At 42.0% G+C, this 137,644-nt stretch overlaps 14 protein-coding genes across 28 annotated transcripts in view; 4 read left to right on the top strand and 10 right to left on the bottom strand.

Annotated features, from left to right (window-relative positions):
- chrnb5b (cholinergic receptor, nicotinic, beta 5b) overlaps positions 1-7,706 on the bottom strand; it is a 15,448-nt gene extending 7,742 nt beyond the window's left edge. The window contains exon 1 of the mRNA XM_030113551.1: positions 7,637-7,706. Coding sequence (XP_029969411.1) covers positions 7,637-7,688 — 52 coding nt within the window. The 5' untranslated portion in view covers positions 7,689-7,706. The remainder of the gene's footprint in view (positions 1-7,636) is intronic.
- Positions 7,707-24,650: 16,944 nt separating this feature from the next.
- LOC115402344 (E3 ubiquitin-protein ligase RNF38-like) lies at positions 24,651-37,286 on the bottom strand. The gene is made up of 12 exons (XM_030110856.1): positions 35,899-37,286; positions 32,109-32,161; positions 31,755-31,936; positions 31,039-31,477; positions 28,474-28,614; positions 28,120-28,308; positions 27,392-27,553; positions 27,198-27,298; positions 26,589-26,670; positions 26,373-26,494; positions 25,955-26,054; positions 24,651-25,653 (listed from the first exon to the last, which is right to left on the bottom strand). The coding sequence occupies exons 1-12, from the start codon at positions 36,203-36,205 to the stop codon at positions 25,591-25,593; spliced, it is 1,941 nt and encodes a 646-aa protein (XP_029966716.1). The 5' UTR covers positions 36,206-37,286; the 3' UTR covers positions 24,651-25,590.
- A 1,020-nt stretch (positions 37,287-38,306) lies between these two features.
- On the bottom strand, positions 38,307-42,324 carry LOC115401672 (zinc finger CCHC domain-containing protein 7-like). The gene is made up of 8 exons (XM_030109957.1): positions 41,576-42,324; positions 40,936-40,997; positions 40,722-40,832; positions 40,423-40,593; positions 40,171-40,206; positions 39,964-40,068; positions 39,609-39,726; positions 38,307-39,072 (listed from the first exon to the last, which is right to left on the bottom strand). The coding sequence occupies exons 1-8, from the start codon at positions 41,991-41,993 to the stop codon at positions 38,585-38,587; spliced, it is 1,509 nt and encodes a 502-aa protein (XP_029965817.1). The 5' UTR covers positions 41,994-42,324; the 3' UTR covers positions 38,307-38,584.
- Positions 42,325-43,726: 1,402 nt separating this feature from the next.
- LOC115405022 (paired box protein Pax-5-like) lies at positions 43,727-46,340 on the top strand. Its single transcript, XM_030114429.1, has 5 exons — positions 43,727-43,760; positions 44,125-44,290; positions 45,134-45,331; positions 45,421-45,461; positions 46,195-46,340. The coding sequence occupies exons 1-5, from the start codon at positions 43,727-43,729 to the stop codon at positions 46,338-46,340; spliced, it is 585 nt and encodes a 194-aa protein (XP_029970289.1).
- A 3,835-nt stretch (positions 46,341-50,175) lies between these two features.
- LOC115405015 (signal-transducing adaptor protein 1-like) lies at positions 50,176-55,171 on the top strand. The gene is made up of 10 exons (XM_030114416.1): positions 50,176-50,277; positions 50,891-50,962; positions 51,167-51,283; positions 51,416-51,472; positions 52,800-53,005; positions 53,234-53,365; positions 53,626-53,695; positions 54,305-54,401; positions 54,497-54,691; positions 55,032-55,171. The coding sequence occupies exons 1-10, from the start codon at positions 50,176-50,178 to the stop codon at positions 55,169-55,171; spliced, it is 1,188 nt and encodes a 395-aa protein (XP_029970276.1).
- Positions 55,172-56,425: 1,254 nt separating this feature from the next.
- Positions 56,426-65,323, bottom strand: ankrd13d (ankyrin repeat domain 13 family, member D). Of its 2 annotated transcripts, none has more exons than XM_030104449.1 (16): positions 64,543-65,323; positions 64,315-64,447; positions 64,104-64,228; positions 63,842-63,887; positions 62,986-63,129; positions 62,712-62,901; positions 62,429-62,495; positions 61,872-61,953; positions 61,554-61,615; positions 61,288-61,418; positions 61,018-61,175; positions 60,576-60,689; positions 60,182-60,354; positions 60,013-60,092; positions 59,445-59,678; positions 56,426-56,855 (listed from the first exon to the last, which is right to left on the bottom strand). In XM_030104449.1, the coding sequence occupies exons 1-16, from the start codon at positions 64,624-64,626 to the stop codon at positions 56,792-56,794; spliced, it is 1,887 nt and encodes a 628-aa protein (XP_029960309.1). In that variant the 5' UTR covers positions 64,627-65,323; the 3' UTR covers positions 56,426-56,791. The 2 variants fall into 2 exon arrangements, with proteins under 2 accessions (XP_029960309.1, XP_029960299.1); XM_030104439.1 differs by having other exon boundaries at positions 64,315-64,450; positions 64,543-65,322.
- Positions 65,324-65,394: 71 nt separating this feature from the next.
- kdm2ab (lysine (K)-specific demethylase 2Ab) lies at positions 65,395-77,369 on the bottom strand. 2 transcript variants are annotated; one of them, XM_030104426.1, is made up of 23 exons: positions 77,170-77,369; positions 76,700-76,740; positions 75,175-75,313; positions 74,865-74,943; positions 74,670-74,716; positions 74,071-74,249; positions 73,782-73,888; positions 73,561-73,654; positions 72,620-72,773; positions 72,425-72,540; positions 72,175-72,301; positions 71,816-72,087; positions 71,016-71,093; positions 70,614-70,874; positions 70,368-70,496; positions 70,193-70,279; positions 69,814-70,035; positions 69,531-69,560; positions 68,336-69,363; positions 67,595-67,758; positions 67,353-67,499; positions 67,011-67,226; positions 65,395-66,924 (listed from the first exon to the last, which is right to left on the bottom strand). In XM_030104426.1, the coding sequence occupies exons 2-23, from the start codon at positions 76,733-76,735 to the stop codon at positions 66,743-66,745; spliced, it is 3,894 nt and encodes a 1,297-aa protein (XP_029960286.1). In that variant the 5' UTR covers positions 76,736-76,740; positions 77,170-77,369; the 3' UTR covers positions 65,395-66,742. The 2 variants fall into 2 exon arrangements, with proteins under 2 accessions (XP_029960286.1, XP_029960277.1); XM_030104417.1 differs by having other exon boundaries at positions 77,183-77,369.
- A 2,114-nt stretch (positions 77,370-79,483) lies between these two features.
- On the bottom strand, positions 79,484-95,484 carry stx3b (syntaxin 3b). 9 transcript variants are annotated; one of them, XM_030110461.1, is made up of 12 exons: positions 95,108-95,484; positions 87,181-87,255; positions 86,968-87,067; positions 86,307-86,381; positions 86,116-86,186; positions 85,837-85,945; positions 85,679-85,752; positions 85,157-85,291; positions 84,305-84,415; positions 83,955-84,065; positions 80,086-80,177; positions 79,484-79,883 (listed from the first exon to the last, which is right to left on the bottom strand). In XM_030110461.1, the coding sequence occupies exons 1-11, from the start codon at positions 95,135-95,137 to the stop codon at positions 80,100-80,102; spliced, it is 969 nt and encodes a 322-aa protein (XP_029966321.1). In that variant the 5' UTR covers positions 95,138-95,484; the 3' UTR covers positions 79,484-79,883; positions 80,086-80,099. The 9 variants fall into 9 exon arrangements, 6 of the variants coding, with proteins under 6 accessions (XP_029966321.1, XP_029966344.1, XP_029966337.1 ...); XR_003933065.1 differs by lacking the exons at positions 79,484-79,883; positions 80,086-80,177 and adding exons at positions 82,795-82,914; positions 83,247-83,440 and having other exon boundaries at positions 83,927-84,065; XR_003933066.1 differs by lacking the exons at positions 79,484-79,883; positions 80,086-80,177 and adding exons at positions 82,795-82,914; positions 83,247-83,437.
- Positions 95,485-97,536: 2,052 nt separating this feature from the next.
- Positions 97,537-100,674, bottom strand: ran (RAN, member RAS oncogene family). The gene is made up of 7 exons (XM_030114981.1): positions 100,573-100,674; positions 99,678-99,735; positions 99,442-99,526; positions 98,571-98,696; positions 98,285-98,472; positions 98,009-98,179; positions 97,537-97,907 (listed from the first exon to the last, which is right to left on the bottom strand). Exons 2-7 carry the CDS (start codon positions 99,720-99,722, stop codon positions 97,863-97,865), a joined length of 660 nt encoding a protein of 219 aa, XP_029970841.1. The 5' UTR covers positions 99,723-99,735; positions 100,573-100,674; the 3' UTR covers positions 97,537-97,862.
- A 2,224-nt stretch (positions 100,675-102,898) lies between these two features.
- On the bottom strand, positions 102,899-106,731 carry ndufs8b (NADH:ubiquinone oxidoreductase core subunit S8b). The gene is made up of 6 exons (XM_030107808.1): positions 106,668-106,731; positions 106,520-106,585; positions 106,317-106,406; positions 104,904-105,076; positions 104,644-104,772; positions 102,899-103,646 (listed from the first exon to the last, which is right to left on the bottom strand). Exons 1-6 carry the CDS (start codon positions 106,714-106,716, stop codon positions 103,515-103,517), a joined length of 639 nt encoding a protein of 212 aa, XP_029963668.1. The 5' UTR covers positions 106,717-106,731; the 3' UTR covers positions 102,899-103,514.
- Positions 106,732-108,671: 1,940 nt separating this feature from the next.
- tbc1d10c (TBC1 domain family, member 10C) lies at positions 108,672-116,968 on the top strand. Of its 2 annotated transcripts, none has more exons than XM_030108911.1 (10): positions 108,672-108,754; positions 109,041-109,178; positions 110,113-110,212; positions 110,492-110,599; positions 110,931-111,037; positions 111,197-111,311; positions 111,551-111,616; positions 111,781-111,970; positions 112,818-112,975; positions 113,544-116,968. In XM_030108911.1, exons 2-10 carry the CDS (start codon positions 109,042-109,044, stop codon positions 116,655-116,657), a joined length of 4,095 nt encoding a protein of 1,364 aa, XP_029964771.1. In that variant the 5' UTR covers positions 108,672-108,754; position 109,041; the 3' UTR covers positions 116,658-116,968. The 2 variants fall into 2 exon arrangements, with proteins under 2 accessions (XP_029964771.1, XP_029964780.1); XM_030108920.1 differs by having other exon boundaries at positions 108,699-108,754; positions 109,038-109,178.
- On the bottom strand, positions 116,948-122,414 carry rad9a (RAD9 checkpoint clamp component A). Its single transcript, XM_030108957.1, has 12 exons — positions 122,244-122,414; positions 121,970-122,040; positions 121,777-121,850; positions 121,418-121,466; positions 119,967-120,081; positions 119,707-119,806; positions 119,424-119,530; positions 119,048-119,154; positions 118,834-118,898; positions 118,391-118,489; positions 117,772-118,036; positions 116,948-117,384 (listed from the first exon to the last, which is right to left on the bottom strand). Exons 1-12 carry the CDS (start codon positions 122,275-122,277, stop codon positions 117,268-117,270), a joined length of 1,203 nt encoding a protein of 400 aa, XP_029964817.1. The 5' UTR covers positions 122,278-122,414; the 3' UTR covers positions 116,948-117,267.
- Positions 121,523-130,306, top strand: LOC115400869 (A-kinase anchor protein 200). 4 transcript variants are annotated; one of them, XR_003932830.1, is made up of 9 exons: positions 121,523-121,539; positions 121,916-122,047; positions 124,145-125,531; positions 125,614-125,765; positions 127,567-127,981; positions 128,102-128,231; positions 128,415-128,593; positions 128,828-129,622; positions 129,721-130,306. XR_003932830.1 is itself a non-coding variant. In XM_030108928.1 (8 exons), exons 3-8 carry the CDS (start codon positions 124,710-124,712, stop codon positions 129,071-129,073), a joined length of 1,944 nt encoding a protein of 647 aa, XP_029964788.1. In that variant the 5' UTR covers positions 121,523-121,539; positions 121,916-122,047; positions 124,145-124,709; the 3' UTR covers positions 129,074-129,707. The 4 variants fall into 4 exon arrangements, 3 of the variants coding, with proteins under 3 accessions (XP_029964788.1, XP_029964796.1, XP_029964804.1); XM_030108928.1 differs by lacking the exon at positions 129,721-130,306 and having other exon boundaries at positions 128,828-129,707; XM_030108936.1 differs by lacking the exons at positions 121,523-121,539; positions 129,721-130,306 and having other exon boundaries at positions 121,900-122,047; positions 128,828-129,707.
- A 530-nt stretch (positions 130,307-130,836) lies between these two features.
- Positions 130,837-134,800, bottom strand: p2rx3a (purinergic receptor P2X, ligand-gated ion channel, 3a). Its single transcript, XM_030109163.1, has 12 exons — positions 134,478-134,800; positions 134,113-134,248; positions 133,850-133,921; positions 133,307-133,376; positions 133,071-133,167; positions 132,901-132,978; positions 132,671-132,812; positions 132,084-132,220; positions 131,901-131,994; positions 131,698-131,763; positions 131,526-131,603; positions 130,837-131,438 (listed from the first exon to the last, which is right to left on the bottom strand). The coding sequence occupies exons 1-12, from the start codon at positions 134,609-134,611 to the stop codon at positions 131,310-131,312; spliced, it is 1,233 nt and encodes a 410-aa protein (XP_029965023.1). The 5' UTR covers positions 134,612-134,800; the 3' UTR covers positions 130,837-131,309.
- Positions 134,801-137,644: the final 2,844 nt, after the last annotated feature.

Raw genomic sequence — 137,644 nt, 5'->3', positions numbered from 1 at the left:
ATACTGTATCCTCACTGTACCGAACGTCACGTTGTGTGAACTCAGCTAGATCAAAGTTAGAGAACAAAAATTTACACTTGCTAACTTATTTGAAATTCTCATTCGAAGCTAAATGGAATCATTTAAAAAAGAACACATACGTGTGCATAAGCACCCACTCGTGAAAACATTCTCACATACCCAGGGTCTCGTTGGTGAAGCGATGTTTAAATGTCGTGCGGTGAATTCTCACCGATTAGGTGCTGCGGTGATGCAGCACGTTGCCTGTCCTCGGATGTAATTTGTGTGTAGTGACAGCAATGGAAGTAATGTGCTTGTATGTGTTTGTGCATGGCAGAACGAGAGGTAAACTAAATTAGATTTAATCCTGCATTTAGTTACAGTTTAACACACAGACGTACCTATTTGCTCTCCAGGCCCGTAATCTCCCATACAGCATCTGCATATTGCATGTTTACAGAGCATATAATATTCAGTTCATATGACAATGATAGCTCATGTTTAACAGACATGAAAACCCAGAGAGAGGGAGATGGAAGAGATACCTCCGGGCTGATTTCAACCATGTAATCACCAGATAACAATGTCTGACTGGGTCAGGGAGCTTCAGAAACACTGAGCGCTTCAAAGCAGTGACACTGCCAGACCGTGATGCATTAAAAAAAAAAAAAAAACTTCAAGTCATTATTCCAAAAGCTAAATCTCTATGATCAAAGCTTTTAATTAAAACTAACTGTGAAAGAGTCTGCTTGACAGCTTGCAGTGGAAAAAACTTTTAAGTCCATAAAAAAACCATTTTCTACAAATTCACTTACATGAACTAAAGTCTGCTGAGGAAATTAACATTTAAGAATGCAAATGCTACTACAATACAGCTCATGCTTGGTATTGTACTTTTCACTGAAATCTCGATTGCTATTATTTACACTGTGTCGTGCCTTGTTCGTTAATGTGCTTTTTGGTATTTACAGAGCTTTGTAAAGCCTTTCGTGTCTCAAAAAAAAAAAAAAAAAAAAAAAGCTTGACATGACTGCTGGCCATGACTCAGACAGTTTAAGCTAGAGGGTGACGAGACAGAAAAGAAAGTGGTGGATTACATAAGAGGTCAATGCTGTGTAAATCTTTGCCCAAAGCACCATAAACATCCATCTTCCAGAGGCGTGTTATTTAAAGCACCATCTTTAACATTAATTGTAATCTCAGTTATCTATGAAACGCAAACAAAACACCAAAACACACAAGGTCCTGTTCTAATATTTTTTGAAGGTCTGGACTGTCAGTTCATTTGTATGTAGGCTATTTGAGATGACATCTATTTTATTATGACACATTCAACGTCGTGTGATTTGAGGATTATCAGAACAAGAAAATCAAGGAAGAACAAGAGCAACAGCAAAAACAGGCATGAGAAAAAGAACAAGAGCAAGTGTAAAACAACAACAACAAGATAGAAAACACGACCGAGAAAAGAGACAAGAGCGTAAATGATAAGATAGTTGAGAAATATGAGGGACAATACTGCTAAAAGCTAGAATGGAATACTGCCAGATAGTTTTCATTGCTTTCTGCTATAATTCTGGGCTCCATTGGGCTCCTTTACTACAGAGCCAATTAGATTTATATTTGTCCACAGATGTACTGGGGCTTTGTTAGGATGCATGCTGTCCAGTAATTATCTTGTCACTGCATATTTCTTAATATTGTTTTTTGCATTTTATTTTAAATGCTTCTATTGAATTTTTATAGCTTTTTAAAGCGTGTATTTTTCAAACTACATGCATGAGCCCTGAGGTAAGCAGAGGAAAACGTCTTTAGCTGCAAATGTAGGATTTGACAGAGGAGGCCTGCCGCACACTTCAGAATCCACCAGAAGACCCGGTGTATGAATGGAGACCCTGCATAGAGTATCTTAGTGAACCATCCATACTGTAGCTGCTCTGCAAACACTTCCGAGACGGAAACTGCAACACACTTGTGTCCAGTCGTCTCAAAGCTGTACAGTTTGCAGCCTTGAGCAAACATGAAAATGGTCTGTTTTGGCACTTCGCTTGCACCGGTCCGCAGCCATGCACGCAGCTGTCTCACCAATAACCTTTCAAGATAACGGCGTGCTCAGAGACGTCAGGATCCAACTGACATTACGAGACGGCGAGCTTGGAAGGCAGGAGCAGTGAGGAGAGGTGTGTGTGCCCTGCTCTTGGTCACTCTGCATTAACCTCCGGCGAGGCCTCACGTGAGGGGGAGACAGGAGAAGTGTCCAAAGTCTGAGCAACCCTGACATGACTCTAAACCCTGAGGGCAAACATGCTCTGAGACAGGAAGCTCTGTCTGTCAGGATTAAATGAAGACAAGTGAAGGACACACACAAGCAGAGGAGGACACACACACACAAACAGACCACAATAAACAATGCCAACATTGGAGTGTGCAACTACACAATTACCAGATTAGTATAATCATCCGATCAAGTGAAATTGGATCATGCCATATTATGCTAATGATTCATGGGGAATGACTGTGATTCATGAATTTGTTTAATTGGATTACAGCCCGGCAACAATTCATTGTTTTCATGTATTCAAAGTGTGGACTGCTGTATGACGGTGTGATGGCTTCTTGTTGTAATTAAAAGCAACTGGTTTTAAGATTTCACCATAGAGAGACCACACTTTTTAGAAATCCTGTTTGTTTAGCTCATTGTAGCTTTTCCAGCTTATATTTTTTTCGTTCTGCTTAATAGGATTAAAGCCCTCCCAAAAGCAAAACACATGAAACTCCCCAGTGCTGGCTCATAGATGAAGGGAAATAAAGCAGCGTTTGAAGAATCTGATTTGTAGGTTACTGAGCTTCAGATGGCATTGTTGCAGAATTGAACTAAACTTTTGAATGGTCGGGAAAAGAATGAACACCCTTGTCCCGGTATATTCACTCTATTCACCATGAGGACTTTCATTCACGTTTTGAAACTGTTGTATGACAAGTTGGATAATGAAGTAAGTCCCTGACTCGACACGACCTCAAACTTTAAGAGACCAGGGAGAAAAGGACTCGATGATTTTTAATCCTGACAATTTCACAGGACTGAAATCAGGATATCTGAGCCTATGCTCTATTCATTGTAACTTTCTGTATTTATCTGTTTCAACAATGTCTGAATATAACACAATGAGTCTTGTTTCAATAGAGTAGTTTAGAGTTCAAGGAATAAGTGTGTCCAAGTCAACTTTTGCTTTTTTAATGGCCGCAAAATCCAACCTACGGCTTCACGACACTGACTTAGTGAAGTGCTCACACCTTGCCAGGTATTCAGATCAAGTATTAGATGTTTAGTTGCTATTCACATCCTCAAGATAGCAGTTAAACAGCAATATATCAGATAATAACTCATTTTATCACCGCGATATTGGGAACACAGATGTATAATTCCTTTTTGAGCAGTATAAACCAGTTGTTTTCCTCTGGCTGTTGTGCTCCTAAGCAGCACAGTGAGTTGACATGCAGATGGTAGAGTCTTTAAAAGCTTCTTCCATCAGTCTTCTACACTTCTTTCATTTTGTCATAGTTTTATCTAAACAAGAAAGGGTATTAAATTCATGTCAAAACACAATTTATCAAACATCTCCAGAAACTAACAATTTTTAAAGAACAAAGTTAAAGAAATTCTACCATAACGGTATGTCATCGTTTTATCTGAAGGAGTTTCACCTCTTATCTAAAAGTGTTGGTGAAATGATAATGTCTTCCTAAAACTTCAGGCAAATCCAGTTGTTTTCATGACATAAAATATATGCAATGACTGAGAATACCTGCAGACCAAATGTCTTTAGTTAAATTTGTTTCATAAAACAACCCTGAGATGGACTGTTAGGAGGTAAGTATAATGATGAATATAATGATGTAAAGATGGCTGGTTGATAAATAAATAGGTGATTGAGGTTGTTGCTGTTGTTCATTCTACAATTTATAAAATCTTATCTAACAATAGGAATGAGATATCACCGGAAACATCCACACTGCAGCATACACACATACACATGTTTTTATGTCTAAAATCATTAAAGACAGATTACTGTGTAGAATGAAAGAGCTGTAGTTCACATTTTTACATAATTGCACATTCTTATAGTGGTTTGAGTCTACAGCATGATTACTTTTGTGGTGGTTTCACCTTTTGCTTTTTTTTCCGGCTGCTGTGTGATTTCTGGCTTAGAGAAATAAGAGAAGTTGTGTGGCCTTAAAAATGTAAAGGGGACAGTATAAAAATAAACTCAGCACAAAAAATTAATAAACTGCAAAAGACAATTGGACTGCATGTGACTGCTGAACAGCGGAAGGTGCAGAGGAAGTGCAGAATGGACCTGAACAGCCTGACGCAGCGCTCTGGACTGGACAGTAAATGCTAAAACAGTACATGAGGCGAAAATGAGATGTGTATGAGGTTGATGTAAGCAGAGGTGGAACATTAGGGAGTCTACCAGCAGGTCTCATCACACATGTATGCACACACACACACACACACACACACACACACACACACGCGCACACACACACACACACACACACACACACACACACACACACACACACACACACACACTCCTGTCCGCCTCACTGCACTCTCCACACCTCAATAATTCATTGCCGCTAAAATAAAAATGCCATCATCCCACATGCAGAGAGACTCAAACACAATCAGAGATTATTCTCTGTCTCTTTTTCCCAGACAAAATCAACATACTTGACCACCGCAACATGCAAAGAGAGGAAAATCAAGCAGAAATCTTTCAAATCAGCTGCTTGTCTGAGTGACGCACAGGGCTGAATAGCCCACGTCATCCGCAGCACACAGAGAGAAAAACATCCAAATACTGCATCCGGTAGGTTTCTTTTTAGGATGGTGAATTATTCAGAGGTTGCTATCTGAGGTGGCCTTTCTGAGCCCAAACAATTTAGACCTCAGCTGCCTTTGGCTTCACTGAGTACGCTGTCTAATATCAGCCATCTCACAAAAAAACACCCATGTGCCGTTCATATGCGTCCAAAGCCACACAGTCAACTCCGAGCAAGATATTTTACATTGCTCAGAGTGAATCTTTTGCCTGAGAGAGTTCTGTGCTTTAAGCATCTCAGTGGACTTCTGTTGGTTGTTTTGCCTCAAACTTTGCTTCGTAACGCAGTCCTTCTGTCTCTGAGGATAAACCCAATGATACAACATTTGTGTTCCTGTCGCAGCCTCTCCCTCATGTCTCTCTGTTCTGCATTTCCAGTTTATTTTGAGCAGTGTAATGGACATTCCAAATAATGACCAATAAATTATTTTTTTTAATTGGTTTTCTGTTGCTTTTTGCTTGTCACCTGATCCGAATTCCCATGCTATCAAACGGCATTGATATTTCTCTCCATCCAAACAAGTGTGTCAACACAGTGACTAATGGTTTACTATAAAGCGTTGACTCACCAGCGCTGAGCCCTGTTTACCGGACACACTTGCATTTGTGGGAAAGCAGTTTGTAAACTCGTGAGGAACATCAGTTTTGCAAACACACCAGGAAACAGTTGATCACTGCGTATTTTCTGCGCATCCGCTTGTAAGGTTTTCGATCCAGGGGCAAGAGAGAATCAGAGTTGTGTGGGGATTTCATGCAACATGCTAAACACAGATAGTGTGCGACCCTGTCTTGCACTCCAAGGCATTTTATGTGCATTTAATGTAAACAACATCTCATTGGGAACTGTAGCACACGCTAGCACGTTCACTGCAGCATGCGGTAGCCACTGAGCGAGACAGAGTGCAGGGCAGCGTGATGGAGCCCTCAATATGTCAGATAATTTACAGCCCAAAAGTGGATCTGTGGAAAATACAGGTAGAGTCAAACAGAACAAGTGTCATGTAGGAACAGACAGGAAATGGTACAGAGAGTGAAAAAGATTTTTTTAAAGCAGGCAGCAAACAATATGAGACACAGAGCAAATACATTGCTGCAGAGTGCCTGACTGTGTCTGATGTTTTTACTGGATGTGTTTATCGTAGCAGTCAGGGGATAGATTGTAAGAAGCAAGGTCACTACGCTCATTCAACTGGAAACAGAGTAAAGTTTAAAATACACAAACCACAGAGCAGGATGTGTTTGGAAAAGGCATGTCCATAATGTTTTAATGAGACATGATCACCTGGCTGATGCTGCTTTACAGTCATTAGCCATCATGTAATAAATTACAATAATATCAATAATTCATTTTACTTGTCTGGTTAACAACCAGGTTGTTGTTGTTTTTTTTGTTTGTTTGTTTTTGTTTTTAAATAAAACTGCTTAACTGTCTGATTGCCATTACTTGCACACTACATATACTTTTTTAACAAGAAAGAATTTTAATTCTCCTGAACTCCATCCATCCATCATTCTTCTGTACAGGTGATCTGAATTAGGATTGCTGGAGTCAAGAGTCAATCCACCTCCAATCCCCACCCCCAATCCTCAGCATAGGCTGCAGGGAGGGTATACAGGTTGCCAGTTCATTAGAGATGGAAAGTCATCCACAACAAAGACACATTTCCACACCTGTGGTCAGTTTTGACCAATAACCTCAGCTGTATCTCTTTGGATTGTGGACAATGGGAGGAAACCAAAGTAGCAGAATCCCACACATATATAATGAGAACATGCAAACTCTTCACAGACAAGCCTCAAGATAAGACTCAATGTAAGCATTTTGTCACTATGAGGTGGAGAGTGCAAACAATTGCGCTTCTTTGTTGCATTACACTAAGCTATTGGTGACAAACAGAGTTTATGAATTGTTTTGTAGCAAACATGAGCCATAGCTACAAGTTGAATGCCATCACTAAAATCCAAATGGGACTAATGATATGTGTCCTCCAGAGTTTAGTTCTTATCTATTCATTAACTCATTCATTCATTTATATAGATTAGTTTTGGGTATTTGTCTTTCAACTCGTCTGGAGCAGCAGGCGCAGTGGGTCCTCTCATGTTGCATGCTGAACACTTCCAGGACCTTGGACAGCGCCAGGAAAAGCTCTCCTGTACATTGCATCAGTTGATTTTTAAAAGGTGCCTTTAAATGCAGATTATTTAGCAGTTCGTTCAGTAAATTAAGCCCACTTAGATCCACACTTTTTTTTCCATAGGGTGCCAAGTTCTCAAAGTGTCCACATTTTAAACATCCCAGACCTGCCGTGAGCAGCGATGAACGCTTCAAATGTGTTTAAAACAGAATCGATCGTAACAAAGACAGAAATCGTTTTATTTATTTATTTATTTTAATTTATGCCACACACGCGCTCCAACCGTAAGTTAGATGATTGAGGCGCGCTGACAAATCACGTGTCAGACGCACGGAAACGCCACTTCTTATCGCCAGTGGCCTGCTTTCCTGAAACACTGATGACTTCAAGGTAAAAGTTATGCTTAGATATGTGTTTGTACCTCAAATACCCACAGAAAGGACCCGGCTTTGTACTATGATAACGATGTTGAGGCATGTGTCAGCCAGATCCATAACAAAGTGTGGCATGCACGACATTACAAGGGACAACCCGCATGAATAAAGTCTGGCACTGAGAGGGGAAGACCCCCTGCTACGTCCCGTTTCAGGGGGATTTAAAAGGATTACTTACTTGCCACGGTGAGAACCAGGAGAGCTGATGCTGCTTTCACCGGGGCTGCCATCGCTTCCCCCCCTCCAGCGCGACACACACACACACAAACACAAACTTGCAGATGAAGTGTTTCACGGATTTCCCTCCTTCTTCCTGCGCTAGTTTGTCAGAAAAAAAGTATTGAAACAAGGAGAACAAAGACCGGCTGGATTATAGCGGTTTCATTGCTTCTGATCCCACCGATGGCGACCCTCAGATGAAGCTGGGAGGCATGAGGAGGACAGCTGGTCGCTGCGTGAGTGAGCCCGGAGATGAGGGATGAAGGAGGCTGGCTGCTTTCTGCCAGAGCGCACCGCTCCGACTCCACCGCCGCTCCTGGAGCTGTGATTGCGCGCAGCCGGAACAATAAGAAGCCCGCTTAATTTTTCTTCAACGATGCACACAACGTTTTCCTAGAAGTTAAAAAAAATTAATTAATTAAAAAAAAAATGGGTCAAGAAACTAGCGAGGAAACGCCAATCCCGTTATCACCAAAGCGGCCATTCTTCAGATAAAACATTTAAGCGCCCTGGTCCTCGAGTCGCCCTGCCCGCCCTGTGCGCTCTGCTGTCGGGCGTCAGTTTCACTCTGTGCAGCCATGATCGACACAGTTTGACATGTGTGACAACAAACAGGAAGCGATAACACTCATAAACCCCCAGAGGAATACAATGAATTCTCTGAAGCTGGAAACCAACCTTATCTCCTCCAATGAGAGTCTGTGCTCTGAAATGTTGCTTCAAGTTGATTAAAACACACGTGCGTGAGCCTCAGTTTGCAGCATGATGGGCGCACTGGAGCCTAAACTACAAAAAAAGACATTTTACATCTCGAAAGCTCCTGTGATCTTTAAAATTGTGAGAAATTCAAAGTCAAGAGCTAATAAGGGAACTGAAACACTTTCTTGGCAGCAGAACAGAGGCTTTGGCATCTGGATTGAGGGATGCAGTTACAGGAATGGGAAGTGGAGGTCCATGTGGCACGTGGTTGTTTGAAAACATGAAAAGTTGGGGGTCCTGACAGTCGTTTAGAAATGATGGTGATGATGGAGTAATGTGATAATGTCCACCATCAACACCACTGACAGTTCAATGGTGGTCAGCTGAAAGACATTACTATGAACATAAGAAAAATTCATCCTTGATCCATCCAAACAAGCTTGCAAAAACACATTTGATTTTTAACATGAGGTGCAATAACCACAAAAATCATAAGTTATAAGCTCATCAAATCAAAGGGATGCAATACGCAGATAAAGGCATCAAGTATCAACAAACTCCATCTTTGCAGTTCATCAAAAGCCTGTGAGCAGCAACCCAAACACTTCGCCTCTCATCTGGTCCTTATTTACCATAGATCAGCCCTGCATGCAACTCTGCACACTCATGATGAGGAGATGCAGACTCAGCTGGTGTGTGTGTGTGTGTGTGTGTGTGTGTGTGTGTGTGTGTGTGTGTGTGCGCGTGTGTGTGTGTGTGTGTGTGTGTGTGTGTGTGTGTGTGTGTGTGTGTGAGTGTGTGTGTGAGAGAGAGAGAGAGAGAGAGAGAGAGAGAGAGAGAGATCACACGCATGCATGTGAGTGTGCATGTGTGTTATGAGATGGAAGAGCTGCAGATTTCCTCGGCCTTCACACATCAGTGCAGCATAACTACCCCAGAGGTCCCTTTGGTGGTGTGTCAAGACAAGAGGGCAGGAGAAAGACATGGCTTTAAATGTGTTGCACAACATAATTCCAGCTAAGTATTTCACTGTAGGAGGACAAACAAATAAGATTTTTCTTTTCTTTTTTTATATATACACACTAAAAAATGTTGGGTTAATTTATTAACCCAATCGCTGGGTTATGAAATCGGTAACCCAATTTGGGCTATTATAATGCGTTTGGAGTTATTTATTGCAACTCATTTGTTGGGTTAGAGTCCATCAGACCCAACATAGATTTTTAAACTCAGCACATGGGTTGTTTTGACCACTGTTGGGTTGTCAACGGTTCCAAAGAAATTCTAAATAAATACTTTAAAATGTTGTTTACAAGTGTGTCATTGCATACTGTATTGTTTGCATGGCTAAGTATAGATTGAATTTTAAAAGGGTTTGAAAATTAACTGTTTACAAGATATGCATATTGTATATGGATCAACATGGTCGCACGGTGACGCAGTGGTTAGCGCTCTTGCCTCACAGCAAGATGGTCCTGAGTTCAAGTACTGGCCAGGGCTCGGGGCCTTTCTGTCTGGAGTTTGCATGTTCTACTTGTGTGTGCGTGGGTTCCCTCTGGGTACTCCAGCTTCCTCCCACAGAACACCAAAAACATGCATGTCAGGTTAATTGGTCACTCTAAATTGCCCCTAGGTGTGATTGTGCATGGTTGTTTGTCTATATGTGTCAACCCTGTGACAGACTGGCGACCTGTCCAGGGTGGACCCCGCCCTCACCCACAGCAGCTGAGATCGGCTCCAGCCACCTGTGACCCTGAAAAGGAAAAGTGGCATAGAAAATGGATGGAGGAATCGACATTTTTTTGGAAGATTAAACCAATGTGTGTAGTTGAATTAACACAGAATTGTAGTTCATTTGACCCAGAATTTGGGCACATTCAACCAGTATATATGGTAAAATTGACCCAGGGCTGAAATTAATTTGATGCAACATTTGGGTTAAAATGAGCACAATATTCAACCCCATAATATGGTAGAATCGACCAGGACTAAAACTGATTTGACCCAATGATTGGATTAAATCTGTGAACCCATCTGTTGGGTTAAAAAGACCAACCCATTTTGTTGGGTAAAAATAACTACTGTTGGGCTGGTCCAGTATTGATTAACTGTTGGGTTAAAAAATAAACCAATTTGCGTTGTTTTTCACCATTCATTTTTTAGGGTGTATGCTACAACATTAAGTCGGGAACAACGCTTTTTAAAAAATCATTTGAAAATATACAAAAATATTCAGATTTTTGTCATCTTTCCATTTTTAACAAGCAAATAATATTGCTTGCTATTCACCAGAAGTCTGACAATTTAATTGCCATAAATTACCAATGTTATCCAAAAGTGTTCAGTAAGAGGCTAATAATATTTTTGAATGCTTTGTTCCAATTACAACAAAAATCCATTTATCTATTTATTTGAAGTTTCCTCTTTCTCTGATTTTTTGCATATCTGACTTGGCACAGCTTTTATACCTGACACCTGAACCTCATTTTCCAGTCACAAAGTGTTGCTCTCAGTCTCGAGAACACCACTGCGACTGTATTGCCAAATTTACAACTAAACTCCTCCTATCTACCAAGTATTTAATGTTCACATGTACTGATCAAACGTGAGTGTTGTCATTCCTCTCAATTTGTTCTCGGTGTGAACATAAACAAGACTGTTGCCAAAATTCTAGACTGTTCCTTTAAACCTCACGCCACCAGTGTTTCTCAGAATGCATGCAAAGAAGAGAAGAAGCAAGAGTGCAAGAGTTTTACTTTCATCTCAACTTTTATTTAACTTTTTTTCCATTTCAAAGAGGTGTTTCATGGTTCACATGTTTGTGAACACACAGGCCATCAAATTAACCCCTCCTCACAGCTCCAAATTCAGCAAAATTGCATTACCATCCCATCACACCCCATTACAGCCATTCTTTATAGCACGCGAACATCCGCCTCCCAAAGTCCCCACCCGTCCCTCCTAATGAACATTATCTCCCAACCTAAAAGCGATGGAGAGGAGCAGAGGGAGGCCAGATTTAATCAGAGCTACTTAGAGCTCACTGTGGGGTCTGCTTGTGCTCTGAAGAGCAGCCAGCAAACATACACACAAACACACACACACACACACGTTCCCACATTCTGCATTTACTAGATAAAATCTGCTCCCATGTTTTGTGCCTATGTAACTGATATTCAGATGGATTATTAACACGACGTGCATGCACACACTAATATTGTTTCAGGAAAACACCGGCAGAGACTCCACTTCTCAGATTTAAAGTCCCATCCGAGTCACTTGTAGAAAGTTCATAGAAGTGGGAGGTCATGTTTTAATCCTTGAGGAACAAACTGTTTTTCACACTGGTAAAGTCCAGTTTGCAAAATACGGCATCAGATGAAAGAATTTATTTATCTATTCAAAAATCATTTGTGGAAGTGGACACAGATTATTTTTTGTTAACGTCTGAGTACAAGCTAAAACTGCGGAACTTTGATCACACCGACAAAGCACTTTTTTTAGTATTAGTTCAAAGAAGTGGTTAGGATCATTTATTCATCATATTTTTTTCCCCGATAGTGTTTGCATAATTCTCTCTTTGTGTGTTTGTTTTAGCGTACTGTGCTCTTCTCCCACATAAAAAAAAAAAAACATATGTTTGATGACTCTAAAATGAAGTGTATGTGATGGTCTGCTTCTGTTAGACATATATTAGACTGGTGACCTCTTCAGGTGTACCCCATTAGCTGGAAATGGTTGGAATACAAATCCCACACTGGACAAAAAGTGGCTATATTGGGCATAACTCCCGACTGATGGTACTTTGCATTTGTTTAGTTGTACATTTAGGGCAAACTAAAAATATATATGTTCACATTAGGCCACAACACGGGTTTTGTATTATTTAATTTAACAATAAATATTGTCAGATTCCTCAGTCATTCTTGAATTTGTGGAAGCTCGTTTTCTCAGCATGTTTAAATCCTACATTAAAGAAATGCATCAGCAGGTGAGATTAAAACTGATCCCATGGAGATTTTCATTTTTGTATTTTTTACTTCTATTTAATACTTTATTCATCTGAATCCGCTCCACAGGATTGGGATGGCCCTAACCCAATAGATGATCTCTTCCCTCTAGCTGATTCAAACATTCCTAGCGGTCTGGGTGCACCGCTGACCATAGCAGAGGTAACAGAAGCCATTAGGTCACTATAAACTTGTAAATCTCCTGGTCCTAATGGATTTCACTACAGAATTGCACAAAACCTTTGCTGGCTTGTTAACTTCAATTTTAGTCACGGTGTTCAAGAACACCTTTCAGAAAGGCAAACTCCCACCCACCATGATTGAAGCCTCAATCTCACATCTGTTAAAGAAAGAAAAAGATCCACTGATATGTGATAATTATAGACCCATATCTCTGGATTTTAAAATAATCGCAAAGGTCCTTGCCACCCATCTACAGAAAGTGATACCTGATCTTATACACCCAGACCAGTCAGGCTTCATTCCTGGTAGACATTCTTTAAAACGAGACGATTGTTTAATGTTATTTATATTCCAACTACAAATTCTCCCGAAATTGTCCTATCTTTAGAGGCTGAAAAGGCTTTCGACTGGGTGGAATGGAAATACATGTTCTACATCCTGAAAAGATTTTTTTTTTTAGCACAAATTCTGTTTTCTGGATCTGATTACTCTATGCATCCCCATTTGCTTTGGTTAACATCAACGGAATTAGATCCAAACCGTTTCCACTCTCGTGGGGTGGCCCTTTGTCTCCCTGTCTATTTGTTCTAGCTGTGGAGCCATTGGCCATCTGGCTCCGTAATAAAGATAGACTAGTGCATCAAACGTGGAGGACTACCACACAAGATGTCACTATATGCAGATGACCTCCTGCTTTATATTTCAGACCACTCAAACTCATTCCCTGTAATCTTGAACATTTTAGATTTAGGATTACAAGCTCAACCTTTAAGAAAGTGAATATTTTCCAGTTAATGATTTAGCTGATGCTCTCCCAGAGGACATATTTCCCTTTAAGAAAGCTTCAGATGGATTCCATTATATAGGAGTTTTTGTAATCACATCCTTTAGAGAACTTGCCGTCAGAAACTTTGACCCAGCAATTGAGCATTGTAAAGACTTGAAAAGGTGGTCTTCCCTACCCTTCTCACTGATGGGCAGCATTATTTAATTAAAATGGCCACACTACCTCAACTTCTATACATTTTTCAACAGATTCCAATATTTTTAAACAAATGTTTTTTACTCACTCTTGACAAGCTGATAAACTCATTCCTGTGATGCAGTAAAACATCTCTTCTTAAGATTCCTCATCTCCCAAAAGCCACATTTTCTTCACTACTGTTGGCCATGTAATATCAATAAATATATTTTCTGGTACTCTAACTCTTTACATAGTGTGCTAATACAATGGACCCAAACAGAGATATCCTCATCTAACCTCTTGCTTCCAAAATCAGTACCCTCAATTTTCTAACCAGCCCTCAAACCTCAGCTTGCACCCCTTTTTATCTCTGGAGACAGATGCCAAGAAATTAATCTCTGTCATTTATGACAAAATTTCTGCAGTTAACAGAGCAGGAGGACACATAAACACATGGACTGACACCAACTGAGCACCTTAGAAAAAACTCTATGCCATTGCCAATTAGAACACACAGAGACAGCTCCTTATGAAACCTGAGCACCAGGTGACTGCAATCACACACTCAGGCACAGGTGAACAACATCAGGGCAGGGAACGGCAATCAACATGAGGACAGATAGCCACACAGCGAAAGACACGATTAGAAACGCCACAAACACGCAAGACAAAACATGACTGTGACACTGCCATCATCATCGAATTATCTATACACCATACACCACTGATGTTGATGTAATGTAAACACAAACAAACAACACACTCCTTCGTGGCATCTCCTCCTCCACACGGCTCTCGGAAGCATGCAACAACTGCATCTGTTTACCAACAGCTGCCCCATCGTGTTGAATATCACTAAACTCGTTCAGTTTCTTCTCACCAGCTCGCCTGTTGTCAAACTGTATGTTTGTTTGCCTCCAGGCAGAATAGGCAGTCACAGTGAATCCCCCTGTGTGGCAGATTCCTCTGCTGCAGTAATGCAGTCATAATTTCGTATCACCGAGGGACATTGGTGTCTTGAGCTGACAGCACGAGATGGGGCTTCCAAAATTGTAACATGGAAGCCTGTCATATGTGGTGTCTGTCCAACACCGAATTAGTCTGATGGGATCTCTTGGACGTATCGTCATACTTGTTAATTTTCCTGTCTTGTGTTTCTAAAAATCATTCTTAGATGCTCTCTCAGAACTACTACGTTAAGGTGCCCAAGCTACTCTTCCACATGCGTTTTTCTGTCGAATAATCTGGAAAGGTGGATTTTTCTGACAATATCGGGTTGTTTTCAAAAACTTCAGAAAGTCTCGCAAGTGAAAAAACAGTGAAACAGCATCTGCTTCAAGGTATCCGCTCTCATCTGCTGCAAGCATGAAGGTATATATAGTATGAAACACCATCAGAGGTTGTGTAGATTTTGGTAAAGAACCCACGTTTGGTTCAAGGATTTCAGTCATGCAAATGCAAACATGCAGGCTGATCAAATTTTAAAGCGGTCCTGTAGGCCTCACGGTGTGCAGGGCAGTATACATGCATCGCTACTCTGCTACTGCAGCTCTCCTCCGCATGAAGCCTCTCGTGCCGTCTTCACTGCAGGCCAGGAAGAGCCGCACATCATCCAGAGGCAACAAAAATGTGACGGGCACGGACACCAAGCACAAGTGCTGTGAAAGAAACATGACAGCGTTACACAATCCAGCAATCTCCCATGACAGTCACTTCCACTGTCCGCAGACCAGAATCGCAGAAGGAGAGGAGGTGGCGAGAGCGGCTGTTCTTAATAAAGTTTGCAATTATTGAAGATAATCATTTAAAAAACACATAAGTGCATGTATGTTAATGATTTACAATAGGAAGGAAAAGGGATGAGTGGTTTGAGCACTTTCCAAGTATTTTGTTGAACCATCAGAAAAGTAACTAAAGTTTACACTGCAGCGAAGATCCAGACAAGTTGTGATGTTGCTACATTTTTTACTTTAGATTAGCTTTTCTCTTTGTTTGCAAATAGCTACTGCAAACAGCAACAATAAATACACACGTAATGTAAAATCCAATCAGTTAAAATTGATCTGCAAACACTGATTCAGGAGCTGCAAATACGAAACGTTCTACAAACTATTCCGGGCATTTCTTTTATGATTTCATTGTTGTGGCTGATATATAGCCTATAAGATGATCTTTTGACCCTGGGCACAATTTCATTGCACACTGTGAGGCAAATGAGATTATAGTTGAGCTGACAAACAGGTAAGGCTTTCAATTTGCATTGTCCTGATATCTCACATTAGCCTGAATGTCTGTGAAACGTAAAGATTTCTGCTCTGTGCTTCAGCTTCTGGACAGACTCTGGCTGTGCTCCCATTCATTCATTATTTAATAAGGTTGATTAAACAAGCTGTGGAAAATGATCCTCTCAACAAATTCTGGATGTAAAGGCCTAAAATATAAAAGGTTTTTTGAGAGGGGTCTTTAAAAGGTGTTGTTTTTTTCTTTTGTTTCTTAAAACTGCTCTCAAAAAGAGACAAATCTGACCTTTCACAGTTTCAAAATATATTTTCTGGACTGGCTTCGCCTTTTAAGAGAACACAATTCCTCACACGTCACATTCAATTAAGGTGTTACATTGAACTTTATATTTCGTACTTCAACACAAGTCTGTCCTCTGGACCAGATCTAACAGGAAGTGAGTGAAGCAATTGTCCAGAAGCATCTGACCTCTTGTCGTCAGGGCCATATGTACAAATCGGTAGCTCTTAAAGACTGACTTTAGTTTGCAAAAAAGCGTAAAGAACAAGATCTGACGTAACTATCTGGGGCAGAACATATAATGTGCTGCCAAACACATGGGTTTCATGGAATAGGTCAAAACTGGAGCATGAAAAGGTTGCTGCTGTAGTCCAAGTTCCCACTGAAAACCAGCAGGGCCGACTTATGGTGCTTTGCTTTGGGGGGTTTTGTGATACCAGGAATGCTGATGATCCATAAAAAGGTCTTCTCTTTGTATTATCTCAGATTTACAGCAGCAAGCTGTTGCTCCCCTTCTGCAGCTGAGTAAATGTGCTCACTGTATAATAAAACACGTCAGTGCTCGAAGGTGATTTAATCCATGTGATTTTAACTGTGAGTGATCTAAAAAGACGAATGTCATGAGTATTTTAATCACCAAAAAGGCAGCACGAGGACAAGTAACACATGACCCAGAAATGTCTTTCTTTGGTGCTTCTGCAATCTTCACCCATGGTTCTTATGGGTCTGTGGTTGACCTCAGCACAACGTCATCAGGTCGCCGTGCGGCCTTTAGTCAAAGCGTCAGTGTGATGAGACGTGGGAAAAAAAAACCACTGACTCTCAGACAGATACACACAGGTGAGCAGAGACACAAACATCTGAAATACAGTCCTTTTATTATCAGATGCTGAGAGCCTATTCTGGGAAACAAAACCTCTTAACCCTTTCATGCATGAAATCAGAGGAGCACACGAGTGTATATGCGCAGGCTGATATTCAGCCACAACAGCTGTGATGTGCACTTTGAAGTACAGAGCTATCATTATTATTTCTCTTTATTTATTCAATTATTCATTACACGAAGCACTGTTCACAAAGTCAGAAAGTGCTTTAAAATGGAGAAATCAAAAACACAGTTGGGATAAATGGAGCACATGGAGAAAAAAAATGGTTGAGAGATGTCTGATAAACTAGAGACACATCAGAAGTTATCAAGGATGAAATACAAATGATAGCATCATTTGTAGTTCATGAAGAAGCAAGTTTTGAATAGCTCATTAATGTGTGTGAAAGAATCTCGTGCAAAACGTCTTTCTTCTGTCACGTCATAGAGGCTGGAGATTCTTCCAGCGGACTGTTGGTGAAGACCTGGAGAGGTCGTGACTCCATGAGATGAAGAATCTCACACTCGCATCCAACTGACCATTTGAAGTCACCAAGTAGTGACAAACACTTGATCTCAAACTGTTGGAGAAAGCCCACACTCATGCAGGGAAAACATGCAAACTTCACGCAGAAATGCCGATAAACCCAGACTCCAATAGAGAATTTTTTTTAAAACTGGAGATAAAATTGTTTCCAACAAAAATGCGCAACTGTAATGTTTCAGGAGTTACAGTTTGTGCTTCAGAAGTGTTTCACAGGGAAATTACTCCAGGACTTTTGGTTTTTGTATCTCATAAATCAGCAGGGCCTTGTATATTGTCTCATCCGTTATGTGTAGACAAGGACTGCAGACAGCGTGTCTTTATCCCGTCTTGTGTTGGGGAGCAGACCGTAGATTTGCTGAAAATCCTTCAGATGAAGTCTCTTTGTTTACACTGTAAATACTCTGCTCATGTTGTGAGTAAACACGGTTTGTAGTCGACACTGATCTGCTCAAAGTCAGTATGCGACATGTCTGCGTTGTGTGATCATTTAGCATGCTGTGTTTTTGTAGCCTTGAGAGATCCAGTGCAGCCATCATAAAAACCTCAGCTGAGATTGAACCAGTGATTTTTGATACATGTCCTCTGCTCTCATCCATCAGCTCATATCTCCAATGTTTTCCTCTTCTGCTCTCTGCCGCTGACAGGACTGTTATCTTCTGTTAGTATTATCTACATGAATAATTGAGCATCGACTTGGACTCCATCTAACTTCTGTAACCTTTTTATCCAGACCGGGCTTTAAGGGGCCTTAAAGTTGCGAACACTGAGCTAAAGGAAGAGCACCTCGAGTAAAACATATACCCACAATTACACTTTCATGTCTGTAGCCAGTTTGAAGTCATAATTAATTCTGTTGGGCATCAATAGCTCCCATTCATCACCGCATTTTGTCCAAGAGTGAAATAAATTAAGTTGTAGAGTGACAACTCAGATTATTACAAATACACAACACATTTTAATTGTTTCTGAATGTTAAAATTATATTAAATATGGAGGGTCTGTCCCTTCTTCAGTGGCCATGACTGTCAGATCAGCTACTATTTGCAGGTGGAGATTTTAAATGCTTTCAGTATTCAACAAGGCAAAGTCACAGCAAGTCACAGTCTCTGCTCTACTTAAAAAAACAACTTCACTGACCTCTGCTGTAGCCTGGAACTGTCCAGAGGTAACTTATGTGACTCATATCAGTGAGCACCTTGACCTGTTTGCCAACCCTGCGTCAGACAGCGGAGAATACTTCTTCTATTTCATTGTCTTCAACTTTCAAATCATCACTTCGGTCCCACGATAAATCGTCTTTCAATAGCCTGTTCTGACATCCTGGCAGGAGCACCCATAAAGCCCCGAACATAAAAATGACCCCCGGACAAATCATTGAGCCAGCTGGCTTCAGATGTTGCTTTTCAGCCTGATAAATAATATCAAATCACGAGCGGAATCTGATGTAGCGCCACAGAACACATGGACGCTTTGAAAAGGGCATGAGTGTAGAGACAGGAAATATGGCTATTGTCTCCTAAATCAAAACATAACTCTGTGTGTGTGTGTGTGTGTGTGTGTGTGTGCATGTGGTTGAAAGCTCAAAATGTTGGAAGTGAATTTTGATAGTATTAAAATATAAATAAAAAAATCAGTTTGAACCAGAATAGTAGAAAGTCCTTCTTCCATGTTGGTTCACTGAAAAGATTCAAAGAAAACAGTGTTTTGATTTAGTAAAACATATTTTTGGTTTGCCGGGCTTTAGTCTGAATTGCTCGAGATGGATTCAGGTCCCAAAAATTGTTTGTTTACTTTTGGGACAACACTGCCAAAAAAAAAAAAAAAAAAAAAAAAAAAATGGAATGTCTCTCACAAGTGAGTCCTCCAAACACAGATAGCGTTAGAGTCGCACCTCTTGGTGGTTTTTTTGTGGGTCAAAATAAAGCAACCGGAGAGCCTTTTCAGGCCCCTCCTCCCAGCCAGCTACTGCCAGACAGAGTAGGAGACATAATTAGTGGTTATTAGTCACAGGTGCTCCTAGATTTACCCTGAGCCAGCTTCACCTCTCCCCCAGTGAGGGCCAATGTTCATCAGTTTCATTTTAAGATTTTACAAATTTTGTGTCAATGTCAAAAGTAATAAAGATTTAAATTTAAACTTAAAACTTTCATGTATTTTATGTCATCTTCTGCTGAAAACTATACTGACAGAATGTAAGTGTGAGTAAATGTGGCATAAGGACATATGGTGAGTTCACGACTAACCAGGAAGTTGAAATGTTCCAACATCTTAGAGGGATATATATATATATATATATATATATATATATATATATATATATATATATATATATATATATATATATATCATTAAAAAATAATTAATCCCACAGAGAAAATAAGACATTTTGAAGAACTATAAGAAGCATATTTAGATTTACTCAACAATTCTGCTGAACACAAAAAAACGTTGTCAATTGGATGACAGTCAGATTGTTTTCTATCTGAAGAAGACAGCAGTATTTCCATTTGTGTCAGAGGGCTATGGATATTGATTTCAGAAATATCATTTGTCTGTTAGATTATATGTGTGATGATAATGTTATATATAAGCTTCATGTAGACTACATGGAGACTTACCAAATTGAAACTTTCCAGATTTCCATCTGTTGAACACGAGAAGCATTTTCAGAACATAAATAAAACCACAGTTATGAAAAGCTACTGCTTGTTATGATTCACAAAATATGCTACTAATTTACGTTAGTTTTGAAGTGAAGCTCGTGCATTGACATCGTTTTTCTTCAACAAGTGAATCAACAGACTTCACGTCTCTCTTTGAGCATCAGAGCTGCTCCCCAGAGACAGAATTATCCAACAAGCAGGGAAGATGACCGACGGGTCTCGTTGTCAATGTACACTGTGTACAGTACAACACACAGTGTGTGTGTGTGTGTGTGTGTGTGTGTGTGTCACAACCCATATATGATGCACTCCGCCTTGAAGCTTGCCTTTTCTCATGGACTGACTATGAACCTGAAAGCTTTTGCCAAGTGCTGCTGCTCCCACTGAGCCCCAAGTACTGCACTACTACCACTCCACCTACCCAAACACACACACACACACACACACACACACACACACACACACACACACACACACACACACACACACACACACACACACACACACACAACACACAGTCTGTCTCTCTGTGTCTGTCTCTTCTCGGATCTCTCTCCCTCTCACACACACTTCACGTTCCTCGGGTGACGTTGATGGGCCTTGACAGCTCCGAACATGACGACATGACTAGCAGCCACCTAGCAGGAGGAGAGGGAAATCCCTATGAAATAAATATTACACACGCACTCCACTCAGGGAGAGAGGCCGGGAACAACCTGCCCCGCCGACGCGTCCACGGTTAACCCTTCATACTGCTGGCTGAGTGCAGAAGAGCGGGAATATAACACAAAGAGGAACGGATGAGGGCGGACGCGGTGCGTGCACGGCCGCAGCTGAGTGTAACTAAAGCGGGCAGAAGCTCGGCGCCCTCACTTTCTTTTTATGCACAAGCAGGATGGAGAATCCATGTACCCTGTCAGCTTGGGGCAGCCTTGTATAACACACACACACACACACACACACACACACACACACACACACACAGGAGATGTTTACTGCAGGAAGGAGACAGTGGAGTAGTTTAAATTTTAAGAATAAAGTGTGTAGTGCCAGATTATGATTTTCTCATTTCTTCAAAACATCTTGAGAACTGTTTGCATGGTAGATTCATATAATGTTGTTTTGTCCCAAATGAGAAGAGCATCAGGGAATAGAAGCGATAACTTTGATCATGTTTGATCAGTTGTAGCTGTAAATCATAGACTGCATGCATCCACACAAACTTAGAATCATACTTTTGAGAAGGTCTGTCATTTTGTGGAAACATAATGGGAAAGTGGGCCAAAGTGTCACACCTTGAAACAGATTATAAAAATGAAAGATGCAATTATTTACCTGGCATTTCATGTACATTTCTTTTACATATTTGTAAAAACACAAATGACTAAAAGCTATACAATTGTTAAAGGTAATGCTTATCCAAAAAAAAAATAAATAAATAAAAAAGAAAACAGAAAACATCAGCCCAGTTGATAATATGAATTCTAGATTTTTTTGTCTTCCATTCATTTTGTTTGACTTTGAGATCAACAGAAACGAAGAAGAAAACTCCTCATCATGGACAGGCTGTTGGGAACGTGCCACCAGTGGGAGCAGAGCCTCCGGACGGAGCAGAGAGCCACACATGAGCGACCGCAGAGCCGACGCTCAGAACTGCTGCTCTGCCAGCGGGGAGCCTCTCAGCAGCTGAGGCTCCACTCTCTGAAGGTTTAGTGACTCGCAGACTTTCTGTTTGTTGCAAGCACACTTTTTAGGATACTTTTTTTATATATATAAATAATGCAAATGAAATGCCAATGCACAACCAAACTATTTTAGAAAATATTATGTTTCCCCTGAGTGAGGCTGAAGCATTTTTAAAAAGTGACACAGAGGAAGTGTGTCAGGAACAAGCAGCAGACAGATGTAAGAAAGATCGGGGTGTCTAATCCTAGTCCTGGGAGATGCTGCATGGTCTCCCTGTGGTCCTGCTTCAACACATAGTTATGCTGGTATTTGTTATACAAATACAATTTACTTCAACTGAATTACATTGGTATTAGTGGCATGCTTTTTCAAGTTTATTAAATATTGCATATTTTAATTGTCTGTTCTTTGAAGTGGCATGTCAGACATTCTGAGAAGCATTTCATGGTGTCTTTGTCATCTTTTTTTCCAAGTTTTGTCCTGTCACTTAATCGTGATTCTCAAATTATGCCGTCCAAATTGCAGCAATGAGCCAGAAAATATTGCAAAAATAATTTCACCTCATCTAAATCTGGTTATCCTAGTTTCAGAGGCTTCTAGTCTTGCACAACTTCCACCGAGAAGCTATAAGTGGGTGAACAGCTGCAGACAGAAAAGCGCCATCACGTCTGCTTCAGTGCCGCCGCTGCAGGTTAAAGGTGTGGGTGGAGATCACAGCTCAACCAAGGAAGACTGGAAGAGAAGGCGCGTGAGTAAAAAGACAGTGTTGAAGGAAACAAAGTCAGCTGGCAGAGATAAGAAACCAGAGGATGATGCACACAGTGGATGGAGAGAGGAGAGAGGCAAAGTCACTGAAGGAAATGATGGGAGTGGCTGAGGAGACAGAAAAGAAAAGCCCAAAAGGAAGCGATCGAGTGGAAGAGAGGGGCAGAGAGATGAGGAACTTAAAAGGAGAGGAGCAGAGAAGGGTAGAGGACAGGAGGAGGGTGACTCATCCTGCCTGGGCCAAAAGGCTTCCTGTTTAATTAAGCAAGAACGCAAAAGTTGTGCTGAAGTTTTGTGCACTTCATGTTCAGAATTCTCTCCATCGAACATCAGTGAGTTACTGTATTTCAGTGGCTCCAAATTGATTGTGCAGCGACACAACAAGCACACTCACACACAAATGGACAGCCCAAGTGATGAAGAGTTGGAGTCCTCGCTGCAGCAAAGAGTCGGTACAGAACACCGGAAACAAGCTGCCAAATTTCTCTACAAGAGCGCTGAAAAAAAAAGGAGTAAAGGTGTGCACACATCAAGTTGGACTTGTTTTCCGCACTCAAGGCTGCGTGTATGTACTTGTTTTCCAGTTTAATGAAAGCAAAGGAAGCTGGAGAGCACTGAAGCCGTCACGGATTTACCGCCTTTCAGCACTGTGTTGCAAGTATAATGGAGAAAACCAACAACTCTGGAGGAATGGACAAAACCGAGTAGAAATTAAACCTCACACTTCTTCAGAAAACCTCTAAATTAAAGTCACCACTTCCTTATTTCAGTTGATATTTGTTCCAAGTCTTTTACTCCTGTAAAGCTGCAAACATGCTTTATATCTTCTTCATATATTCTGGAAAAGATGTTATCTTGAGCAAAGAGGCAGAAGCACTCACTTTTGGACGATTATATAGACATAAGTCAACATAAGCCTGGAGTCGATGTGGATTTGATCTCATTTTTGACATGTTTTTAACATTTCAGGCAAAATAGCAACAAAACGAAAAAAATCTCGCTCCCATCAGTCACATGTAGAGAAGACAAACCCTGTCCCGGGGCTCCTGCAGTCCACTGTCAAAGTCTTCATAAATACACTCTGTGATTTGTGTCCAGAGAAAAACAGTGACATTTGTGTTGTCCGTGCCTCCAGCAGCTCCCTGCAACTTCTACGCATAGATGAAGCCATTTGTTTTGCAGAGCCCGGCGGTGACACCCAGCTTTTGAAGTTCAATTGTTGACACCAAAATCGGTGTATACAGTAGCACACTTTTGTGTTGTGCTGACGAGAGGATGGCGCAGGACAGCAGGGCCGCTACCAGGGAGACAGACGAGAGCCTCACGGTGACGTGGACAGCTTGTCTGTGCACCAACTGTACACACATATTTGTTCAGCTGCACTGTTCCGGCTTAAAGACACATTATACTAGAGGAAATGTTCATTTTTATGAGGCTGCCCGCTACACTTCACAAAGGAACAGACTCTTATGTAATAGTTAAGTTTTTTTTCCACTCACATTTGTTCTCAACAATGCAGACGTTGCTCTCCTCTCATTGAATTACCTCAATATCTATCCACAACTGCTACACAAAATGGTTTATTTTCAGTTCCTATTTATTTCACAGTGAATAGATGGATGTACAGTAATGGTTCAAAGTTTGAGAAAATGCTGAGGAGCGTGTCAGGTGGCTGCTCTACAAGATGCTGCTGCTGTCCCTCTAATCCCAATAGCTGCAGGTGAAACTACAAAAAAAATAAATAAATAAAATGCTAAATATACTTAAAGCAAAGTCGAGAAATGTGCAACCTGTCCTCAACGTGTCACAGCTCTGCTCGCAGATATTTGCAATGAACTACAGTGTAAAACACCGAGGTAAAACTACAAGGTAGCAGGAAAGCAACGTGCAGCCATCTAGAAGAGCAGTAACCACACCCAGTGGTCACTTTAAGTTACTGCATCTTTAATAAAATCAGGAAACACGAAGCACAGTCTGCAGTGTTCACTTTAAAACTAAACCCAACAAAATCAGCACAACCTGAATCTGGTTTGTCTTTACAATCAATAAAAACACAAAACATACAAAATACTAAGTTTAAAAAGTTTATATCAAGCCTTTTATTTGGTATACAGATATTTGTAGATTTATACATATATATATGTAACATGTGCCACTGCAAAGTCACAGACAAACTGTTTTTAAAGAAAAGAAAGAAAAACGTGTGCTCAATTTTAACATAGAGCTGTAAAGCGCTTGTAATGAATGACTAAAACAGGAATGATGAGGTAACTGCCAAGCAGAAAATAATCACTTGTTTTGGTGGTCGTATGATAATAATAATAATAATAATAATAATAATACAAACAGATTAAATAGGCAACTTGAGAACTATAGTGGCAGCATGGACCCTTAGTGTCAAACTAGAGAAAAGGATTAAGTCTATCACACACACACACACACACACAGTATGCATACAGACAGTGCGCATAAACGTACAAACAGGAAGTTATTCACGCACACCCACCCACGCACGAGAGCAAAAACTCTCAAATATCATTACTCTTGTCTGATACACAACATGACACTCAAGCATGCGCCAAGACGTCTAAAAATCTGTCAGACACACACACACTTGCACACACACACACACACACACAGACAGACAGTCGTATAACCACAGCCCTGCATCACAGGGCTGACCAAATAATGCTTGCAAAGTTGTGGTGCGTACACACAAACAAACACCCACACAAATAAATGCAGGACAGTGGGTCATTCACCAGAGTGTGAAGGCCTGTGTGCATGTCCTCGTAAAAAACACAGCGAGAGGGAAAAAAAAAAGCTGAGGAAACTCGCATCAAATAAACAAAAGACACAATTATTATTAAATGATGACAACAAAGGAGGAGTAACAGAGTGTGTCTGTGTGTGTGTGTCTGTGTACGCACGAACGTGTGTCAATAACTTGAGAGCAGGCAGTGCTAAAAGTGTTGGGCAGACAAAAGGTAGTGTCTGGCGCCACCTTGTGGTTATTCTGAGTCTCTCTGGACCTCCGAGGCGTCGGCCCTACAGATCGGACACGTCCTGTTGGCCTGAGGAACCAAAAACATCAAATTGTTATTTAATGCAGCGACTCCGACAGTGAAAAAGAGCAGAACACAGCGAACGAGAGCCTCTGGGTCGCTGCTTCTGGTGGCTTCATCTGGGCAGCTTTGGGGATTCTAACTGCCGTTTGTTGTCTTACACAAGTTAATGGGCGTTCAAAAAGGAAAATAGTCTATTTCTAGATATTTTATGTGGCACAATCTGCTGCCAAACAATAGCATGAAAGGCTGAGCTGACCTCAGCTGGTGTAGAGCGTGGACACGGCGTCCACGAGCTCCGGGTACTCACCCTCAGCCATTTGTCGACACACTTTCCATGAAACTCGTGGCTGCAGGGCAGGACTCGCAGCAGTTGGCGGGACTCAAAGTCGCTCATGCATACCACACACCTGCAACACAAACATGCAATGACATGCAATTCAGCTGAAAGACCTGCTGTTCCACACCTTCTCTAAATGTAGGGCTTCTTTGTGTTTTATATTTGAGGATGTTTCTCCTGAGCATCCAGAGATTTAAGCAGAAAAATCAGCTGCCGTGTGGCTTTGAATTGGTTCTGGCTCTCAAAACTGTCTGTTAAAAAAAAAAAAAAATCTTCAGAAAACCTTTAATAGTAGGACTTATCTTTTCTAAGAACCAAAAGAAAACAAAAATAAATGAGAAGCTGTGTGCCTGATGAGCAGAGGTGGTTGTGAAAGGGCAGCACTCACAGTGTTTGTTCAGACTGATGGTTATTTGGGTTGAATCGATACGAAGGAAGCTGCTCGATGTCTCCCTTGGTCAGTCCTCGGAGTTTGGCTTCTCCCAGGCGCTCGGCGAGGTTCAGGAGGGCCTTCAGGGGGGAAGACACAAAAACAACCGCAGAGGAATTAAGAGTCTGCCTCCGACAAACCTGCGGACAATACAATCAACCAGAGAGAGCAGACCTCATAATTCTCCACTTCTCCATCGTCTACATCCAGCTCCAGACTGATTGCAGGGCCTGTAGGCTGGACGGGCAGCATTGATCTGTGGAGGAACAAATCAAGCATTACTTTATGTATCGGACTGGTTACTAATGCATCCAATGTGAGACTTTGGATTGTGTATTTGTGTAAAAAAAAAAAAAATCTCAATTTCAACAGAACTATTAAAAAAACTGTTAATATTTAAAATTATTTGGACACAAAATCCAACATGCTTTCACATTTGTCTTCATGTTGAAGTGTTTCACTGCCAATTGTCTCTTAATTTTTGAGAGAAACCTTTTGTTTTGGTTCTCCACACAAACTAAAATATTGAAGATTCTGGGAAACCACTCAGATTCACCAGAACTCTTGATATGCCAAGCTCTATCAAATTGTTGAACAGAAACTTGACACTAAATAAACCAGGACAAATCAGGGATTGGTCGGTGAATTCATTAGTAGAGAGTGCATAATACATGTCATCAAGCAACTGCTGGTATGGTATAAGTAAAATCAGGTCATCGACTTTATATTTAGCCACAGAAATCTGAAACTGATAGAACTTCTCCACTGTGTTAGTGTACTTACAGGAAATAAGGCAGGAGGCTGGGGTGATAAGGCGAATGTGGCAGCTGTTGTGAGCGGTACCGTCGCCCCGGGAGACGCCGAGGGATAAAGTTAGGATAGGACTGAACAAGCGAATGACAGAAGAAAAACACGCGTCAGATCACTTCCTTGCTGATTCGCCACTGCAGGGTCAACACTGAAAGCGGTCTGCTCACCACTCCAAAGAACTCCTGTGGCAGCGGGTCATGGGAGAGGAAGTGGAGCTGTGTGGAGTGAGGGGTGAGGGCGGGGTGGGTGGCGGGAGGATAGTGGAGCCCGGCACCCAGAGAGAGGTGCTCCCCGAGCAGCTCCACGTCGTTCTCTATCCTCTGCAACGGCTTTATGGACAGAAGAGCAGCGAGTGAAAAATCAAAGAAATTATTCACATTCCAGCAACTTCGTCACTCAATGGCATCAATTCCATGAAGAATGATGAATGTATAAGCCTTTAAAACCTTGCAAGTGTTTAATATAACAGACTGAAATTGCTCTCTATTAGGTTAATAGGCATGACGAGTTGATATCAATCCAAAAAACTAATTTTCTCCCTATAATGCATACCTGTTTTTGAATATCAGCAAACAATGTTAGAAGCAAAATCTTTAAAACATGAATCAACTAGTTTGCTTGACACTGAAAAACACGTCGGTGTTGAATTTCACTGAGTTAAGATGAAGACTGAGAGCTTTCCAGAAAGTTGCCGACTGACCGAGGAGCTTCTCAAGTGAAAATTGATATTAAAGAAGAAAAAGGGGAAATCATTTATTGTGGAGATGCACAGAGAGATGCGTAAGTGAGAGGCAAGTTATTTTTCCATTTAAAAACTGAATTCCGTATTTTCCTACCATCAGAAAAGCTGGGTTTGACAAAAGGTGAGAATGGAATCAAGTGGACGGCTACTCACCGATCGCGCCTGCTGTGCCGGATACGGTCCAAACTGTCCAGGCTGAGGTAAATGAGGCGGGTGGTGCGAGAGGTGTGTGGGGGGATGAGTGAGATGAGGAGGGGGGAGCAGGAAGGCCGGGTCACTGGATAGTAGTGACGGGAAAGGGTAGGGCATGGGTAAGTGCTGCACAGAACACGTCTGAAGAACCTGTTGGGAAGCAGCAGAGTGACAGCGACGTTCATTCAAGGGGCCTCAAAAACCATTTCAATAACACCGAATGAACAGGCGGTTAACACTGAGATCAGCAACCTTTGGGGAAACAAACTGAAGACAAGCGCTTTTGGAAACCTGCAGATGCGGTGAGACACTCACAGGAGGGGGGACGCTGCAGACGGGGTAGTGCTGACCACTGAAGACCACTGAGCATGCTGGTATCTGCTGTGGAGCGGAGCGTGGAGGCAGGCCTGGAGGTGCTCCCGGAGGAGATACAGGATATGACACCGGAGCTGAACCCTGACCACGAAAGTCCAAGGACACGAGTTAATAACGACGGGAGCACAGAGTTTTGCATTGATGCCGAGCACCTGGACCTGCAGGACAAGATCCAATTTGAATAAGTTGCAAATGAAAAGTTAAAAAAAAAACTGCATGCATTTGATTGTTCAGTCCTTCAAAGGGAACCATTCATACAGTTGGGAACAAACTTCCAATCGTGGGGTGTTCATGAGGGATTTATGTAGTTTTACTTTGTGAAGCATTATAAAAGTGACAATAGTAAACCACTCTGTGTCATTTATATGACATATACTGAACATTTTTAAAAGGTTGCAATTCATAAAAAAAATGTAGAAACCAAATCAATACAGCAATCTTTGTAACAACTACACATGTGCTCTCAATTGACCTACCTTTTTCAGTTCAGAATAAATCAATAAACCACTACACCCAGTCAATTGCCTAATAAAGTGGAAGCATGATGTTTGCAGCATTTTAGAAAATCAGGAAGGTTCTGTGAAAAATGACAGCATTGACGATCGGAGCAAAGTCTGAGAATTTACATCGTTTCTGATATATTTACTTTTTTAAAAAATTGCAGAAATTTTGTGAAAGCTTTGTAGAATTTTGGTGGGATAAAGACTAATTCATCTTAAAAAAGTAAGAAAATGTGGAAATACAGAAGCACTGTGAATACTTTGTGTGTTCACTGTAGTGGTACTGCTAAAAAAAATGCCTTGAAAGTTGTAATTCTCTCTGTTTTGCAGATATGAATCTTGATGTGATAACACCTTTAAGTGGCTTATACATGATTGAGGTTAAAACACTTCAAAACAGTCTTTTTACCTGGAAGGGATTCTTTATTTTAAGTATTTCTACTGCCTGTTATTTTTTTTTTTTAATCTTTTTATGTAATCTGTTGCCTTCAAGTCCAGTTTCATCGACAGGACTTAAATACACACTCCGTATCACTTTCATCAAAAGGAGGCGTGACACATTATCCTAAAAATGGGACATGCTCTTTTAAATGCGTTTGGGCTTTTGAAAAGAGTGATGACACAAACCACACACACACTCAAGGGAAAAGTTTCAATGGTGCCAAAAAATTTCCTCCACTTCATCCAATTAAACATGTTATTTAGCCAAATCTTCCCCCACCAAAAAAAAAAAAAAAAACAAGCACACAAAGTAACCGGCTGGAGTATTTACCTGCATGGATTAGCGCTTTTCCTTAATAGATAACAGAGAATGTAGATGCTGCTTTTAAGATCAAACACACCACAGCTATTCATCGAAATGAAATGACAGTGTGCAGCAACATGTGCAGCTGTAAACAAGCTGAAATCCCCATGAGCCACTGGCTTTAATTTTCAGATTGCCTTGTTTAAAAAAAAAAAAAGAAAAAAGAAAACAGCCTTAAAATGTTATTTATTCTTCAAACGAATTGAAGTGGTCAAAATTTGCACAAGGGGGTGATTATCTGAGAATCCCTGCATTAGTCATTTACAGCAAGTCACGTTTTCTGAAGTCAGACACATTGTGTGACTTCAGAAAGGCTCCTGAGGGGGCTCTCCTCCAGACAGGTTGTTATGGTGTGTGTGTTTGTGAATATGAGCTCAGTAAGTCCAATTTTTGTCTCAAAGGCAGATGGGCTTGCTTGGAACCATTTAGATGAGAGGCAAAACATTTTCCAGAACGTCATCGATTCTTGCTGGGTGTCAGGAGTTCAGTATTTGTACGGTGAAAGAGTAACATTTCGCTCCATTTGTTTGAGATTCTTTGCAGAGGAGTGAAGAAGGACCCATTCATTTAGGTCAGTATTCCAAGGTCAACTCAGGCCATTTTGAGGATCTCAACCATCACCCTCAAATCGACCGCTGTTGGTTTGACATTTTAGTGCAAAAGTTTTCTATTAATGTAGACTTTAAATAAACTTTTCTAATACAGCTGTTCACCTTTTTCAATGCTTCATACATCCAACTCTGACCAGTGTCAGCTGATAGTGTAGAGTAACGTTGTTCTGAATGATCCCATAACTACTTGGGAAGCTGTGCTTTATACAACTCAGTGACTGTCATCTTCTTGAGTTGGGCACTCCCAACATCAGGAGCAAAGACAAATCAACACTGATTCATGAAGGTGTGGCTGAAATTTGGTTCCTTTGTTATCCTTAAGTATGTTGTATTTTTTTATTGTTATGTTAAGGCTTAAGTTTATTACTTTAAGCCTAACAAAGGAACCCGGTTTAAGCCACTCCCCGAAGAAATGGACTCTGCAGTTTAAATACTGGACTCCCAGACTAGTCACAACTCCTCCTCACTAATTCAGGCAACTCCGGTTGCCTTTGAGACAAAAATAAAACCCCAAAACATTCTTACTGAAGTGACTTCAGACTCTTGTTGGCTGTTGGAACTGTGCAGACGACACCCAGCCTGGACCCACCTGCTCATGGAGGTCCAGGACCACGCTGCTCTGTTGCTGGGATGGATGGGGGTGTGGGTGCTGTGGATGGGCCGCCGGGTGCAGGAGCCTGGGAGAAAGGTTTGGCGACTGGTGAAGGGGCCTTGGGGAGGGGTTTGGAGGATGGTAGCCAGGGCGATCATCAGGCCCGGGTCCGGGCCCTGGCCCTCGGGGAGGCTGCTGGCTGTAGGGTGGGTACCCCTGAGGAGGAATCGCTGGGTGGCGGTAGTTTTCATCCTGGTGGCCCGGCGAGGGGCCGTGGTGGGAGTGCAGGTGGTGGTGATGGTGGTGGTGTGCGTTGGAGTGGTGGTGGTGGTGGTGGTTGTTGTTGTTGCTGTTGTAGTGGTGGTGGTTGTTGTGGGCGTGGTGGTGGTGGCGGGTCAGGCGGTCTCTCCGGCCGCGCTGACGTCTCATTGGAGGGCTGAGGTGGAGGAAAGAAGGCAAGGAGAAATCAGTTCGGCCATTCTAATTGATTTGTTGCATGAAAATCAGACACTTCTTTCCAGTCACAGCTTCTAAATGCACTGCTTTATATCATCCATCAGAAACATTGTGGTTTTCTTTCTTTTTTTAAAGTGATAATAAATAATTGTGAAACATAAAATCACAATTACTGGCAATTTCTCATGACTTCAGTACATGAAACCACATTTCAAATGACCTGCATTGTTTAGGACTCATTTGTGAATCGCACATACCTACGACGATTTCGAACGGGTGTGTGGCATCTCTCTGGCATGTAGTGGGGGTGTGGTCTGCGACTCGGAGGCAGCTCCCAGGGCCGAATGGGGGAGGAAGGGGTGGAGGGAGGGGCTGTGCCGAGATCTAACATGGACTGTTGGGACAGACGCTGCCTTTTGGGGCTTGGACTGTCTTCCATCTGCACACAGAGATGAAGGAGGAGAGGGAACCATGGGGATGGTTGGTGAGGAGGAGGAGGAGGAGGAGGAGGAGGAGGAGGAGGAGAATGAATGTAGAACAGAAGGTGATTAAATGCATTTTGTTTTTGAAAGCAGCAGAGGCAACAGGCAGCAGTCATGTATCATACTTACTTTGTCCCGATCCTCATTGCACACATTATCTGGATGAAAATGTAGCACTCCTCCTGCAGGCCAAAGAGGAAAAAAAAACACATAATCAGATAAGATAGGGCTGAGAAAAACATCAACATCACAAGACACATGGACATACGCTTGCTCAGCCAACAAAAGCACAAAAACATCAACACACACGCGCAGGCGGCTGGTTGCCTTTGGTTTTATTTTCCAGTCTAAGACCACACTGAGTGCCAAAAAAAGATATTATCTTTGCAGAAGCTTGGCGTATTCGCTCGGGTAGCTCCACAGACTTAACACCACAGTGATAACAAAAATGCACATCTGACATCTTGTTGCACACACACTGACAGTTTTGTGTCTTCAGTGAGGATTTGTCTTCCAAACAGGCTTCAGAATTTTCTTGCATTCAACAAACAGACAAGAAACGAAGTCATCTCTGAAAGATGTTACACTGGACTCATCCTCTCTGGCTCTCACACACAAATCGCTCCTTCTGATCTGCCATGAAACACCCATGCAGACACACACAAAGAGAAATCCACCAGCAAGTGTGTGCAACACACTACATCATCTTCCTGGTTCTACATGACTGATGCATTTTGGATAAGAGCTAATTTTTCCTGAGGAATCAGCTCACCTTCAGCACATTGTTCATAAATTGACCATCGTGACTATTTGAGGATGAAACACTGGATTTGTTAAAAGAAAAAAAAAAATTAAATTTTCATCCAGTCGGACAATCAGTGCGACTGTTAAAGATCAAGCACGCCAGGCGTTTGTCACTTCCCAAATGTTGGGAATTGCTATTTTTTTCCAGTACTTTCAACTGAAGATGCTGTGAATATGGGATTGTTTGTGAGACGTGTGATATAATCTGGAGCGGGGATGTTCAATCTTTTGGCATAGGGGTCGCAGTCTTGCATGTTTCCCTGCTTCAGCATACCTCAAGGTAATGACTGTGTTATCAACAAGCTCTAAAGAAAGCCCGATAACCACCTCCTCAGTGCAACACGATGTGGCCCTCCTACAAGAGGATGATCTAGAGATTCACTTGGGAATTTTTTGCAAAATATTCTGCCTACTTAAAACTCTGAAAATAAAATCAATGTGCGACTTCAAAATTAAGTGTTGGCAGAGTTCTAGCACATTAGAGTGTCAATGAGCAGGACAGGATCAACATTTAATTCTGCAATAATCAATCATTAAATCCTTTTATCCCATTTATTTTGGATGGGAGAAAATAAATTACAAAAAACTTGAGATCAATGGACCATATGAAAAGATTTCTCCATGATGTTAATGAGATTAGGCTTTTCAAAAAAAAATAAAAAAATAAAATCAGAAAACTAACGGCAGTGAATAAAACGCGAATGCCATAAGCGTAATCTCAGAAAAACACTGGGCTCTCCCATCTGTTTATCTGACAGTCCACATGTGCAGCATGGACGCAACATGTGCACACAGACGTTTCAGCAGCTTAAGGATGTCCTTGAACTTGGCTGACAAGTTTCCTCTGAGCAGTCGCCCGCACCCCCCTCCCAAAAAAAAAAATCCCTTTAATCACAAAAAGAGGAGAAAGAACTCCTCCCCTCATCGCTTTCCGTTTCTTCCTCCATGCCTCTCTCATCCGAACAGCCCCTTCTGCCTCCTCAGAAACAACAGATCTGAGAACACCCCCCTGCTTCTTTCTTGTCTTTGCAACGCCACTCCAGTGCCATGTGAAGTCGGCCGATAGTGACAGCTCAAAGACGCCCTGCTAGTGGCAGCGGAGAACAGAAGGACAGGCAGTTGACTGACTAGCCAACAGTGGGGGCCAGCAGCACAGTGCCTTACATATTTATTTATTCTAGCGCCCATTTTCCTTTAAACCCCGCACAGTCCTCAGCTCAGGCAAGCTGTGTGTTTTGTGGGTAACTAGGTCTGTTAATGCTGATTCATCCCGGGGGCCATTGGAGAGGAGATGGTGAGCCAGACTGGACGGGTGTGTTGGCAAGAACACGCGACCTTTTTTTTTTTACCCCCCGAAGCATCACTACTGGGGAAGACTGACACCATTTCCTTCATGAGAGACAATTGAGTCAAACAGAGCAGTGAACTTGAAGCACAAGCAGTCATCAATCAGCAATTTGTTCTTGTTGTTCAGCAGGAATTCAGAAAGACGAACCCATATTTACAAGAGACAAGCCGTAATTAGTGGAACAATTTTACCAATATAAATCAGCATGAATTTCGTGTCATAATATTAATAATGATGATAGGAGATATCTGGTTGAAACGACGGCAGATGATATGTTGCTGGAAAAATATTGAAGCAACAGCATGTGGCAATACATTTGCCACTGGGGGAGTAACGGGAGAGACAAAAACTGATCTAAACCAGTGAAAGAGAATTAACACCCTGAAATCCAACACTGACACATACTGCACAAAGTGAAGCCAAGAGGTGGGAATACACTGAGATGTACAGAAACAAACAAGGGATCTGTGATGCACTTACACATACAAAATCTAATTTCAAGTACACAAGAGCACATGCACACCATCACACACTATGCCAAGAGCAAAAAGGAGGCAGCTTGCACAAAGGTAAATACATTGTTTACATGCCCCCTGTAATCAGTCAGTTTAGGAAGCATGCATTTCCGTGAGTATCTCCTTCAAGTGGCTTACTCTGGGTGTTTGGCAATAGCGCAGCCATTACCAGATAGGCCCATTGTATCCTGCTTTCATTCATTCGCTGCACTTTTTTCTCCCTTTGAATGAATCCAGTCTGGCATTACAGATTCTTTCTAGAGTGGCTTTCCAGTGGTTAGCAGTGCAGACCGGCTGAGAACCAGAGAGTTGTTGATGTCGGAGACAAACTAAAGCTTCAGTGCAATTTTGTATGTTGAGGTTTAGGGAGGTACCACTGATGTGAATAGGAAAGAACAATTTCATAGATGCTGACTGATGATGGGCAACATGGACTTGAATTGAAGGATCCACAACCCACAAAATATGAGACAGGCCTTCACTTCTATTTAGAATGAAGCGATAACATCAATCTCATTTCTATTCTGCCTTGAAACATGAAAGCAGAATCCTTGTGATTACTTTGGGATTGTATGAAGTGCTGCAAAGACTTTAATGTAAATTAAATAGCATTAAGATGTATGATGAAATGATTATCAAAGAGATTTCATATCAAATAAATCCAAGAGTTATTTCAAGTTTGTTTAATCAAACCATCACACTACTCTACATTTCTCTCACTGGGCAAATATGTAAAAGCAACATTTCAGTCTCAGTTGGGTTACTTGTAATTAATTCCTTATATTTTTTTCCACTGTACTGTTGAGTAAATTCCTTTCTTTGAAATTAACTCATTTTGAGTCAGTTAACAGATGACCAGAAATGTTACTACACTTGTGCTTCACTATATGCAGTAATAATACCATCCAATACATGATCTGCAGGGATTCTGCTTCCATGAGCCTGAGGAAAATCCTACATAGCTTGGAGCCAGGCCAGTCTGTATTCTGAATAAAAGCATTTAGGTCAAATTGCTCATCACCCTGGTTCTTCCAAAGCCAATGCCAGTAACACAAGTCATGCAAAGCTGCAAGTACAACACATGTCAAACAGAAGCCACTTCAAGCAACAGCTGGCAATGAAACACAAAGTTAAACGCCTCAAAGCAAGACAAGCTGCAAGTGGTCTGCCTGCAGCCCTCATGGGGGGGATCCAGTGTGTTTAATGATGCACCTAGCAGGGCTGAAGGCCCAGTTTATTTAAGCCTGCTTACCGGCCCCGGGGTGTCTGTGGGCTCCGTGAGAAGAGTGGCGTTGCGCCCCTGCAGACAGGTAGCTCCCCTGAGTGTGCTGCTGCTGCTGTTGCTGCTGTTGCTGCAGCTGCTGCTGGCTCTCCGGGTAGCTGCGACCTCCGTGGTGCGGCGCCCAGCCGGGGTTGCTCTGCTGCGGGTAGCTCACCCCGCCGCCGTTCATCAGGCTCCCGTTACCGACCGCGTTACCGCCGCTGCCGCCAACGTTGCCGTTCATGGAAAAATGATAGAAGCCGGACCGAGACCGCGACCGAGTCCTCGGGGGGTCCATTGCTGGGGAAGGAGCGGGAGCAGGCGGAGGAGGAGGAGGAAGAGGAGGGCGGTGGTGGATGGATGTGATGAAGGTGAGGCTGGAGAGATGGACGCCCAAAAAACCGCTCTTCACGCCGCTTCTCGTAGTCTGTCTGTCCACCGAGTTACCTCTGCTGGCAGCTGGTATACGCCAGTGTTTTCTGAGGCATTTACAGCTGATGTTGAAATAATGAAATACCTGGAAGCGGCGGGTTCAGGGAGCACTCATGTGTCGCACAGGCACCATCTGCATCGTCAACTCAACGGCAAATGCTTTTATTATTGTCGCCACATACGAACCTAAGGGCATATGCAAAACTACTCATGTAACACGAAAAAGGAACAACCAAAACACTTTTGTTACTCCCGGGGAGTGTTGTCCCCGTTACTATAACAACGACTGATCAAGTCTCTGCTTCTCTATTGTCCTTTCGCAGTGAGCTGTCAGGCTTTCCCACAGTCAAACAAAGTCTCTGAGAGGCACTGGTCACTTGCAGCTGACTCCTGAACGACTGAGCCTATTTCAATAGAAAACTCAAGTTAATATCGGTCGGTCTTTGCCACCGAGAGCACGCAAAGTTAAACACACATCCGTCAACACGAGCAAGATGGCTAGCTACGGAGCGCTAGCAAAATAGAGAACCCGCTGCTCTGGGAAATAAAGTTATTTCCGAATGTTCGTGGATAAATTACAACTAAACAGCAACGAGTAGCTTTCCGTAAAGTACTAAAGTTACACTACTGTGCGTTTGCGAGCTATTCCTGCTCGTTCACGAGCATTATCTGGATTTTCCAGCTAGCCCGCGGCTAACAGGAAGCAAGAGGTCTGGAGGGGAAAACAAGTCCAACACTGCCGACATTACAAGCTAGCTAACGTCGAACCGTGCCCGTGTTCAGCTGCTTGTACACCGGCGACGGCAGCAAGTTACCTCTGCCCGCATGACAAAGCAGACGGCTCGCTCCCCCGTCAATAAGGTGGATGATATCTGTCTAATTTAAATCCCCTCTCGTATTCGCTGCGGAGCGCTTTCTCCGGTCAGCGGGGAGTGGAGCGGAGATCAATCAATGGGAGCTTCGCGTCTCTCTCCAGACATTGCAGTAGAGAGCAGAGCAATGAGCAGCCCATCAAAAAGCAACACAATGGTAAAATACAGAGTCAATGACGTGATATTGTTAGAAATTACACGTGTGAACAATGTATAAAGCCATCGTGGGCGACATTTATTCTGTCAAAGACTATAAGACACAATTTCGGGTAGCGCGGTGTTATCGAACTTGATTACTTGCGTCTGGTGGAGCCTGGGCAGCTGCTCCGCTCATTAATTATTCAGCAGCTTGATCAGAAATACTATGAGAACGATCCCGTATTATCCACTAAATACTATGAGAACGACACTATACTACATAGTATGAGAACGATCCTGCATCATATACTAAATACTATCGAAGACGTCATACCATATGGTTCAAAGGCTTCGTAGAGATCGCCACTTTTATGCAAAATATCATACACAATGTCAGATCAAAGCCGTTTTCTTTTTTTTTCCCCCATGCATCAAACGTCACAGTTTTCCTGTAGCGCACCCATTAGATGTGATTATGTCGGGGATTTTTGTTCCTGCTCATGGAAAAACGGTTTTATTAAAAAAAAAAAAAAAAAAAGGATTAAAGATAAATTTTACGAACATGGAGAAAGAATACTCAAAGGTGATTGTAAAACTGGAAAATATTTTTTTTTCTACTCATGCTGAGGTGTCAAACATAAGGTCCGTGGGCCAAAATCAGCATGGAAGAGTCTCCAGTCTGGGTCGTCAAACCACCAAGCAAATGGTAAACATTTCGGAGAAAAGGTTAAAAAAAAAACATTCCAAAGAATATCAGACACAACACTACACTGAGGACCAGCTGACATATTGGTGATGCTCCCATGAAAGCTACCTCTGTCAATGTTGGCAAACAAGAATTTACTTCAAACCCATGCTGTCAGGCAGTGAGTTTGTGAAAACATGCATAATGCTACAGCTATAGGAGGTTTTAGGACATTACATTGCATTTTGCACCAGAAGGTTTCATTAAAATTGGTTTCATGTTTAAATTTAAGTCATTTTTCCATTTTTTTTTTCAATTTTCATCACATATTGTCTGAAAACTGCCTCTTCTCCTTGAATTTCATTCAACAGAAACACTTTCCAAACAAGTTTAATATGGCAGTTCTTATATTTTAACAAGTCAAAAGAGCCATAGCTCATTAAATGAACATCTTTTGACAACTTTTATTTTTTTACACCTTTTGTGTTGACACTAAATCAAACCATTATGGCACGCACAATCACATATGTTCTTGGAAGAATTGAAATATTCATCTTCTTCTGTGGCGCACTCTTTGCTTTGGGGATGAAAGGTGTTCTCCATCAATGTCTCCATTTCCATGAGGATACATCTCTCCACGTTTTACCCCTCTTTTTTTCTTCCACTTCTCTGACTCTCTGCTTTTCCTGCCACCAACCTCAGCCCTCCTCTTATTCTTTAGAGGGGTTGTGGACTGTGTGTGACCAAGGAGGGGGTCTCCAAAGGGGTTCACGGGACAAACTTCATCATCACAGGTGTAACGGAGCTTCCCCAGCAGTCCTCCCTCCCGTATAGCCTGAGCTTCTCTCCTCAGTCGCTTCACTTCACGCCTCTGTTTGCGCTTCTCAGGCCACGTCTTTCTCCTGACGGCTCGGCTGCAGGCGTCCTGCTTATTCCTGCTCCTCACCTGGACTGATATGCCCTCCTCCGCAAAGTCCCCTGTTTTCTCAGATAAAGGCCCTTGGTCTGAAAATAGCTGGGATCCAACATTTGGAAACTCTGGAGGAAAAGCAGAAAACACTGATATAGAAAACATGACAGACAATCAATCTCATCCTGTTATGTTATGTTGCTGATGAACCCATGTTTTTTCCTACAAATTCAGCAACTTTTAACTTAAATTATAACTAAATTAGCTGCAATTGATAAGAAAAGTAAAAAGTAGAGACAAAAAGGAAAAATTACATCACTACACGAAATCAGTGAATTCTAATATTGCAGAATATGCAGTAACATTTTTATTTTAGCCCTTGCAGATAGACATGTATTGTGTTTACAGTTTGTATTTTAATTGCTAGCAGAATTTCTTTATTGTAAATGTAATAAAATTTGTGCCTTTTAGTTTTCCAAAACAGGATGGTCAGACGTCAGTTGAACAAAACAAATATGTTTTTAATATAAATACCAAAAACAGACATTGACCACGGATCTAAGTGTAGGGTCATCTTGCATTTGGAAACGGGGTGGATTTTCATAATAATTGTGTATGTTGTGTCAGTACTGTATTATGTGAATCGTGTAACATGTTTTTAAACCTTTTGCTCTTTTTTGCATCTGGGTACAATGCTGGAGAATATCTTCCTTGGTGTCATAGTGGCAAATATAGGGCAGTGAAGGAAAAGTGCCACTGATCATCCTCTTCAAAGTGCACTCCTGATCCGAACAGAAAGAAAGAAAAAAAAAAAGCCATGAGGCAGAGTACGAAAAAAGCCTGACAGTGAATACAAGTCAGTGGGAAGTTTCAACTATAAATGAAATAAAAGCAACAACCAGAGGCTAGGGATGAAAATTATTTTGTCTAAAATATTAATAATAGAGAAAAAAAAAAGAGAAAACACTTGCATATAACATTTAAAAATAAAGGGTGGCTTCCTTTTATTAACCACTTACATGGCCATAATGTCCTCTTTTAGCGCAATTGTAACAGTGAGCACAAAATCTTCGAGGTTGGACGTTTTTCACAGTCCGTGGCCTGAGAGGAGCCTCAACTGTAATCTGGAAAAACAACCAGAATTTTCTCTTGTGAAAAAAAAAACAAAACAACAATAACAACATCTCAATGCCATCAAGAGCAGACTGGTCAGAATCTAAACTCACCGTCAAGTGATATTGCCTCCATACATCAGGGCAGGTCTGACAAACACACAAGACCCAGAGGTGTAAAATTTAGCAGGGTTCAAAAAGAAGCCATGAGTAACTCAACAAAAGAAGTATTTTAAGAAATGAAACATTTCATAAATAGAGCCCACACACACCTAAGGCAACAAAGCCTTTATACACACAAATGACAAATGCTTTCTCCCTGACTGAAAGTCTCCAACACAAACCCTGAGAATAAAACAAACTCACATCAGAGAGGTGTCCTGTCATCCCGCAGCGCTTGCAGTGTTGGTTCCACATTGGGGGTATTTCACAGGACTGGAGGCCATGTGAAGGCCGGCCACAGGTAAAGCAGGGTCGGTCAGGACAAGCTCTCTGGATGTGGCCGCGGATCCCACAAAGGACACAAGTGAGGCATTTCTGCAGATACAGAGACAAACAAACAAACAACTAAATTCACACTGAGTGGTATTATTTTAACCATGAACCTCTGTGGGTACAGAGCCTATGGAGAAGAATAAATGAGTTGGATGAGTGTGATCACTTACTTTTTGAAGGTAGCAGCTTTTGGAAAGATGTCCCGTCTTGTTGCACATCCGGCATATCAGAGAGCGATCAGGCATAAAATAGCGGCTGGGAAGAGACTGTCCAGCACCATACTATAGATAAGATGAATGAACAGAGACAATTTCAATATTCAATACAATACAATACAATTAAATGTGGCCAGATATTTGTCAATATGGACAAATAAAAATATACCTTGTCTTTTTCTGATACTGCCCAGTTATCTTTCAGTGATTCCTCATTTTCTTCTGTCATGTCTGCGATGGAAAAAAACAAATCCTCAAATTCACCATACAACAAAATCCTTCATAGAGACCTTTATATTAAATCAAAACTTGAGGTCTTTCCCAGGTATTTAGTTTTTTTATTTTGCTGCTGAAAATATCTGAGCTTTCTAAAATAAAGTTTAAAAAACCTCTCTGCTTCCAACAGAGTTCCAAGCTAGCAAGACAGGACAAAGCAGATGTGCAGCACAGCTCCCTGGTGTGTATGCAAACATCTTCATTAACGTGAAGAAGAGCAAAAAACAAAACAAAACAAAACAGTTTAAGCTGAGCACAATGTCTCTGCTTGAATTTAAAAGAAAAGGCTCTTTCACTAGTTTGCAGAAAATAATTTATCCAAATGTGCCCATGTGCTGTGCCATATATGTATCATACCAACATACATGTTTGTGTCTATCCAAAGTACTAAACCTCTTTTTCTGCATTTATGTCTGCAACACCTTGCGATTTCACCATGACAGAAATCTTAATTGATAATTAAGCATGAGAATTAAGGGAATATGACACGAAAGAGTACCACAGTGTTAACCATGAGACTGAGTAAGTTTAACCTTCATCTCCAGAGGCATCGTCTGAGCTGTTCCAGTAGCTCAGGTTGAGCTGGATGTCTGAGTCCTCCTCTCTTTTCACATCATCCAGGATCATCCAGTCCTCAATGGGTTGATCGCTGTCCTCCTCTAGTTCCTCCCCTGGTTCCTCATCTCGCTCCTCCTGTAGGTCTGCACTGGCGGAAAGACTGCAGTCCTGCTGGGCTCTTTGCTCTTGGGACCTGGAGTAGACCAGGACAAGGGGAGGAGAGCCCTCCTTGCTTTGGCGTGGATCTCGTTTGCAGCTTCCTCCCGGTTTGTGTTGATTCGGCCACATTTCTCCTTCACTTTCTGAACTGTCGGGGTCCTCAATAAAGTAAAACTTGTTTTTGGCACCATCCACACCACCACCATCACCTTCATTCCCTTCAGTTTGGTCCATAGCACAATAGGGAAACAGCACCACCCTGCGGTTTGTACAGGAACTGCGGAAAACGGCGGATGTTATCGTTTAATTTACGAGAGGAATTATATAGAATTGATACAAATCGGAAATTAAATAATTCGTCAAGAGGTCGCTTGCAAACTTTCTCTTGAATGTGTGTTTTTAATTCTTTTAACCACGTGGATGAATCAGGGCTCTATTAGCTAGTCACGGAGGCTCAGTTAGCACTGCAGCTATTCGAAACAACGGTTAAATAACGTGTATGTTTGGTTGTTTACCAGCTCAAAGTCGAAAACTTAGCTGCTTTTTTGTCCAACATGTAACGTAAAATCCCCACTGCTCACACCAAAGTTGTTATTTCCACTCATGTTGACATGTTGGAGAGCTTTACCGGCGTTTACAACGGAATTTGTTGGCCGACCAAAACGTTACACAGTGTGTGCAGCAGACTGGCCAGAAGGACCAGCAGGACTATCCAGGAGATTTACCGAGGCGTAAAACTGCCACAGTAATTAAATATTTTTCTGAACGTTATAACTAGATAATTTAGAGATAGTTTGCTGATTTCACCTCACAGATTGAGATTTCTGGCATCAACACTTAAACAATATGGACTTAAATAATATACAATATAAAAAAAAATAAAGATTATAAAGTCTAAACTTCATTAACAAAAAAAAAACAACTAAGTGGACAATATGCTACAAACGAATTTTAATCAAAACTAGCACGTTTTATAGATTTTATGAATAAAAATAAAATAAATCATATAAATAGAAAATAAACAGCTTTGTTGGCCAGGCTTTGAAAGAAACGCTCTCTCTCTCTCTCTCTCTCTCTCTCTCTCTCTCTCTCTCTCTCTCTCTCTCTCTCTCTCTCTCTCTCTCTCTCTCTCTCTCTCTCTCTCTCTCTCGTATTGATTATTATTAAGGACCACGCACTAAAATATTTGGACATCAAACGTGTCTGTATTTAAAACTGCAATTTGTTGACTGTAATCAGCTTACCTTCAGGTTTGAGCAGCAGGATGAAATGTGGAATTTGCCTGACTAGGGTTAAACTATCTTCTGCTCTTCACATTGCAACATGTTTTATTTTATGCATTTATGTTTTAACTGTGAACACATAACAAATGTAGTCAATCCTTATCCAACTGAGAATCTAAGCACATGTAAAAGATCAACATTAAAACACGATATACCCAACAGTATCTATCAAGCCACGTTTTCATTTCCATAGACTGTATAACATGCCAATGTCTGGATCTTAAAAAAAGAGTTGTAAGAGATGCATGGTTGTCTTTTTTTATGAGCTCGGTTGTGTCTAACGTGACATGAACTACTGTTTGTGTTTGTTGTGACATAACTAGTTCAAATAAGTTCAGATTTATTTACAGCAACAACGAAAAACATTCACAAGGACATATACAGCTCCTTGACTGTCATAAAGGTGCAGGGCTCATAATGTACATAGAAGAAAGACATAATTCAAACACAAGAAAAATGTATAGATAGTGGAGTTGGGTGAAGTTTGCATGTTCTGCCTGTGCATGCACGTTTTCTATCCACAATCCAAATTAGTAGGTACTTTAGAATAAAGTAATATGTGATGATGATGATGAACTGGAAGCACACACACACACACACACACACACACACACACACACACACACACACACACACACGTACGTGAGTGCGCGCGCGCGCAAGGTGCCTGCACCGTGCACCCCTATGTCGCGCTTCAAGGGAGCTATCCACCCCTCAGGTGCTGAAAGTCGTGGCGAAAGAGGCGAGACACCGTCTGCAGGGTCCCCGAATGCTACAGTATTAAGTTTTCTTTTTCGCGACTCCATAAACCAGCATTTAGAAGTTCACATAAATCTTTTTTACTGTCAGTCTGAGATGGACATACATTTTGGACCGGTTCCGCTCACCGTTACGCACAGTAAGTAGCTGAATAACAACAGGCGTCTCGCGGTGCACCGAAAGTTTATATAAGATAAGAAAAGATAAGATACTCCTTTATTGATCCCCAGAGGGGAAATTCAGGTGTTACAGTAGCATATTATTCGTTTATTACAAATCTGAGTGTGCGTCTCTGTGGCTGTGCGTTTTGATCGGCTTCTCAGGGCGCGGAGGGGTGAACCAGCTCGGCGGAGTCTTCATTAACGGACGCCCGTTGCCGCACGCGGTGAGGCAGCGCATGGTGGAGCTCGCGCAACAGGGAGTGCGTCCCTGTGAGATCTCCCGTCGCCTGCGCGTCAGTCACGGCTGTGTCAGCAAAATATTGGCCAGGTGCACAGATTTGGTTATTTAAGTACTGTATTCGCTTTCCTCCTCACCTCAAAGACAGAGGTGTTATTGGATCTTACGGACACAAAACATTCGCATAATTTCATTTCAAAGTTGAACTCCCACTGACAATTTGAGTCGTTTAAAGCGGGCTAACTGATGGGATTTGGTGACTGAAAAGTTTCAGAAATATGAACAAAATATTAATTCCTGAAATTTTTTCAATGTTTGAAAAGTATTCAGAGCCACATTCTCTGATGTGACTGTATTAATATTTTTCCTCAATATAGCCTTTATTTAAAAAACACGTGTCACAGAATTGTATCTGTACAGTCATACTATTTTAACAGTTTATTGTTGAAATCATATATAATTATTGAAACATGAGCTAATCCACATTTTCGGGGATGTGTGGTGTGTAGGGAAAATGGGACACCTGATCAGCTAAATGCAATAACTCGTCTTGTAAAATTCACTTTTTGTGATGTTGAATGATTTCTGGTGGTTTTGTTGCTCATCTCACAGATCAATGCAAAGGACTTTATTTCAGATGTAATGAAAACATTTAATCTTCACTGTAACTTTTTTGTTTTACTTTACAGTAGCCCTGTTTCATATCATTGGAAATATTATATAAACTGTTTTTCACTTTGGATAATATTAATGCCTTGCTCAAACACTTTCTTTCCATTTGTTATTTGACATACAAAAGTGGAAGCGGTGGCTGTTCTCATACAATCATATTTGTATTGACAAAACCAATCCTTGGCAGCATATCTATCAAAACATCTATAGTCTCAGCAGTCTGTTTAGATATGGTTGTTGGTCTCCTACTGGCTCATGCAGGTATAATGAGACAGGAAGCATCAGACCAGGCCTGATCGGAGGTTCAAAACCCAAAGTAGCAACTCCTGGAGTTGTGCAGAGGATTGTACATCTGAAACACAACCACCCCACCATGTTTGCCTGGGAAATCCGAGACAGGCTGGTGCTGGAACAAGTATGTGACCACAGCAGCGTGCCCAGCGTCAGCTCCATCAACAGGTATGAAGGATGACATCTGTAGCTTGTACGTGCGTTTCATGGCACAGATCTTTAAATTGAGTGTTGACTAAGTGTTTTCACTCCTGCAGGATCATCAGGAGCAACGTTCCATCTGAGGCTTGCAAACTTGGTCAGTTGTACTTTGTGGGTTCTTTTTTCCTCCTTTTTATAGCTGCTTTCTGACACACAGACCTCTGATTCTACAGCTTTGCCAATATCATCTCTTACCACAGACACAGATGCTTCCTGCGAGTCCAGATTTTCTATCAGTGGGATTCTGGGGATCCGAAAAAACAGCTGCAACATTAAAAAAGGTAACAATGCGTGGCATTAATTGTGTTTGGAGACATCCATAATCTAGTGTGACTTCATTGTTACTGCCTCTCTCCAAATCTGGTAAACTATGAAAGGATAAATATTTCCCTAAAAACATTTTTTGCTCATAGAAAAACGTGATATACTTAATATGGATGTGTTTGTAGAGCTAACATAGACAATCCAGTTAAGACGACAGCAGACAGATGTGTTGCAGGGTAGTTCTGTGTTAATATTCGTCTGACTGAAATCAGTTCCACAGCAGGAGGGCCACCTCACCTCCCCAGGCGTCGTTCCTCTCAACCAACAGGCTCTGCTCCTCACTACTCCCCCCCCACCTCCACCCCTCATTACATGCCCGCTTACACCTCCACCCCTCCATCATTTCAAGCATTACAACAGGAGACAGAAGAGATAAATATGCATAGTTACACCTTGCGAACACACACATTCGTGCATTCCATCATTCTTCTAATTAGCAGATGTGAAAAGGGAGAAGGAGGTTGGAAAAGAGAGTTAAAATGGACTAAAGCTCTTTTGTTTTCCAGGAGGAGACGTATCCTGCAGAGTGTACCATCATGACCAGCCATCCTCCTGTTATGGCACCTGGGGACGGTCTGACCGCCGTCTGATCTCCATCTCAGAGCTGACCTTTCACCCCACCCTGCCAGCTGATCATAATCCAGGCCTGTAAGGTTAGTTTCCATTACGGTACAACCATATATCTCTGTAATAAGTTCAGTCCTGCCTTTATCATGTCTTCTGTTCTTTTGTTTATAGCATCTGGATCAATACAGCTGAACAGAACAAAAGAGCTTAGGAGAAACATCTTCCTCTGCATTCATTGTTGACTTTAAGACAAAAAGCTAAACCATTAATTTAGATTCACTTAAATAAAACCTCATGTGATACACTTTGATCTTTTCTCTGTGTTATTTGGAGTAAAGAACACACACAAAGATGTGGTTGTCTCTGAGGCCTAATGGAGCTTCAGCAGTCCAACATATTATCCCCTGTCCCTGACACCCCTGTGGCCATTTCCTCCTCAGCCAGCAGCTGAGGGGGGGCATCATTAGGGGCCCCGTGATGGAGAGAACAGGACTGTTTTCCTCCTTTGTGTGCATCTCCCTGGCCTCTCTTCCACATTGAGGAATTAAAGAAGACCACGGGAGCTGCCGAAGGGACCAGCGGGGTCAAAGAAAGCCACCGAGAAAGAGAATGTGATCAGCAATGCACATCAGTCTGCAGAGGAGGCATGTAGAGAAAGAACACACGTGCTGTTTACTTCTTTTACAGTAGACCTAAGTCACTCACTGAAAGTTATCTTTTCACTTCATTATCTTTCTTATCATCCCATCATACATTTTGGCCCAGAGTGCTTAATGGTCTTTACAGCATGTACCAAATATTTTAAGAAAAAGGATGGATGGATGGACAGTAGGTAAGCAGCAAGCCAATCCTGCATCTATATACACTTGACGCAAATTGGGATCAAGAGGGACAGGACAAGAGGGTCAGTGTATCTATAGAGCAGGGGTGGGGAACCCTGGTCCTGGAGGGCCGCAAACCTGCATGTTTTCCATGTCTCCCTGCTTCAACACAGCTGATTGCAATGAGGCTCGTTATCAGGCTTTCTGCTGGACTTGGCCATGAATCTTGATTCGATTCAGGTGTGTTGAAGCAGGGAGACATGGAAAACATGCAGGTTTGCGGCCCTCCAGGACCAGGATTCCCCACCCCTGCTATAGAGGAACGCCATGCCAAAGACTTATTGTCTTTAATGTATAAAATGGAAAAGGTATGTAAATCACAGCTGTAGCCTGGTCATGCCGATGTCTCAGTTTGGTCTTCTCTGTGGTCAGTGGCTTGCTTGGGCATCATTGCATCAGTAGAGGGCAGCAATAGTATCTGTAGTTTGCTCTGTGTAATGATTGTGCCACCATTGTATAAAGAGTGCATAAAGAGTAAAACAAAAAGCCATTAACTCCCTGAGACATGATTCTGATCCACTTTTACAAGTTTCAATGAATGAGCCCATGTCCAGAAATATCCTCGGTAAAGTCAGTTTATGTTCAGGCTTTATCTTTGCGCAGTATTTTACTGACTGGACGTTATGACACAAACTGCAGCGACTGCAAAAATGCTGGCACAAGAGTGAAGTGCGGTAATCAAATGAAAAGTTGTAACAGACCAAAATCAACAAGAGCCTGAACAGAAGCCTGGGGCTGTGTTCTGTGACACAACATGATTCAGATCTGATAATGTTTCAACTCAAGTCGGGGCAAGTCGGTGTTTTTTCATCCAAAATTACAGAGTTGTCATATGGATGTTTACAGCTGGTACATATGAAGGTGAAAGGAGCGTCAAAAGAGAGGGGAGCTCTTTAAAAAGACACAAAGTCTGAATGAGAACATTACTGAACACAATTTCTAAAGCCGAATAGAACATTTGTGGCTTGCGTTGGTCACGATGACCCGCTCTCTGTTCTCCTCGCTCTGCTTCCTGTGCCGCACAGCCTCATGAGAGAATCATTAGGTTTTAATTTACAGCTTAATAACTCAGTTTAAATGCACACGGTTGACCATTAATCTGGTTTTTATTGGCTTGTGTGATTCACATTTTATTACCGGTGGCCTCTGAAGAAATTTAATCTGAAAATAATGTGGATGATTTCTAGCAGTAACAATGACAGGAATAATGCACAGTGTTAAATGCAGCTAAACAAATGTTTAGCGTCCTGAATTAAGACTCATTGGCTAAATTAAAATATGCAATTCAGTCATGTGACCACATATAAAACTTTTCTGGTTCAGAGATATTTGATAAAACGTTGAAAATGATAAACATTAAGATGTTTGCTGGCAGATTTAAAAAGCTGTAGAACTATCAAATCTCTTCAAGGCCATGGAGATAAATGCTATTTGCATTCATCAGTAGCTTTCAATCAGTGACTGTGAAGATCAGAACTGTCTTCCATGCTGTTAGCTTCATGCTAGTATGCTAGCCAGTAGATTGAAAGAAGTTTCTGTGGGGGCTGTTTGGTGCGCAGTAGGATCAGCTAATAATGTCACTCTCACTAAATGCATGTTTTTGGACTGTGGGTGGAAGCCTGCACACGCTGCCACGGGGAAAACACGCAAAGTCCACACAGAAAGACCCTGTCACTATTTCAACCCACAACACTGAGGAAAGAGAGCTAACCGCTGCTCCACCAGTGGAGCATGCAGCCAAACAAACATCTTGATAAAATCTCTCCAAAAGTTTATAAAATGTACAGATATCATGAATGTAAAAGGGAATTTTACTCCAGGACATCTTTCTGGTACCTTACACTCCATTATACGTCCTCAGCACTTTGCCTGTGTATCACAGAGGACAAACAAGGATAAACAGTCTCACACACACAGACATTGACACCTAAGAGGCAATATATCAATACATGTTTATGGACTGCGGGAGAAAGCCAAGCACGTGGAGATAAACTCACACATTCTCAAGGAGAGGAAGTAAACACCACACAGAAAGAGAGTTTATATTTTCAGTAATCATTACAAGATATATTAAAGTAAAAATGTTGCACATGTTGCGTATACTGCCAGTGCTTTATACCACATCTACACACAACTCCTCTTTTTAAGCAACCAAAATGAAACCTCAAACACCTCCAAATCCAAATTCATAGAGATTTACAGAAAACACATTACAGTGCAGTCGCAGCTTTGTTTCTCACTTGAAGACCAGCGGTAAACCTACAGGCCAAAATGATTTGATGTCATCTTATTTGATGTTTGATCATTGAATTACATAAGTCAGTGGCTACTCACTTGTTTGGATTCAGATAATGGGTGAATTCAATCACTGTGTAAAAGACAACTCTCAAAATTGAAATGTAGCCAACTGTTAGGCAACATCAAAGTAATTTTTTCCCAAGATATTACTGTGATACTGAGCTCCTTATCAGCTCACACCATGCGCTCGACGCAAATTATTAATCTCGTTTGCACACAAAGAGCAAAGTTTGAAATGTCTGACAGGTGGAGGATGATAAACTCGTTATGAAATTCTGTTGTGAGGACTTTCTTCTTTTCTTCAAAAAACTTCAACTTGAAGTCAAAGGATTTGAGGTTTTGTTGAATCCAGCATAAGACTTGTGACTAAGTTTATTTAAACTCAGCTGTGGGGGTTTGTTTCTTCCTTCTGAGAAAGCATCGTAAACCTACGTACGTATCTGCCATCAGTTGTGTTTAGGTTCAAAGTTCAAAAGCAGACTTTTATTTGAAAGACCTTTACTTCCTTCTTTATAAATCACTGTGTTTCCTCATTCCTGGAGGCAGAGCTGCACTCAGACTCGTGGAGCGCTCACCTTCCCGGTTCATAGCTCAATAATCATATCGTGCATGTTTAAACCTTGATCATAATCAGTCAGTGCTTTGAAGGCAGCACAAGGCTCAGGACTTTTCTTCATCCTGAGACAAAGCTGAACGAAACCAAACCAGAGGAGACGCAGGGATCTGACCAAGCACGGGACGATGGCTGCTCACCCCAGAGATGTGAACAAGAGGAGGCAAAGTCAGACAGGTCTGCCTCTGTACCACTCTGGATCCCTGCTGAAGAAACACAGTAAAGAAAAGGTAAGAATACACCAATCTAGACTTGTAGTGTCTTCTAATGTATTTAAAACTTTAATACTCTCTAATAAACCCAGACAATATCATTACCTCACTATCATTAAAACATTGCAAAAACTGTGAAAGATTTCTTTAAAAATAACAATAATTGACTGTATATATAAAATGTCTATAAACCGCTCATCGGTATACACGGACTGTAAATGTTGCTGCATGAGGTAAATAAAAATCAGAATAACAATCATCAGGAGGCAGAATGACCAGCATCAGTTTCAACAAAAGGTTTCAACACCTTTGTATTATTTAATGATGCAGCAAGTTAATTATGCTGTGTCTTCTGATTCAAGCAAGTTTATGCAGTATAGCAATTTGTAATTATTGACATTTACATTTTCGGTTTATATGAAACCATCCCTTGTTTTTAGATAAGTCTTCACCAAGAAATAAACATGGAGCTTTAGCTTCCAGTGTTATCATGAGTGATGTTCTGGTGCATTAAAGTTAAACTTCCCCTTATCTGAATATTTGAGAGGTGAACTTTGCGACATTCTAACACTGTGTGAGGTGAAATCTCTGTCAAAAACAAGAATACAAGGTAATGTTTTTTGACTTTCAGAATTTCACAAAGTTCTTCGCTGAGCTCCGTGGAACGACGCTGTTTCTCTACACAGATTACACCCAGGATACAGTAAGCATACTCTTTCAGAGCTTCACTCACAAAATGTGAGTTCATGATTAACCGAGCCGTTTTGGACTGAAGAAAAATGTGTGACACCAAAAACGAGGACAGGAAAACAACAAATAAGGAAACGATAAGATGATATTATTCAATGGTTTAGTGATTCAGCACCCATGTGATGTTTTGGGTATTTGTTGTTGTTGTTGTTGTTAGTACGTACAGAAGCTGGACCTGGAGCTGCTGAAGTCCATGAATTCAGAGTCGTCACATAAAAGCAAGATGCCCACGCTCTTCCATCTCAGCCTGCCGTCAGAGACGGTGCAGTTAAAGGTCAGCCAACTGATATCTGAGTTTTCTCCTCCTTGACTATTTGATTCATTCATTCATTTATTCATTCGACAGCAGGATTTGATTGTTTGCTTTCAAAATATTCCTTTGTGATTTCTTTGTGTGGCTGTGCAGATGGAAAATGCCGACACTGCAGAGCTGTGGAGGGGCTACATCCTGACTGTGACCAAAGTGAGAACATACATGCATTTATGCATTCTTTAATCATCATTTTATCTATTTACTTATTCATTTCCAGAAATGATGCCACTGCGATACTTTGATAATTGATATGTAAACAAAGAAGCAAACACGCTTTTACATTTATTAGCATAATGTAGACATTGCCGCCCATTAGCTAAAATCATAGTAATATAGTACGGTATGGGAAATACTTAGTGGTTCAAATATAATGTTGTCTTGGGGGCAAAGTGGACCCGGCACGCATGAGTGGAGTTTGCATGTTCTCCCAGTGCTTGCTGGGATAGTATAGTTTACTATAGTATAGTATAGATATCTGGTTTGCAGATATCAGGGTGCTCTTGTTGAGGGAACCAGCGACTGACTGCTCTCAGCTGACAATAGCTTTTATTACATTTTAATAGTACTTGACCTCAGCTCAGCCTTTCACACAGTGGATCATAATATCTTAATCAACAGACTGAAGATGCTGGACTCGCTAATGTGGCTCCGAGATGGTTTATTTCATACCGGTCAGACAGAATCTTCTCTGTTAGGCTTGAAGAGGCCTCCTCCTCATGTGCTGCTCCTCTTTGTGGGGTCCCTCAGGGGTCTGTCTTGGGCCCTCTTCTCTTTACCATTTAATGCTTTGGGGGTAATTGTCATTGTCTTAATATTGACTTCCACTTTTTGCAGATGACACGTAGTTTTATTTTCCATTAAAGCCTCGCTCTAGAGACATCTCTGCCATTTTGTCCTGCCTTGGTGAAATTAGAAAGTGGGTTTACAATAACTCCTTGCAGTTAAGTGACTTAGAATCAGATATCATCTTGGTTACCCCCCTATGGATCCCGTGGTTCCAGTTCAAGCAGTATTAACAATCTTGCCTCTAGTCTTGGTGCCCTGTAGTTCAATGTACATAAAGAGGCCTGAAATTTAGGCGTTATGTTCGACTCTGACCTGTCCTTTGATTGTCAGGTGACCAAAGTGTTTCAGTCCTGCTTTGCTCAGCTGAGAGGCCTTATTAGGATCAGGTCATTCCTCTCCCCAGCTGACTTCAGAAAATTCATATATGCCTTCATCTCCTCCAGGCTTGACTACTGCGACGCTCTCTATTCTGGCATTAGCAAATGCAACATTCAAAGACTGCAGTTAGTTCAGAACGCGGCTGCTTATATAAGTTTAAATGACAGTCTTTTCTGACAGTCTTGTCAGAACAGAACCCAGTCATAAATTGTGACACATTTTGTTATAATGCATGCCAGCATATAGAGTTTCCTTACACATATTAGATTATTTGAATTAGACGGCATTAGCGACTTGTGGTGTTTTTCTGCAGAAAGAGATCCCCAGTAAGCTGCAGCTGCTGCCGGGCCAGATGGTGCAGCTGCAAGAGACTCTGGAACGCGAGAAAGCTAGAACTCTCTCACTGCCGCGCCCGCCCCTCCCACCCCGACCGCCCTTCATGCACGCCCAAAATTCAGGTGGATGCAACCCTGCAAATCCCGGAGACGCGCCAGACAGCCGCAACCCTGACACTCCTGCGTATGTTTGATTCAAGTGCTTCCTGATTTTGCAAATACAGTGAATGTCTACTCACCTAATGAGCAAATTATCTGCATTTAACACACAGTAAAACAACTGTATTCAAGAAATAAGCACATTTTATGGTTTGAAACATTTATGCATATTTCTGGTTAAAAAAATTACAAAAGCAGTATTTGTATAGTTTTTTTGGGGTTTTTTTTGTTGTTTTTTTTTTAATTCCTGCAGCTGTTTCTTCAACGTGACTCGACAAGAGGCTGAGCGGATGCTGGAATGCAACCCTCAGCATGGCAACATCATCCTCCGCCCGGCCAGAATGGCCAATAACTACGCCCTGACCCTCAGACAAATGACGCCCAGGTCTGATGATCCAGTCAAACTTTTCAAATGCACAGAAACAATACAGCATCAAAGTGGTTTATTATAAATATATTGCTTTTTGTTTTGTTCATTTACCTACTCGCTTGAGAAAATAAATATACTATGAATAATTAGACAGAAGATTTAATGAAAATGGAAAAATAAATATGGAAATATAACTTTGATTTACATTTGTCTTTAGGGATCATGTGAAAACTTTTAGTGTTGTGATATAATCTGAAATATTTGTTGCTTTTCAGTGGTCCGTCCATAAAGAACTTCAGAGTGTCTTCTACAAGTTCTGGGTTTGTCATTGAGCTGGACAAACCAGTAAGTCCCTCAGATCACAACTTCTAACAAATTATAATGTTTTTCAGCTGTGGACAAGAACAAGCATCAAGTGGAAAATCGTAAATCAAACTAATGAAACCATGAGAGAGCAACAAACACACAGAATGCATGATATTATTAATATTTAGAGTCTGTGATGGTGTTTTCAGCACTGATGCATTTAACCCAGCAAAGTGTCAGATCACACAAAAAAACAGTATTGTTATAATACATGAAACATCCTACAGTGCTGACTGTCCATATTGTTGTGTGAAGTTACCACTGAAGATACACACTAATTTCAAGATGCTCATTGACAGCAACACTGTGATATAACATGTTCATTACGCTGATCCATGATGTGTGAACAGTCCCATCATTTTATTCTCTTCAAAGACTGATAGTATCAGTAACTATTGTTTGTGTAATTAGCATTCATAAACCAACAGGAGTTTTGACAGACAAGAATCCACAGAGGACCTTGATCACCACTGCGAAGACGCCAGTGAAATGAACTGAAAATGATTCAAAGAATTGTTGAAAATGTTCCTTAAACATCATTAAATCTTGTATATTTGTTAGTTTTTTAACATCTACTAATCTCTGTAGGTGACGGTCTCCAGTCTGAATGAAGTGCTTCACTACTTTATTGAGTTGACGGAGAATCGCCTCGTCCCCTACACAGAAAGTCAGCCCTACGACACCAGTATCGGTGAGAACGCTGGACTTTGGAAACACTGTAACAGAGTAGAAGCGAGAGGCCCAAAACAACCTTTTGCATGTGTGTGCGTTTGTGTTTAGGAAAGATGCTGCCTGCACCGAAGTTTGTCAGCTCCAGCGCCTCGGTTAATTCAAAAAACGTACCACAGGCTCAAGTGGCTCCCGTCCAGCGGCCGAAAAGCAGAAAGGAGCTCCCGCCGCTTCCACTTCCCAACAAGCCTGATGATGGAGAATACATGGAGCCCGATGACTTCAACCTTAATACTGTAAGCCAAGGTGAGACTTGGTAATGTCGGACGTTTTGGCCTCAATGAGAAAATCATTTAGAGTCTGTGATCATCTAAAGAACTTTCAGCAATGGGGCCTTGTTACTGGGAATTTTTTTTTAAACATCAGATTGAGGTGTGCTGAAGGAGGATGTGCAGGACTGCGGCCCAAGAGGAGCAGGGCGGAGCAGCCCTGCGTTTCATTTTTATGTGTTCTCTTTAAATCCGTTTAAAAACAAGAATTCATGCCTCAGTGAATTTTAGTAATCAGAAAGTATATTTTAAATTGAGCTGGATGGACACTTCATAAGACACCTCAGAGGAGTAACGTGTGTGTTTGTCTCATTTAGTTTCGTTCGGCATCGAGCTTCAACATGTCTTGAAACAACGGAGAGAAATCATCAATGGTGATTCTGAGGATGAAGACGAAAAGCATTTTGATAAACGCCTGTCAGACAGATTCTCCTCCAGCACAGTAAAGTCGCATTGATCATTCACAGTGGAACGCTTGACTACAGCTCAGAGACGACTGAATGAATAACTATATTAAAATATAAGTGTATTGTAATGAGGCCATATTGATCAGCTTTGGGTTTTTCCCTTCAGGGGTTTGAGATTTTGCAGCTGCTGCTCCTCCTCATGCAACCCTCACAGATATTGGGGTGCAGTAGAATTCAAATCCACAACTTCCATTCGGAAGACTGCTGCTCTGACCTCTGTGCGACCACGGGTCCTGATATTCACTGAGATATGTATAAAAAACAATAACCAGAGAGAATAATTTTCATACACTTGATGAGACACATTTCAAATAAATGACTGAACGTTTCACTCCAGCACTGGATTCAATGAAGGTTATTTTTCCTTCAGCCTCAAAGGGCCTTGTGCATCAAATCTGTTGAAAATGCTTAACTTGAACAGGTTTATCTATTCTAGCTTTAAATAGTCATCCTACCTCTGTACATCATGATATAAAGTGGCGCATTCCTGTAATGCCGAACAAGAAAACAATTACTATTTTGAATTTGTTGGCACAAGTGTGACTCGTTCTAAACACCTTCATCTTCTCTATTCCTGCATATTTTTCTCAGCTGTTTGGTTGTCTTTGCTTCTCAAGCACCGAGTTCTCCATGGCTGTGCACTGCCGGAAATCCCCCCTTACAGGAATGTGTGCAGTTAGAAATAATATCCTCCAATAAAGAAACTCTCCTTTATTGACCTCCTTACAAACTGCCCATCCTTAAATCTCAACACTGGCCAGCGCTCAACCTTCCAGGGTGTGGTTTTAATCTCACTGCAACAGAATCACACAAACACACACAGCACTGTTTCCCTTACATTACACTGCATTAAGCTAGATGTCATCATTCTGTTGTTTTTTAGTAGATAAAGATAAAGATTGTAGTTTTCCCACCTTACTGATCAACTGATTCACACTGACCAGAGCGCTGCCGTCAGAATTATGCAGGCTTTGATTCACGGTGCTGGTGACTGTCACCTGTTTTCAACCAGTACTTCTGGTTTTAGAGAATTAAAAGCTGATTATGCAGTTCACCGCTTCGTGTTTGATGAAAGAATGTTGAAATTGTGAACATGTTCTACATTGCACTTTCAAATCAGGTAAAAAAAAAAAAAATAAAACATCAGCAAAAATCCAAGGTCATCATTGTTCTTTATTTTTCCACACACAGGAGTAAGTCAACAGAAATCTCTCAAACATTATAATCATGTTTTTTTTCGTTTGTTTTAATAAGATATCATTAAGATTGTTTTTTTTTCTTATGCTTAATAATTATTATGGTTCATGTTATAGGTTTAAAGTTTAAGGATCATTCATTACTTATTAAAGACAGCAAGACTGAAAAATATTCAATAAAAAAGAAACACAAAGACTCTCTGTCTCCCTTTTGTCCTCCTGTACGTTCGTACCTCTCTCCGCTGTTTCTCTCCTGGCTCTTTACACTCCGTCGTAGCAGCCTCCGTGCAAGAAAGTCAAATAAAACATCTGTAATAACTTAACATCTCAGGATTTTTAAAAAATAAAACTGAATAAATTAAGATGATTGTTCCCCGATGGAGACCCGCCTCCGCTGCTCGTGTGGGTGGTACATTACTTCTCGGTGAGTGACAGCTGCAGGATCCTCTCCAGCTCCTCCTCTTCCTCCTTCTGCTTCCTGTAGGTGGAAAAACAAACAAAAAGAAAAAAAAAAATTAGGAAAAGCAAGCTCAGCAATTTAACATGAATAAAAATCAGTTTCTGCAAATGCCTGTTGTCTCTGGTCCTCTGGGTGTTGGTGTGAGACCGACTGATCATCATCCAGGGGCCGGAATTCTAAAAATAAAAAGGATCGTGTACCTTTGGGAGTTAAGACACTGAATTGATACTTTTATCAAAACGTGAGGACTGATGAGACCCCGTCAGCCTGATCTGGACTTGAAATAATTAATAAAGTCATTTTTTTGAATCTTTAATCATGAAAACTACAGCCTTCAGCTGAACCACTGATCTGTGGAACATTTGGATCATTTTTATTTTCACGACTGAATAAAACAAGACCTGAAATGTTTCAGTTTCATAGGGATTATGGGGAAATTAACATTTCTGTTATATTCTCTCTTTTTTTGTAGATGTACTAAACAAACTAAGCCTCATCATATGTTGGTCACGTTACCTCATTTTGTTCTTCGAGCCCTTCTTACCGGAAGTTTCTGGAGTTTCTAAAACTTTCAGCTGTCAGGCTGCTCTCTTCTGGAACCTGCTCCCAGGTCCGGGGATGGAGGTTTTTAAACATCAGGCATCAAACTTTCCTCCTGAACAAAGGCTGCTTCACACCTTCCTCGACCATTTTCTATCTAAGCTGCTTTAGGTTTAGACTATTTCCAAACCTCCTTCATCCTTTTCTTTTTTTCTTGACATTCCTTCTGCTCTCTTTCCTCTCTGCTTCTTCCTGTAGCATCTCTGACAGGAGAACTTAAAATTCGCGATCTGCTCCTCCTGCTCCCATCAAGCGTGCAGTGAATGCAGAGCTTTCCATCTGATGTCAACTTGTTTATTTCTCCGTCTTGTTCTTTCCATGTTTACTAACCTCTAAACCCAGCCGCGGAGCCGGCCGCTCCGAGCCCGGGTCTCCGGAGGAGCTCTTCCTCTCCCCACTGTCACTTCTGCTTGCTCATGTGGAAAAGTTCTTCTCTCTAAAAGAGCCATGAGATGGCTCAGCTGTAACCGCCCACTATCGAAATAAAACTGAATCGAACGACTTCTAATTAGCTAAATGTCGCCCAGTCCTGATCCCAGACGCTCACTGACCCGCATGTTTTCAGTCATGTTAGATGAACCAATAAGCTTTATGCTAATTAGAGTAATGACCGTAAAATAGTCTGAACTTTGTTTATAAGATCAAGCTTGATTTTAATCGGACTTCTTCAAGAAGCCTAAGATCAGTCGACCCCGGTTGTCCACAGAGTGACCATCGATTATCACAAACCAGAGAAAGACCCAGACTACACGCCTAAAGACGCAACTAAGAAAACGCTGAGGTCCGACACACGGAGAGATTCCCCGGATTCGAGAGTTGGATGATTTTAACAATCCACAGCGTCACAGGAGCTGTTAGTCACACTGCTGTGCCAAAAGATGAAAGAGGAGACTGCAGCTCTCCCTGAGCAACACAGCGTTACAAGAAAAGAAAATACAGGCTCTCTGCAGGACAGCAGGGGAGAAGCGTTCGGCCCGAGTTTTTCTGTCGAAAGCTCACACTGCGCACATTTCCTAACATGCACAACTTTATTCGGGTTTTTCTTCACCCACACCAGCTTTGAGTGCTTTTCTACCTTTGAGAACGTCCACGTCAGTCGGAGCTGAAACAGCAGGAGCAGCTCAGAAGATTACAATATCACTGAGAAGTCTTCTGTTTTCTCAATTCTTTCTATATTCAGAAAAAAAAATCTGGTCTTATGAAATGTGGCAATATTTTGAGATACTCTACTAAACTCTTTCTTTTTTTTTTATCCAGCTTAGGTTTGCTGGAGTTGATCATGAATGAAGCTACTACTGCATCAAATAGTGTAACACATCCAAAATAAATGGAAGTTTTCTCTGAAATAAATCACGGGGAAAAATTAACGTTTTTTTGTTTCTATTGACTTATAGTTTAATCAACTGCGCCTTTACAGTTTGTCAAGACAACAATGAGTCTTGTGGCAACCACTAATGCAATAATGACCTAATAATGATTTTGGCGTTTTTAAATGTAATAAAAAGAAATAATGTGATGTAACAGAAAAACAATGGTAAAACCAGAATTAAGACTGCTGCGTAGTATCCTTCCTCAATGACTGAATATGGCAACTATGCCATCAACTAAACAGATTTAATCTAAATAAATAATCTACCTTTGAGAATTGTTGACTTTATTATGTATTTATTACCTGATTAGTTGTAGTTAACTCATTTTCAAAGGATTTTTTATGCCATCTTAATAAGGAAATAACAAAAAAAACAGCACAACTTGGGAGATCGTTATCAAAATGTGTAACAACACTTTTATAATGGCTTTAACATCTACAATCGCTAAAACCGTTACACTGCATGCAGACATTACATTCAATGCCCATTTTTGCATTTTTGGTTACGACAACACTGCCTTTTAAGAAATGGTGAAAAAAAAAATTGATCGACACGTCATCTTGTTTTCCCTCTTAAGCTACTATTTATCTATAAAAGAACACCAGTTTAACTTAATTCGACATGTGTGTGGCCTCACCTGTCCATCTCCTCCTGCTCCCGACAGGAGAGCTCCATCGCAATGCGCAGCTGTTCGTCAAAGCTGGTCGCCACACCAAAATGTCCGGACAACCGCGGGTCGGTCACTGCGTTGTAGGAAAGCGGCGAGTTGGCGGTGGGATCCAGCGGCGAGACGGAGGACGGCTGGCTGGGGTCGGCCATGTCTTCTCCCTCTCTGCTGGCCAGCGAGATGGACAGAGACTCCTGGATCGCCCTGCAGGAAAATTCAATATTAAGACTTCAAATGAAGTATTATTAACGAAAGAAAGGTTCCTTAACAGGAGAGGCTCTCTGCTGGGCTTCATTACAGCATGAATGGGAGCGGCGGTCCTCGAGAGACGCCGAAAAGCAAAAACTAATCACTGAACTCCATTTAGACGCGTTTAATTAAATTACAAGCCAGAGCTGGGGACTCTGAATGAGACAGATTCATGAATGAGCAGGAACTGATGAGATCAAAGTCACAACCACAAACGATTTCTCTCCAGTTTGAACAACGTTAAACTGTCTGCAATGGATGTGACTCTGAGGCTGGAGGTCCGGCTCACCTCTCCAGCTGAGAGTCTTCCTCGTACAGTGGCGACTGAGGCACCGGGCGGCTGTTTGTCAGAGCCTCCCAGATGGTCACCTGAAAACAACACGGACGCGTCAGCGGCTTCAGATGGGACGATTTCTCTTTGTGTTTCAGAAAAAGCAGTAAAAGTTCGGCGGACTCGCCTGGTCGCTCTCTGTGCCTGCGTCCAACAGACTCTGCTGGATGGCGAACTGCAGCAGGTTGTCGTCCTCGTCCCTCATCGGCTCACTGCGGCCGGGGCCGAGCGTGGTGTAGTCCGGAGGAGGCTCGAACACCGACGGGTCCACCTCGCAGTGGAAGGGAGGAGGAGATTGACCTGAGTCCAGACAAGCAGCGTGTTAATGATGCAGGGAATGCAGCACAATGCGTTATTTTACACAGCAGCGATAAGAACCGGATTCCTTCAGCCTTTTTGTGCTTTAAAAATGTGATTTTCAAACATCACAGGTCAGCACAAACAATAAGAATAATCATTGCATGTTTGAATCACCGTGGTACGACGTGGTACGTGTTTAATGATCTGTTTTCCGTGCTTACCGGCTTCGTCCGGGCTCTCGGGTTTGTGAACCGTCACAGAGCTGACCGGCTCGTCGCAGCCGCACAAGTTACTGAACGTCACTCTGGCGTTCAGCACATGAAACAGAGGAATTTCTGAAGGAGGGGAGAAAGTTCGGTGAGACAGTCAAATAATGACAAGCAGTCTTCCCATCAAAGTTCTTGTCTTCAGATTCTTAGATTCTACAAAGCAAAAGGGGGAACAAACACAATGACTGTTCTCCTGAAAAACAGAGGAGATTTTTGAACCTCACAAAGCACAAAGTCACTCTCGGCATTGCTGGAAGGTTTTTTCCATGTTTCAGATTATCCTCGGCACTGTGGCGAGCTGCTTGCAGTTCAGGGTTTTGATGAGCAGACCAGTGCGCAGCGGAGCCACAGCCGCTCGCTCGGAGCAGAAGCGAGGAAGCGTCACTGCACACACCTATCTTGACAGGAAAGCCCGGGGGCAGGCGCAGGGTGATGAAGTCCCGCAGCTTGGCAAAGTGCGCGTTGGAGATGGCCATCAGGTCGATGATGGGCGTCACCTGCTCAGCCAGGGAGAGAGGGTGGCTTTCACTCAGCCACAGCGTCGCTTTAAACCTGGAGATGCAGAAAAGAGGCGAGACAACTCCGTTTCTAGATCCTTTCATTCTATTTAATGTTGCGTTCAACCTGATGAGGACTGCGTGAATGTTCTTGTGCTTGGCCCCACCTCTGGACTTTGCTGGTGAGCTCGACGGGACGGCCGATGTCGCGGCCGTTCAGGTTGAACTCCGGGTTGAAGTACTCCTCAGCAGTGATGGCTGTGGGGTTGTGAGGACTGGCGCACTGGGACACGTTGCTCTGTTACGAGCGTGCAGAGAGAGAGTGAGAGAGAGCGAGAGAGAGAGCCATAAAGTAACGGTGCTGATCAAAGGACACTGCAGGTGGTGTGGGTGGTGCGTGCGTGGAGCGGATGTGATGCACAGAGACTCGTACCCCATTGTGAGCTGTGTGCTGCTCAGCAATCCCCAGGAAAGACTGCAGAGGAGTCTTCGAGCCTGAAAGGGAAAAAAAAACACAATCACGTCGTCATCGTCAACCTTCTCCTGAAATTTATACAAAATGCTCCATTGAAAGAGGGGACAGTAGGACAGGAGCTGGTATTATAAACTTATAGCAAGATATGAAAGCTGGAAAAATGTGTAAAGAGAATAAGAAGCCAAATAGTGCCAATCCAACTGCTGTAGTTTTCCAGAACGCTGGCACTGGGCTGGACAACATGTTGCTTTTCCATCAGAAAAGTTGTGTCGTCACCTTTGCTTCTTGACTTGTCCTGGTCTGACAGATGCTCGGTCCTCGAGCGAGTCACCAGCTCCACGTTGGTAGCACTGTAAACCTGAGCACAACAAAACATGAGGGAATGGCACTGTTGAACACACAGAAGTCTTTATACTTCATAAAGCCCCTGGCAGAACAGAAGCTTTGTTTGCTTTAGCCAAACATGCTTTGGTGTAACCAGCAGTGAAACTGAGGCGCCGCGTCAGGATTAAGAGGTTTTTCTTGTTTGTCTGACAGAGCAAACAAAGTTTTGTCTGAAACGTCATGAGCAAATTTTCTTTTCTGCCCTTTCCAGTGAAAAGTACTTTCATAAATAAACTTGGGAAAAAAACACCTTAAAACTACATTTGCATGTTTTAACAACTTTTTTTCTGAACATTGAAAAAAGAGGCAGCTGAAATGATGAGACGGTGATCCGATTTGTTTCAGGTTAATGAAATACCAAAGAATATTTAGCTGCGAAAGACTTTACTAACCTAACTTGAGCTGTGTTTCAGAAGGTTGTTACTGAGGTTGGATCAGTGGACACGTACCTTGGCTTCATACCCGCTGACGACCTCGCTCTTCTCCGAGCGCCAGCCCCAGATTCCCGACTTGTTCCTACGGACGGAGTCAGAAAAAGTCAGCACCTAAAGAACCAATTTCACGGTTCGAGTCATTTTCACTGTAGGATGTTTGTGGCCAAACAATAAAGGTGGATTTAATTACAGATATGTGAACATCTTCATAAAACTACAGGAGATGTCATAAACCCAAACAGACTGGGTGTGAAGAAGTGTGAGATTACGGTTCCTGTAGAGAGGGATTTCTCGTTACCGCTCAAAGGCAATGTTGCGTGTGTTGAGGTGGGTGGAGACGATGGGCGAGGTGAGTCTCTGGGCCGTGTTCTCCTGCGACGGCTGCATTGCTGCCAGCAGGGAGGGCGCATCACGGGGCGACAGCACGAGCGGCTCCGTGTAAACCACCTGCTTCTCGTGGTCCACCTCCATGACCACCGCCCCGTCGTCTGCAAGGAGACGTAAAGTCACGCACAAAGAAGCGGATCTGACAATCCGAAGAGAGCTTAATGATACCGGCAGGCGACGCAAACCTCCGCCCTTGAAAATATAGCTGCGTCGCCCTTTAAGCCAAGTCATGTGTTCGAAGCCCAGGAGAGTGGTGTCCACGCGGAGGCACGAGCCGCTCTTCCACACCCGGTAGACGTCACTGGGGCACACCTTGGACACCAGGGGCACTGAGAGGGGGGGCGGAGAGGAGGACAGGCGTTTTAGATACTAGTGAGAGGAGAGGTGACAAATGTGGCGGCAAGAGAGGGAAAGGCAGCCACCAGCACAGGAAAAGAACAATCCAATTACGCAATGGTGTCAGAAAAAAAAACACATTAAGGTACAAAGATTATATACTGAAAAAACAAAAGATGAATGTTCTTTGAGCAGGAAGTGAAGGACTCCATTTATTATGAACTCGAGTTCACACTGAAGATGTCTGTATATTTTTCACTGTAACAAAACATAAATAAATGATAGATAGATGCTACAAGAGTGCTATAAAGCCATTTATGACTTTGTTGAGCAGCTTTCCAGCCACACTAAAGCAGCAGATGTTGTAGAGAACAATGTAATCAAGGGGAAGTGTCTAATTTAATATCAATGTTGACAGTGGATGATGAAGACTTCGTGCACACCCTCTTCACAGAGAGAAAGATTTAACTTTTGTCAGTTTGCATTTCTAACATGTTTTGGTTCCCCACCTCCATGAGATCATTTCAGAGTTTTCTTGTCCCACCCTGCAGCCTCGAGCCACGAGCAGATGATCGTATTTTGAAACCGGCAGCCGGTCTCCTGTCTTTCCGCTGACTGACAGTGCTGCTGCTGCGGGAGCTGTCCGGCTCCTCCGGTGCTGAAACTAACCTCAGTGACTTAAAGATGTTAATGAAAGGCACTCACCCCAGCTGGTGAACTCCCACTTCATCTCCACATAAAAGTCTCGTGCCTGCAGGAAGCAGAGGAAAGTCTTCAACATGATAATGCTGCATCTTAAAACCTAAACCCCCATCCTGGCCTGTCCATGATGTCCAAGTTGCTCCGAATGGAGACATGTTGACACTGCTAAGGCAGTGTAAACTCTGAACTTTGCCTCCCACTGAAGACTGTTTTGCAAAAACTGGTTGAGCCACTTTGCAGTCAGGTCAGGTTTTTGTTTCTCTACCTGTCTCAGTTTGCTGAGCAGCTCAGGGATGCCTGCCAGTCTCTCTGTGGCACGCTTGAAGTCTCTGTACTGAAGCACCAGCTGGACCAGCTCGGGGTCTCCTGTGCTCACCGCCTCCTGCAAGACTGAAACGAACACCCATCCACGTTTACCACCAAGAGGGGGGCTTCTCACCACCTGCCACGGTCAGGAGGAGGGGCAGATCACTCACTGGTCCAGCCCTGTGCGTTGCAGTGTGTCGGGTCTCCGCCGTGCCTCAGCAGCACCCGGGTGGACTCCAGGTGGCCCAGACACACGGCCAGCTCCAGCGGGGTGCGCCCCCTCGGATCCAGCCTCTCCACATCCTGCTGCAGATGCAAACGCAAACCCAGCATCATCAGCGCAATGCAGTGCGACACAACCACGGCAACACAAACACGAGCCGGCCGTCCTCACGCACCTCTTTCTTCTGCAGCTCCCGGTCGAGCTCCAGATACTGATTGTTCCACACCAGAAAATGCAGAGGAAACGCTTCTTGAGCCATGGTGGTGGTCCGCCGGCCAGCCCCGGAGGAGAGCGGCTCAGACTCGTGCAGCCAGCAGCAGATTGCAGTGACACCACAGCTGGTTAGCCAAGCTAGCAAGAAAAGCTGGGGGAAAACTCCGAAAATCAAGAGGCGTGTCACCGGCTAAACCCTGCCGCCCGGCGACTCTCTCCGAGCACAGCGAACTAACCAGGCTGTCGTGCGTGTGTGTGTATTTAAATTAGTGGGCTGAGTTAGTTATTGAGGGAGGCTAACTCAGCCCACTAACTTGACGGGGGTGAACTAGCAGCTAGCTGGGCTAACGTTAGCTAACTGGCTAACAACATTGTTTTCCGCTGTTTTCCGTCCTGCACAGCGGAGCGCAGCCGAATTCAGCCGCTCCCGAATCCAGCTGAGCGTCCCTTCATTTTCCAGGCCAACAGGAGAGCTGTTCGGTTTCAAGGAGGAGGTTGTTGTTGCGATCGCCGGTGCGGCTGCAGCCGCCGCCACCATCCCCTGCCTCTATCTGTCAAATGAAGCCAGATTCGGCCTTTCGGATCCACATCCAGGTCAGTCGGGGCTGGAGGCGTCCCGTCCGAGGCTCCGTCCTGCCGGGCTGCTCGATCCCACCTGCCTCCCCGCAGCCTCCTCGGTGTAAATACAGCCGCTGTTATTTACTCCTCCAGCTTCGTTTCCAGGTTATGGGGAGAGAAATGCTGGGTGGAGCCAGAGAGGAGGGCATGTTGGACCCGACCAGAGGGACAGCAGTCAATCAGCGGAAAGGCAATATTGAACAATTGTTTTTATTTTTCTTGAAAAATAACACAAATAACATAAAGTGAAAAAGGCTTCTGGAAATAATTACAATGCTACAGAGTTCCCGTCATCTAAAGAGGAAAACACATTTACACAAAAGTATATATTTATAAACATATTCATTTTTTTTTTTAGGAACAAGGCCAGCAGAGCAGTCCAGGAAAGGCCTTTTCAGAGCCAGAACACTTGAAGGGAACAAAAACTGAGCAGACCCCCAAACACAATGATACATCTCTCTAAACTGAATCTGACAAAGCTGAGTGAAAAGTAGATAATTTTCTTTCATTTTTCTTCTTTATACCTATGTAAATAAACGAAAGCGTATCAAACGGTCGAGGAGCAGTTTCATCTAGAATATTTTTGCTCTAAATGTCTCTGTACAAACGCAAAACAGACGAGTTTGGAAATAACAGCACCTGAAGTCTATCGGTTGTTTGAAGGAAAAAAAAAAAAAAAAAAAAAAATGCACCATTGATCCAGCACCTCCTTTTGACACAACGCAACCGGCCCTTCGCTGGGGTGAGGTCTCTCGTCCACGCTGATTGCCTACTCACAGTCTTTTTATCGTCTTGCACGATCCGTGTGTACTTCTCAAGTACACAGCTGGACTCCTGACTTGAAACACTGGATATCCAACCCGTGTCCACAGTTTCTAGCTTTTCCACATCTGATGTTCGTTTTTTTTTTTAAATCTTTAGTTGTCAAAATCTCAACGCATAGCTGCTGTGCGCAAAGCATAAGTTATCAGACTACTCATTTCTGTCCCTGACAAGAAAATCCCTACGTGAAGCCCCCTGATGTGAAAAAGATAAATAAGAATTTATGCAGGATCGGCCAAACAGAAGCTAACTGAAACTCAAAGTCTTTGCTTTTGCTTCGCCGGGCAGGAGCTCCTGATGGCAGTCGGGCCTGGCATCTGTCCAGAGAGGAGCCGACAAGTTGGATATCCACAGGATGCGTTATCGGATACAGCTAATTAATAACCCACACGCTCCCTCGCTGTTGGCAAAGATGTGCTTTCGTCACATAATAGAACTCCCAAATTAACAGCAACAACATTAAAAAAAAAAAAGCTCCTGAGTCTCTTTAAGTACACGGGAAACAAAGTATGGAGAAGAAGCTGCGACAGCCGGTCAGGACAGCAGCCAAGTCAGAAAGCCCTTCCTAGGTAAGACCCCACCCCCTCCTTCCACGCGACACAGGTGCTTGGTAGCTTCCCCGCCTCTCCGTGTCCTTCGTGCTGCACAGATTCACGTCAGGATCCACTCCCTGCTGCCGCTGCGTCTTCGGTCACCTCTGCTTGCGCGAGAGGGCGGGCCGCTTAGGATATCCGCTGGATCAGCGTGTCATCGGATAGGCAGTAGAGCGCGTTGACGGACAGCTCGGTGATGAACGCTTCGCAGGCCTTGCGTGAGACGCCTTTACAGCCTCGCAGGTCCAGCAGTGAGATGCAGGACAAGCGGCGGAGATACTTCAGACACGTGTCTGTCAGTTTACTGCAACCTGAAAAAAAAAGCGCACTTTAAGTTCCACCGGCCTTTTCTTGGAAATAATCGTCACCGATCGGGATTTTGCCAACGGCGTCTCACCTCCCAGGTTGAGCTCTGCGAGTGTGTTTCTGGTGGATGAGCCCACTGCAGTCAGCAGGTTGATGGAGTGGTCGGTGAGGCTATTGCAGTGGGAGAGATCCAGTTTTGTTAAATGGGGCATGTGGCGGATCACCAGCCGCAGCGTGGCGTCGCTGATGTCCAGACCTGCTAGTCGCAGACAGTGCATGGCTCGCAGCGGGCTGCGGTTGTCACAGCCTGGAGCAGAATGGTTAGAGGAACACAAAACGCAAAGCGGAGATTTAAAAACAGGATGTCACAGTCGGCAATAAGAGAAAATAAGTTGTAAATGCATTGATATATATTTAAGTGCCGCTTCCGCACCTGGAGGAATGACGAGCTCCCTGATCTGGGAATCTTTGACGCCGTCGGCGTATCGCAGGTCAAGAGAACGGAGGAGAGGGCAACCGGAGGAGCAGAGGGCTGAAATAGAAGACCAGGAGCAACCTGCCAGCATCAGATCCTTCAGCCCTGCAACACCGATCAGACCGATCTTCACTCCAACAGCAGATACAAATGAAACAAGTGTGAGTCAGCGGGAGCTGGTCGTGTGTGTGTGTGTTTACCAGGAAGGCGCCCGATGAGCCAGTTGAGCTGTTTTTTGGAGATGTTGGTCCAGGAGAGGTCGAGTGTGACCGGCTGTCTCTTTATGATGCCTGTTAGCGCCTGAGGAGTGACGGTGCGTTTGATACTGAGGTCAATCCGTGACCATAGCCGCTTGTCTAAGCACCTGCAAACAGGAACAACGTCCATTTTTATGACACACTCCAGCTTACCCGAAACAACAAAAGCATCAAATTTTAAACTAAAGTTATGGAATAGATGACAAGATGCAAGATATTTTTTTCAATTACAAAAAATGGCTCAAAAATACCTTTGAGTGCACGCAGAAAAAACACTTTTTGAAACCTTCATGAACTTGTAAGCCTGTTCCGATAGCCCACATTAAATATTAGTAAAGAGGTGATTCAAGATAATGTGGTAAAATAATCCAATAGATTATCTCTCTTAAAAAACAATTTACAAATTGTACAGTGTTAATACGTGTCTTGGGGCAGTGTTTGATAACAGCAGTTGACGATACATGAACCAAATATGAAACCACATTTTATTCAGTCAGCCTTTCTTCTAAAAGTGTGAAACTGCTACAGCTGTTCTATTATCAGTGAAATATAACATCCTAGTCAGCGTTTCACCTTTGCTTCCCAAAAAAAAAAAAAATTCACAGTAAATGCGCTGGAATCCAAACTACCCTGATTTCTGAGAAGCTCTGCGTTGTAAAAACTTGAGCAGGTTGGCGTGCTTACCATTTGTACCAGTTCTTGCAGACGGCCATGCACACGCAGAGATCTGCTCGGCTTAAATAGCGGAAGACGGACACCCACACCTCTCTTTCGCAGCCCGGGCCGCTCCCGATGCCTTCCCGCTCCGCCTCGGCGCCTCCGTCCTGCAGGGCGGACAGCGGGACTCGCAGGTGGGGAAGCTCGGATGACGAAGACGAGGAAGCGCCGTTATTTAGCTTAGGTGGCCTCCGAAGTGCCCCCCTCATAGAGGGGTCGAGTCTCTCCGAGGAGGTGCGAGAGAATGTGTTTCCGCTGCGAGTGAGAGGGGGGGTGTATTTATTTGGGTGTTGATCGGGACAGGGCCCGCCATTTCTGATGGGGGGTCTGACAAGGGTTCTGTTCTGGTTGTGTATTGCGGAGGTTTGAGGGGCAATAGCCTCCAACCTGGGGACAATGGCTGATGGGTCCTGTTTGGCTCGGGTTGGTCTTTGAAGAGTCACTTTAAGATACGAGTCCTCTTTGTCCACCTGACTGTCCTGCTCCGTTTCCTCGTCCTCCTCCTCCTCTGCTCCGTTTTGGTTGGCCACCTCGCTCCCGTCGTCCTCTCTGTCTTTGGCTGCCAGTCCTCCTCGCCGTGACTGTGGCTGGTTCTCTTTATCGACTCCCCTCGCGCCGTTCTGCCGGCTCTCCTCTTCCTCCTCCTCGTCGCTGCTGCTGCTGTTGGTGCTGCTGCTGCTGCTGTCCTCGCTCTCCTCCTCGATGCCCGGGTGACTTCGGCCACTCCGGATCCCCCGGCCGGCTCCGCCGCCCCGCAGCCGCACGCCTCGGCCCCGCCCCCGGCGAGTCTCCCCTTTGGGCTCCAGATGGAGGCCGTTGGAAGACTGCTGCTGCCTGTCGGGTTCAGTTCTTCCTGGAGCGGTACGGTAAGGGGAGCCACTGGCCCAGGAGGAGCCCCGGCCTCGACCCTGGGGCGGCCTGCCGGCTGGGGAGTGCAGCCGGGAAAGCACCCTGGAATTCAGCAGTCTGGAGGTCCGATCTATACATGACTGTTTCTTTTGGAGGGAAAAGGCAAACGAGATTATCTCAGTGTGTTTCAGTTACAAAATGCAGTTTCTGTAGAATCAAAAGTAGCACTGAACAGATTCAAATTGTCATGTGAGATACAGAAATGTTTTAAAAAAAGTCACAAAATCATTGAAGAATTAAGTGCATGGCTTACCGTTAAGAGCTTGCTCCGTTCCAGCTTTATCTGCAATAAAAAGAGGACGGGGTTCAGACAAAAAACAATCAATTAGGGTTTTCAAAAAAAGAAAAGGAAAAACTAAAATGGACCTAATGTTTTCTGTATCTCAGAATTAAGAATTTTTTTTGCATTCATGACTTGCAGAACAGCTACAACATTCTCAAGTATACAATCGATAACATTTGTGAAGATGACAGTATGATCTATTTTCTTCTCGCTCACTCCAGTAGTCAAAGCATTCAGAGAATGTCCATTTTACCCTTTTCCTCAGTCTTTGCTCCAGTGCACTTGCTCTTTTTCGGTTCTGTTGATGTTGCAGTAGCAGTTTCTGCGAAGGCGGTGGCGCTGTGGGTCGGCCCGGCGGTCTCGAGCGTCTCCCGCGTCTGGCTCCTTCGCCGATGCTCTCCCGGTATGAAAGTTTGGAAGGTGGTTGCGAGTTGGCGGAGCTCTCTGACTCGGCGCTTTCCTCGTCACTGGAAGACTGAGATGCGGTTGTGTGAGTTATCGTCGAGTACAGGGCAAATGGAAGTTACAGATAAAGATATCATGTTGAAGGACGAAGCTTCCAAGTGACTTGACAGAATGAAGAAGCGAAAGAAGAGAAATTTAGGTCAAGTAAAAGAAACTCCTGTTTGTACCTCTGATCCTGAGCCTTTGCCTTGGTAACATTTGGGACATTCCCAGCAGCTGGGTAAGTCCTTATTGATCTTCCCCTCACCGGGTTCCTGAAGCAGAAAACAGCTCTGAAAATCTGAGACGACAAAAAGATCTGGCCAGTAACTGAAAACAAAAATAAAGGAAACTTGAGCTCACCTTTACGCACCGACGATGGACTATTTGTGAACAAGCGGAGCACTCCATGAGAGAAAGGGCGCTCAGACCTGACTCATCACCTTCGCCCTCGCCACATACGGCACAACGAGCTGTGTTCGGTAAGGCGGGCTAGAAGAAGGGAGGGAAAGAAGGAACAAAAAAAAAAATCACATGTAGTGGTGATAAAGGTACGGGAAACTGAGATGCAATTCTTTAAAATGTTGCAAGACTGCTGCAGCTTCTTACCGTTAAGCACTGTCTCATCATGCAGCCCTTCTTCATTCGCCCAGACCCACCAAACTTCCTCATGTCCTGGCAGGCCTGACAGGAGCCGCACTCCTTCCTGCAGCAGCCGGCACAGCGTTTGCACCTCACTCGCCTGCGCCTCAGAGCGTTAATGGAACAGCGTTTGTTTGGTCGCTGGCCCAGAGGCTTGTGGAGAGCGGGGGCCAGGCGAGGACGATAGAGGACAGGTGGAGGGGGAGTCGGGGGCTGATACCATGACGGCTAGATACAGAAGATCAACAGGAAAGGGTTAGAATTGTGTGTCTGGACATTGGCATTGAATTTATTCTTCAAGTCTTAATAACTGCACAACAATACGTTGAGCATCCAAAATCCTGTGTAATGCAAATCACTGCTGCTCACCCTTTTGGGCCATTTGACAATCGGTTCTCCAGTGTAAGCTTGGTTTAGGTTGTCGCTGGCACGTTCACTCAAAACAGCCTGGAGGCAAGATGGAGCAAAAAGACAGTCAGACAAAAACATGTTAATGCAACATGACCAGAGAAAACTACATATTGGCGTGTGGAAAATCATTTTGTTCTCATGTAAATCTCCTCCTTATCATTGAATGTTAGAGCACGGTTTGCCATATCAACCATTTATTTCAGGTCACTGGCTGGATGACCAGTGGTGTCAGCAGAGACGTACTTTAGGACCAAATTCCATCCCATATCAGTGACTTGGTTCGAGCTACATCTTCTACGTCTGACTTAAATGTTGTACTCTATGTCATATTGTCCATGTTTGTCTTGTTTGTCTCAATGATTACATGTATGATTTTTGTATTATATTTTGCTAATTTAATGAAGATTTCCTCCACCAGCCTCTGGAAGGGATTTCAATTTCACCAGCACTTCCCGTTTCTCTTCAGTGGTACTATTATGAATTACTTTCTCCTTTACTTTGTCTCCAAGAACAATACGTGCCAAACAAGAGGGGTAAGTGTGACAGAAGTCCTACATCTGTTAGTGGCCCGACAATTTCCACGATCCTTAGAAACAATTCAGCATCTGTGTCTAAAATTGTGTTTTTTCTTGAATCAAAAATCCATCAGAAGAAAAAGTGCATGACTGAGAACAAGGGTACAAAGGCGCAATGAAACTTCCTCCGATAATTAACCTTATTTAAAAATACATTTCCCCGTATAGGATCTTAACACTCACCCTCATGTCCTGAAGCAGAGCGGCTGCGTTGTTGATCCCTTCGGGGACACACTTTTTATGAGGTGGCAGCTCCTCCAGCTTCCCCAGAAGGTTCCACAGCCCTTCCAGCTCGAACGGGGTTAGCACGTGGACACGTGTGTTAAATGGAGTCACTGGTTCCTCTTTGACTTCCATATCTTCCTCCACCTTGATTTTTATCTCTTCATTTTCATCATCACTGTCAATTCCATTGGAGGTGCCATTCCTGGCTTCAAGGTCAGCTGGGGTCAATCCTAAGAAGCGAGAACGCAGCAGTCATCATCACTGTCACACATGAACATCTGTGTGAAGAAAACAAAGCAGAATGAGAATGTCCTTACCTATACCGAGGGAGTATTTTTGGAACTCAGGGGTGAGGTGGGAGATGTTGGTGAGACAGTACAGGTATCTTTCCAGGGCATACCAGCACATCTCATAATAAAATGGGTAGCGAAACTTTGCTGGCACCTGGAGGACAAAAACAAACAAAATATTCAATGACATTTCTGAAAAACTTGTCAATGTGAGAAAAAAAACAACCACTATGAATAAAAGCAGAAAAGTCTGTATTGAGTTTGATTTGCTGCTCACTCGTGTGCGGTCCTCTATGTTGTAGATGTTAAGCTGCATGGGGATGTTAAAGCTGTGGAGGAAATTCCCCCCAAACACCAAGGTGTCCTCTGGTGTGTAAACGGCATGAATCCACCCTACAACACAGAGACGAGATGCTGGAAAGACGTGCCTGGTGCCAGTACCCGCAACTGTGTGTATGGCTCAGAATCAGACCTGAAGGAATGATGAACGTGTTGCCTTTTTTCAGCTCGATCCTCTGACAGTCGTGACACTTGTCTCCCAGGAAGATGTCTCCTTGTTTTCCTGATAAAACCCAATTCTCATACATGTCCAGGTTCTGTGGCGTCGGAGGAATCAGCCAGAAGACCTGCAAGGTCACAAAATCAGTTTATCGTCATCTTCCTCATTATTCCATGATTTACCAGTTTCATAAAAGCTCTTCCCATAATTTTATTTTCTACTACTTCCCAAGGGTACTTCATTAAAGTTCTCAAGACTGACAGAAAACCTTTTTTTTATGTATTTGCTTGTAGTTGTAAAACTCAATCTTCACTGAGGTCAAAAACTTTCTACATATATACTGTATCTGTGTCGATGTTGAACATATAAATGCACTGAACAAGAATATAAATGCAACACTTGTTTTTGCTCCCAGTCTTCATAAACTTAACTCAAAACTGGAGTTTTCCTATGTACACAAAAGGCCTATTCTCTCGAATATCGCTGGCAAACATGTCTGAATCTGTTGGCGAGCGCGTCTCCTTTGCCGAGATAATCCCTCCACCTCACAGGTGTGGCATATCAACATGCTGATCAGACAGCAGGATTATTGCACAGATGTTCAGTGTAAGAAGAGTTTCGAAAATTATTTTCAGAGTGCATCATTAATTACAGCCGACTGTGGTGTAATCAGAAATTAAACCAGAATTTAAACAGACTAAATGGCTGTTTAAAATTTCCCAAAATTTGAGAAAATTACAGAATAATTTTGAGATAATATATTTTCACTTTATGATTTCAATTTATGGAGAAAAATAACTGAACTTAGGGTTTGTTTTCAAAGAAAAACTAGAATGACATCCATCATTTTGCCTGCCTGTCCAAGAAAATTCAAATACCAAAAAAAAAAAGTCCCTGTTCTCTGTGAGACTGACCTTTCCTCCTCGTAGGACGTGGTACCAGACCGAAGTGCCTCCAAAGTCAATGTGAAAGTCTGTGAAGCAGCCCTGCACACTCATGAGACAGTATCTGAAACGTGAGAAGTAGAAGGTTAAAATGTGAGATATTAAAAGTGATTTCTTCAAGATTTAGAATTATCCACCGATGTATGACAGAGTCACTGTATTATAACTTTTGTGGTGATACGATCACTCACTTCTGTACTTTGGGATAATGCATGTCTATGATTGCATTAGTGGAGTCTCTCTGTCTCTCTTTGAGATGTCGGGGCCACATGTTGTCCACCCAGTCAATCAGGTCCACCTGGATGATCAAACACAAAAAAAATGTGTTCATCAAGAAGAGGCGTTTGTTTACAAATGAACAAATACACAAATTTTTAGAAGATCAAAACAGCGAACAGATGGATAACTGGGAATAGGTTTAAACCCGCACAGGAGTTTACAAATCACAAGTGTGTCTGTGTTTATTCCAACCCATCTCACCGAAGCTGGACGTTTGACCAGATTCTCCAGCCTGGTGTGGCTGAACTCCAAGCTGATGACATTGTATAGTTTTTCTCTTTCCGATGGAGGCGTCTCGTAGTAACGTCGCCACTGAGCCATCGACATTTCAATTCCCTTCTGCGTGTTCACGTCCATCACATCTACGATGCGCCGACTCCCTGTTGGAGAATTACAAAGGTGCAACAATGAAGAGAACAGTACTGCATTTCTAATCATCAGTTAATAACAGCCCGGCTTATAGTTAAACAAATGACACATAACCTAAAATCCTGAAATGAAAACCAAAAACAAGTGTTCAGGGCTAATAAATTGACAGATTATGTCAGTACGATAAACCTAAATTGGAGCTTGTAACTGCACCTTCACCTTTCCTTTGGTCATATTCACTGAAAGCCATCTCACTGTAATAAAGCGATGTGGACAGATATGCCAGTAGGGCTGATTTATTAGTCCAGCTCGATCAACAGCAGGCAGGTATAGTTGGCTTTTTTTGTGCGTGTGTGTGTGTGTGTGTGTGTGTGCGCGCGTGCAGAGAGTAAAAGTCATTTAATCTCCAAGGTCATAAAACAGGTACTTACCCACAAACAACTTCACGTCACTCACACTGAAATCTGAGTCTGGCATTCTGCAACAGAGAAATTATTTCTTTTGGTTTACTTCACATACGCACAATCAACATTCACAAGTGTTTGGCTTGTTTTTAAGAAAACACAAATGTGCTTAGGGGGTGAAAAAAAAAAGAGAGGCTTGTATAAATAAACTGTGAGACTTACTGTAGGCCAAGGCCATCAGCTTTCTCAAAGATAATGGGATCCCTGAGCCCTTCCCTCTGGATGTATTCAAATGTGAAATCTAGAATAAGAAACATGCAAGATGGTGAATGAATTATTGAACATTATTGACAAAGACACAAGCATGCAATAGGCAAAGAATATAAAAAAAATTATATTGGGAGCTGTAAAAAAAAAGCACGGGCACATCGATAAACAGCATTTTTGTTTTTGGTGGCTCTAAAAGAAGTATTCGCCCTCACTTTACATTGAACAGTTTAGTCATGAAGCCACTTCCTGATTGTCCTCTCACCTTTGCCGTGCATGAGTCTGACCAAGTCTGAGCCGAACCTCTGACACACCAACTTTTCATCCAGGTCAAACATCCGCTTCCCTTCGATTTCGTCATCTGAGATGCCATCGTCTTGATATCGACGCCGCGTACCGGTGCGCTGAGGACATAAAAGGTTTCTTTAATCATTTGTGTCTAACATGAACTGAGCAGTGTGAACAGAAAGAACACATGAGGGATGGAATAAGTCACAATGGTATGGGATGTTTTCATGTGACGGTGACGGCTTTTTGCTGTCAGAATTAAATTAATATGAACACATAAAAAAGCAGAGCATCACATATTTATTACCAACTACTGAAGCCAACATACACAGATATACACTTTCATACAATTGTAAACAGAATCATACTGTAGAGAAGTTTACACAGGTATTCTGAAAACTTGCATTACGATGGTTTGACAGACTAAAGTACACATAAATTACAATGCTCTTCACCAAGTGTGCAGAGGGACAATCTATTTTGACTTCAACTTGTCATAATAACAAATCAATTTAATTTCAAACCTAACACCAATCTCAAATAATGTGGTGTAAATTCCAACACAGAGAAAACATTCCAAGAACCCCAACCTGTACTTCTTAAATACCTCCAGGAGTGTAATAATGTAATTGCCCAACCATGTCTCCACTGACAGATAAAAATCACAATAAAGCACTCCAGGGTGATCAGTCAGCCAGCAACCAAATCAGATCATGTGCGAAACAAACAATACCACTTTACAATGCTGGGGTTAATCTTCAACATACTGCTGCCCCTCCTTTTAATTTACTCCCCCCTCACCATTCACTCAATGCAGCAAGGCTAGACAGATGGATCACTGAGCTCCCTGCCCCCACCTCCTAACCACAAACGTAGAATAATCTAATATATAATACTCCTGACTTCTAAAACTAAGTACAGCAACACGTGAGTTCATTTACAGAGAAAATCCGAAATCATGCATTAATCTCTTGCAGCTGGTTTCATAAAGGGGAATTTTACCACAAAGCAATATAAAACATGAGGTGCAATAAATAATCCTAATTTATCTATGAATTTATTTTATGCCCAACAAATAACTTAATCGTGATTGGTGAAAAATTACATTTATACCATTTAAGGAATTAAAAGTAATGTACTTGTCTCTCATAAATCACGAAAGGGCTTTCTAACATTAACTATAACAGCAAGAAGAATAGGGTTGTAAAGGCGGCGAAACAAGCTCACAGCTACAATGCCGTCAGGTTAGACAGTGGACTTGACCTTTTCTTGAACTTAGAGCCTTTAAACGAGTTCACTGCCACACAAAACACAAACAATGTGCTAAATGAGAGCGGGCCGTGCCAGTCAAACAAATCCGTTTTCTTAGACTAAACAGCACCTCAGCTGTTGAAGAGTTGGGCGTTAAACAACACGGGCAGGGCTGAACCACGTCTGCCTGCTCCGTGTAAACACAAAACAAGAGTTCCAGGTAGAAAACTGTGGTCTTTAAAGTTACTCACCAGACGCTTGCTGTACCGTGTGTGAGGGTCGTCCATGGTTTCTACAGGAGAGGCAAAGTTTCAGAAAAGGTCGCCAAGTCTCGACGGTTAGACATGCAATGACTGTTAAATATACCATCTTTTATTATGACTAAGGCGCATAAAAACACATCTATCCCCCTCTCTGTGTTTGGAGCTTAGCTCGCTAGCCGTGCTAATGTTAGCCTACGAGCTACGGTTAGCATCACACAAACAATTACAAACATTAGCGCCGTACTTGTGTCATCACACAAAGATACGCTACTGTGACAATAAATCCCTTTAGTGTGAATATCTAGTGCACGAATGTCTATGTATTAATGTTATTCGGCTTCCGTTTCGGGCTGCATTAAAGCTACTCAGTTCACAATCCCTTTCATAAGTCTCCGGCTAGCTAGCTAGCGAGCTGGCGTTAGCCCGCATACGGCAGTTGGACGCTTCTTTCTGGTTACCTCTGCGTTTTACCTTCGTCGGAGACGTCGTGGTCAAAGTAATGTCCCCAGCTAAGGCCTCCGAAGTCTCCGCGTCAAGTTCCTCTCCATGTTACCTGATACCGGCTGCGTGTGTTGTTATGTTTGTTATTGTGCGATAAAGTTAGAGCGATTCGACGCTCAGAGCCGCCATTTTCAGCTGGTCGGAAAACACACACACATACACACAAACCTGAAGAAAAAAAAGGAAAAGAAAAAAAAAAGGCCTCGAGCCCAGCCCCCTCATTTACCCATCGCTCCGGAACATCACCATACAGCCGCTGCCATTGGACGCAGCGCGTGCTTTTTACTCCGGATTACCATAGATTAACATAGGAGGGTGTTCGGTTTGTTGTCCGCGGTGTGCCGAGCGGGTGGAGTTTACTATAATATAATATAATATAATATAATATAATATAATATAATATAATATAATATAATATAATATAATATAATATAATATAATGTCTTAGAATTTTATTAGACTATCATTTTAAAATGTGTCTGTGACAATCATGTCAAATGTGTCTTTTTTGCCTCATTCTGTTGTTTTGTGTCCACTTTTAGCTGATGTTTTGTTGTGTATCTACTGTTAATCTATTTCTATGCATATTTGGGTCGCTGTTAACTCTTGTACCTTTCAATATTTTGGTTGTTGTTTTTTTATTATTCTGACTCGTTTGATATTTTTACCATTCTATTATCATATTCAATCCTGAGTGGAGAAATGCTGAAAGAGAATTTTGTTTTGGCATCAATAAACTATTGTCTATTCCATTGTATTCTATTCTATTGTATTCTGTTCTGTTCTATTGTATTCTATTCTAGTCTATTCTATTCATTTACCATTTTGAAATGAAATGAAATTAATAAAATGTGTGAATCATTGAGGACTCATTTTTAGGTTGTTTTGTTGTTTGTCTGTGAATATCAAATTTAATATATGTATTTTTCCCACTTTCTGATTGTATGAGTCTCTTTTCTTAATTGTATGGTGTTTTGGATCATTTTGATTATTTCATGGTTGTTTGTTTCTTTATTTTGTGTTGTGTGTATTTTTGAAGAGTCCGTTAGTTGGATCTAAAAACAGTTTGTCTTTTAGTGATCTTTGTGTGTGTGTGTGTGTGTGTGTGTGTGTGTGTGTGTGTGTGTGTGTGTGTGTGTGTGTGTGTGTGTCTCATTTATGTATTCCAAGTGTCCTCTTTTTAGAGACTTCTTTGAAACTGTTTTGGGCTCTGCCATTACTTACTTTGTGTAATTTGCAGTTCTTGGGGTTGTTTGGCATCCCTTTACCTGTCTGCATAGATCCTTGAGCATCTGATAGCTTGTGTGGTAATCCCTCCATGAAATTAAATGTGGGAAGAGTGAAACAAAATGAAATATAAAGTGACCAACAGAGAAGACATACCCTCACAACATACAATGTAATCATGCTAAGGCTCAAAGTAGAAGTTACCCTGTAAAACATTACACATATACACTTGAATAGATGTAAACAAAACACTGTCCACCTCTTTCCATCTGGGTGTCTCTTCTATGAAGAATCTAAAATGTATCTTCCTGCAAACAAATATGACAATTATTTTTATACATTATTAAAAAGTAGTTAAGATTATACAGCAATTCGTTACATTTTTGAGACATTTCTGTACTTATGTTAATATGTCGTAATGAGAATGGGCGTGATGGGCTCAGCCAAGCTCTGCTCAGTCCCTTCATCCTCCTCTCCCTCGTCCTCTACGCTCTGAGCAGCAAAGCGAGCGCCCCCCTCGCCTGGTAGGCCCCGCCCCCCGCAGCGCTGGTGGGCGGGGCCTGCGGCGAGGAGGAGCGCCGCGATGGGGGATGAAATGAGGTCAGGGAAGCTCCTCTTCTGCACGGATGCTGTCAAGTCTTGCACCGACGTACATCAGCTGCGGCTCTTTACGTGGAAGCCGTGGGAGCGAGAAGCGGGCAGGGTGTCTCCGTGCGCGCAGAGAAGAAAAGACGACCGTCATGCAAACACCGCCATCACCAAGAAGAAGCGAAGCGCACAACCATTGGTCCAACGCACAGAGAGCTTTTTTATTATTACATAACAGGCTTTACTGAGTTCACGCACACAGCCAGAAAGACTCTGACAGCCGCTGCTACAAAAAAGACTCTCGGTACAAGCGTTTTCTGCACACAGACAGGTCACACATAACAAGATCACACACATTTTTTCAAATTATGACGATAAACAAATAAGAAAATACTAATGATCTGGGTATTATTGATCAGATATTTCAAGAGCAAAGACAGCAGACACTATAAAGCACATTGTCATTAATATTGTCATGTTTAAATCAAGGAGATCTTATGAAATCACCTTGTCATAATTACAATTTCTCTAATTTATTACCCCAATGCACCACCAGGACGCGCCAAACTCACCCAGGATGGCCAGAAACGATTAAAAGTCACATGTTGGGCCATCTGGCTGTGAACAGGCAGCTGAGATAAATCTACACATTAAAACACGTTTTCAAACACTTCATACAGCAGGAGAATATTCGGATTCAAATGAACAATAGAAGGAAAAGCAGAGGAGGTTACTTCTTTTTTCTTTTTTTCACACAATGATTAGTAAAGTTTTAAATGGTTTCAAATCATGGGCAGGATAAAAAAAAAAAGAGGAGCACCTCAGGAAGTGTTTTTTTCTTGAGACATCCACATCCCTAAAGGCACCAAAACAAACACAAAAAAAGGAAAAAGAGGTCAGTGTGTATTCAAATTTATACTGATAGCACAGAAGAAAATATAAATCAGATGCAAAACTTCAATACAAAATCAAAAAGTGATGGATGTGTGTGTGTGTGTGTGTGTGTTGAGGGGCTGTTTGGGGTAGAGAAGCCGAGTTGATGGATGAAGAGGTTTCACCTGCGTAAAATCCCTTATGAGAAGAAGCTGTAGAGGTAAGAGAATCCAACGATCCCAATGATGGCACAGCACAACGTAATCATCATCTTTTTCTGGAGATTCAGTAGAAAACACACACGTCAGGAGCATCACATTGAGGGTAGAAACACAAAGCGGCAAACACATTCATGAATGGTGGTTTTAGGAAATTAAGCAGCGGAAAATGGGCCAAAAGGGTTAAGGTGGCTGTGTGTGTGTGTGTGTGTGTGTGTGTGTGTGTATTTGGTAAGAGAAATACTTACTTCTTCCTCTTTTACACATCTTTAAAAGCTGCAGTTTGCAACACAGTGGTTAACAGGCTGGATGAACCATCTGCTGACAGGACGACATCTCACACTGCGACATGTAGTCATGAGCGTGTCCGAATTCGGTTAAACATTTACTTTATGCAGCTCAGCAGGTCAGACGGGGAGGGAGCAGCAAGAAAAAGCCGAGCCATCGTTAATATAAACATCTTTAATTTCTCCTGACATTCTTGGCATTTAACTTAAAATAGCTTCAGTTGTTTCCGTCCCTCTCACATGCACGCATCATTGTCCACAGCTACAAAACAAGGCATCATTCAGGCTCTGGTTTAAAATAAACGAGTTGATTGCACTACCGAAGAGTTATTCCATTGAAAGCTTTCTTCATCGAAGATTGGCTGAAATAAGTCTTACTGACCAATGCACAGCAGGAAATACTTTAATTACCATCTTTAAAGTCGATGGATAAGATGCTGCGGTCTGTTAATGGGCGAAACTGTCAGTCTGACTCAATTCAGATTCCAGAAAACAATAGCTGAAAGAAATGCTGGTAAAATACCACATGTCACCGTAGCTGCCAGCACATTAGGCACTTTAAGCCCTGCAATGAATCCTGTGCTGAAATGTTACTAACATTATTTAGAAGCTATCTAAACAGTTAAATATTTTATTTACAACTTAACACCTGAATATATAGAATAAAGCCACACAAAAAAATACTAAATGTACACCTCCTTCTCAGCTTTTGTTAAATTTGCTACTTTAATGCTATGGACACCTATTTGAGGAATTGTTAAACTGCACACTGACAAGCAATTCTCATCTACAGTTTCTTCCTCATTTCTATGCGTGGACGTAAACAGTACAGCTTAGATCTGCACACATGCAAACCGACAATGTTCACAAAGTGAAACATTCCTCTGAAAAAACCCGAGTTATATCATTTTTTTAGTGACGTGACTCCAAGGATGTATTGCAGGGCTTCAGCTGATGGATTGTGTCTGTCGATGCATGTCACAGTAGGAAAGAACCAGCAGCCTGACGGACCTCAGTGAGGTTCAAACTATGTGCTACACGTCATCATAAAGTAGAACAAATACGGAGACGACGCAGCATACATGGGAAACGAGACGCAAGCGTTACACCCAGTGTCTCTTTAAGCTCTTTGGCATCGAAACATTAGATTGTACAGCATATCAACAAGGAAGATAATCATATGTCAATATTTCAAAAGGGCAGAAGAACATTTACATGGATCCTCAAAAGAGGGATAATTACCTACTTTAAACATGTGTCCAAAAGTACACGATCCCATTTTAACAAAACAAAACTAAAACAAACATGAGACCTCAACTATGCACAAGTAGTAATTCTATTATTTACAAGATAATTACAAAAAAAAAATTCAAGCTTAATCATATATTCTGAAATATGAAAGTGCCAAAACTTCTCACAACCAGTAATATAATCACAGAACGTCCAATAGCGAGCTTTTCAATCGGGAGATGTGTCAAGGCTCATGAAGACATGGCGCATGGTGGGCGGGGTGGTTTCTGTGGGTGGGGGTATGGATGATTTTTGAGGTTTCAGGCAAGTAGATCGTTGAAATTTCACCTCCAGGCTGATTCTTTGGCAACAGGAGCTGGACGATGAAATGTTCCGTGACAGAAGTGACTTTGTGATCAGTTATTTCTTAATTCCCTTTTTGCCTTCGTGAAAAGGCACGATCGTTGTACCTGGTGTAGAACTCATTTCCTCATTTGCAGCCAGCAGAGCATCTCTCAAACAGACCCGTGCTTTTCGTTTGTCCACAGGTACCTTCAGTTTTTTCTTTTTGTCATGAATTCACAGTTTGGAGATCTGCAGGCTGAATGTGATGACAGCCGTACGGGGTGATCAGAGTCAGTGTTGTCTTTTGGTGGGTGAACTGATGAGGGTTGAGATGGGGAATGATCGGATGATGGCAGTGAGACACTGTCCCGCGATGGTTTGTGAGTGAAGATGAAGAGGATGAGGAGGAAGCCGAGACGTGCTCCACTGATAAGGATCTTTTTCTTCAGGGAGGGAGACACAAAGGGGGAACATTGTCAACGAGAGGCGCTGCAAGCCCTGAGATGAACACACACACTGAATATCAGCTCAAACCGCCAGCGACCAACTCACCACAGGCACTGCTTTGTTTGTTCAGCAGTAACCAGAGGCAAGGGATGAAGGATAGAAAAACACAGTCACACACACACACCCAAGAACTTCAAATACACACAAGCACAATTCAAGTAAAGTAAAGCTCTTTGGATAGAAAGAAAAGGCGTGCACACACGCGCACACACAGAGCCTGACGGGAAGTGCAAACTCCTCTCCCAGTCATGCCTGAAACCCACACCCTCTGTGCACCACGGCAGGTATTTGCTGCGGAGTTACTCACCCTTAGCTCTCCTCTTATTCAAGCCGCACACGGGCATTATCTCAATCCCACTGACAACCCGATTATGAGCGCTAGCACGGCCAGCAAAACCACCACAACCACCACTAGGATCACCGTTTTCTGTCGGGAATAACCAAGTAGACACAACAATCATCAGATCTAGAAGGAAATAACATCATTTGACCTGACTTGAAGCAAACAGCTCACATCATGGATGCTGTGCTGCCATTTTGGAACCAAACAAACACTTTTTTTTTTCTTTTTACAGCAGTTTTGACACTGTAACAGCCAGAATTTTTGACAATACACTTGACACAATCAGTTTATAAAAGCTTGTTTCCAGCCAAGTGTTGAAGGGAAAAAAAAGAAAACGATAGAGAGAAAAGAGGCAGCGTGTGAGTGAAAGTGTGTGTGTATCAGTGGGAAGGAGGGATGCTCTGGATTTAGGGTACCGATGCTGTGAAGCCACAGGGTGGAGGCTGGGTCACGATAAGATGCAGGGCTGTGGATCATCACAGGGCAGGACTGAGGTGGAGGTCGGGGTCTTCACTGTACGGATGGTCTGCATTATGGAGAGCGAGTTTCCCAGAAGCAACTTTGCTTTTAGAGTCAATCAATTAATTTCCATGTTTCGTATATCTTGCTGCTGAACCAAAGAAAGCTGAGCGTAAAAAATACATTCCACAAGTCGCTTTTTTTTCCCATGAAGCACGAGCAGTTAGTCACAGCAGATCCAAATATACGACTACAGGACAGAACTCATCGTTTATTTAACTGTATTTTCAATGTCTACTGTGCATATTAGTAGTTAAACAGTATGTATAAAATACACCAGGGTTCAAACATGTCTTCATCTTGTTTCAAGGGTTTGTTGTATTTTAAAGGAAGTGGAAACATCCAATATCCTGATTATTATACCCTGATCTCCTGATTAAAAGGTTTCACATCTGTCCCGTCTCCTCCTTCAGTTATTAAGGTTTTCCTTTGTGCAGAATACACATTGGTAACATCAGCAGTGTTCATGCACGACAGCCATCTTTGAGTCCTTACAACAAAAAGTCCAGACTGTGATAGAAATTTTATATTGCCAAGTAGAAAATCAAAAACAGTTGTGTTGCTTTTGGGAACCCACTCTTTGGTTTTAGACCAGAGTCACTCACGCGGCGAGCCTCTTGCTGAAACTTTGCAGCTTTCTTAGTGTCGGCTACAGCCCGCTCCACAAAGCCCACCGACTGGTCCATGTTGCTTTCAATCCTGTCGATCATCCCTCCCTGACATGAACAGTGTCAGAGTGACATGAAGCAGCAGAAAGAAAAACGAAAAATAACAGAAAGAGAGAAACAAAAAAAGAAGGCAGAGTCCAGCAGTCAAGCGAGAATGTGTGTTTGGAGGGTGAAAACAGAGGCTCTGATAGAGGCTGAGCGGTTAAATGTGTCCAACAGAACATCGGCAGATAGATAACAGCAGGAGGTTCAGCAGATCAGTGTGACGGATGGGAGACAGATGTTACCTTGCGTGCTTTGGTCTGATACCTGACAGCTTTCTTGGTCTGTTCCTTCGCCTCTATTATGTGATCCACTGACTTGGACACATTCTGCTCTATGTTGTTTATTATGTCACCCTGGAAAAAAAAAGAAAAGAAAAAAAGATTGGATTTGATAAAATACACAGCAACAGTTCCCAAAAAAAGTCCAGCAAAATAATCATTTTAGAAACAGGAAACTGGTTTGAGCGGCTGTTTTAACTGAGTGTCTCTGGAAAGCTTTAATAATGACTCCATCAGAAAAACTGTTTTTCGGAAGCTGTGAATTTAACATAGAAAATTACATTTTTCTGTTCATCAGTCCTTTTGCAACAAAGATGTTGAGAAAATAAAAATGCCAAATACAAGTTCTGGAAGAAATCACACAACATAAAGAGTGAGAATTAGCAACAGAAGGGCTCTTACCTCCGATAAGGTTCTCCCTCAGAAAGCATGGTGCAAGAAGGATGTGGTTAAACTACAGTAAAGTATAAACGACTACTGCAGCTATTAAAGCTCCGACTCGAGAGACTAGTCTGTTCTAACATCAGCAACGACTTATTTGCAAACCTTACTACAAAGCATGAATGTTGGCTCCGCTAATGCTGGATGATGGGATGAAGGAGGCCGAAGCAAAACAGAGGAAAAAGAGATGGAAGAAAGACATGGAGCTGGAAGAGAGGAGACAAAGACAGATGCAGATTCAAGGTCACACGGCAGCAGAGGAAAAGAAACAACTGGGATATAAAGAGTTGGAACAAACACAAGGGCATGAAGAAGACGGAAAGAATGAATTAAGTGAACGTGTGGATTAACAGGCAGGTGGACAAAGACGGGTACCTGGCTCTCCACCAGCATTGCGATGTCTACAAACATATCGTGCAGCTCCTTGATGCTGCTCTCCAGCCGGACGATGTCTTTGTGCCTGGATTCGATCTCACTCAGGGCTTGTTTAGAGATCCCTGAGTCTACAATCTGCAGGAGACAGACGGCATGAGGCTCACTGTCAGCACGCAGTCCTTGGACAAACTCCACAGCGAACAAGGAAACTTATCCTCATTCAAATGCACCACAACAGAGTGTCTTCAAGCAAAACACCTACATTAATAGTGTCAGCAGTCCTTTTATAATTATGATGGTGATGATCTTTTTTTTTTCAATCAAATTCACAACAATAAATCATGATTTCTCTGTCAGATTTGTGATAGTAGAAATCAGTTTGAACATAACAAACCCTAACTGTGCAAACGACTGGGACCCAAACATAACAAATAACGAGCAAAAACAACAAGACGGGGTGATGTGTTTCAGATTTGACCGACACCAAAGCGTGCGTGCACACACACATACACACACTCTTACCCCGGCAGTAAACACAGCAGCATTGCCACTTTCCAACATCTCCTCCAGCTCTTCATCTGTTGTTGCTTTCCCAGCTGAAAAAGAAGACGGAGGGAAAAGCTGATGGGAATGGAGCATCTCAAGCCAACATTACTGTTACTGATGTGGATGTTACTCACTGATCTCTAGTTGTCTCTGAATACGTCCTTTACTCCTCTCCCTGAAGTCCACTTGTGCTTCGTTATACTTTGTCATCACCTCCACAAACTTTCTGGACAGCACAGCATGCTGGGAAACAATAAAAATGATTTAGCGCCCAAGTAAAGACATAACATTTCTTGACTATTTCACGGCTATAGTCAAGTTTCAAAACATGCAGCTGAAATTAGGTTCAGTGCTGACAGAGAAGTGGTGCTGCATTTGAAAATCCTGTTAATCTTCCAATGTAAATGCTTCACCTGTGATTTACGTATCCGCATATCAGCCGACACCCTCTCCTGCTCTTCAGACTCCAGATTTCTCTCAATAGCTGGAAATTAGTCCAAATGATTGATATAAATATATTTCAGCTCATCGCACGTCACACTTCACACAAATCCAGTAAACAGAGAAACTAGTTTTACAGACAACAGGTTTGTGGGACACTCACTCTTGAGTTTGTTTCTTGCATTGTTGGCCATCTTCTTTATGTCATTGGTGATTGCCTCCAAGTCATCCTGCGTTTCTGAGGGAGAAGGGACAGTCTACTGACAGCTGCACTGGAATATTTCAAGCCTTTTCTCTCTTACAAGGCTTAAAAAAATCAAGAATCTCAGATCCCTCATAACATGATTATTTTAAACTATTTAAATGATTATCCTTAATTTTGTTCGACCAAGCTTTAAAATCACTATTATGAATTTGAAAAGGGTTGAAACATTAGAAGTCATGAGTGAAAAAAAACAAGTGTTTTAATTGTATGTTTTACAGATGCACTTGTACATCAAGCATTAAGATCAGCACTCTTTCAAAAGGATGTTTCTACTCATGATTCATTGATGTATTTTTTTGCCATTGCAAGATGACGAAAATAAAAGCTTTCCTATTTTATGAAAGATGTGAAGTCCAAGTTTCTTTGTTATTTTCTTAATCTGTGCCCTTTTTATTTAAGGACAATCAATGCAGGTCGTTGCAACTGGTGAATGACCGGGATACGAAAACCAGGACATATTCTCCTTATGGGCTTCCAAATCCTACCACCTGGTCAGTATATTCACAAAAGAGAAAAGAGGTACGAGAAGAGAAGCTTGTGAGGCGGTAAAGCATCTTACTCTGATCTGATGTGGGAGCAGACAGGATGACTGAGTAAAGCTTTTTCACTTCAGCCACGTTCTCATCGATTTTGTCAATACTGTTCCTGATGTCTTCAATCTGAAACAAACACACAGACACACAGTCTTGAATGTGTGTAAATTCAAGACTTTGGATGAAAAACACACCGATGTCAGGCTGGATGAACGCATGGAATTGTTTCAATCATTCACCTGACAGAAGAACTCGTCCATGAAGGCTGCGTTGTCCACAGCGATCTCCACCTCGTCATCATCTTGATCACACGTCTAACCCCCAAAACAAAATAAACAATACTGAGTCAACTGGGTCAGAAAAACATGAGAAGGGCCTTGCATCTGTTGAAAACTCAACCTCAGAGTTAACCTGGCACAGCTCAGTCTGCATGAACAGTTAATCACCACCTCTGGTTTGTCATTCCTACACTTCTCTTTCTGCCAAACAACTGCTATTCCTCTGGAGTGCTCCAAACACACACACACACTTGCGGATACATTAAAAAAAAAAAAAAAACCTACATCAATCTGTGTAAACAACCACAGAGAAACCCTGTTACACGAACTAACAAAATGACAAACGATGATATTAACAATTAAACTGAAAAACAAAAGGAAACTCAGCTTATAGACGTCACATTTCTTCTGATCATTTCCTGAAGCCTGGAGCTCCTTGAGCTCAACAATCTGCTTGTCTAAGTTGACAAATAATGTAGTGAACCCATAAAACCAAAACCTGTTGCTGCTGCTACACGATGATCCAGCAGGCAGATTAAATTTAAGAAGAATAAAGAGATGAGTAGTAAGCTTAAGGGTCGGTAGGTGGTTTCTGGATTATGACGGAAGAATTAGGGTCTTTAAAAATGGTTTGAATCAAACAAGGTAAAGATGTGTTTAGAGCAAAGACAAAGAAGGAAATATGTAAATTAGGATTCTGCCTTTAAAGCCATTACTAGACAATAATTTACCTGACTTTCTTGGAGAATAGCAGCAGCATTTCTCTTTCTTTCCTTGGAGTCGCATTGAGAATTAATTTCTGAATTGTTCAGTGAGTCGGGATGCATTTTATCACAGAGAAATCTTCTAACAAAATTTATTTTCTTATCAGAGTGGAAATAACATTTATCAGCGTTTAAGCTCAGGATGCCATGTAAAGACAAACTAATGAAATTGCTTCCTGTTTAGAGGCACAGAGTGAAATATCCTCCAAAAATACTCCTCTGACCCTAATCAGTCTGCAGCTTCACTCTGCTGGAGTCGATAAATATGGCACAGAAGACATTGGGTAAACATGACGCATTGCTGCTGTTGGCCACAAATATCCCAGCACAGCTGGGACTGGGCCCAAGGAACACAAAAAGGTTTTAGCTGATTTTAAAGCAACATTCAACTACAACTGGACAGGCGTGATATTCAGTGAAAGAGAAAAGTGTACCAGTGACTGTAATGAGACAGCGAGCTTCTTCTTTTTGAATTACTTCTGCTTTTTAAAAGTCTTTCCTGCTTTCCACTCAACACCTCAGTGAGAGTTTGCAGATGTCGGAACACCTGAGCAGCTCGTTTCTGTGGGGAAGTCTGGACTCAGGTGTGGAGTTGAGTCAAAGTGAAGTCATGGAAATTGGCAGAAGTCACACCTGAATATCAAATGTTGTATAATGAAGGTCAAACAGGAAAAATTGCCCCCGGAGTTGATCCGGACTACAGAGGGAGTGCAGGGTTCACCACGGACAGGTCAGCAGTTTATGACAGGACAAAGACACACACACACATTCACACCTACAGGCGAATCGGTCACCGATTAGGGTATGTCTACCAGCATTTAGATGAACTTCAATGTTTCATGGAAACAATCACCTTATGCTGGCGAAAGCAGCATAAAGGGATGGAGGAAGTAATTTAGGATAAATATTTGATAGCACTGTTTACGCTCCACTGAAATGTCACTGAGCTCCAGCAGAACAGGAGTACAACAATAAGAGGACACCAGGCTTCAGCGGAATCTAAAAAGCTGGCATCAGTGACGGAAATATGAATGCATTTAATTTAAATACAATAGATAACACAAATATATTTAAAAAAAAATAAATAACTGAACAGAAAATCTGAGGTTGATTAAATCATGTCATGGTTCATCTAATTTAAAGCGTATTTCTTTTATAACAACAATTAACAGGGAGAATATTCTGCACGTTCACTAATAAATGAACTTCAGTGCTGCAGGGCACAAACATTCACAGTGTAGCTGTAAATGTTGAGTTTTAGGCGAGCTTTTCCCTTCCACTCCCCGGCTCCAATTTGAATTGCAAATATAGTCATGACGATTTGGTTCAGGCTGCTGGTACGTAACAACAGTTGTGAGCACAGAGTTCCCAAACATCTCACACACACACACACACACACACACACACACACACACACACACACACACACACACACACACACACACACACACACACACACACACACACACACACACACAACTTGCTTTTGAATCTCTCAGTAGGCTGTTCATCAAACAAGGTGCTGCTGCACACTATGCTCCCTCACGCAGCATTTCTGCAGAGTGAGATAAGAACAACTGCTGACTTCCTTCCAGTGTCTCCCATTCAGCAAAAACAAGAGGAAGGGGAATGGTGTGAGGAAGAAACGGTCAAAGGCCGCACACACACACACATTTATATAGGACGACCTGTGGAGCCCCATTCATTCACATCATAAATTCTTTAGGCCCTTATCTAATATTTGACACATTAAATATTTGGCAAACTTCAAACGTGGCCTTAAACTAGTCGTGACCTCAGTTGTGAGCTGCAGCATTTAGGTTTCAACAGCACAGCTCAGACCCAAAAGGACAGCAGATTGTCCAAAACTGTAATAAACCTTTACAACGTTTCCTCACAGGATCGCCTCATGACTGACTTCAACATTACATAACGGTCAGAAAACACAGAAACTAACGGATCAAGCTGTAGTTTTAACACATGAACCACAAACTGTTTCTGGTAACTACACTGATATTGTGTAACACCTCACGGCATGTGAGGTGTTACACCAGTGTTAGATTTTGAATGTTTTGATGATGGTTGTACAGCAGCAGTGGATCTGCCGCAGTTTAGCAGCTTTGCTTGAGGGGAACATATAAATGTCAACACACTGAATTAAAAAAAGAAAGAAAGGGCAGATATTACTGACCTCGCTGGCCAGGAACAGTGGGCTGCCCTGATGCAGTGTCCAGGGAGCTGCTGGAGGTCACTGCGTTTACACACACAGACCCAGGATTCGAACCTGTGCACCTCAGTGCATGAGCATGTTATTCTGAACTCTAGGCCACAACTGCCTATATATTCACACACTGATGCCTCAAACAGCAGATTGGATTTAAAACCACAAACATCAAAAACACTGTAATCTCAGTGATTGTGTAATCATCAGAATCTTGAACGCACACGCTGGATCACATTTGGACGACTGGACATCAAGATTAGAAAACAGCAAACACGCTGCACATGAATGATGAGCATGTCAGTTTGATCGCTGGTTTGTTTCGCTCATGAAAAATAAATGACTCTTTTTTCTAGCATTAAAATGTAACATTTGTCATAGTGGAAAATTCTATTGACCATGATGGAGAATAAACAGGAACTGTGTAGTCCTTGACCTTTTGAATTCATGGCCGACTTATCAAACTGTTTTGTTGCCATTTTATACTAACTTTTTATACTAACTACTGTTATACTAACCTCCAGCCAGAGGGCAACTCATTTCAGAACATTTCGGGATAGTTGAAATTCCCACAGCACGTCAGATCAATCATGCAACATTCCGAGTGGTCTGGCCTCGGCTGGTGGAGCCAACCACAGAAAGAGTTCAAAAGATGTCGTTTTTGACCCTGAAACTCATTACTGACCAACAAGTTCCAAGGTCAAACCCGTGCATGTTGTTTGTTGCCGATCTGACAAATTCCAATCTTCGGAGGCGTGATGTGGAGAAATGCCCTCAGGATGAACTTTCCAGAAGGATCTCAGGAGAAAGAGGCAAAAGTGCAGCTTCTGATTGCAACCAGAGCTGAACTACGATGGTACAGACTGCTACTACGATTCTTGGATTTCAGCAAAGACAAAGAGGTCATTTACTGACTCTGAAACTGTGAAAGCTTTAGGCACCAGCAGAACGCTGAATATTTCAGTGCTACACAAACACATCTCATCCACACCACATTCTATGGATGTGAAGACAGATCTGATCACGACGCTCACAGAGATAGACTTGCGCTGCTCACAGAAATAATGGCGTCCCAGAGACCCTTTCAGGGACTCCTTGGATCAACATCCACGTGTCAAACTTTTCACACATGAACTCAATGAAAAGCAGCCTTCTCTGTTCTCAGGCTAACAGCACTATTCTCCACTGAATTTGAATTGCACTGACATCTTATGAACTTAAAATCACTGCTCTCGTTCAGAGGAAAAATCTCTTTTCCCAGGGAAACTGCAGTAGTAGGTGTGTTGTGGGTTGCACTTTGTAATGCTCCAAGTTTAGATAAAGTATGCTAAGTTGTTTGTATGCACTTTGAGTGCTGACAACGTAAGATGTGATTAAAATCCCTGTTTATGGAATTTCCATATGAAATTTTTCTCGTAAATTTACTTAATTTTGATTCGAGAAAAAAATTAATTTCTTCTACTTCATACTCTGTTCCATTATAGCTCTTTTCTTGTTGTTATACCCTTTTACACCTTTGACATGTTAGACATGAATAAAACGTTCAGAAGTTGATCTGGATTGGTTCAGAATGTGTCAGCAGCTGCTCGTTGGGCGGCCAAAGCATTTGGCCCGGCTGCATTTCTTGAGTACATTTGAATTTAGAATTGAACAGGCCTGTCTCATACTACCAAGGACACAACTGAACTTAAAGAAGTATTGAGGATGTTTCTCCTACTGGTGCCTGAAAAATTAAACATTAAACCAGTTGGTGTTTTATTCATGTGTAAGACTGCTTAACTGAGCACGGTGGTGTAGTGGTCAGCACTTTTACATCGCATGTCTCTTGAGTCTGAGCCTTCTCTTGGCAAAGTTTGCATGTTTTTGCATGCAAATGTAGAATTTCTCCACTCTTGATTAATTCACACAAACCAAAAATGCCCTTGAATTGGATAAAGTGGACTGCCTAATGGCCACGAGACCAATTTAAAAAATAGAATACATCAAAATATCTCCATGAAGTACTTTTTTTTGGGCTGTAAAACTATTTCTTGAAGTGGCACAATTTTAATATTCTATTTCATTAAATTAGGTCTTAATATTGTTATTGATAATTTAAAATCTAAATTTACTTTTTTGCAGTGACAGTTCAGTACTTTTATCAAGAAAAAACAGACAATGACTGCTCTGGGCTAATGCTAAACCACATTTAGCTTAAGAATTTAGACACTATTGGTCTATATGTCACATCAGCTGCTGTAAGCAGCTCACATTTAGCCACATCTGAGACTGTGTGTCTGTGTAAGATGAAAAAGCAGTTCATGATGACAATACGCTTGCAAGTTCTGAAGCTAAAGGCTGAAATTTCTATAATGTATTGCACCGTAATCTGCAACAATAAGTTTGACTCTTCTCTGTGTTTTCCTTTCTGAACAAGTTTGTCAAATCTAAATTGAAAGGTTTGTTTTTTTATCCTACAGAGGATTTAGTCATCAGGAACATCCTGAGTTTTCCCTCTTATCTGAAACGCTTCATTTATTCTTACAGGTCAAAGGTGAAATGTTGCTTCATGACAACAACTGGATATGATTTGGATGCCAGAGAATCTCTCCAAGCAGATATACAGTAAAAACACACGGAGTGACTCTGGAGCCACCGTAGGTGGTGATTATCATGTGCACACAATCCAGCTTATTCCACTTGGCCCTGAATGCACTCTTTACTTATCTTTCCCCGTGACTGTCATATTGAAGGAAGCAGCAGGTCATAAACGGTTAGACTTTGTCTCAGAGGATCATAAATGACAGAGCCCAGAAAGAGGTGTGCCACATCGCTTTGTTGATGTTGAAACACAGTGATCAAAAAACAAATCTACAGTGTGAACGGAAAGAAATGAAACATCGTCATCTTGCTGTTGATAGTAACAGAAAATTGACTCACTAAATCCAGGTCTTATTGCTGCTGTTTCTTATCTTGCCATTATTTATTGCACTTTGTTCTTTAATATTTATGTTCTTATGTGAAACTAAAAAAAAAAAAGAAATCAAGAATACTTTACTGAATAACTGACGACAATCTTTTGCCATGACAGTCCTTCACTTTGGAGCAAATTACCATTCAACACTTCATCTTATGCTTCTTTATTACCTGACATCAATGTTTTTAATTCATTCTTGTTAGTTTCTTCTTTGATTTCTCCTGTTTGACTTCTCACTTATATTGCCTGTGATATTTGTTGACTTAGAAGGTGGTAACAAATATATTATTATGAAGCAAATAAAATTTATTTCCCATGGGCTGATTTAGTAAATGAGCTACGAGCTGAGACATCAGCAGGGAGGGACTGGGGGTCAGATTTACTGCAGCAGAGCGACAAAAGCCAATATTCTCCATCAGGACTCGTGTTAATACAAAGCTGAAATCGGACAAGGGATTTCAAAAGTCCATATGCCAAGGGAGGAGCTATTTTAAAAACTTCACCTTTCACTGTGTGAGCCTGGAGGGAAGCAGTAGCGGTTGTTTCATTGCAGACAGAAGTGAGAGGGATACAACCCTGACTGAAAGCACATTGGAAAATAATCACACTGTACACAAGTAAATTGAAACTTCTATTGAAACTAGAAGTCAACAACAGAAGTTCAGTCAGCTGGTTAAACAGAAGCACACCCAATAAAGTCACTCCTAAAAAAAATGACACTTCAAAGTTTCCCACTGTCCTGAATTCTCTTCATATCTTGACAATGGGAGGACGTAAGGAGATGTGATCGGCCTGCTGCTGCTGCTGCTATAAAGCAAACATTCACTTGACATAAGTTTGCGCACACAGACGCAAACAGAGCGTAGATTACTGCATGAAAGTTAAACATTAGAGAGGAAACTCAAGGAGGAAACTACAAGTGGAGGGACTGAGAGCATAAGGAAAGGAAATGAACAGGTTAAAGGAGTAAGGACTGCTCAGTTTTTTTAGCAGCATATAATAACATAAAGCACTACATTCTGAACAACTTCCCAACAAATGATGGGCCTCTTCCTCTATCTGTACTTCCTTTCTCTGAGATGAAGGCAGCTGTGTGAGATATGGACACCTTGGGGTGAAACACACACATGCTACAGTTCAGTAATTTTAAACAAGGCAAATATTTGGCCAACAGCTTCAGGTAGCTATAGCAACACGTCCCATCTTGAGTCACAATAGGATCTGGCAGTAAATGTCTTTAGTTATCAAATGAACCAGGAAACAACACAGTGAAATCTGACAGTGGGTGATCAGTCTGTCTCCTGTAAAATTAATGTTTGAGCAGCGTATTGTTTACCACAATATATATATAAAACAAAACACTTTATGACCAATAGTTTTTTCAGCTCTAGTCAATAGTAAAAGCTGCATACATTTGTAATTCACATTCTTATGTGTGTGTAATTAATCTTTCAAAGTTTATGTAATCTCAAAGTGTTTTGAACATCTGTTCAGATTCATTTTCTGATAAACAATTTCCATCATAAATAGTGAAAACTGATCCACTTTTGTTTGTTTTTTTGCTTCAAAATTTAAATTTCTGGAACATTTATTAAAATGATAGATGTCAATTCACACTTTTAGGATTGGACTTAACTTTGGTACAATTATTTAAAACCAAATTTCTGGAATATAAATATGTTTTTTTTTATCCCAACTCCTCCATTTCCAGTCAGTGTGTAAGCTGGAGTGATACTCCGTCCATCAGATCAGTTATGTCATCAAATAATTCACTGACGAATCAAAGGATAATGTGACATTAGTAAACGTGCTTAGAGGAAAAATGAATGACCGGAACTTTTTAATTCGTTCGAAATAATTATGTTTTCCAGAGGTTTCTTGAAGTGTTCAAAGGAACGGTGAAAAGGGCACTCTGTGATAAATCCACATTTCCAGGGCTTCACTTACCGCTTTAAGTTGCTCCAATCGATCCTTCATGTTGACTCGTTTATTTTAACTGTTGAAATATGAAGAGATGACCACAATATTGCATGAAAACCCAGTCCAACTCCCAGGAGTCCTCAACCAGCTGGCGAGCTAGCTGTGCAACAAGAAACCCACCGCCAGGAAAAAAAAACAAAACACTATATTAAACTCCCTGGAAAGTCTTGCAAGAGTTGTCTGAGGAAACGTCTTTTTTCTGAAAGCTGGAGCTTTTCCGTCGCTTTTCCATACAATATGGCAGCTGGGTTTAAAGCCACTGTTTTTTCTTGCTAAATCTCCTCGGCCAGAGGATTAAAACAACAGTTGTGTAGAGCCGCATAATCTGCCTCCCCACTGGCCAGTAATCATTCTAAAACGCACTTTTCTGGCCCGCGCATGCGCAGAGCGTGCCTCGTCGACTGGGATGAAGCCACGCCCTGAACCACCTGCACCCGCGGCGCATTTACGTGCTGTAGGAACATCTGGCTTCAATCACAAATACATGTTTTAATGAGGAGGATTAAACTTTCAACCTTTGTGTACTTTGACAATAACTAAAACGACGACAACAGAAAAGAGTGGTAAAAGACTGAAATAAAATACACCAATGAAGTTCATCCACACAAAAAAAACTCAAATTATACAGATGTCTGTCTTATATTGCAGTACATTACAGCTCTATAAAAATAAATCTGAAAATCTTAAATAAATGGTTTGTCTGTCTGTCTGCAGTTGTACAAAGGGCGGGATGTTCACAACTTGTTTGTTAATAGAGTACTGGGTTTTTCTTGATTCCATACATGTATTTATTATATTGTACACAAGCCATGGTGATTTTTTTAGTGACTTCTACATGAGTACACAGACTGGAGTATGGTTTGTATCAGTGCTCGTCAAGGACAAAGAGAGGGGTCTGCATACATGTGCAAATAATGAATAACATTGTCTGAAACTGTGACAGATAACCCACAAAAATGTAGCACATCCCAAATATTTCAATTCATTCAAATAATAAAAAAAAGATATTTATAAAACAGTAAGAGATTTGTTCACTGCCATCCAAATGTTGGAACAAACTGATATGAATTAAAGTAAACAATGTTGCATTTAGATGTGTCTATTTCCTCCCATGGTAAATCATGAATTCCTCTCTAAACCTTTATCCATTTATCAGAAGTTACTTTCAAAGAAGGAGAACCATAAACAAAGTAATAACTATAACTGGGCAACTGTGAAATAGCTTTTAGTTTAAAAAGTGGTTGATGGCAGCTGGTCTGACCAGCTTGAAAACAACATTAAAAAGCAATCAAGTGTTATACGTTCTCAGTAATTAAGATCCTCAGTTTTGCTTGTCAAATAAATGTCCAAGATTGTCTTTGACCTTTAACCTTTAAAAGAAATAAGAAATTGTAGAAGAAACATTCAATATTATGTAAGCCTGGACTCACTAAACTTTGTATGTTGTGATTGTATTTGGATCGGCTTCAGTGCTTTAACTGTCATGCTTCACCATTGTTAAGCTGTGGGATATTTTTCCAGAGTGTATGATTTCCCTTTAGTTCCACTGTGGAAAACTCTCTGGATTTGCATTTTGGACAGCCTTGTGTGAAACAAACGGAATTGAAGGACACACTGAAATTATGCATGAGAAACTCCACACACTCCACACAGATCCACTATCAGAACAGTCTTGGTAAAATGGTTCAACTCCGGTGAAGAAGTGACTCAGGCAGAAGTCAGGTCCATCATGCTGTTCTGCTACAAATAAATACAAGGCAGTTGAGCGGATACTAGTCGTGAAGCCTGCACCATTTCTAGCCGTTTAATAATGGAGAAATTGTTCTTCCAAAACTAGACTCAACATGGAGAATGTACAGTATGTATCAGTCAGATCTGCATGGTAGCCAGAGGACGTTATGTAATCCGTCATTGAGGCTATACTGCCCTAAAAGACCGTCACTGACACCTAGTGGGCAACAAGTATTAATTGTGTACCAAACATCAAGTCTTAATTAGAATCAGGATAGATTTACAAATACAAGTTTAATACATCCTCATGACTGCTTTAAGCTGTGCATTTTTTGCAACCAAAGCGTTATTTCACTTAAAGAATTTTTGAACTCGTTTCAGAGCACACGTGATTCACAGGCATGTTTCTGCAAGCACAGATGCCAACACTGCTTCAACAGGCGAGCAGCTCATGAAAGGGAAGTTTTAACAGCATACCAGTGGAGAGTGGAGTTGGAGTGGTACTGGATTTGTAGTCCAGCAATCTGGCATTTCAGTTGTAATCATTTTATCATTATCACATTTAATCATTATGACTTTGAAACAGCAAAAATATGAATTAAAGCTTTTCGGGCACACTAGACTAATAAGATGCTTCGCTCTTTGAAATCATGACACAAACATGCTATATTGAGAATGTTTTTATTCAAAGTTTACTCCCGTTAGCGTTTCCAATACACCATACAACAGCATTATGTGAGCTGGGTAAGTGCAGTGGAGGGTGCTTGATGAACAGTAGCACATCGCCATACCAACAACAACACTAGGGTGGGTGTGTCATACAACGAAATTAGAATCACAACTTTTTGTTTCGTTTTCCTTTCCTCTTGAATCTGAAACCAAAAAATTCAAAAATAAAAAAATCTGAAAAGGGATTTTACAGTAAAGGGGGAAAAATCCAAAGACTTCCTGTCGACGTTGGGGTGATAGAGGTTAGAGACCAGGTAACAGGTTAGAGGTCATCTTCTTCATCTGGGAGTGCCGTTTGTGATGCAACCTAGAGAAAAGATACAAGCAGTTCAGTACAGAGGTGGCCCGTCGCATTTCTCTTGGATGTTGGGAGAATGTGTCACAATTCACATGTATACTCATACTTACTTGAAGCTCTTCCTCATACTTAGCAGCAAGGGTCGGGTCCATCTGGACCTCTGGGGGAGCGAGAGCAGGCATGGCCACAAACTCCAGGTTGGGATCGCCAATCAACTTCCTCGCCAACCACAGGAAAGGCTTTTCAAAGTTGTAGTTACTCTTGGCAGAAATATCATAGTACTGCAAACAAAACGAAAATGAAAGCAGTGAGAAATCTCATGCCCAATTAAAAACCAGCCCCTTCAGTAATTCACATGGGAAACACAAGTGACAAGCATGCAATACCTGCAGGTTCTTCTTGCGGTGAAACACGATGCTCTTGGCTTTGACTTTCCTGTCTTTGATGTCCACTTTGTTGCCGCAGAGGACGATGGGAATGTTCTCACAGACGCGGACCAGATCACGATGCCAGTTGGGCACGTTCTTATAGGTGACTCGAGAAGTGACGTCAAACATGATGATAGCACACTGAGCTGTGAGAGGAGGAGCAAAGTGTCACTACACTATTAAAGACAGTGCAAAGAATAGTATAAACTGTAACAACGGCAGCTCGGAAAGATGTGAACAGTACCTTGAATGTAGTAGCCATCTCTGAGGCCGCCAAACTTCTCCTGACCAGCTGTGTCCCACACATTATACTTGATGGGTCCTCTGTTTGTGTGGAACATCAGAGGATGCACCTCGACTCCAAGAGTGGCTGAAATTACAGATGGAGCGAATGAGGGAAGGATTTTCCTAGATAAAGGCAAACTACTAGTTTACAGGCACACATATCCAAAAACGGGTTGCCATTTTCTGAAAATGTTGTACCAGTGGCTTCACATATGGCTTGATTCTGACTTTCATACAGGACACTCAACTTCTGCCTCAATGTTGTGAATGATATAGGCTAAAATTCTGTCTGAACCAAATTAATTGCTTTTTCTGACTTATTCCATTTGTTACCATAAAGAAGAAATTCATAATTTCAAAACAGTATTTATCACCCCGACTTGACTCAAATATTGATTAGAAATTTAACTGAAAAGAGCAAGTTTCAGACTAAGACCTTCAGGGTTGAAAACTAATCTTCAATGTAAATTGTTGACAAGAAACTTAAAACTTCACACCACTGTTTCACAAACGAACTCAAAACAAGCGGTGTAAGTTCTTTGTCTTACTAGTCACTAAATGGACTTTAAAGGAGATTTACTATTTTTCTCTGAAATTGAGACCTATTTTGTGCAATTTCAATTCTTCACCGTGTTGAAATTGATACCTTGCTAGAAAATTGTTGTTCAGATTTTATTCCAGCCTTGAAATGATCAGTTATCGCCACAGAACTATTTAAGTTTTATCGGGTTCATTTTAGTGAACACCCCACAAATGGCTTTCCATACTCCATACACAACTTGCCACATGGCCAACAGAGCATCCCCATGAGGTGGCCAGTCGCTACTTACCAACATATTTCTTCTCAAACTCCCCTGTGATGTGCCTCTTCACGAAAGTAGTTTTCCCAGTTCCTCCATCTCCTACTAACACCAACTGTCAAGAAAACACCTTAGCGTTAGTTCAAACTGGTCAAAACTGGATGAGCTTCCGCCGGTTAGCAGTGTTAGCTCACACACACACCATTTCATCTTGTTTCAGAAAAAAAAAAGTATAACTTCAGAAGCTTCAAATGATTAATACATACCTTAAACACCGCCACCGGTACACACTGTGCCATTGAGTCCGCCATGGTTGCGATTTTTCTGTGTGAAAGAAAATAAGGCGGGATGATTCGTTAGCACGCTGTTCGTCAGCCTCATGTCTACCAGCTTAGTCGCCGGGAATGTACAGAGTTACCAGCAAGAAAGCAACATTTTTCACATCGTGAAACCCATTACTGAGCTTTACCCGCTCAGACCGTCGAGCTAGCTAGCCAGCCATTTACCTCGACATAGCTACTTGCTAATTCTAGCATGTTCTATCAAAAAAAAACGGCCACAGGAAAAATTGTCAAATGATAACCGAGGTTAGCTGAAAGCGATATGAAGAAAACAGATTTAGTCAACGTGTGTATATGCTTGCTTTTGAACCCGTATTTCAATTGTAGCGTTTTGAAACTAGCGAGCTACAGCCATTAGTTTGAGTGCGACATAAACGACCGCACTTTTTCTTGAACGTCTGCAAATATCGTACCGAACACCGGCCAATCTGTTTTGGGCTTAGGTCGTGAAATTATTACAAAACACATTTAGAAAAAACTAAATCAACACATCGGGGCTCACTTTATGGAGTATACCTATATACATGTGACCAGATGAGAATGAGCGGGTGTCTCGAACAAAGCACTGAAATGAGGCAGAGCTTTGCTAGCGGCTAACCTGTTAGCCTATACGGCATGGAAGCCATTCTTTCCATTGAGCTAACGGTTAAGTTAGCACGGAGTTAGCTAAAGAAAATTCAATGGCCTCGACTAACCGATTGCAACCGAACGCAGCAGGGACCCGCAACGCGCTGTAAAGTCTGCCCCTATTTTAAGTGTACCTCCCTGATACAGTTGGGATAAGGAAAAGCTTGAAAAGAGACGAAAATAAGTGTCTTACCGGTTCTACCTCCTGGAGAAAAAAAGAGTAAATGGCTGCGTTCGCGGGAGATTCAGCGTGGACTATGAGTCAGTTTCCGCCCTGATCACGTGGTCCCGCTGCACGCAGTGCGCATGCTCTACGCTTATTAGACCATGATTCAGCATTCAAGCTGCACAGCTAACCTAATTAATCAATCAACCTTTATTTCAGACTCTTAGGTCCATAAAAAAGAACAACAGAGTACGAAGTAAAGAGAAGAAAACAGTGAACACTGAGAAACAAACAGGCAACAATAAAATAGAATATAACTGACCATGAACACTGCCTCCAGAGTCAAGTATCTGATACTGCTCTCTTTAGGCATAATTAAAGCCTTTATGGTTTTATTCTTGGACAACTCCAACCTGTTCACAGATTTTTTTCCACTATGTTTCTGATGAAAGTATTTAGTGGGCACTTAAGCACAAACAGCTGAATGGCATTGGTCCACCTTGGAGCCTTCAATAATAAACAGTGCATCATTATATGCAGCCTGCAGCTTGTTCAGTTTGGCTCTGCTATAATCACACCACAAGTGGGCAGTGTACAGTGGCATCAGGCTTTAATTACACATGCTGAATTTACATGCCTGCATGTATAACTTTTGTGTGTGTAACTTTTTGTTTAACCTTCCTTGATCACAATTTTTACTAATTTGTGGTTTTAAATTGATGTCATTTTAAGTGGGTTGCAATATTATTTCGTTGTTTGTCTTGAGTAGGGCTGGGCGATATGGCAAAAAAATGATCACGATTTTTTTTTTCATATCATTCGATCTCGATTATAATCACGATATGTTCTATTGTTTTTAAACCAGTTTTAAAGCATCTGCACTGAAAACTAGAAGCATAGAATAGTTAAACATTTTATTAACAAACTAAGTAAATAGCAATGCAAATTAAATAATATAAACATAGAAAAATAAGAACAATTTCACTTGACAGTGCAGTAAATGGAAAAAAAAATCTAGCACCAAGACAATAAAATCCTGCGATGCATCGTTTTTTTTTTCAGTAAAAGAGAAGAACTGAACGATCGTTAGTTACAGTGTGACAGTTTACAGCTCTGAGGATTTTTGTTGCTATAAAAGATTAAAAAACTAAAGAAACCGCCTGGAGATAATGAAGGTGCTTTAGAATATAAACATTATTTTCAAGTTCTGATGCTAAATATGCTGCTGCCATCATTAATGCTTGCATCAAATGTACAAAATTTAAATAATCTAGATTGGACAGATTAGATTTAAAATGTAGCAGTACAAAACTACAATAAAACACCAAAAAAATAGACAAAAGTAATTGTTTTTGTCCTCTTAGAATGTTGCTCGTATGGTGCAGTGGCCTGAAAAGATGACACTGGCTACGTTTACATGCCGTCAATATTCGTGTTAAGATAAATATTCTGGTTTCTGAAACATAATAACCCCAGGGAGATCCTCATTCAGACCACGGCCACAGACGACGCCATGACTGCATTTACACTTCATGCCACTAGGGGTGCTGTTTGCATGTTCAACCTTATTTTACACAGACACCACAGAAGAAGCAGGGCGCTGCAGCGCTGCAGGCTGTCTCTGCATGTTGTTAGAAGAAGAGTGTTAGTGGCAAGACGTGGAGATATGTTCAATGATGCGATGCACCGTTTTTTCAGTAAAAGAGAAGAACTGAACGATCGTTAGTTAAACTGTATCACAAGTAGTTCCTACTAAAAAGACCAGATTATTTGCGGATCGGTGTGCTAGCAGCAGCGTGCTAGCAGCGGTGCGGGTGGAGCAGCCTTTCCTGTCAGCAGCAGCCTCATCTTCAGAGGATAACGCCGAGGCATGGCTGACTTCATCTGCTTCGCTGCCCTCGGCTCCACGTTCAGGTCCATCTCTGGTTACTTCTCAGACAACTTTCAGGCGGAAGTTGAGCAGGAAAAATCTGACTTTGATTGGCTGTGGTCATGCACATTTCTGCCTTGTCTGATCGAGAAAATGTGCTCACAGCTGATCACCGTGATCGACTGGAAATTAATCACGATCAACAATCACGATCATATAATCGCCCAGGCCTAGTCTTGAGGCATATCTCCATGAAAACTGAAAAAAGCCCAAGGAAACAGGAGTTGTTTTTTAAATGGCACCATTCTTTCCAGCCAACATTTCAGCCAATTTTTCTTCAAGTTAATGAAATACTTGTTTCAGCACAGCTGTCAAGAAACAGGCAAATGAACACCTTATTCTTTTATATATCATTTATTTCATCACCAGAAATAAATTTAAAAACAGTAACATACTTCTCTTCTTTTGAGAAATGTCCTATAAGATCACATATAGCATGCTTTATTGTCTAATGAGTGTCCAACAGCGGTCCTCGAGGACTGGGGTTCTGCATGTTGTCATCATCAAGGAAATCACTCACAAAAGCCACTCAGATTTACTGCAACTGGGAGAAACCTTAAACATGTAGGACTCCAGTCCTCAAAGGCCAAGTTAGACACCCGTACGAATGTGCAAAACTCAGCATCCCAAACTGCAATTCCACCCATCCTCACAAGAAAAGACTGATACATTGTGCGTGTTTATATTCTTATTCAACAAGGCTTAATACTGAATGTAAAACTCATTACTTAGCATTGTATTTGTAAAGCTACATTAATCTCTTTGATGCATATAGAGTTTATTGGTTTACTGCAGTGTTCTCCAACTCTGGTCCAACAGAGCTCCTGTCCTGCATGTTTGTCCCCTCCTTGCTTCAGCACACCTGAATCTAATGACTATGGTATCACAAATCGCCTGAGAAGGGTCAGTATTCAGTCTGACGTTGCATTTAGGTGTGTAGGGATAGACCTCGCACATGCTGGACAGAGGATCTTCAGGACCAAGGCTGGAGACCCCTGGTTCACTGTGTCTTCACTGGAATAGTGCAAACACGGTCAGCTTATCTATACAGGTAATCAGCTTGTATGTTGGCAGCAATCTCAGCCTCCCATCGGTCTCCGTTGTTGAGCAGCTTTTCCTTGTTGTACAGCAGCTCTTCATGAGTTTCTGTTGAGAACTCAAAGTTTGGACCCTGAGGAAGAAAATAGAGATTGTCATGGAGGCTCCAATAAAAATGTCATCTTTCCGTTTGTGGAGAGCGGTTAAACATTCTGGACAAGCCCTCTGCAAGAACAACCCATACTTTTACAATTTGGCCTACACTTCCTGTGCCAAATATTGAATCTGCAAAACGAAAACAAACCTTTGGTTATTTTATTAATTAAATGATCCAGAAACCACAACGTGGAACAGTTATGGCAGAACTGTTTAACCATGGATCTCACAGTTAAGTCAAACTCTGTTTTGAGCTGAAACTTCAATAATTATAAACAAACATATGTTACGGCCCTTGTGGTCTTGAAAAAAGACGTCAAAAGAGTTCGGCTCTTCTTCATGGAGGAGGTTTGCGACTCACTAAAATAAAAAGCACTCGCGGAGATCTACTGTATATGTAAAAAAAGAAGATATTTATTTCCAAACAAAATCATGTCGGCTCTCAATGGTTGACTTTCTAAAGCAAATATATAACTGATGTGTTTAGCGGTTGGAAAAAACTGTCACTCCTCACTCCTTCAACACAAAGGGCATAACCAAAGTAAAACAGCTGATCCCTCTCGCTTGATTACTGGAGTGGGACAGCCGCAAGGAGGAGGCAGGTGAGTAGTTTTTACTAACCAATCGGAACAAAGCATAGCACCATGACTTCAAATTCAGACTCACCATCATCATCGACATTTAAATAATAATAATTTGATCAACAGGCTCCAACAAAACAAGTTTTTGTTGTGTCATTAAGTTAAGAAAACGACTGAAATTACCCCAGGGAAACATGTACTAAAGGTCAAATGAGTTGTTTTTATGAATGAAAAGAGGAATACAGAAATAAATAATTGTATGAATTATTGCCAATGGAGGCCCTTGAGCTGAAAAACTGCAGGGCCACAGTTGCAAACACTCATGTTTTGATGTCTCCTTCATTCTGAAAAGATGCAGTGTTCATAGACAAATGAATTCAAAGTTTTTCTCACCTCAACAATAGCATCAACAGGGCAGGCCTCCTGGCAGAACCCACAGTAGATGCACTTGGTCATGTCAATGTCGTAGCGTGTGGTCCTCCTGCTGCCATCAGCTCGGGTCTCAGCCTCAATGGTAATAGCCTTAGTGCAATGAAGGGGGGGACCGTGAAGAAAGCAAACCAAAAGCCAAGACAGGACAGTCTTCATGTATGTCTGATCATGTATGTTCTGCCTGTGTAATATCGACACCGCCGGCGTGTACTTGTGCTCACCTGGGCTGGACAGATGGCCTCACAGAGCTTACAGGCGATGCATCGCTCCTCTCCGTTGGGATAGCGGCGCAGAGCGTGCTCTCCTCGGAAGCGTGGTGACAGAGGGCCCTTCTCAAATGGGTAGTTTATTGTTGCTGGTTCACGGAAAAGGTAACTCATGGTCATCGCTAAGCCTAGAGAAGGGTGTCACCACAAAAAAAAAAAAAAATCGAAGTGAGATTATGGATTTAAAGATGGCTATGTTGATACATATTGTTCACCGCTGATAAGAAATTCAATTAACAAACTGGTGGCACATTAACCAACATTTTTTAGTCCTTTTCTGGGCTGCAACAAAAATCACACTTCTTTGTAACAGACTTCTGTCATGAGGAACCAGGAAGATCTTTGACAGTGAAACTGGAAGTTCGTAGCCTGAGCCTCCTGCCCCCAATATCCCTGCACTGCAGCAAGTGGATTTATGTCTGTCTGCTCGTTGCTGTTTGTCTCTGCCCTATTCTTTTCTCTTCTTCTATCCCCTAACCCAGACCCCAGGTCATGTTTATGTTGTTCGGTTAAATTTTTGAAGTTGTTTCTACAGGTCTTAAAGATTCACGCTGATGTTTTATTCCATGCGTTAATGCTTTTACATTTATTGTCTGGTGTTTTCATGGGAACTCTCTTCTCTTGTCTCCTGTCTTGTGACTCTACCCATATATGTATGCTCCTTTGTGCTCCTCTAATTTCCCCTTCCCTGCATGCATTTCGTCAAGCCCTTCTTCCTGCCATATATTTTAGCACACAGTCTGACCTTGTGTCTTTGTCGGTCTGTCAGCATTGTTTATATGCGTTTGTCTTTCTTTGCTCCACATGTTCCCAGAGTTTTGTTCCCTGTAGTTTTTCCAGATTCCTTTTGAAATAAGTAAATATTCACTTGTTTGAACCTGGTCGTGTGTTTGGGTCTTCTATCCACAATCACTCATAGTTGGTATCCTGTTAAACTCCTGTCTGCATGAATCCAGGACATTTAGGTCTGTAATGGAAACTGTTAACATTTTTAGGTATATTATGTAATTAAAACTGAGACAAAATAAAACAAACATGAACAAATGTTCATCTTTTTTCTTCAGCTGTAGATACATATGTATTTCAGTAATGATAGCTAGTTTATGTGAAAATGAATTATCCTATGTTAACTGTTTTACATTATGATGAAAGGAAATATCACTGTAGGCGAGTGGTCCAATTCAGTCTGGAACTGTGCCTGATTATGGCTGCAAAAAAAAAAAGCTGTATGTTATTGGAATTAATTGAAAGTCTTTTAGCAGTCTCTTTGTTGCACTTTTTCTTAGACTACTAAGGGCTGTCATGAGGCATGTGCAATAACTCCCCAGGGCGCAAGCTATCTGCAAAGAAATAAAACTAAACACAAACCTCTAAAAAGCTCGGTCCAAAGGAGAGTGGTCGCAGCTCGGTCAGTGATGGATCTCAGATCTGTTGGCTGCTCCTGAGCATTTACGTACTCTGCAAGGGTTAAGAAAGTAACAAATGTAAGTGTGAGGTTAGATATCATTCAGACACACAGTCAATCCAATGATAAAGCCATACACGAATAACTCTTGGTATGCAGTACTTACTATAACCCTCCCTCTGCATACTGACACTGAAAGGGCGCATGAGAGTAGGCCCATGTCCAAATGTTCCTGGCGAGGCAAAGATCCGTGGCATGAACATGTTTCATTTTGTGTAAATATACATTATGATGAGACACATGTGGTTCAGTACCTTGCTTTGAGTAGCATTTAAGAAGACGAAGACTCAGTACAGCAGACATCTGTACGGAGAGTGTCTGAAACAGTCCAGGTAAAAACAACTGAGTACATAAAGAATAAAATCCTCATAGCAGCAGAACAGAAACCATGAAATTAAGGAGAGGGTGAAAGGAGAGGGCTGTAAAGCAATTCAAACGATCACATATATCGTTTTCATTTACACAAACGAACAACATAAATAAGGATCATGTATGCACTCAGATATCAGGAACTAGAAATGTATGTGCGTGCATACTAGTCTGTCTCTGTTTATCCTGTGATAGGGAACAGGAAGCAGAACATAAGATGAATGAATAGAAAGAATGTAGTTTTCAGAGTATTCCAGCATTTTAGTCATTCCAGATGGGCAATAATTTTAGGAATATGGGTTTTCACTATGACTCTGCATATCTGCATTACATATTTTACTATGCTGTTGTATTTTCCAACTTTTGTGTTCCTAAAGATATTAATGTGAGTAAATAATCTCAAATGTCATTGAATGATGAGGAGAGGGAAATGTATCAAATGGTATTTATTTCAGCTAATGTGAGTTCAGGACGTATGCCTCGCAGTTTAGTAGGCACACGGTGAAACAACGAGCCACATGGAGTTAAACGGCCAGCTGATCATCCGTCCTGTAATCTGGCGCCCCAAATACCCGCTCTCACGTAAACGATTTGCGACGTTCACGGAACACCGACAGAATGGTAAAAGCAGAAATCCCGAAATTTCTCACGCCGTGCAGTGAGATTTTTACTCATAATTATAAGCTACAGCTTCATAAAAGGAGTCATACTTGAGTTTATTTCAAAATAAATTAAGAAGCCGTAGTCGAATTTGCTATTTACGTGGGGTTGATGTCGAATTTATTCACACGTGGGGGGAAAATCACTAAAGCGGCTTTGACTGTATAAGAGTTTATATAATGACACGCTGACAGTCATTTTCAGATTGTTTACAGATATTCGAACAATGTTTTCTGACTCAGCTGCACACACGGGTTGAACAAGAGCGATGGACGCAACATGTCATATAAATCTAATATATCCGTTATCGAAATAAAAACTCGTTCTCTGTTACTTTACCCTGTAAACCTTAACACTTTCATTTATTTTTTATACAAACATCTGTTTTGTAAATCTCAGTTAGATAGCAAGTCTGTTAATAATGCACGCGTGGTTAATTTAAGATAAACTGTCAGAGCACCCTCAATCCAATTTGTTTCTTTGGAAGTTAGATTAATCGCGACCAGTAGCCGGTTAGTTGTTAGAATATAAGAAATTTGCTGAACTTACTGCAGACTGATGGTGATGATGAAGAATCAGGCGACACTGAACTGCGCAGTTATTCATGTTGCATTCAGGGTCCCCTCGGTAATCTCCGCTTTTTTCGCTCTTCAAAATGTCCCAAAACAATTTGCGCTCTTTAAAGACTAAAATCGTTTTTGCTTGTTTGTTTGTTTTTTCGTTTGATTTCACACAAGCAGTATTTCAAGGAAATAATCCCGACAAGATGAATTTCCAGAAAGGGCATTCACTGACTAATTATCACTGGTTTACCTTTTGTGGTTAATAATATTCAGTCTTATTCTACGGACACTCAGGAATTTCTGGTCTCTAAAAAAATATTTAATTTTGGAAGCATTATATCTGTGCACTTTTGGTTGATGGGCACAGACAGTGGATCCTTGCCGGGGTTAGGGGACATTTAATCAATAAAATCAGCAAGATCAATAGATTGCACAAGTATAAACTGCGACACCGTTGATGAGACGTCGCAGTATTTGCACATCGCAATCGAGAGATGGCGCAAATCGCATATCTGCAACATAAAGAGGAAGCAAGACATAACGAGGGAGGGCATCAGTGAAGGGGCGAGTGAGTGTGTGTGTGTGTGTGTGTGTGTGTGAGAGAGAGAGAGAGAGAGAGAGAGAGAGAGAGAGAGAGAGAGAGAGAGAGAGAGAGAGAGAGAGAGAGGAAGTTCATCTTCCTCTTCCATCACTGTAGAATCTTCACCTCTTCAACAGCACACTGGCCAAATGTGATTGCAATACAAAAGGTAAATACATTGAAATACATATTTTAGGAGCTGCGTTGTATCTAACTGAGTTACAGGAAGTTGCATCTTCACAGTGATACTGAAAACTGAGCCGGCAGATTTTAAAAACCCCGCCTGAATACAACCTGAACTCTCAAAACGTTTTGAATTCCTGATAAATAGTTAATATTTTGAAGAGTTTTTATTTTATTATTTATGGAATTTGAGATGATGCAAATCTATCGGATGTGTTTACATTGGTTTCACACGTTTTAGTCTCCACTTAAATCTTGTTTTGTCTCAGCAGGATGTTGAATCCATCCAGTCTGTCGCAGAGGAAAGTCAGTGAGGAGGACAGCTCTGGCTCTGAGGCAGGGTCAGATGTCAGTCTGGAGCCTGAGACAGACAGGTTTGGTTTCATTGTGACCAATGGATCCACAGCTGGGTGAGCACTTCCACATTTTCCACATGTACTGGTGTTTGTTTTGTTGTGTAAGTAATTTGCAAGAGCTCCCGTACTGCCTCAGTGTTTTTGTAGTCAATGTTACATATATAAGGTGAAATGGTGGGAAAGGCAAGCAAAACTGAGAAGTCTGTTGGAGTCTGTAATTACACATATGCCCTAGGTAGACGGACACAGAAACTTTACCTCTAAAATGCAAAGAGAAATTTAACAAAACCTAATGTTCCTCAAACAGTTGATCAAAGTTTTGAAAATGAGCTTCTGAGTTCAGATGGAGGTCTTAAAGTATCTGTTGGGGTTTTAGAATTTACAACGTTTCATTTTTAATCATCTGGATGGACTATGTAAAAAAAAAATCATTATACTACTACCGCTGCTGTCATGAACACATGAGACACTTGATCATGCTGATGCTTGAAAATTGAAACCAGTTTTTTTCACATAGAGCTAAAGAATAGGATGATGTGTGGTCAGAAAGAGAGACATGAAAACACTGATCCGTTTCCTTTTCAGACCATATTATCACACTTTCCCCGCAAGTGACCAGAGGCTTGCATTTAACAAACAATGAAATGAAAGATGATTGCAAATGATGCAGTGCACAGTCAGGATGGAACAGGCTGTACAAATGGCGACCTGTCACTCTCAGACTTTCCCCATTGATAACATCCTGACCTGTTGCCATGGAGACTTCATACTGCTACCGTGTGGTTTTCCTGTTTCCTGTCTTGCTTTTTTGCAGCTTTGTGTCTCTATAATATCAACACTATTGTGCATGCAGCAGCACCGCACATCGGCTTAAAGATCCCCACTTATTTTTTTTAATCTGGCTACTATAGAGAAACGAGACATGAAACATTTGCGTCTTTTTGATTTTACTGCTAACCTGCCGTTTTGTTATGTTTTGATGTGTCAGGAGCGTGGGCCCATCGCCTGAGCTGGTCAGGCAGCGGGAGGCCAAATGGATAAACATTATTGGGCAGTGGGATCGTATCTTGATGAAGAAAAGCAGCAAGGTGTGTCCCCGCTCAGATAACTGAACTCTCACACTGAATGAGGGCTGGTACTGCTTTTCCTCAGCAGGACAAGCACAGTCACAAATACAATAAGTATAGGCAGGATACTTTCACACACTTTGGTTATGTTGTATTTCTCCTGTTTTTCGCGAACAGAATTATATCTAATGTCATTCGTAACATGTGATTTTTGGTCTTAAGTCTCTGCTCTGGAAAAGGTATATTTGCATATTGGCACAGAACTGAGATGACCCAGGTGTTCCTCTGTCAACTTCTCAGGTTAAAGTGCAGTGTCAGAAAGGAATCCCTGCCTCACTGCGAGCAAAGTGCTGGCCTCTGCTGTGTGGAGCCTCTGAGCGGATGAAGCAAAACAACGAACTATACAAGGCAAGAAAACCTAACACACACGGCTAGACTACCGGATCAAAGGATCTCCACAACTGCAACTCTAGTGGGGTGTTCCTGATACGCTGTGACAGAGCCACAGGATCTCGGGCATCCAGAGCTCATTGATGCACATGGTCTGCTGGAGACCCTGCTTTGTCAGAGATAGCACCTAAAGAATCTGCTGCTAACACTGTTCATCTTCTGGACTACATACAGAAACAAGTTTGACATCTGCCATGAAATGATGACAACTGTTACTGCGTACTAATTTGCTCTCGAAATAAAGTGAAGTTGCACCAATCGTCATCTTACAGTGTACTTTGCATGTTAGTGTCTGGATTCACAGCCGGGGCTGCAGAGCTGGGTGGATATCATTGAGAGAGACCTGGACCGGCAGTTCCCTTTCCATGAGATGTTTCTTTCGAAGGATGGACATGGGTAGGCATTTTCAGCTTTCACTGCTACCCCCCTCTCTAGATATTCACTATTTCTTCGGTGCAAAGGAAATTCTTCATTTGAACATTACAATTTTACTTGTATTTCGTAAGTCTGATGATAGCGGTATACATGTGTGTGTGTGTGTGTGTGTGTGTGCAGGCAGCAAGGTTTGTTCCGGGTTTTGAAAGCCTACACCCAGTACCAACCACAGGAGGGTTACTGTCAGGCACAGGGACCGGTGGCTGCAGTGCTGCTCATGAACATGCCTGCTGAGGTAAAGTCAATAAACACTTCTGTGCCACAAATGTGGCAACAAGACGAACTTGAAGAAATATTTCTGAAGTAAACATGTTCTTTTAGACTGCAAAGGTGTCGCATTATTTCCTTCATCTACCTTAAAAAGAAACAACGCTTCAGAGACAGAGTAATAAGTTATTATTTAAACTGTGACAACTGACACTGATAAATGTTCAAAAAAACTGAGTGTAATGTTGACCTAATGTCACCTGGCAGGAGGCCTTCTGGTGTCTGGTTCAGATCAGTGAGCAGTACCTGCCTGGATATTACAACCCTCTGCTGGTGAGGAAAACACACCATCCACCTTACATGCATGGACACCAGTGCACTCAATATCAAGGCATTGTTTTAAACTTCAGCTAACACTCAGAGACAGTGTTGAGTCCCACGCTCGCAGTATATGCACAGCTTGTCTCTGTCTGAGCCTGCAGTGGTGTGTTGTGTAGGAGGGAGTCCTGTTTGATGCCGCCCTGCTGACCTGGGCTTTGAAGAAGATGTGCCCAGCTGTTCACAAGCACCTGCAGCACCACGGGGTGGAGCCACTCATGTTCGCCACAGACTGGCTGATGTGTCTGTTCACACGTCACCTGCCCTTCAACACGCTGCTCCGAGTCTGGGATCTCTTCTTCTGCTATGGTATAACTTCTTCCTCGGATAGTGATCACCGATTTAGTCAAACAATGCAATTCTAATTGCTTTACTTGTCATTTTAACATTTTATGGTTGACAAAAGATGAATATGTGTCACACTGAGGTAGAATGGTTTGCACTGATGCACTGAGTACAGGCTTCGGGGCCAGTCTGTGTTTAATTTACACGTTCAGGTTAACTGATGAAGGTCCTTAGATGTTTGCAATGTGATAGACTGATGACCTGTGGATGAAATTGGATGAAGCAGTATGGCCGACAGATAAGTTTTTAATAACTAAATAAATCAACAAGGAACTATTCAACCTGCAGTCAGTTCAAAAACGTGACATCTTCCATGGCGTTTTCTGACAGATTTAGCCTGGTTTCTTTGGATCCAGTTGAAAAGATAAGACAATGCTGTAGCTAATCAGGTGCTGTCAACATGTGCTTATATAGATTAGAAAAGGTTCTATCCTATCTTTCCATGACAAAAACAACTGTGCACAAAGCCAGAGCTGTAAACGTTGGTTTAAGAGCTAGAAGAGAAACTATTTAAATGCCCCTCCCTCCACGCAACACAACGTCTTTGAAGGGAACTGGAACTGCTCTCCTGACAGCACAGTAATTTCTCTCAGTGTGCATATAGATGATCAATTCAAATTAAAACCATATGGTTCTGAACATATGAATTCTATGCTCAGATCTGTCTGTATAAGTTAAATATCTGCCAACATGTTTTTTTTTGTTTTTTGTTTTGCTCCAGCTGCTTTAATCAGGCTGGATGTGAAGTTTCTTCAAAAGCTCTTCATTGTTGACTCTGTCTCTCTCACCCCTCCTCTTCTCTGCTGTGCAGGGGTGCGGGTGCTGCTACAGGTTGCAGTGGTGCTCGTGCGACGGGCGCTGGGTCGACCTGACCAGAGGAAGAAGTGTCAGGGTCAGGTGGAGACTCTGGAGATCTTGAGGGGAATCAGGGACCAGATCCAAGATGAGGATGATGCCTTCATAGCAGAGGTTAAAACTGACAGACATGTTAAATCCTGAAAAAAGCAGGCAGTGATATGGACAGTTCTTAGACAAGACATCCTGAAAAAGATGCCACCTTAAAAGAAAAAAAGCTTGTCAAAATCATGTTTGCTCACGGAGTATATTGCGGCCAAATCTACATTTGAAACTAAAAAAAAAGTCTGTATCTTTATCTTCTCTTTCATTAATGGTTTATGTGCTGGTTAGCCAAAGTATATGACTCCAAAAAAAGTTATTTTCCTGCATGGAAACCCTCTAGATGCAGACAAATTCTATAAAACCTGGATTAAAAAAGCGAATAGATAAAGAAAACATGGCACTGCCTGTAAATCTATACAAATGTAATCTATGCAAACTTTGTCAGCACCATGTCATGTTTCAGTATGAGTAGCCAACTCTTTCATTTACTACATCAATACACAAAATTTGGAAATGTGTTTTTTTGGAAGAAATCAAAGTGTTTTTACATGCAGCTCATGGTGCACATGCACTGTTTTTGAAAGATAATTCGCAAAATGAAAGAGACTAAGAGAGAAACATCTTGTTTTACTTTCAGGTGTGTTCGGTGCCACTCTCAGCCAAAGATCTAGACAAGAGGATGGAAAAGGAGTTACAAAAGTGGAGAAATGACAGACCTTCGTCCACCTTTGACCCCAGAGGTCGGTGCCAGGGATACAGGATGGCGTGGGCAACAGTTCGACAGAGCCAAGAAGAGCAGGACAGGAAAGAAAGGGAAACAGGAAACCTGTCTGTCCCTTTGGCTCGTTCAGCCTCCACCCTCTCGCTGTCTCCCTCACTCCTTCACAAAAGGTGGAGAAAAGGGAGCAAAGTCAACATCAGTGAAGGAGACGGAGGCAGAAGAGTCGTGAGGCATCTCTCAATGGGAGCAAAGGAGGACTGGAGAAGCTGGACTGACCTGAAAGTACAAGATGTTCATGAGGAGGAGGACATGGTATCAGAGGGGCACAAAGCAGAGAGTGAGTCCACAGTGAAGACACAAACAGAGCAGAAGAAAAGTATGAAGGAAACCGAAAAGACGGCTGAAAACCTGTTTTCAGAGCCTGCAGTCAAAATAGTAATAAACAAAGAACAGGTTGAATCGGTGGAAATAAGATTGCCTGAAAAGGAGGAGAGTGAACTTAAAGAGACAGAGAAGTCCAAGGAAAAAACATTTACACATCCAATTAAAAATCAAGATGGAGATGAAGATAATCCAACAGCAGAAACGTCTTACTGCGGACCAGAAGAGGAAATAGACACAGAGAGCCAGTTTCAAGTGCTGGAACAAAAAAATCATGAATGCAGTGACACAGAGGCGGAGGTTAAAGACACAAATAAAAAGACAGAAAAACAGGAGGCTGAAAATGAACCTGCTGCAGAGGATGAGGACAGTGAGACACCCGAAGGAGCGCATGAAGGTACAAATACAGGGGTGGTAATGCAAGAAAGTGGAAGCTCAAGCAAGGAACAGGTAATGCAGGCTGACATGAAACCACAGGAGGGCACAGAAACTAGACATCTGCTGGAGGGGCAGACTGACTCAGTGGCTGAAGTATCAAAAACAGAGACAAGGCTGGACTCAAAGACTAACGAAGATGGAATAGAATCAACAGACAAAAAACCCCCGAAGAAGATGGAAACACAACAGGAACACGAAGAAGTGATTACAGAGAAAGAGTTAGATTTATCTAAAGAAAAATATCAAAGTAGTGAGTCACTGGAAGAACCACAGGAGGCAGAGTCCCACACCCAAACCAAAGCTGGCACCTATGAACTGGAACAGACTGAAGAACAAACAGAAAACAATGCAGCTATGCAGGAAACATTGATGGCTGAAATAACACCAGCAGATTCAGAGAAACACTCAAAGACACAAGGGGAATCATTACTGTCTTCATCAGAAGCGATCCAAGAAAAACAAGACTCTGACTTTCAGAATGATGGAGAAATTGAAGCTGAACTGCTAGACGTTAAAGACAAAATGAAAGAACCAAATGAGGCCAAAGCTGGAACATCAGAACCGGAGAAACAAGTCATCATTTTGACGGAACACTCAGATATTCTGACTGAGAGTGAATCACCCGCCTGCGAGAAATCAGTCACAGAGGAAACGCCAAAAGAAGCTCAGGCTGCAGACTCTGTCAAACCCACACAACAGGAAGAGACTTTGACTCAGAGCATTAGGGTCGATCTGGTCGACACTCCTGAGCTCGAAGCACCAGAGGAACCAATGAGTGAGGTCGCTTTGAGTTCTGCAACGGAAGAAGAAAGTCTTCAGGAAGGCCCAGCTGGAGAGAGCAATGCTTTGACTTGTGGAGAAGCAACAGATGGTCCTATTCCTGACAACAGTCCACAATCCCAAGACAAAGATGCTCAATCTATGGATCGAATTCCTAGCAATACTCATGCCCAAGACAAAGATGGTCAATCTATGGATCCAGTTCCGAGCAATACTCATGCCCAAGACAAAGATGCTCAATCTATGGATCCAATCCCTGACAACAGTCCACAATCGCAAGACAAAGATGCTCAATCTATGGATCCAATCCCTGACAACAGTCCACAATCGCAAGACAAAGATGCTCAATCTGTGGATCCAATTCCTAGTAATACTCATGCCCAAGACAAAGATGCTCAATCTATGGATCTAGTTCCTAACAGTACTGATTCCCAAGACAAAGATGCTCAATCTGTGGGTCCAATCCCTGCCAACAGTCCACAATCCCAAGATAAAGGCGCTCAATCTATGGGTCCAATCCCTGACAACAGTCCACAATCGCAAGACAAAGATGCTCAATCTGTGGATCCAATTCCTAACAGTACTGATTCTCAAGACAAAGATGCTCAATCTGTGGATCCAATCCCTGACAACGGTCCACAATCCCAAGATAGAAGTGCTCAATCTGTGGGTCCAATCCCTGACAACAGTCCACATACCCAAGACAAAGATGCTCAATCTAAGAAAGAGCAGTCTGAATGTAGCAACAACAGCTCAGTGCAAGCGTCTGGTCACCACAGCAGCCGGTTTTCTGGAGACTTCTGTGTCCGCAAGCCATCCAGCTCACGTGGATCTAAGTTAACACGAAGGCTCTCTGAAGATCTGTTCACCAGCCCTCAGAAAAAAACCCAAACAGAGATAATCCCAAATCCAGTGGCGTCAAAAACCACTCCTGCAGCAGGAAATGTAACAAAAACTGCCCCAGATGTCACACTTCCAACAGAAGACGTCACAGCACAGGAGAAGCCACTTCCCCAACCTGGCACCCAAAAAAGTTTGGGCCTCTTTAGCAGGCTGATACGAAAACAGCCCGGAAACACCAAGAAAAAGGGAACACCCAAAATGCAAGTGCCAAAAATTTTGATTCAAGACTTCAGTGATTATACGGAGGCTGAGAAACCGGTCGAGGAAGGAGTGAAGGAGAAACTGACCTCCAAGGAGAGGAGGAAGATACGAAGAGAGAGAGAAAGAAGGGAAAAAGATGAGGAGAGATTAAAAAAAAAGAAAGAGAAAGATGAGAAGGAGAGGGCTCAAGAGAGGAGGAAACCCCAAACAAGAGGGAAAAGTTTTCAAGTGCAAAAAGAGAAGGATAAAAATGATGCCACTCCAAAGACCAAAACAGACTCAAAGATGCCAAAATTTTCTGCTACTTACGCAGAAGCTTACTTTTGACAAAGAAAAAAGCGTGAAGTCAGTTTCAAATCATTTTTGCTTTTGTTTTAGTGTCATTCTGGTTTATCCTCTGCCACCTTGAGCAAGAGACTGAACATGAAATTGCCCCCAATGGAGGTAAAATACTTTGCATAGCAGTCGTCAGTTGGTGTGTGTGTGTGTGTGTGTGTGTGTGTGTGTGTGAGTGTGACCAACTTTGCAAAGCACTTTGAGATTGCTGTGATAATGTGCTCTATGAATAAAGTCCATTTACCATTTGATATGTGAATAATAAATATTTCCAAACTTTCAAATATAAGTTTGTTTTATTTTGGGGGAACCTTCAATGATGCATCTTGACACCAATGACCAAAATTAAAAGGAAGTGCTCTTATTTCACATTATAACAGATTTTAGGTCCACAGTGACCTTTACAATCTAACATGATGGTGAAAAATACACTAATGACCTGGCCTCTACACATTCACCCTGCTCAAAGTAACACTTGTGTGGTTCAGTAAAAAAAAGGAAATTAGTTTCCAACAACTCTGTATTGTTATTTTCCAGAACTTGGAGTATGATGGCACAGCAGCACAGCTGAGCCTGGTTTACCACACACATCAGTTCACAGTCAGTCTGTCTGAGACTCGTCCTCACTGTCACTGGCCAGTACTTCCTGACAAGACATGGGCTGAGTGCTCATCTGAGAGGACGGGGGGAGTACGGATCCAAAGAAGAGGGACCGGAACTGTGAGGACAAGAAAACAAGGACAAATCATCACAAAACTGCTTCATCTATTTTACTAATGAGTCACTTAGATTCTCTTGTACGAGTAATGTTTTAAATCTGAGACAAATCCTTTTCAGGTAGTATGACAGGTTAACTATTCACCAAAAGATGATTATGATATTATAGCACCTTTCAAATAAAAACAAACTTTCATCCTAGTGTGAAATGTCTAGAATGACTTTTAAAGGTCATGACAACATGGTATTAGATTCTAAACAGCACTTCATCTTATTTAAATTTTGTCGCCGTTTTGGTACTTTCTTACTTCCAATTGGTGAAAATGCCAGTGTCAGGGGAAAACAAGCAACGCGCTAGCCCTGATGTCTGTGAAAACCTAACTTTTACCTTTTTGTTCGGTGGTCTGTCTGAATCCACCGTTTCATCTTCCTCCCCATCTTCCTCCTTCCCCTCGTCACTGTGAGTCCTCGTCCTGTGATTGGCCGCAGCAGGTCGTTTTGAACATGTGGAATCAGGTAACGAGGGCCTGGGCGGCCTGGGTGGACTGGCGGTCAGGGGTTCGGGGGCAACACTCGTGTCCATGGCGATTAGATAGGAGTCAATGTCGTCATTCATGAAGTCATCAGGGGGCGGCGACGGTGCAGAACGCGTCCTGACAAGAAGAGGAGACAGCTGGGTGAGCAGGTCAGAGAGGAAGATGACACAAGTTAAGCACAACAAGATGTGTTAAGTATCAAGCTCAATGTATTAAAATCATCTGTGGCAAGAGTTCACAATAAAACAAGATAATTTAACCACAGTTGAGGCTGTTGTAGTTGCTTCTCTACTCAAAGGATCCTAAATATTCAAATTATTGGCAGCCCTGAGTTACAATCTGATCCACCAGGTGGCGCTGTAGCTTCAATATTAGAGTTCCTGTTCTTCATAGGACAGGCAAAAGTATTTTGCTTAGCATTGTCATTGTGCTTCCGGCATGTAAAACCCTCATCCTTGTTTTCATAGCCACCCTCTGCTGTTGTTTTTGTGAACGCTGGGCTCATCAGACAGCGTTGCCAGCACGAAGTTCCCCTCCAGGACGCTGTCAGCGACTGAAAGCACCACAGGGCTGACACACAAAAACACAACACATGCACACAAAACGTTGGACATCACTTTACAGTCAGGTTGCATGAATATATAAATATGAAAAAAATCGTTTGAATTTTCTCTCTGAATGCCACCGCAATAGATTTGGAATGAAACCATTAAGGTGTTCTTAGAGTGCAGACACTTAAGTTTTAATTTGAGGGTATTTAGACTCACATCAGGTGAACATTTTAGGCATGACAAAACACATTACATGTAGACTCCTGTTTCATTTAAAGTCCAATGTGGTGCTGCACAAAGCCGGAATGCTCAAATTTATCTAAACAATAAGCGCTGCCAGGATTAGTAGGTTTGTATGCTCACCTGCCAGGTTCATCAAAGTATATAGAAACAGGGAGGCCGGTCGCCTCCGCAAACACTAACAAACCCTGGAGGAGAGACGACAGGTCAGACCTTCCACAACTTCACAGTGGAAGAGTTCTAAAACATATCATAAGTGGTACTCCCCAAACACTTCTTCTTCAGTCATTTGCATGATTATTTGTGATATTTTGGGTCAGTATTTGTCACGTCTCACCCGAAGCTCCTTCAGACAGAAGGTGATGCTGTTCTGGGCCTGAACAGCGAAGTGGTCAAACTCATCTGAAGCCAGGCACAGCTCTGTCAACATGGCCTTGGACCGTTCTGACAAAGAGGAAAAGAAGGGAATGTTTAAAAAAAAAAAAAAAAAAATCCTTTTTTTTTTTTTTTTAAATCAACAAACATAAAAATAGCTCAGAATGTATTTCTGGTGTCGTTGGACTAAAAATAGAATATTTACACACGGTAAAGCTTTTTGCTATACAAATATCTTTTTCCTTCCACTGAGGAGATGTTTTGACTTCATGTTTAAGTGAACCATTGACTGAACAAATACTCTAAATCCTTTGTAAAGCCATGACTAGTCTTGTCACCTGCTTCGTCCTCCACATGGTTCTTGATCCACATCCGTTCATCGCTCACGGACACAGTAACTTCTTCCAGAGAAGGAGCAAAATGCACGACCGTGTCCACAAGTACCCTGACAACAAAAGAAGACGAGACACATCTGGACTCTACAGCTGCATTAAAGTATATTTTACTTACATTTGTCATTTTTTAGAGCATTGTTGGTTAAAAGAAAAAAAAAAGTATTTTTATTGGCGTTACAAAAGCCCGTCATTAATGCAGTGAAGAATGCAGAGGGGTGTTACAGACCTGGGCTGGGCTCTGAATACATTGGCACAGTTGTCCTTATCAAAGACAGCCTGCAAACTTTCACTGTCCTGGAAAGACAGGTTATGTGTCTTCAGGAGGCCTGCAGAGAAAACCCCAACACACACGCACACAGAATAAAATGCAATGAATGCACATTGTGATTAATAAAGCATGTGACAGGGGAGCCTGAACGCAATCCATTTGAAAGCATCCATGTAAATCACTGTCAAACATTAAAGGAGGGAGGGAGACACTGATACCGTGTTTGCAGTGTAAAGTGAAGGTGAGTTTGTTCTTGTGCTCATCCAGCTCAATGTGGCATTTTTCCACCGTTTTCTCCAAAGTGGCCAGAGATCTGAACACGGCCTGCACACTCTGACACACAAAGGAACATGAAAAGGTGAAAACAGAAATTAGCATGTGATACATTGTGGCAACAGTTTATAAAAGTTTTTTAGGAACATTTATTGTTTCATTTTCAGCTATTTTTTTTTTTACTGTGACTGCTGGATTGCATATACTCCTACAGCTCAGCTGTTTTGCAAAATATGCACACTGATAACCACAAACTCAGTGAAGCAACATGACAGGAAAGATAGCATTGAAGAGGACTACAGAGAGGAAATGTGTTCATTTATCTGCCTCGTCCCTGAATCGTCTCACAGTAATTCCTAACGACGACGAACTGAAAAAAAAAAAAGGTTTGCTTTGAAGAAATTGCAGTTTCTAAAAATGATTTTCAGTTTAAAATGAACAAGAAAAAAAAAAACAGGATTAAAATACAATAATAGTTTTTGAAACTGAAACAGCAGGCATGTGTCACTAGTCCACGTTCTCATTATCTGGCAACAAATAGTTCTATCAGGAACACACCCATCCGGACATCGGCTGTTCCAGACGAGGAGACTACTTTTAAAAACCTCAACAAACTTAGCATTTTATAGCAAGATGAAGTGGAATAATTTACAATTTCTTAGTCATGTAATCGTTATTTTTCTATACATTTTCACACTTTTATTCATTTTGTGCTGCCAGCTAAAGCCACAGAGTTTTTTTCTTGTTGCTTTTCAAACAATGATAGTGATTTCTATTCTGACTGTAATTTTGAAGGAGAAGATATTTCCATCTTAATCACACAAAAACCCAAAAAGAAAATGCACAGCAAATAGAATAGACCACCGAAGCACACATCAACACACTGAGGTGTGTGGAGAGATTATTTTGGCAACACAACCAAATTGTAACAATGACAGTAAAAGGTGCACATAGAGTAGAATTCTACTGAACATGAAGCTGAAAAGCAAATAAAGTGACAAGTTATGAATAACTGTGGTAATACCATAAAATAGGTGTAACTACTACATACTTACTCTTTTACAGTGTACACTTACAAAACGCAATACATACCAGCTAGTGGGAGGGGAATTCCACTTTCAAAAAGTGGATTTCTTATTGACAGTCAAAAATGTTTTAGACCTACTGTATGTTTACTAACTGAGGTTGTATTGGTGATAAAGTAGTTTTATTCTAAAACATTCATTAAAAAAAGCAGGACAGTTCAAAAGAGAAATCTACCAGAAGCCATATTTAAGGAATTCCTGATTGAAAACTTAATGCAAAATCAAAAATTTAGACAAGAAGCCTTACTGACAAATTAATTACACCGGATCAAACCAGATTATAGGCTGTGTGAAACATTCATTTCTCACACCTTGATAGCCATCTTGCACCGGAAGTCGTGCCCATTGGGGGTGGAGTACCTACACAGCAAACAGGAGGGGAAGTTATCATGTGTTAAAAAGCAATGATCCTCGCACTCAAAGCCTTCAGTCGGTCAGTAAATACATTTTCTAATTTTCATGAAATACAACAATGTGAAACTGACGTTCTGGATTCATTAAGAAGTCAAGGTTAATGAGGGATAATTGCTTTTTGCAACAGGTAAAAATATCTGTAAGAACCATTACTACTTCAACCCCAATAGAGTAAAATAAGTATTTTGATCATGACTGATACGGTGACATTGCACTGTGAGGATCACTGACCCATCACAGTGTAATAAGTCTGCACCTGCTGAAGAAGAGCGGCGAGAACAGGAAACAAGCATATGCAGACCGAGAGGAGTTCACAGACCGCAGGGCCAACTACAGAACAGAGAAGAAAAAAAAAACCCACACAGATCAAACCGACGCACAGTGTGCACCAACAGGAAGCAGCATGACTCGATGCATGGCAGGAAGAAGAGTGTCTGAGAGGGACTCACGCCATCCTCCTGAGGCTCCACGTAGAGCTCATCTCCAATCCTGGACAACGAATGAATGGCTTTGGCCAACACTGGACGGTACACACACGCGCGCGCGCGCACGCACACACACACACACACACACACACACACAGGCGCGCGCACACAGAGACAGAGAGATACACAAGCAGACACTTAGTAATGCTTTTCATTGTGAATGGCTTCCATGGTTGATAAAACCTCGTTTTTAATCTGCAACACCTCAGATCTTATCTCGACAGAAGATGTTTGGTACCTTTCACGTTTCCTCCCGTGACGACACACTGCATGGTTTCTGCTGCCGCAGCAAGCTCCGCTAGAAGTTAGCCAGCGGCTTCACAACCTTCGAGGAGTGAAGTTCTGGGAGTGTAACAGTCTGAATACCGAGCACGAATCTTCTCGTTGAAAACATGCTCAGTTTATTTACCTCTAAAGATTTATGTTTGACTCCCGACAGACTCCCTACTCACAGGTTATATCCTTGTTTACGCCGCCATTATTCGCTTCCTCAATCCGCACCAATCAGAGGGCAGGAACTTAGTGACGTCAGAACTGCTGGGTACGTAGGATTTACGTGGTAATATTTTCTCTAATAATAATAATAATAATAATAATAATAATAATAATAATAATAATGATGATGATGATGATGATGATCCTGCTGCTAGTAATGCTAATAATACACACATATACCGTATGCAAATAATTAAATCAATAAAAATTAAAAGTTACAACATATTTCACAGAGAAAAGCAAGAATAAACTTTTCTTTGTGAATTCTTTTAAAAACATCAGAGACAAACCAAAGAATTTCATGAGTGAGTGAAGCCAGCTTTTTAAAGTAAACTACTTGTACTTTTAAATATAACAATATTGTTCTAAATAGTTTTTAAGGATGAAATACAAAAAAGTAATTTCTTCTCAACAACCTATAGAGATTTGAAGTCTATTCACAGAGTGAATATGAATGCTGGAATAATAATCCTACATGTTTGCTTATTATTGTTACATGTTGACTGTTACGTTCATGACTTTCATGCCTTTCTTGGAATGTTGCTGTGTGCGTATGCTCATGTAGTAAACTGTCCTGTTACTTGAAATGTGTGTAAATCGTGCCACATATTACTTTTCAGTTACTTCAGTGACTTACAGTGAAAACTTTTAAGTTTTTATCGTAACTCTGCATTGAAATTCACAAACCATTTTTTCACTTCAGTTATCAACATGTTGTAGGGAACAGTAATTAATCATATCATATTACAAGTTATTGCCCCTTTCCTTTTCAGTCCACACCTTTAATCAACATTACCCATCCAGCTTCTATACCAGGGCGCACAGGAGCCAAATCCTAGCTTAAGGGCAAAATACACCCTGGACTGGTCGCCGGTCCATCTCGGGCAAACACAGAGACAGACAGCCACACACACCTCAAGGCAAATTAAGGTCACAAGTGAACTTCACATGCATGTGTCTGAATTGTGGGAGGAAACCCATGCAAAGAAATGGAGAATAATTGAATCCAGGCCTTCTCACTGTGAGGTGAGAGCACTTTGACACCCAAGTCTGGGATGCCGTCATTACTAAATCATCTATACATCCAAAAATTTTAAGTACTGTGAAATGATACAAACTGAACGATGAACAAATTAAGTGAAAATAAAAAATGTAAAATTCCAGGTGTTAATTTAAATCAGCAGATATCAGAAAGAAACAAGATACTTTGACAAAAATATACCTTCTAAACTCCAGGCCACTGTCAAACTACATGATGTAAAACTTGTTTACCAAATAATTTGTTTAACACATCTGAATATAACAGAATTTATATGAAACGGGTTATTCCAAGCATTTCTGCAGACCTTTTCTCTCATTTTAACGATACACACATAAATAGCAGCTGCTCTCAAGAAACACCCTGTAATTACCAGTTCAGGGTCACAGTGGGAAGACAGAGTGTGTGTGTGTGTGTGTGTGTGTGTGTGTGTGTGTGTGTGTGTGTGTGTTTGTTTGCACATGTGCAAGCTAAGATAGTCAGGAAAAGGAAGGAAGCAACTGGAAGCGAATTGAAAGATGGGCAGAGAAACTGAGGGAAAGCGAGTGACACTGTCAGAGCACAATTATCTCACCTCACTGGTCTTTCTTGTTTGTCTGCTCCAGTGTGTAAGATCTGAGGAACGCTGCAGTGCACCGTCCCTCCTCCCGTCATCAGCCATATAAATGGCTGCTGTGGACTAAAACACAGGCGTGACGAAGGCAGCCTCCGTGTGTTGGACATTTAATGGGAGACGGAGGAAGACTTTAAAGGACAGAAGCTGTGCGAAGTAAGGAACTTTTTTGATTCGGTGCCAAAACAAGACCAAGAGACGAAGATTCCTGTGAGGATTTTTTGAGGCTCTTGACAGAGTGGATTCAGCATGGCAGTGAAGCTTCCATGAGAGAGGACAGCGTACATGGAAAGAATGAAGAAGGTCAATTATGAAGCCAAACTTTAAAACACAGGACCAGTGTGGACATTTGTGATCAGAAGCTTCTTCAGAAAAGATGATCAGGCGACTGACATGTTTCACACACAGGGAATATCATCTGCCATGGTCTCCATCCTCTTTGTAAAGCTTCACATCACATCGCTGCATGGAATCTGTTCATGTTTTTGCCGGATTTAGTGCGGCGTTCACACGTTTCCGTAACTCCTAGAGCTGATCAACGACAGTTTTGTTTCTAAATGTCTCAGCCACAAAATCCGACAGACACCCAGGCCTTGGTGCAGTCCATGCTGCAAAGACTGAAGCTTCAGCCGGGGAGAGAGAGCCAAGCGTACCTGCACACACCTGCACTCAGCACACCTGTTCCCACATGCAGGCCAGATGTGGAGACAGAAGCATCCAGTGACCAGAAAGTGAAAACAAGTCCTGTGAGAGACTCTGGTAAGAATGGCATCCCAGAAGAGTTCAGGATCTCTTCTGTGCACACTGACGACGGCCCCAAAGGCGGTGAAATCAACGGGGGTCCCATTTCCTCCGCCGCCCAGAAAGACAACATCGATGGTGAGACTGGTGAGAACGCCGGGCTGTCGCAGGACGGGATGTCTCCAACGGGAACGGGCCAGCTGCTTCCTGCCAAATCATTCAAGGATGCTGATATCAGTTCCTTTGAGAAGACTAATGGAGAGAGGGTGCGTTCTGGCAGCTCTGCTATGACAAAAGACGCCTCTCATAATACAGATACTGCCTTAAGCATGGGACAGAATCCAGAACTGGACCGGGGCTTCACTCCCAGAGTCTACCTGTGGTCCTTGAAGAGCACAGATACTGGGACTGGTGGACAAGAGGATAAACCTTTGCATGTGGGTAATAGTGGACTGGGAGCTTTGGCAACAACAACAGTAAACAGCAGCTTTAGAAAAAAACAGCGGCCACCAGAGAAAAAAACAAAAAGGTGGACAGCAAAGATTAAGGAGAGATGGAGAGACAGACAAGGAAGTTTTGGTAAAAAAGGAAAAGAAGAAGGAGGGATGGCCAACCACGAGGGTGCAAAAGGAACTGATGTAAGTAGTGTGCTTTTACTGTAATTTTCACTTTTCTAAAATGAACTCCCTCGACTGAAAATGCAACACTTGTATTTCCCAGGTATTAACCTCAAACCAGACATCGACAGGGGAAAATCCATTCAACAGCTCAAAAAATGACCAAGAAGCAATGCTCTCTTCTCCGGGCAGCAAAGGTCCGAGTGAGACTCCTCCTGCACACACGGAGGACAGCACTGTTGATGGACATTTCAGGTAATCAGTGACACCACAGCTGGGTTTTCTTTGTTTGTCTCTCATCCCCAAAGCAACAACAGTCAGATATGTGAAGCATTTGAAAAGCTTCCAACTGTTCCAGTGAAATTAGTCCCGGCTGAAATTCTTTCACATCTTCTGTCAAACACGCCCTTGTCCCCGATAGCGTCCCATCGTCTGCAGTCTCACTTTCGCGTTATGTCATGTGCCGTTCGGTTCTTGTAGCATGCCATATAAGGAAACATTGTAAAATGTGACTGTACGTCACTCTAATGGACGTACAGCGAAGTGTTTCGAAATATCACTCAGGGCTTTTTGACTTCGTGTGTAACGTCAATGGAAAAAAATACAGAACTTCATTAAAAGAAAGTTGCAAATTGTTTCTCAGTGAAGAAAAGCACCCCCCCCTCCCTCCCTCCCTCCCTCCATCTTTCTACTGTACCATCCCACATACAAGCAATTCAGAGTCATCAGTTAACCTCAAATGCATGTTTTTGGAACGTAGGCGAAAACAAGAGAAAATCCGCTCATGCACAGGGAGAACATGCAAACTCTCAAACCCAGCCTGAACTTTAACCATGGACATTCTCACTAAGTGGCTCGAAACAAAAGCAAAACTATTTCAAGGAACACATTTCAATTTGAGATGGTGAAAGAGGAGCATTCAAACAAAGGGGAGATTTATAATAGATTAAAAAAAACAAAAAAAAAACAGAGATGAAGCGAGCCTGATTTCTTCTGTTAAGTATTTCCAAATTGACGGGGGAACTGACAGAAGAGGCCCTCTGGCTTCTGGTTTCTCATATTTAGCTGGGTATGAGTGACAGACACACACCATAAAACCTCACCACTTCAAATAATGACTAAAAGTGATTGACAAGAACCTTAAAAATAAAAAAAAAATTGTTGTAAAAACACATCCAGACACACAAGTCTACAGTCACACACATGCAAAACATACATATGGTACATCCCAGAATAATCAAATAAAATGTGAGTTTTCTTTTAAAGCTGTCGGTATCATCAGTTTGGCTTTAATGTTTAAAATGTACAGTTTTCCTGTGTAGTGAATGTAGAATCAGTTCAATGTGCGCTGTGTGCTGAGTGAACAGTCTGGAGAGGCAGTTTGTGTTGAGCGGAGTTTGACATGTTCAATGTGGATGAACAGGAATATAAAAGTGAAGATGTTTGAGATTCCGTATAACTGACAAAAATGGTACTAAAACTGCAAATTTACTTGTTTTAATTATTGAATCAAACACAAAATGAATTCAAATCAAATTTTTATACATAAAGCACTTTTTCTATTAAAAAAACAAGACTTTGTGCTTCACAGCATTAAAACAAAAATCATGATATAATATAACAAAAAACATAGCCGCACTTTCACCATAATCGCAAAAAAAAAACCCACTGTTTTTTGGATTGTCAGTCGTCACAATCACGTCATGAATGAATGAATGAATGAATGAAGTGATCCTAAAGTACAAACTGAATTATTCATCCTCATATTGACCATATTCCTGCTCAGAATGCGACGGGATTGTGATACAGTAACCATTAAGCGTAAAGTCATTGATCCGGCTTGATCCAGCTCAGGGTCATGCTGAACTGGAAAAAAAATCCCAGATGATTCTGAAGGAAGGCAGAGGACAGGTTTCCCTGGATATGTTTCCCCCATACATGCAGAGCGAGAACGTGCAACCTCCGAGACCACAGCGAGACCACAGCGAGACCACTAACCATTGTGCAGCTGTTAAGCTGCAAAGCGGAATCTCTGAAGTCTGTTTTCTTGTTTCAGATCTATCGGTGACTTTGAGTTTGGTCTTGGGTCGTTCAGCCTGCTGGACGAAATCACAAAGGGTCAAGAGTGGGCCAAGTTCTTAAACCCCAACGTGTTCGCCGCTCCAGCGAATCAGACTCCATCAGAGGAGATGCAGGTTCAACTCAAAAACCAGCCAGACCCTCACACCCAGTCAGGGGTTTTTAACCAAGCGAATGTTGGGAACAACCAGTGGAGCTTCAGCGGTGTGGAGCCATCCAACGTTTTCAGCGGCGCTCAAATGCCTGTCAGCATGGACGTTACGGAAGGAAAACAAACAGATGTGAGGATGCACGCAGATGTGGATCAGTCAGAACCAATGGAGGACGGTCAGAACCTGTCGGACACGCAGCCCAGTGAACGTGAACGGATGCAATCTCAATCACCAGCCGAGGTGAGACTGTTTTTCTTCAATGACCTAACAGAAGTCGTCTCATCTCCTCAATTTCATATTTGGAGACAAATCAACTGACTTCATTTCAACAGTGTGATAATCTTGATGTTTATTTTGCAGTCGCAGCCTTCAGAGAATCTGCGCAGCCCAGTGACGAGGAATCGGATGCAGCTAACCAGAAAGAGGCATCATCAGTCAGCTGAGAGGCTGCAGCCTGAGAAGATGAGCGAAGGAGAGGAGGCAGATCAAGGTCAAAGTAGCTTCACACTCGGAGTTTTCAGTTTATATTTTAGATGAGCTTTAGTTTGGAAAAGAATCGGATCTTAATCTTGATCAAATATCATTGAAGTCTTTGTTTAAAAAGGTTGCGATTTGTTTTTAATTGTTTGAGCAAAGAATTGAAGTTTAACTGCTTTCACTTCCATTTTTACAGACGCAGGCGAAGACATGGAGCAAAAAGAAGGAGCACGACCTGAGAGCCACATGCCAAACTCTCATCCCATCAATCCGTCTCCATCTACTGTCAATCCCACCTTTCTTCCACCCCGGGGCGTCCTCAAACACTCCATATCCCGGGATTCACAGTCCTCAATGGAAACTCTCTCAAAAAGGGTAAGAGAATCTGTATCACGGCGTGTATAGAAACCCCAAAAAAGCTGAATTTCAATTTTAACACACACAGCTATTTTACTTTATATTCACACTATGGTCTGTTTCAAATAAATACACACATTACGTACACATTATATGCAGTGTACTTGTGGCCTGGTTGTCTGTAGCGTCTGCTGCTCTTTAAATCTCCTGCTCATCTGCTCTGTTTGTGTTCTTTCTCTTCCCGTGGATCAGAGGCGAGTTGAGGAGAACCGGCACGTTCATTTCTCAGAGGAGGTGGTCTTCATACAGTCTGCGGAGCCGGATCTGGACGTCACAGTCTCAGAGGAGGACTCAGAAGAAGAGGAGGACACTGTTTCGGAGCAGGAGGTAGAGGTGGAGCGTGTGGCGGTGGAGGAGGTGGCGCCAGCCCGTCGTCCTGCTCTTCCTAACTGGATATTGGCTCTGAAGAGGAGGAATACGGGGAGAAAGCCCAGATAGTGACTGTGACAAACGTGAGCAGCCAGTCTCACTAATGTACAACAAAAGAAAAAGACTCTTTTTTTAAGTAAAATATATTTTTTAATGTTCATAATGTTGTATATACCAAAAGGACAGCAACTATTTGGGACTTTAAAGTGAGATAAATACAATTACTATGGATTAGGACAGGACAAAAACACCAACAACAACCTTTTCCCTCCTCCTCCCTACTGTCTGTTATCTCTGTGGCTCTGTGCTGCAGTAAGTACACGCCGAGAAAACCCTTGTTGTCCATCTTTCACAGTACTTTCATCAGAGGTAATGAGTGTCTTCCTCCTCCAGTTTCACACAGGACAGCGGCAGACGACGATCTGCCCTGCTGTCTGTGCCTCTGACTCCCTCCATATCCTGTCTCTTGGTAATGGCTCCCTGTCCAACCATAGTGCCGATTAACCCCAGAAGAGCAGCAGCATGCGAGCTCGAGCTGAAGGAGCAGCTGATGACATTCGGCATTTTCTTCTTCTGGTGGAGTTCGATTCAGGCGTTTGCATGAAGGGGACAATCACTGTGAGAATCATCATTTAACGCAACTTTTACAGCAATGCAGCTACAACAATGTTAACCAGCTCCTGCTTTTTTTTTTTGTTTCTTTGCCATCACTGCAGTTTCCAGGTGTTGCGGGTGGAGAAACGTGGAAGACTGTACCATGTTATCGCACATATTAAAGGACTAGTCTTAATGTTTTTGTAAATAAGATCTTTTTTTAAACTTACATTGGTAACTTTGAATTGATTGTGAATATATAAATATATATATATATTGCAGCACTTCTTGACTCGACTTGATCTGTTACCAAACGCCACAACATAAAAGTTGATTCACACTGAGTGCAGTTGACTTCAGAGTAAACAGAGAAAGAACATGTATTTTTCTGTCATCCTCATTTTACTTATTCAACAACACAGAAGCCGTAGCTGTGTTGTTATCCTGGTCATAGTAATAAAGGAAGATTTTATCACAACGTATCGGTTTTGCACAGACCGTGCATGAACACACACACACACCTATCGGTTACATTGATCAAAGTACTTCCTTCTCATGGCGAGATGAGTTGCGGCTTCATTTCAAAGAGTGACAAAAGTCCGATTTTGAGACTGACAGAGTGCTCTGTAACTCTGTATTATATTTCTGTCATTCCCATTATGTGCATTACTGTATTGATTTGGGTTATTAAATTAGTACGTTGAAACTTTGTGGCACTCTGCTGTCAGCTCCTCTGCACCCACTTTTCATGGATGTGTTTCCTCATAAATCACCGTCCATTAAGAGGCTCTTTAGCTGATCTATTAGTGTCCCGGTCAGTTTAGATGGGAGGGAGGGGGAGACAGCGGGAGGAAGGGGAACGAACGAATCGGAGAGAGCTTAAAAAGACAAGGCAGTACATGAATGTCTATTATGATATTATGTGAGTCAATGACAAATAATGAGAATCATGTCTCTTTAAAGTGTTTGCTATAAAAAGAAGAATTACATCAGTCCATTAGCCTGTACAATAACATCTCTTACTGTGCAACACTACCCGGAGTGAATAATGGCCTTTTTGTAAACCTCAACACGCACGCGCCCACGCACGTTCACACCCAGAATGTTTCCTTGGAGATGTTGTGGAATAAATGGACACGACGAAAAGGAGGAATAGTTTTAAATTTTATGTAAATCGTTTATTGTGTACACTGCTTTCATTATTGAACACATTTTCTTTTACAATTGTGGATTATTGACCGGAAATAAAAAAAGAGCAAGGTGAAAGAAGATTTATTCACCTTTTTTTATTTAGCTTTAATATTTAGCTTTAGCAGATAAACAGGAGAATACTGATTATTGTAGGTAAAATGCTGTACAACGTCCTATAGAGTGGGACTAGCTGTGATAAAAAAGCATATTTACTCCTGAATGTATCAGCCTGAGAATATTCATTTAACTGTTGTTTAAATCGCTTTTCTGCTTGAGTATTAGTAACCAAAACGCTCCAGTCTTTTCAGTGTTTCTCAACAAGGTGGCTGTTCTTCCTGTCAGCTTTAAACATCTGAGGGCAGCGTGATCCTTCTTCACCCACCTCTACGGACTTACCGCACTTTAAACCGACCACACAGTGCTGACCACCAGAAAAGACACAATGATCTCTTGCAAGGCAAAGAAGTAGGGGAGCAAAAGACGGGAGAGATGTCTGTTTTGTGGAGACGATGTTCGGAGGTCACAGGGGCTGGTCGGAGTTGGCGAGGGACAGGGCTCCAGAGTCGTAGGAACTCTTGATCCCCTCTTTCAGCGACAGCTGGCTGCCTGGGCTCTGAGCGGCAGACGCTGTGATCTGAGCGTCTGAGACCTGCACGGATGAAGGAAAAACATGCATGAAATATGTGGAGAAAAAAAAAACTGCAGATGGAGATGGACGGTGCTGTGCTATCTTTACCTCTTCAAACTTTTTGGCTTTGTACTGTTCTGCTCCTTTTAAGAAGTTCAGTAAGATATAATCACATAGAACTGTCCCCTGCAAGTGCAAATAAAAAAAGAAGATGACAGCTGATGCAAACAGGAAAACAATACACTTGATCCAGAAATCAATCAAATTCAGAAATTCATACTAGTCCAATGGAGGTGAAGGCAGCGACCAGGTTGATCAGCGTTGGGATTGTGTTAAACTTTCCCGCCTGAAAGAAATGGTTAAAAAAAAAAAGGGTCTGTTCAGGTGACATCATTTCTACATATGAAAAAACACATTTCAGTTTAAATTAAGGTGACGAATGTTTAAAACGTAGAGCGTCCGGCATTATCTCATGCTGCTTACCGTCCCAGTGACCATGACGTCAAAGCGGATCGCAAACGCTTTGTGAAGAGTCCGGAATTCAGTCCCATTCTCTGTCATGAAATATTTAGCAAATCTGTATTGGAACAAAAAAAAAAAAAACAATGATAAAAATGATGGTAAAATGAGGAAGAATGAGCAAGTTCAACAAAACACCGTCACTACCTGAAGTTGTAGCCTTTGGAGACGGCGTTCTTGGCAAACGGTGCGTCGAGTCTGGTGAAGGCGTACTCGGGTACGCACTTCTCAATGCTGAGGTCCAGGTTACACTTCCACTGAATGTTTATTCCAATTTCTCCACCCTGAAATGCAAAGTTCAAGAAATGAAAGGTTCCTCGCCTTTAAAGATATTTACAGAACGTTCTGTTGAGGATAAACCTGCTTTGTCATCTTTCAAGAGCCGTTGTTCCGTGAGAGGAAGTCATGCTTTGGTGAAAATAGGAGTTGTGTTGCATTTAAATGAACCTGCACACAGCCTCTTTTATGGATTTTAGCTCTCCTGTTAAGGTTATTTGTTTTGTGCCGATACGCTACAGACACAGGAATGTTGACTGTATGTTAACAAAGGCTTTAATAAAGTAAAAAGATTCTCTATAATTTAACCTGAAAGTGTTAAACCTCATATGGATTAGGTTGAAACATATAAATTAAATTACAATCTGCAAGCTTATCTGATTGTTTTTCCTTTTCGGATGCAAGAGAAGCAGCTGCACCGTAACGTTTAATTTTCACTTTCAGATGATGTGTAAAACCTTTGCTGACAGGTCTTCAATGCTTTGCCCGGTGTAGTTGAGCACGTCTCCCACACGAAAGATGGGGCAGAAGGGGTTCAGCTCGGGATGGTAGGTACAATTCCTGATCTGGCTAGATGTCATTGTGGAAGGAAAGTTCCCTCTGGGAGGAAAACAGAACATAGCTTCTGTTTGGATCGTGTCTGACTAGTAGATATTATCCTCACTTTCAGAGCCTGAGGTGGTCTTACCTGGTGACGTCAAAGAGCGGGAAGCGAATACTGTTTTTGATAAAGATGGTGAAGTTTTTCACATCCAGCATTGGGTCACTGTAAAAGTCAGAGGAAATGCAGTGAGACTGGAATCCCTTCTGTTTCTAACACTCAAGCATAACGTGTTCTCAAAGGCGTGGAAACCATACACATGGATTTGATCGTTCTCGGCTGGACACCACCCTTCAATTTCACAGCGACCTTTAGTGCCATTGGAGCCTTTGATGCAAACTCCTGTAATCACACCTGGAACACAAAGAAGACAGTTCCTTCACACTGCGACTTTAAATCCAACAAACGAACGTTGCTCAAAGTTAAACATAAAACTGCTCCATATGAGCTAAGAACGCCTGCATTAGTGTCAGTTCATAGTCAGATAGCTCACCGTTAGTGAGGATGGAGCCATAATGCTGGTGGCAGTCTTCATCAGTAAAACAGGAATACTTTCGCCCATTCTGAAACACGTACAAAGAAACATCAAAACTTGCATCTGGATGTTTTCTTTTTCTTATTTATGAACTGTTTTCTTTTATGATCACAAATTTATTTACAAATAAGCTCCTAAAAAAGAGTAAAATCACACTTGGCCCGGTCGAGCATCAGCCAATCAGAAGGAAGGGTGACTTATTTATGGCATTAAAGCGTGAAAGAAACCATTGCTAAAGAGGGAATCTGACATCTTTGCTCTGTTTCCCACATGAAGTCCTCCCAAACTTGTGTGATGAGAGGCTAAGCAGATCACTGAAGACCTTATGCAATTATCCAGTGTAATATAATTTGAAAAAAGAAAAAAAACTCAACAGTATGCTGCAGGAAGCAACTTAACGCGATCCCAGTTAGACAGTGCTTCACAATTGGTCTTTGGTCAGATGAATGTTGAGAGCTAGCAAAACTAAGTTTAAAAAAAGGAATTTGAAGGTGTTTTTACCTCCGGACATCGTCCCTGGAACTGGTGCTCAGTGATGATGAGCTTGGTCATGATGCAGAACACACTCGTTCCCTAAAACACAGCACAATGTTTAATCTATAATTCATGTTTAACAACCAGCAATGCATCATGACTTGATAGACAGCATGTTTTTATCCCAGAAACATCACAACTTCTGCATTATCGGCTCACGTGCAAGTAGAACTAGATGTGTCTTCTACTTTTTTTTAATTGAAGTAGGTGTAAAAACAGGTTTTACACACCTGAGAGGGAAACACGTAATCGGCTACATCCATCACACGGTTGTTGTGGTAACCGAAGCCTTTGACTTTGGTCATCACGGAGGATTCGATGCCCGTGTCTGACACCTGATAAGCTTTCTCATAGAAGAAGACCCAGCTTCAGGACGAAAAACAACATGGCACAGACAATCGAACAGTGAGTCGACAGTTCAGCATCAACAGGAGCCTTATTTCTGAGCACATTTAACTTCTGTTTCGGTTTGTGGTTTGACTTGTGCGTGTATATATAAAATATGGTGAACTTTTCATCTCCAGAAAGCCTGCTGAGACACACACAATAAAAAAACAACTAAACACTCAAGGATGGTTAACGAAAGACTACAAACCCCACAAAATACGCGATGATGAGCAGCTGTACAATCCGGTTGATGATGCCAACGGACCAGCTCTTGACCACCACAGACTTGGTGGTCTCGTAAGTGAAGAAGTCAGTAACGCAGCCCCACAGCATCGAGCCCATGGCTGCCAGTCACCGTGACTCAGAGAGCGAAGGCCCGGACCCTCCTGAGAGAGAAGCTGCAGCTCTTCTTCAACCGCAACAGGTTGCTTTTCTGCAAGCGTGAGGATCTCTGAGCGTCACCCCGGTTCTGATGAGGGAAACGTGTCTTCAGGGTTCAGACCGGTCGTGTCTTTCCTCTCGCCAGGCCTGGGTCCATCTGTCTCACTGCATGTTTGATGGCTGGAGCTCACTGTCTCCTCTCTCCTCACTGGTTTATGACACAAACCAGACCTCCCCCTTCTTTACTCAAATGAGCGGGAGGAAAGTGTCTCATTTGTCCCTCCCTCCATCTCTTCCCTTCTTCACCACAAATCCCCATTTCCCATGCCTCTTTCATCCACATCTCATTTGAGTACAGCCCATACACAGTCAGTCCGAGACGCCAGTCGTCAGCACGCCATGCTTTCCCTTTTATTTGCTGCAAACACATTTTTCAGGGCTTTTTTCAGCAGGTTTCTAATTTTTCATCACCTCATTAATTTCCAAGTGTCAGTCATAGTTACTCAGAGGGAATTTAACATTTGAAACTTCGTAAAAGTCCCATTGTCCAGAACACACATCAAGTTTCAGAGAAAGTTTAAAACATCGAATGAAACTTTGATTAAATGCAAAAGTTTTTTGCTTTTCTCGTGAAGCTCCTGTTTAGTAGCTTCACTGAAGACACTGAAAAACATTAAACATTCCTTCATTAAAGCAACCTACAAACCTTTCAAAATATTTTATAACCTTGATTTAAAAAAAGCAGTCCTATTTTGAAGCCTGCATTTGCCTGAATTGCACTTCAGTTTTGTCCAGTGGACTGACTGGGTAAAACCACATTCACGTGCTAAAAATTCCTAAGAAAAAGTCTTAAGTAAAATCTTATGCATGTTTTTAGATTGTAGGTTGTTTTGGTAACCAGAGAAAATCCACACGGGCACAGGAAGAACATGCAAACTCAAAAAAAAGTCCCCAACCCAGTTTTGAACCTCTGAATTTGCAGTCATGCTGAACTTTCTAAAACATCCTGAAGCAGAAAAACACATCACTGTATTTTGTGGCTTCTCCTTGAAACTTCCACCGTCTGAACCGTCAAACCACATATAGGTATTTAAGTGTCGAATATGCATATTTGTTTCAATTACAAAGAAAGAAAGAAAGAAAGGTTGTCGGCCATTTAATTTTTTTGGACTCTGCAGACGGAAATGAGGAGGGAGGGAGCAGGAGGACGATCCGAGCGTCTCGCTGCTCGGGGAATATTCAACCATGTTTCTGACCACTCGCCTAATGGGCTACGCTGAGTGTTTTAGTAAGTCAGCCATCCATCCATCTCTCACTGCTGCTTTATTCAGACTCGGCCCTCGGGGGAGCTGGAGCTTATCTCAGCTGTCATTGAGTGAAAGGCGGGGTGCGCCCGGTCCATAGCCGAGGTAACGGACAACCGCACGCACGCGAGCACGAAACCGCCTGAGTACATGGAGAAAACCCAGCGCAGTGTGACAGTACTGACCACTGCAGGAACAGCTGCTTGGTCACCAGCAGACAAGAGAAAATGAAGTAAATTATGCATGTTTTCCACCCGTCTTCCATACTGACCTCATGCACTGCACGAGGCGCTCTCAGCTGCCGCTGGGCAAAAAGCACACAAAGGATAGTGAATCTTTGACTGACAATCTCACACATATATTTATGTTTTAGAGACATTCAAACTCCCCACGGGACTATAAGCATTCAACACGCCATGCATTTTATACCTTTATATTGAAATAAACAAGATAAATAGAATTATTGGAAACAATTCCAAGTGATTGAAATGTACTAAAAAATGATGATTATTATCTGTGTGTTTGTTTATTTTGGGAGATTGGAGTTTGGGCCACACTGTGAGGTGATGGTGCTCCATAGGCCCTCACCTGAAAAAGCCAAACCATTTTCCCCAAGAAATATAAAACATGTGACTTTCAAGGTGTAATTATTAGGGAGGCACAATATACAGCAAATTATTCATTGCAATATCGATATACTTCAAATATTATTACAAAATTCTGAATTGCAATAAATGATATTCCAGTGAACTGTGCTCTGCGTGTCACCAGTGGCCCGTCAGACGGAGCCCTGAACTGTTGACAACAGATAATGTTTCACTTCATTACTCTGCGTTATTGGTGGCCGCAGGGCAGAAGTCAGAACCACTGAAATGAAGTAAAATCTGAACGTTTCTGTTTGGAACACGGCATGGTCATATATCAGGTTTAAATTAAGAGCAAAATAAATAAAGAATGATGTTATTAAAATCAAATATCAATGCTGAGTTAGTGACACCATCGACAGGGAGAGTTTTGTAACGTTAAACGCTTTTCACCACATTAATAGCTTTTTCTGAATGTTTCCGTTTTGCTGCAGTAAAAAAACTTGAAGTGGAACCACTCAGAGTTCAATACATCTCCATTAAACACCTTTCTCTCCACATCATCAATAAAGAGAGAGAAATGTGAGTCTATGCTGACATGCCAGCGAGCCTAAACGCATATAGATAACAAAACGTGCCGCTGATGACAAGCGCGCAATAACCGCGACACACGATCCAACTTATTCCCAACACTCTCAGGGACCAGCAGCATTACAGCCGTCCACATTAGAGCGATAATGCAATGCAGTGACAGAGTGTACGCACGTGCACGTGCCGCATAGATAGTATGTCATTTCTTAAGTGGGTCCATTATGTTTGTGGTCAGTTAATGGTAACCCAATACAAGGGAGGACATGCGCAAACGCACGCCTGCTGCATCTCGAGAAACAAGAAACAAGCTTTCAGGCCGCATGAAAACGTTACATTAATTAAAATGATGGGCTGTAAGCATTCCTTTAATGGCCATTGATACTGGAAAACGTACGTTTGTTCACGTGAGACACTGTCAGAATGTGGCTGCGAACACGTGAGGTGAAAATGATCCTGTCACTGCAGGAAGGGATTTCTGTAGACTAACCTTTATTCAACTGGTCCATTCAGGACGT

This window comes from Salarias fasciatus, chromosome 2 (genome assembly GCF_902148845.1).
Source record: "Salarias fasciatus chromosome 2, fSalaFa1.1, whole genome shotgun sequence".
In the NCBI taxonomy this organism is placed as follows: domain Eukaryota; kingdom Metazoa; phylum Chordata; class Actinopteri; order Blenniiformes; family Blenniidae; genus Salarias; species Salarias fasciatus.
This window is presented reverse-complemented; position numbering and strand designations above follow the sequence as displayed.

What these genes read in the sequence shown, in the direction of transcription:
- LOC115402344 (XM_030110856.1), bottom strand. Translation starts at nt 36,205, where the DNA reads ATGGACCCCCCGAGGACTCGGTCGCGGTCTCGGTCCGGCTTCTATCAT. An exon ending in CGGCACAGCAGGCGCGATCG is followed by an intron (nt 27,554 to 28,119) that starts GTGAGTAGCCGT and finishes CTGTCCATAAAG; the next exon opens with CCGTTGCAGAGGATAGAGAA. An exon ending in CACAGGAGTTCTTTGGAGTG is followed by an intron (nt 27,299 to 27,391) that starts GTGAGCAGACCG and finishes TCGCTTGTTCAG; the next exon opens with TCCTATCCTAACTTTATCCC.
- LOC115401672 (XM_030109957.1), bottom strand. Translation starts at nt 41,993, where the DNA reads ATGGACCAAACTGAAGGGAATGAAGGTGATGGTGGTGGTGTGGATGGT. An exon ending in CGATGCCTCTGGAGATGAAG is followed by an intron (nt 40,998 to 41,575) that starts GTTAAACTTACT and finishes TTTCCATCGCAG; the next exon opens with ACATGACAGAAGAAAATGAG. An exon ending in TGACAGGACACCTCTCTGAT is followed by an intron (nt 40,207 to 40,422) that starts GTGAGTTTGTTT and finishes TGTGTTTGTCAG; the next exon opens with ACCTGCCCTGATGTATGGAG.
- LOC115405022 (XM_030114429.1), top strand. Translation starts at nt 43,727, where the DNA reads ATGTCGCGCTTCAAGGGAGCTATCCACCCCTCAG. An exon ending in GGGAGCTATCCACCCCTCAG is followed by an intron (nt 43,761 to 44,124) that starts GTGCTGAAAGTC and finishes TCGGCTTCTCAG; the next exon opens with GGCGCGGAGGGGTGAACCAG. An exon ending in GTCAGCAAAATATTGGCCAG is followed by an intron (nt 44,291 to 45,133) that starts GTGCACAGATTT and finishes TGGCTCATGCAG; the next exon opens with GTATAATGAGACAGGAAGCA.
- LOC115405015 (XM_030114416.1), top strand. Translation starts at nt 50,176, where the DNA reads ATGGCTGCTCACCCCAGAGATGTGAACAAGAGGAGGCAAAGTCAGACA. An exon ending in CTCAGACAAATGACGCCCAG is followed by an intron (nt 53,366 to 53,625) that starts GTCTGATGATCC and finishes GTTGCTTTTCAG; the next exon opens with TGGTCCGTCCATAAAGAACT. An exon ending in AAGTCAGCCCTACGACACCA is followed by an intron (nt 54,402 to 54,496) that starts GTATCGGTGAGA and finishes GTTTGTGTTTAG; the next exon opens with GAAAGATGCTGCCTGCACCG.
- ankrd13d (XM_030104439.1), bottom strand. Translation starts at nt 64,626, where the DNA reads ATGGCTCAAGAAGCGTTTCCTCTGCATTTTCTGGTGTGGAACAATCAG. An exon ending in GGGCTTTCCTGTCAAGATAG is followed by an intron (nt 60,690 to 61,017) that starts GTGTGTGCAGTG and finishes CCCCTCCTTCAG; the next exon opens with AAATTCCTCTGTTTCATGTG. An exon ending in GAAGACTCTCAGCTGGAGAG is followed by an intron (nt 59,679 to 60,012) that starts GTGAGCCGGACC and finishes ATTTTCCTGCAG; the next exon opens with GGCGATCCAGGAGTCTCTGT.
- kdm2ab (XM_030104426.1), bottom strand. Translation starts at nt 76,735, where the DNA reads ATGGACGACCCTCACACACGGTACAGCAAGCGTCTG. An exon ending in CATTATCCCAAAGTACAGAA is followed by an intron (nt 73,655 to 73,781) that starts GTGAGTGATCGT and finishes CTCACGTTTCAG; the next exon opens with ATACTGTCTCATGAGTGTGC. An exon ending in CACGTTCATCATTCCTTCAG is followed by an intron (nt 72,541 to 72,619) that starts GTCTGATTCTGA and finishes TCTGTGTTGTAG; the next exon opens with GGTGGATTCATGCCGTTTAC.
- stx3b (XM_030110461.1), bottom strand. Translation starts at nt 95,137, where the DNA reads ATGAAGGATCGATTGGAGCAACTTAAAGCG. An exon ending in CTGCTGTGTTTACTGCCGGG is followed by an intron (nt 85,292 to 85,678) that starts GTAAGAGTGTGT and finishes TGTCTCCTGCAG; the next exon opens with ATTGTAGACTCAGGGATCTC. An exon ending in TTCAGCAAGAGGCTCGCCGC is followed by an intron (nt 80,178 to 83,954) that starts GTGAGTGACTCT and finishes CTGAATCTCCAG; the next exon opens with AAAAAGATGATGATTACGTT.
- ran (XM_030114981.1), bottom strand. Translation starts at nt 99,722, where the DNA reads ATGGCGGACTCAATGGCACAGTGTGTACCGGTGGCGGTGTTTAAG. An exon ending in GTTTGAGAAGAAATATGTTG is followed by an intron (nt 98,697 to 99,441) that starts GTAAGTAGCGAC and finishes CTGTAATTTCAG; the next exon opens with CCACTCTTGGAGTCGAGGTG. An exon ending in AGATGGCTACTACATTCAAG is followed by an intron (nt 98,473 to 98,570) that starts GTACTGTTCACA and finishes CTCCTCTCACAG; the next exon opens with CTCAGTGTGCTATCATCATG.
- ndufs8b (XM_030107808.1), bottom strand. Translation starts at nt 106,716, where the DNA reads ATGTCTGCTGTACTGAGTCTTCGTCTTCTTAAATGCTACTCAAAGCAA. An exon ending in TAAATGCTACTCAAAGCAAG is followed by an intron (nt 106,586 to 106,667) that starts GTACTGAACCAC and finishes TTGCCTCGCCAG; the next exon opens with GAACATTTGGACATGGGCCT. An exon ending in TATGCAGAGGGAGGGTTATA is followed by an intron (nt 106,407 to 106,519) that starts GTAAGTACTGCA and finishes TAACCCTTGCAG; the next exon opens with AGTACGTAAATGCTCAGGAG.
- tbc1d10c (XM_030108911.1), top strand. Translation starts at nt 109,042, where the DNA reads ATGTTGAATCCATCCAGTCTGTCGCAGAGGAAAGTCAGTGAGGAGGAC. An exon ending in TCATGAACATGCCTGCTGAG is followed by an intron (nt 111,312 to 111,550) that starts GTAAAGTCAATA and finishes GTCACCTGGCAG; the next exon opens with GAGGCCTTCTGGTGTCTGGT. An exon ending in GGATCTCTTCTTCTGCTATG is followed by an intron (nt 111,971 to 112,817) that starts GTATAACTTCTT and finishes TCTGCTGTGCAG; the next exon opens with GGGTGCGGGTGCTGCTACAG.
- rad9a (XM_030108957.1), bottom strand. Translation starts at nt 122,277, where the DNA reads ATGCAGTGTGTCGTCACGGGAGGAAACGTGAAAG. An exon ending in TGGAGCCTCAGGAGGATGGC is followed by an intron (nt 121,851 to 121,969) that starts GTGAGTCCCTCT and finishes TCTGTTCTGTAG; the next exon opens with TTGGCCCTGCGGTCTGTGAA. An exon ending in ACAGACCACCGAACAAAAAG is followed by an intron (nt 117,385 to 117,771) that starts GTAAAAGTTAGG and finishes TTGTCCTCACAG; the next exon opens with TTCCGGTCCCTCTTCTTTGG.
- LOC115400869 (XM_030108928.1), top strand. Translation starts at nt 124,710, where the DNA reads ATGTCTCAGCCACAAAATCCGACAGACACCCAGGCCTTGGTGCAGTCC. An exon ending in ACTGTTGATGGACATTTCAG is followed by an intron (nt 125,766 to 127,566) that starts GTAATCAGTGAC and finishes TTCTTGTTTCAG; the next exon opens with ATCTATCGGTGACTTTGAGT. An exon ending in TGGAAACTCTCTCAAAAAGG is followed by an intron (nt 128,594 to 128,827) that starts GTAAGAGAATCT and finishes CCCGTGGATCAG; the next exon opens with AGGCGAGTTGAGGAGAACCG.
- p2rx3a (XM_030109163.1), bottom strand. Translation starts at nt 134,611, where the DNA reads ATGGGCTCGATGCTGTGGGGCTGCGTTACTGACTTCTTCACTTACGAG. An exon ending in CCGCTCTTTGACGTCACCAG is followed by an intron (nt 132,813 to 132,900) that starts GTAAGACCACCT and finishes TTTTCCTCCCAG; the next exon opens with AGGGAACTTTCCTTCCACAA. An exon ending in TCCAAAGGCTACAACTTCAG is followed by an intron (nt 131,995 to 132,083) that starts GTAGTGACGGTG and finishes GTTCCAATACAG; the next exon opens with ATTTGCTAAATATTTCATGA.